The sequence below is a fragment of the Bos indicus x Bos taurus genome, chromosome 1 (genome assembly GCF_003369695.1).
Source record: "Bos indicus x Bos taurus breed Angus x Brahman F1 hybrid chromosome 1, Bos_hybrid_MaternalHap_v2.0, whole genome shotgun sequence".
NCBI lineage: Eukaryota > Metazoa > Chordata > Mammalia > Artiodactyla > Bovidae > Bos > Bos indicus x Bos taurus.
This window is the reverse complement of record NC_040076.1, coordinates 141,831,079-141,974,634: the sequence shown is the minus strand read 5'-3', so window position 1 is coordinate 141,974,634 and position 143,556 is coordinate 141,831,079. Positions and strand designations below refer to the sequence as shown.

General features: G+C 48.5%; 2 protein-coding genes and 1 long non-coding RNA gene across 5 annotated transcripts; 2 read left to right on the top strand and 1 right to left on the bottom strand.

Annotated features, from left to right (window-relative positions):
• The first annotated feature begins 35,806 nt into the window (after window positions 1-35,806).
• Window positions 35,807-39,601, top strand: LOC113895530 (trefoil factor 3). Its single transcript, XM_027546844.1, has 3 exons — window positions 35,807-35,948; window positions 37,613-37,759; window positions 39,053-39,601. Exons 1-3 carry the CDS (start codon window positions 35,822-35,824, stop codon window positions 39,064-39,066), a joined length of 288 nt encoding a protein of 95 aa, XP_027402645.1. The 5' UTR covers window positions 35,807-35,821; the 3' UTR covers window positions 39,067-39,601.
• Window positions 39,602-47,585: 7,984 nt separating this feature from the next.
• On the bottom strand, window positions 47,586-116,503 carry ABCG1 (ATP binding cassette subfamily G member 1). 2 transcript variants are annotated; one of them, XM_027546814.1, is made up of 15 exons: window positions 116,359-116,503; window positions 109,451-109,691; window positions 73,355-73,472; window positions 72,071-72,203; window positions 68,869-68,919; window positions 64,909-65,054; window positions 64,633-64,756; window positions 63,631-63,745; window positions 60,214-60,398; window positions 59,973-60,074; window positions 58,763-58,931; window positions 57,703-57,803; window positions 57,439-57,597; window positions 56,048-56,166; window positions 47,586-54,375 (listed from the first exon to the last, which is right to left on the bottom strand). In XM_027546814.1, exons 1-15 carry the CDS (start codon window positions 116,398-116,400, stop codon window positions 54,147-54,149), a joined length of 2,034 nt encoding a protein of 677 aa, XP_027402615.1. In that variant the 5' UTR covers window positions 116,401-116,503; the 3' UTR covers window positions 47,586-54,146. The 2 variants fall into 2 exon arrangements, with proteins under 2 accessions (XP_027402615.1, XP_027402620.1); XM_027546819.1 differs by having other exon boundaries at window positions 60,250-60,398.
• Window positions 114,484-118,539, top strand: LOC113895525. Of its 2 annotated transcripts, XR_003511862.1 has the most exons (4): window positions 114,484-115,692; window positions 115,950-116,239; window positions 117,223-117,356; window positions 117,771-118,539. It is a non-coding gene; the product is annotated as an uncharacterized LOC113895525 (long non-coding RNA). The 2 variants fall into 2 exon arrangements; XR_003511864.1 differs by lacking the exons at window positions 114,484-115,692; window positions 115,950-116,239 and adding an exon at window positions 116,689-116,901.
• Window positions 118,540-143,556: the final 25,017 nt, after the last annotated feature.

Sequence of the window (143,556 nt, the reverse complement as noted above, 5' to 3'; positions counted from 1 at the left end):
TTTATATTTCCCTGGTAACTAATGATGTCTTTTCAGAGGCTTGTCTTTTTCTTACTTTTTTCTCTGGTAAAGTGTTCACGTCTTTTTTAAAATTAATTTTTATTGGAGAATAATTGATTTATAATGTGTTAGTTTCAGGTGTACAGCAAAGTGAATGAGTTACACGCATACACACATAGCCATTCTTCTTCAGACTCTTTTCCCATATAAGTCATTACGGAGGATTGGCTAGAGCTCCTTGTGCTTTACGTAGGTCCTTATCAGTCACCTATTTTATACATAGAGTCTGTATATGTCAGTCCCATAGTTTTCTTCAGGTGTTCTGTCCTCCATATGTTGAGTTGTAATAGCTCTTTATCTATTCTGCGTACAGGACCTTTACCAAATTTATCTTGTACAGATATTTTCTTGCCATTTCATTTAAGTGTCTTTCAAAGAACAGACGTTTGTAATTTTGAAGATGCCCAGTGTTTTCAACCTTTTTTTTTATTTTAACAATTCACACTTTCTGTGTCCTAAGCTAAAATAATCTTTGCCTAATCCAAGGCCACAAAGATTTTCTAGTATGTTTTCTTCTGGGAGTTTTATAGTCTTAGCTCCTATATTTTGGGTTTCTGACACATTTTGAGTTAATCTTTTCAGTGTGAATTTGGGCATTTTCCTTTTTTTTAAAAAAAAAATTCTCTGAAGCCATTTATGTTGCATTGAGGAGTATTTGGTACTTGCAACTCTATTAGACTTTCTCTGTGAGACCATCCGGGCACGGAGAGTTTTACAAACTTGTTCCTCGGTAGCGCTCTCTAAGTCCTCGTCGTTGTGTGCCTTGTCGCTCAGTCGTGTCTGACTCTTTGCCGCCCCGTGGACTGTAGCCCACCAGGCACCTCTGTCCACGGGGATTCTCCAGGCAGGAATACTGGAGAGGGTTGCCATGACCTCCTCCAGGGGATCGTCCCAACCCAGGGACTGAACCCAGGTCTCCTGCATTGCAGGCAGATCCTTTACTGTCTGAGCCACCAGGGAAGCCCAAGAATACTGGAACAGGTAGCCTATCCCTTCTCCAGAGGATTTTCCCAACCCAGGAATCGAATCTTCAGCATTACAGGCAGATTCTTTACCAGCTGAGCTACCTCTTTGGTGGATTTGCGCTTAATGCCTCTACTGAAGCACTTTGGGTAAATCATGATTTTTCTAGGAACTTGTCTATTTCATCTAGATTTTTCCAAATTAGCTACATAGAGTTATGTAGAGCAACTGCTTATCATTTTTTAAGCTTCTTGTATTTAATCATGTTTCCCAAAGAATTCTTTTGTTGTTGTTGTTTATTTGGGGGTTTTTTCTCCTTTTTTGTTTTTCTATTTTGATTAGGTTAGCTAGTGGTTTGCATACTTTATTTTTTAAAAGAACCAAGATTTCAATGGATTACTTTATTCTTTTTCTCTTAGCTGCCTCATTAATTTCTTCACTTTTGTGCTATTTTACCTCGTGCTCTTATTCTTTTCCTAGTTTTCTGAGTTGGAGATTTAATTCCCTTATTATTGATATGTGTTTAAATCTGTAAATTTTCCTTTGATTACTGTTTCAAATCTTCTTCATAGATTCAGAAATGTGATGTTTCTATTATCATGATTTTTTAAAGAAAGTCTATAATCTCAGTTTGTAGTTAATCTTTTAGCTACAAGTATTTAGTAGAGATGTTTAAATTTCCCTTTGCAAGAACTTCCAGAAGTGTTGTCATTATCTTGTGGCTTTTTTACATTTGATGGTAGAGTAATTGTGATGTTTCTACCCTATGGAATGTAATGCTTTCTTTGTGATTAAATTCTGTGATTATTTCACGTGCACTTAAGAAGTTGTGTTATGGAATCCAGATCTGGCTGCTTGCTGCTCATAAGCCAATAATTAGAGAGGCAAGTGTCCATGGAAAGGAAAAGTGCTTTAATCAGGAAAGCCAGCAATCTGGAGAGAAGGTGACTGATGTCCGGAGACAACTCTGAAGATTCTGCTCAGCCATGACAGTTTTCAAGGAAAAGGGGGAGGATGAGAATCTCAGTGAATTGTTGAGGCAGGAGGCTGGGTTCTGCACCCTTCTCCATGGTGTGCAGAATGGCTGACTCTCTCTTCACATATTATCTTGCCTTCATGATCTAAATCCAGGATTGCTAATGGGGGGCAGCTGGGGGTAGAGAGCTAGTCCTTCATGAACTACTGAGTTCTTCATTCTTACTTCTCATCTAGGAAATGAATCCACAAGTTAGACAAGGCCTGGTGTGAATTCAGGAGAACATACATCAGGAGTTAGTTTCAATTGCTTAGGGATCTCATTCCTATAAGTAGGTTCTTTTTAAGTTTAGAGGAAAGAGAAATGGGGAACAGGAAAGGGTCGAAAAAGCTGCTTTCAATTTCCCACTTGTCAGGACATCACTCCTCTACGGGATCGAGGTGAAGGTCCATCTTCTGTAAGTTCTTCATGCTGACATAGCACATCATATTCTTAAGAGTGGAAGATGTTGACAAGTGTCTATAGCATCTCTTTGCTGACAGTTTTAGTTGCCTGCTTACATATATGGGCAGAACCAACTGCAACTATTTTGATGCCCACAAAGATGCAGATTACTATAAGCAATAGTGTTAGTCCCTTTCTCTTGAGGCCAGTTCTTGGAACTGTGCTGACCATGGACTCAGTGCTGCTCAAGATGGAGCAGCCTATGTCACGGCTGCAGTCTGGGCATCATGCAGTTAGATTTTTCCCTCTGGTGGTAGTTTCAGTGTTTGTAAAATAACTCATAAATGTGCATCAAAAACAGTCTGTGGCTCTACTGTTCTCATTAACTTCTTGGTTTTGTATTCAAGGGTGGGGGAGGTGGGCAGTGCCCTGCAGGATTCTGCTCGGTTCCATCTGTATTATCAGGACTTAAAGTTTGACATACATGTGTCCCTACACCAAGAACATGGCATCTGGTTCCATCACTTCATGGCAAATAAATGGAGAAAAAATGGAAAATAAAAAGTGGCAGATTTTGTTTTCTTGAACTCCAAATTCACTGCTGATGGTGACTCAAGCCATGAAATTAACAGATGCTTGCTCCTTGGAAGAAAAGCTATGATAAACCCAGAGTGTGTATTAACAAGCGCAGACATCATTTTGCAAACAAAAGTCTGTATAGTCAACCTGTGATTTTTCCAGTAGTCATGTATGGATGTGAGAGTTGGGCCATAAAGAAGGCTGAGCACCAAAGAATTGATGCTTTTGAATTGCAGTGCTGGAGAAGACTTTTGAGAGCCTCTTGTACAGCAAGGATATCAAACCAGTCAATCCTAAAGGAAATTAACCCTAAATATTCATTGGAGGGACAGATGTTGAAGCTGAAGCTCCAATACTTTGACCACTTGATGTGAAGAGCCGACTCATCGGAAAAGACCCTGATACTGGGCAAGACTGAGGACAGGATGAGAAAGGGGTGACAGAAAGAGATGGTTGGATGACATCACTGACTCGAGGGACATGAGTTTGAGCAAGCTCCAGGAAATAATGGTCAGGGAAGCTTGGCATGCTACAGTCCATGGGATTGAAAAGAATCAAGACATGACTTAGCAACTGAATGAACAAAAGATTTACCTTATTGATTATATTGTTTGTCTCCATTTTCTTATTTTTTTGCTCACATAACTTACACGCAGAATGGGGTCCTCATCACCCCATGTGTTTCCAACTAAACATCAGCTGTGTTGTTCTCTCTTTCTGCACCATCTATATGTTATATTTAGTAAAGTGTACCTCTGCCTAGCCCAGGTGGCACAAGTGGTAAAGAACCCACCTGCCAGTGCAGGAGACATAAATGATGCCAATTAGATCCCTGGGTTGGGAAGATCCCCTGGAGGAGGGCATGGCACCCACTCCAGTATTCTTGCCTGTAGAATCCCGTGGACAGAGGAGTGTGGCAGGCTACAGTCCATGGGGTCACAAAGAGTCGGACACGACTAAAGCGACTCAGCATGCAGCCCGTTATTGGTACAAAGATATTTATGACTGTTGTTACACCTTCATTGTGCACTGTGGCTTGTAAAGTGTCCCTCTCCATCATGTGTAAGTGGTTTGTCCTGCATCCTGTTTTGTTTGATTTCAAGACACCTCCTTTGCTTAGTGTCCCATCAATTAAATCACTTTTGATCATTAGTGTTTTAAAGTTTATATTTTTAGCAATACATTGACTAATTTTTTTTATCACAATGACTATTGGTTATAAGCTGAAAACAAAGGAATACTGATCAATAAATACAGAAAAGTAATGAGGATAACAATCATAAAAGTAATGGTACTGAAAATTCATCTTCGGATTTTCAATGGAGAAGTTATTTGATGAATCAATGGAAAAATCTTATGCATGTGTGTATGCTGACTTGCTTCAGTCATGTCCGACTTTTTTCAACCCTATGGATTATAGCCCACCAGGCGCCTCTCTCCATGGTATTTCCCAGGCAAGAATACTGGAGTGGGTTGAGATTTCCTTCTCCAGGGGATCTTTCCCACCCTGGGATCGAAACTGTGTCTCATATTTCCTGAACTGGCAGTTAGTTTCCTTACCACTAGCATCATCTGGGAAGCTCCTAAAAAATCTCTCGTTGAAATCACACAAAAAAAGTTGCAATAACTTTGTATGATATAGGATAAACTGCATTGGTATAAAAATATTTTATTTCTGATGCTTCCTTAAAAATGCAATAATTTGTATTATGATCCTATTTATTTCTATAACATTTGTATAGAGAACATCAATGTTTTCCCAGAAAGTAAAAACAAGGTTAAGAAGAAATAAACAGGACCATAATATCAGTTCAGTTCAGTCACTCAGTTGTGTCTGGCCCTTTGCAACCCCATGGACTGCAGCACACCAGGACTCCTTGTCTATCATCAACTCCCAGAGCTTACTCAAACTTATGTCCATTGAGTTGGTGATGCCATCCAACCATCTCAACCTCTGTTGTCCCCTTAGCCTCCCACCTTCAATCTTTCCCAACATCAGGGTCTTTTCAAATGAGTCAGTTCTTCGCATCAGGTGGCCAAAGTAATGGAGTTTCAGCTTCAGCTTCAGTCCTTCCAATGAATATTCAGGACTGATTTCCTTTAGGATGGACTGGTTGGATCTCCTTGCAGTCCAAGGGACTCTCAGGAGTCTTCTCCAACACCACAGTTCAAAAGCATCAGTTCTTCGGCACTCAGCTTTCTTTATGGTCCAACTGTTACATCCATACATAATCACTGGAAAAACCATAGCCTTGACTAGACTTTGTTGGCAAAGTAATGTCTCTGCTTTTTAATATGCTGTCTAGGTTGGTTGTAATTTTCTTCCAAGGAGCAAGCATATTTTAATTTCATGGCTGCAGTCACCATCTGCTGCCAGGGACCAGCCCCAGCTGATCCAGGGTATTCGAAGGAGAGACAGCATCGGCGACCTATTTATTTAAATATTAATCAAAGACATAAAGAGTAATAGAATGAGGATAGCTTAGTGAGGAAATTCAGTGGAGAAAAGAGGCTGAATAATTCAGCCAGAAGGTAAGAGAAAGAACAACATGGGGAGACCAAGTTTCGGTGAACAAGGCCTGCACTTTATTTTTCAAAGTAGTTTTTATACCTTAAGTTATGCATAGAGGATAATGGGGGAAGGGGTAGAGTCATGCAGTAAGCTAGGCTTTCTTACTGCAAACTTAACATATGCAAAAGTTTAGGTGATTTGCATCATCTACTGGCCCGGAGGCCTGTTGACATTTTAAGACCCTTTCTTCAGAAAACTTATTTTTCTCTAAAGGTGATTAGGCAGGCGCCACCCTCCAAAAGCATTAAAGTTGCATTCCTATAGGGCAAAGATGTGGTGGGCTACAACAAAAAAGAATTAACTCAAGGGTCCAAGGTTACAAACATTAAAGCTACTACTTACACCAATTATATTAATCAATACACTGCCAGGGACACAGCAGGTAAGGGATATGGAGACTTAGCAGCAAACATTGGCCCAATAAGTGAAAAACCCTTCACCAATACAATTTCTAATCAATCTTTTAACTGCTCAAAGGACTCTGTATTTAGACAGTTTAGAACATCTCGTGCCTCTCACAGTTGGGAGGCTCTGAGCAATCACATGTGGCCGGAAAAACCTATTCAGGCAAGCTGGAGGACTTCCAAAGGAGTTTGTAGGTTGAAACACTATCACACCCAGGAATTTTATTAACTGGAGCTATAAGTTAACTCTTTTTTCAGAGAGAGGTAGTGGGGGACAGCCCCCCGTAAAGTCAGAGGTGTAAGTGAGAGCACAAAGCAGAAAGTAGGCAGACTCTGGTTTGGGGGTAGATGCTCGAGAATTTCCAGGGGGACTCCTGAGGCTCGATCCTGCCTTTGCGTATGCTGAGCCTCCTTCCTCATGACCTTTGCCATGGGCGGAGTTCCTCACGCTGGCTCCCGGCAGTGATAGACTTCCAGTTGAGCTATTCCAGATCCTGAAAGATGATGCTGTGAAAGTGCTGTACTCAATATGCAATATGCCAGCTCCTGGCAATCTGCAGTGATTTTGGAGCCCAAATATGTTACTGGAGATCAGTGGAGAAATAACTCCAGAAAGAATGAAGAGACAGAGCTAAAGCAAAAACAACACCCAGTTGTGGATGTGACTGGTGATGGAAGTAAAGTCCGATGTTGTACAGGAACCTGGAATGTTAGGTCCATGAATCAAGGCAAATGGGAAGTGGTCAAACAGGAAATGGCAAGAGTGAACATCGACATTTTAGGGATCAGCAAACTAAAATGGACTGGAATGGGTGAATTTAACTCAGATGACCATTATATCAACTACTGTGGGCAAGAATCCCTTAGAAGAAATGGAGTAGCCATCATAGTGAACAAAAGAGTCTGCAATGCAGTACTTGGGTGCAATCTCAAAAATGACAGAATGATCTCTGTTCATTTCCAAGGCAAACCATTCAATATCATGGTAATCTAAGTCTATGCCCCAACCCGTAATGCTGAAGAAGCTGAAGTTGAATGGTTCTATGAAGACCTACAAGACCTTCTAGAACTAATACCCAAAAAAGATGTCTTTTTCATTATAGGGGACTGGAATGCAGAAGTAAGAAGTCAAGAAATACCTGGAGTAACAGGCAAATTTGACCTTGGAGTACAGAATAAAGCAGGGCAAAGGCTGATAGAGTTTTGCCAAGAGAATGTCTGGTCATAGCAAACACCCTCTTCCAACAACACAAGAGAAGACTCTACACATGGACATCACCAGATGGTCAATACCGAAATCAGATTGATTATATTCTTTGCAGCCAAAGATGGAGAAACCCTATACAGTCAGCAAAAACAAGACCGGGAGCTGACTGTGGCTCAGATCATGAACTCCTTATTGCCAAATTCAGACTTAAATTGAAGAAAGTAGGGAAAACCACTAGACCATTCAAGTATGACCTAAATCAAATTCCTTATGATTATACAGTAGAAGTGACAAATAGATTCAAGAGATTTGATCCGATAGAGTGCCTGAAGAACTATGGATGGAGGCTCATGACATTATACAGAAGGCAGGGATCAAGACCATCCCCAAGAAAAAGAAATGCAAAAAGGCCAAATGGTTGTCTGAGGAGGCCTTACAAATAGTTGAGAAAAAAAGAGAAGTGAAAGGCAAGGGAGAAAAGGACCATAATATAAATGATTGCCTTTTTAAGGAAACATTGAAAAGAAAATATTTTTATATCAGTTCACTTTATCCTGCATCATTCAAAGTTATTACAACTTTTAAAATTATTTTTGTAATTTCTAGAAAAAGAGTTTGGAGCTTTTTCCTTTTTGTAGTGAAAAGTGCAGAGTGAAAAGTTGTGGGAAGCCTGGCCCCGTGCCTGCTTCCACAGTCCTTATCACTCTGAACCTCAGAATCACCCCACCAGTTATGTATGGGCTCAAGAATCTCTGAATTTTTCTGCTTTATGGCCACACTGTTCTGCAACATGTATCTGGGCACAATGAGCATATTGAATTAGGGTCCAAATGGTCTTCATTAAGGCAAACAAAACCAGCGCGGAGATCCTGCCTGTCTGCTTTGTTTGCTTTAATAGAGTCTATAAACATGGGATGATAACCAAGGGCCCAGCTGATGGGTCTCCTATCTTTTAACAGCCTTTGGGCGCTGGCTGGAGCCGTGCAGTCTGCTGGATGGCTGACTGCTGGCCTCCGAGTGCAGCCCTGGGTTACAGGGCTCCTCACCCATGTGCTCCAGGCAGGTCTCCTCCTTCCTTCTCCTCCCTTACCAGTCCCTCTTCCATACTCTGTTACTGGGGGTACTTCCCTGCCCTGCAGCTGGGGTGTCAGGGAACTGAGCAGACAGCAGCTTCCAGCTCAGGGTGAAGAGCTGGCAGGACAGGAGGTGCCAAGGACTGGGCAGCTGCTCTGGGCACGAAACCCAGAGTGAGACCCAGCCCAGAAGGCCAAGTCAAGCTGCAGTGAGTCATGATAGATGGATGGGGAGGTTTATAGAGTTCGCACCTCCAGGGCATCACAATGTAATAGGGCGGTCTCTGTGTACAGGTCACCAGTAATGATGTCAGCACCACCCTGCGGCCAGCGCCGGGATGGTGCTTTACCTGTTAGGTGGCCCTGACATCACTGCTCCAGCCTCGCACCCTCCTCGGGAGAGATCACAGTTGCCCATCAGGAAACCATGGCTCAGGAGTCTGAGGACACCCACTGAAGCTTCAGTCAAGTCTTCTGTCTTGAGACCCCACAGGACCATCCTCTCTCAGCCTTCCTGCTTGATAAACATGATATCATGGCGAGTCCAGGTCACCATGCTGTGCTCTTCCCTCGAGCTGCTGCCGCCTGGACCCAAGTGCTGGGATCTTTCTTCCCAGGGCTGTGCAGGGTCTCTCCCACCACAGATGCTCCAGTGTCAGGACCGTCTCATTCTGCCCTGATGCCCTGGAGAGAGGTGTGTTTTAGCTACATCTTCATCTTGCTCTTCCTCACATTTCGGACACCCCTCTGCCTCCTGCCTGGCAGAGCTTGACTCAGGATCTCTTGTATCTTTCGTATTTCCTCTATTCGGTTACATTCAGTCCGTCCGACTCTTTGGGACCCCATGGACTGTGGCACTCCAGGCCTCCCTGTCCTTCACCATCTCCTAGAGTTTGCTCAAACTCATGTCCATCAAGTCAGTGATGCCTTCCAATTATCTCATTCTCTATTGTCCCCTTCTCCTCCTGCCTTCAATTTTTCCCAGCATCAGAGTCTTTTCCAATGAGTCAGTTCCTCTGTTAGGAAGAGTGATGTGTGGACAATAGGGCCTCAACACCCATGCTTTCCCTCCCACATGGCTGCCTTTGTGTTTTGAACTTATTTAATTATGTATATTTATTTTTGGCTGCGCTGGGCCCCTGTTGCTGTGCATGGGCCTGCTCTCTGTGTGGTGCACAGGCTTCTCATTGCAGAGGCTTCTCCTGTTGAGGAGCACAGGCTCAAGGGCCCACAGGCTTCAGTCGTTGTGGCTCAGGGATTCTGAAGCACCGGCTCAATAGTTTCGGTGCTCAGGCTTCGTTGTTCCGCATCGTGCAGGATCTTCCCAGACCAGGGATCAAACCCGATTCCCCTACACTAGCAGGCTGATTCTTATTCCCTGGACCACCAGAGAAGTCCTGAATTTATTTTTGAAATCAGCATATTCACCCACTCAATCCTTCCTAACATAAAGAATATGGAAAAGAATGCATATATATGTATAACCGAATCCCTTTGCTGTACAGTAGAAATTAACACAACCTTGTTGATCAACTAAATACTTCAATAAAATAATTTTTTTAAAAATGAGTTTGGGGATGATAACAGCTTCCACACAGGCAAATCATGTTGGATTAATTTAATTATTCACGAAAGTCTAGGTGTTATTCACCTTTATTCAGATGGAATTAAAAGGAATACATTTAACAGAAAACAAAGCACAAGGCTGACTGCAGATCATCTTCGATTAATTTCAGGAGGAAAAAATTCTAGGGTGAAATGAAACCTCAAGACAGTGTCACAGCGTTTCCACACCCATGACCACGTAAAGAAAGTGAAAGTGTTAGTCACTCAGTCGTGTCTGACTCTTTGCGACCCCATAGACTGTAGCTCCTCTGTCCATGGAATTCTCCAGGCAAGAATACTGGAGTGGGTAGCCATTCCCTTCTCCAGGAGGTCTTCCCTACCCAGGGATTGAAGCCAGGTCTCCTGCATTGCAGGCACGTTTTTTACCATCTGAGCCCTAAGTAAAAGCAAATAAATATGGACTATGGCAAAATAAATAAACTGTTAAATTGTGTGTACTTTTAAAGATATAAGCTACTTGGAGTTCCGTGGAGTTTTTCGTGTCCTGTTAACCATTTACTTAATAGCAGACCCCCACCCCAAATTCTAACGATAAAGTTCCTTCCTAACGCTTGGAGCCACTGGGGGGCGGCAGTACAGCAGAAGGGACGCGGAGTGGATTCCGTAGCGAGGTGTCTGAGGTCACCTTCATGCTCCCTTCATGACCACAGCTTCCTTATTAGCTGAGACCGGATCATCTTCCTCCTTTGGAACCTCCCACAATATATGGGATAAAGGCTGTGCACACAATGGATGTTTAGTAAATATTGACTGATTATTCTTTGTTCAATAACATATCAGTGTGTGGGAGTTGAACAAATATTAACATTTTGGTAAAACTCCTCAAGACAGGCAAACAAAAACTATCATGTGAGTGCTATGGATTATGAGTCATCTATTAATGAACCTTGGTTTTAGCTTCTTTCCATTTAATATGTGAAACAGGTCTATTTTGGGTCTTGAGAACTTGTGAGCTCCTTTATAACTGAGAGCTACATGTAAAGAGGCATTGGCTGTTGAGATCAGCTCTGACCTGTTGACATTGCCATTCTTGATGGCCTCACAGAGCTTTAAATTTCCTTGTGGACTGAATTCTTAATGAGGTGAATATATTAGAGCAGGGGAAAAGCAGTTTTTGAAACTCTGGAATGATGGTGAGTATGGAAGATCAACCTGAGATAAGCTTGCTTCAAACCTGGCAAATGTCCAAATGGCACCTTAGCACAAACCAGTTAGAATCCCTATGAGCAACAACCCTGGAGAGGTACCAACTGTGAGGACTTCTCCCCACAGAGAAAGCTCCTTTCTCCTGTGTAGATAGCTTCAAGAGATCCTTGGGAGTTCCAGTCTGGGTAATTGATATGTTCTGTTTGAAGTTTTGATGGCCCGCTATGGTCTTGCTTTTGGCGACAGGTATCTTACGGGATGGATTTGCTTTCAATGTTTTCTGAATTTCCTAAAAACTATTCTCTACATAGTTGAGCTGACAATTGTTGGGGATGTGGTGGGAAGAACCAGGAGTGAGATGTAGCTGCATTTTTATGAGATGTAAGGTACCTTGGGGTCTCCCTGGTAGCTCAGTTGGTAAAGAACCCACCTCTGATGCAGGAGACACCAGTTTGATTCCTGGTCAGGAAGATCCCCTGCAGAAGGGATAAGCTACCCACTCCAATAGTCTTGGACTTCCTTTGTGGCTCAGCTGGTAAGAAATCCCCCTTCAAAGCGGGAGACCCGGGTTTGATCCCTGGGTTGGGAAGATTCACTTGGAGAAGGGAAAGACTACCCACTCCAATATTCTGGCCTAGAGAATTCCATGGACTGTATAGTCCATTGGATCACAAAGAGTCGGACATGACTGAGCGACTTTCACTTTCACAAGGTACCTTCAATTGGGAGCATTTTTATCCTGCATAGTAGTGAAAAATCTAATCAGACGTTTGTTCACCTCTGCTGGAACCACACGCTCTTTGCACAAATTAGTGGGTCATTGCTATGAAATAGGAAACGTTACCTTTAACTTATTTTCACTGATGTACTTTGAGGTGCAGGATGAGATAGTACATGATGGTGGTGGTGGTGGTGTGTCACACTGAGAGCACTTTTGATCCAAAGGGTCATCATACAAAACATGGTCACTTACTAGTCGCTTCCCCATGGGGATGCCAAGTCACATCCATTCCCACCCAGCGACACAGCCAGGTCTTCATACTTAGTGATTTTGGCAACTCACTAAGAGAAAGTTGGGATTCCACTGCAGAAGCCCAAGGACCTAGGAATTCAAGTAAGTAAACTCGAAGTGACTTGGGACTTTTTTTTACTCTTAAACTGGATGCTGGATGCAATTTCATGGGTCCCCTTCCTCATCCCTGTGCAGATAAACCCCTTTGATCTTGGCTGAGCATATAGAATGAAATGCTTAAATGACTCCACAAGCTAGGTCCCCAGGATTCTGACCTTAAGCCTTGGTGCCAGTTTCTCCCAAGTCTGCTCACTCTTATACCCTCCTCCCCCTGCTTCCTGGACCACTCTATTTATTTGGATATTTTTAATGAAAAAGCTACCATATTTCAAGCCCTTTTGCTTAGATAAACAGTATGTAATGTTATGGTTTTATATATGTGTGTGTGCCACCCAGATTTATCCTCCTTCAACTTTGCTTCTATTTGCCTTGATACCTTCTTTTTATAAAAAGAAATAAAACAATAAAGGCGCCCTCTCTTTCTATCCTTTCCCCTCTCTCCCCGGAGTAGACTGCTGTTCTAAAGTCAGTGTATTCATTGGAAGGGTTGATGCTGAAGCTGAAGCTCCAATATTTTGGTCACCTGATGCGAAGAACCAACTTATTGGGAAAGACCCTGATGCTGGGAAAGACTGAAGGCAGGAGGAGAATAAAGTGGCAGAGGATGAGACGGTTATATAGCATCAGTGACTGAATGGACATGAATTTGAACAAACTCCAGGAGATAGTGAAGGACAGGGAAGCCTGGGATGCTGTAGTCCATAGAGTTGCAGAGTCAGACACAACTTAGTGACTGGACAACAACAGCAGCATTACTCTCACCATGTCCATAAGTAATAAAGAGTGTGTGTTGTTTTCAAAATAATCAGAAATGGGACCACAACAGGCAGGTTTTCATTCTATATTTTACAGCTAACTTATGAAATTTATTTATATTGAAAAATATGTCTGGTTCGTTCAATTTAACACAGACTGCATTCTCCTCCTGATAGGCAGTTAGGTATATTATTCTCAGTTCCTTCCTGTTGAGACAACACGGAATTGCTCAATTTCCTAGGTATTGGCCAAATGCTTGCCAAGCTGAATGTGTCCGCTGTGCCTGCACCAACTTTAAGCAAGAGCTCTTAATTCTCTACACGCTTATCAACATTTGCTGATATGCTATTCTAGTGTTAGTTTATCTTGTGAGTGAGGTGGAGCCTTTTTCCACATCCTTATTGACTACTTAGGTTTCCCTTACTGTAAATTTCCTATGTATGTATTCTAAAAACCATGTTGACTTTTTCGCCGTAGTGCATAGGAGTTCTTTGTGTATCTTTTATAGCAGCCCTTCCTCAATTATGTAGATTCCAAATATCTTCTCTGAGTTAAAGACTTGACTTTTTAATCATCTAATGCATCTTAATAAACATGTAGTCTTGATTTTGAGTCAGATTTATCAACAGTGCCTTCATAATTTGTGCTATTTTAGAAAATCCCGAGAAATCTTGGCAACAACAAAGTTATGAGACAAAGTTGTTTTATATATTAGACACAAGCATTTGGAAATAAAGATCATCATCTGTGAATAAAGACAGCTCTACTTATTCTTTTGCAGTTTCTTTTATTTTTTCCCTTGCCTTGTTACGTTTTCTAGAACCACCATCATAATATTAAATAGAAGTGGAGAGACTGAGAATTCTCTTCTTGGTCCTGATCTTAGGGGGAGAATGTCCAGTATTTCACCATAAGGTACGGTGTTAGTTGTGGGATTTTTTTTTGTAGACACCGTTTATCAGCTTGAGAATGTTCCCTTCTATTCACTCCTAGTTACTGAGAATTTCTATCATGTTCAGGTGTGAATTTTGTTAAAGGCCGTTTATGCATTTACTCAAATGATCGCATGTTTTTATTTTCATTTTTTGATTAATGTGATAAATTATTTGATGCTAAATCTACCATGTTTTCCTTAGATACATCCATCTGCATTCTGATATATTATTGTTTTTGTATCTTGCTGGATTCAGTTTACTAATATTTTGTTAGGCATTTTTGTATCTATGTTCATAATGATTTTTCATAATTCATAATTTGTCAGGTTTGAGTATTAGGCTCATGCTGGCTCCATAAAATGAGTTGAGAAGTGTCTCCTCCTTATCATTTTTTCCCCTAAGTTTGCATAAGATTAGAGTTCTTTCTTTGATAGAATGCAGTAGTGAAACCACTGGAGCCTGAAACTTTCTTTGTATTAATAGGAAGACTTTTGACAGTAATTCAGAAAGTCTAATAGAAACAGGGATATATTGATTTTCTATTTATTCTTGTAAATAGAAGAATTTTGGTAAATTGTGTTTTTCACAGAATTTGTCCATTTCATCTGTGTTATCAAATTTGTTGGTTTTAATATTAATTAATATTATTCTGAACATTACCTAATTTTTTCCTTTTATGTCTATAGGACTATAGTAATAGCTCACTTCTTCTCTTTAATTTTTTTTTCATCAACCTAGTTAGAGGTTTATCTTTTTCTTTATCTTTTCAAAGGTTGTTAATTATTTTATATTGCTATTTTCTCTGTTTCATTTCTGTTAGATATTTTGATACTGCCCCACAGGTACTGAAGGCTTTGGTGTTTTTTAAACTTTCTTTCTTCTCTGTTCTTCAAATAGAATAAGTTACCTTGTTCTATCTTTAAGCTGACTGACTCATTCCTCTGTCATCTTTATTTTGCTCTTAAGATCATCCAGTAAGTTTTGATTGCACATATTGGAGTTTTCAGTTCTAGAATTTTTGTCTATTTTTTTTTTTTGTACTGTATTCTTTCCATCCTTCCTTCCTTTCTTTCTTCTACTGTTTTTCACTTTTCAAACATTCATCAAGCATGATTATGATTGCTGTTTTAAAATCTTTATCTGATTGTTACATCTGGGTCATCCCAATTTGATTGGTTTCTTTTCTTCAGAATGCATGACATATTTCTGTTTCTTTGTCTTTCATTAATTTTGCTGAAGCTCCAATACTTTGCCCACCTGATGCTAAGAACAGACTCATTGGAAAAGACCTTGATGCTGGGAAAGATTGAAGGCAGGAAGAGAAGGGGACGACAGAGGATGACATGGTTGGATGGCATCATTGACTCAATGGACATGAGTTTGAGCAAGTTCCAGGAGTTGGTGATGGGCAGGGAAGCCCGGCGTGCTGCAGTCCATAGGATCGAGAGGAGTTGGATATGACTGAGCAATTGAACTGAACTGAATTTTGGATTATATGCAGAATAATACTATTAAGTTGTGGAGAATCTAGATTCTGTTATATCCCTCTGAAGAGTGTTATATTTGCTTGTTTGTGTGTTTGTTTGTTTCAACCGGCCATCTGCTTGGCTGGAGTCAAACTTCAAACTCTTCCTCTTGGGTGGCACTCACACCTCAGTTCTTTATATCTTTAGCTGGAGTGTGTCCTGTGTACATATGGATCAATGAAAGGGAAAGTGATAGTCGCTCAGTCGTGTCTGACTCTTTGTGATACCATGGACTAGCCCACTAGGCTCCTCTGTCCATGGAATTCTCCAGGCAAGATACTGGAGTGGGTAACTGTTGCCTTCTCCAGAGGATGTTCCCTTCTCCAGGGGATTGTGCCAACCCAGGGATTGAACCTAGATCTCCCACATTGAAGCATATTCTTTACCATCTGAGCCACAGGGAAACCCACATAGTTCAGAGGTTGGATCAAAATTTGAAAAGGGTTTTTAAACATATTGGAGTTTGGGGTTCTCCCTCTGTGATTCTCTTCTTTCCAGGATTTCTCCTTCACGTCCCAGAAGCCAACCTTGTCTTGTTCACTGTATGCTAGTAGTTTAGGCTAGAAAGACTGGAGACGTTCTGTTGGGGTTTTAGCCACCACTAGACAGGAACAAGATATCAAATTGCCAACATCCATTGGATCATCGAAAAAGCACGAGAGTTCCAGAAAAATATCTACTTCTGCTTTACTGACTATGCCAGAGTCTTATGACTGTGTGGATCACAAAAAACGATGGAAAATTCTTAAAGAGATGGGAATACCAGACCACCTGACCTGCCTCCTGAGAAATCTGTATGAAGGTCAAGAAGCAACAGTTAGAACTGGACATGGAACAACAGACTGGTTCCAAATCGGGAAAGGAGTACATAAAGGCTGTTTTTACCTTATATGCAAAGTATATCATGCAAAATGCCAGGCTGGATGAAACACAAGCTGGAATCAAGATTGTCGGGAGAAATATAAATAACCTCATATATGCAGATGACACACTCTTACGGCAGAAAGCGAAGAAGAACTAAAGAGCCTTTGATGAAAGTGAAAGAGGAGAGTGAAAATTTGGTTTAAAACTCAACATTCAGAAAACTAAGATCATGGCATCCAGTCCCATCACTTCATGGCAAACAGATGGAGAAATAATGGAAACAGTGACAGACTTTATTTTTGGGGGCTCCAAAATCACTGCAGATGGTGACTGCAGGCATGAAATTAAAAGACGCTTGCTCCTTGGGAGAAAAGCTATGACCGACCTAGACAGCATATTAAAAAGCAGAGATATTACTTTGCCAGCAAAAGTCTGTCTAGTCAAAGCTTTGGTTTTTCCAGTAGTCATGTATGTATGTGAGAGTTGGACTATAAAGAAAGCTGAGCACTGAAGAATAATAATTAATGCTTTTGAACTGTGGTGTTGGAGAAGACTCTTGAGAGTCTCTTGGACTGCAAGGAGATCCAACCAGTCAATCCTAAAGGAAATCAGCCCTGAATATTCATTGAAAGGACTGATGCGAAACTCCAATACTTTGGCCACCTGATGTGAAAAACTGACTCATTTGAAAAGACCCTGATGCTGGGAAAGATTGAAGGCGGGAGGTGAAGGGGATGACAGACGATGAGATGGTTGGATGGCATCACCGACTCAATGGACATGAGTTTGAGTAAGCTCCAGGAGTTGGTGATGGACAGGGAAGCCTGGCGTGCTGCAGTCCGTGGGGTCACAAAGACTTGGACGTGACTGCACAACTGAACTGAACTAAAGACAATACCAACCATGGCCTACCCTCAGGCAAAAATCCATAAAGAGGGCAAATTCACTTCACTCCCTTGCCTGTCTTCCAGTTGTCGATGCCCCTCTAGGATCTTGCAAAGCGTTTTCGTTTTGTTTTCGCTTTGTTTTGCACTCCCCAACGCCTTCAGATTGTTGCTTTTATTTTCCAGAGTTTTCATTATTATTGCCAGGAGGGTTGGGTCTGGTATGAGGTTGTTGCTTGTCTATATTTTCTTTTTAATACTGTAAGGCTTACTTTCACTTTGGGGCTTTTAATTCATCTGGAAATATGTTAATGGATTGCAAGTTGTAAATGTAAATTTACATTTTTTCTCAAGATGGATAATTAAGAGATGCTTAGTGTTGTGATCAGGCATCTAAATTTATCTTTTTTTTCTAATATGGATAACTGGTTGTCCTGACCAGGTACTCTGTTGTCCTTTCTTTCCCCATCATATAAAGTATCTTTCTGTTATTATCCAAATTTCTTATGTAAGTGGATCTATTTCTGGGCTTTCTGTTCTGCTCCAGCTGTTTATGGTTCCATCACTGTGCCAAAACTTCTTTGCTTTAAACACAATTTATGAATAATCTGATTGGATGGATACTTCTACTCTTTCTCTTCTTTTTACTGCTTGTTTTTTAAGAAGTTTTACTGGGTATTTTTGGCTATTTACCTTTCCATATAAATTCTACGACCAATTTGTGATGTTTCATAAAAATCTCCCTTTGGAATTTTGATTAAAAATACATTAAATCTGTAGTTTAATTTTGAAAAAAAAAATGGCTGTCTTTAAAATCTGGTCTTTTCAACAAGTGGTGTTGGGTAAGCTGGACAGCTACATGTAAACCAATGAACCAGAGGCAAGCCATGGGGTCCAGGGGAACTCTGTGCTTCCCTCTAGGGCTTGTGCAAGAAGTATGAACTCTTGAGGTGTGACAGACACCCTAGAGCAACTCATGACATCACCACATTTCCAGGGGATGAGAAGAGTCCTTGCTGAGCTGGCGGGGACAGCATCTCCAGCATCACAGTGATGGCAATTTAGGAATCCCGAAGAGCCCACAAAGCAGCTCCTGAGAGAGTGAGTTTGTTTTAAACATCTGATGGGTGCAGAAAGAGTGGAGGCACCAGAGAAAACTCAGTTCAGGAAGAACTTGCCTTAATCCACTTTTCCCTGCCCTGCCCTGCCCCACCTAGGTTGCCTACCCTTGTAGGAGCAAGTCAGAAGAGGAGGGATTAACATTTTCATTCCGGCTAACTTCAAACATATGTTAAAGTAGAGCTGATAGTTTGATGAGGCCCCCTGTGCCCATCAGGTAAATTCAACAATGATCAATTTATATCTAATCTTGTTTTATCTTTACCCACCCCATCTATTTCTCCCTCTGGATTATTTTGAAGAAATGTACATACAGATACACACTCATAAATCTATAATACAATTATCATGCTACCATTATTTCCTTTATAGCACTGAATGAAATTGAGTACAGAATTATGATGATTGCATGGAGCCGGAAGCTTCATTTCCTGACAACTACATTTCAGGACTTTAGGGATCATGGGATCACCTGAGTTTTCATCTCAAAAGGAAAAGAAACTGTTCCCACTGAATGCAAGCTGTGAACAAGACACTTAATGTAATCCCATGCGCCCTGTTATTCAGCCCACTGACTACTGAGGAGGACCTGCAATGGTCTGAATGTTTGTGGCCCTCCCAGACTCAAGCATTGGAAACCCAACACTCCAAGTGATGGCTTTTGGGAGGTGATGAGGTCATGTGGGTGGAGCTCCCATGAATGGGGTCAGTGCCTGATAGACAAAACTCCAGAGGGCCCAGTCCCTCCCACCATGTGAAGCACAGATGACTAGGCAAGAATTCTCATCTATGAACCAGGAAGATGGTCCTCCAGAGAAGACCATGCTGGTGCCATGATCCTGGGCTTCCTGAATCCAGTTGTTCAGTCACTAAGTCGTGTCTGATTCTACGACCTCATGGACTGCAGCACACCAGGCCTCCCTGTCCTTCACCATCTCCCAGAGTTCTTCACATCAGATGGCCAAAGTACTGGAGTTTCAGCTTCAGCATCAGTCCTTGCAATGAATATTCAGGGTTGATTTCCTTTAGGATAGACTGGTTGGATCTCCTTGCAATCCAAGGGACCCTCAAGAGTCTTCTCCAACACCACAGTTCAAAAGCATCAATTCTTTGGCACTCAGCTCTTTTTATGGTCCAACTCTCACATTCATACATGACTACTGGAAAAACCATAGCTTTGACTAGACGACTTTTGTTGGCAAAGTAATATCTCTGCTTTTTAATATGCTGTCTAAGTTGATCATGGCTTTTCTTCCCAGGAGGAAGCATCTTTTAATTTCGTGGCTGCAGTCACCACCCAGAGTGATTTTGGATCCCAAGAAAATAAAGTTTGTCACTGTTTCCACTGTTTCCCCACCTATTTGTCGTGAAATGATGGGACTGGATGCCATGATCTTCGTTTGTTGAATGGTGAGTTTTAAGTCAGCTTCTTCACTCTCCTCTTTCACTTTCATTAAAAGGCTCTTTAGTTCCTCTTTGCTTTCTACCATAAGGGTGGTGTCATCTGCATATCTGAGATTATTGATATTTCTCCCGGCAATCTTGATTCCAGCTTGTGCTTCTTCCAGCCCAGCATTTTGCATAATGTGCTCTGCATAGAAGTTGAATAAGCAGGGTGACAATATACAGCTTTGACATACTCCTTTTTCTATTTGGAACCTGTCCGTTACTCCATGTCCAGTTCTAACCGTCGCTTCTTTATCTGCAAACAGGTTTCTCAGGAGGCAGGTAAGGTGCTGAACCATGTTGGACTCATGCTCTGTGAGGAAGATTTAGCTTCGGGACCAGAGACCAGGCTTGATCGCTCGGGGCTCTTGTGTGGCTGAAGTTTTATTACAGTGAAGAGGGAGAGAGAAACTTCTGACACAGACATCAGAAGGGGCCAGAGAGTGCCCCACTCAGCTAGTCTTCAGCAAGGGAATTATATACTTTTTAAGTTAGCTATTACAACAAATCAAAAGAATGTCTCATGGTTGTAAAGGCTTTACCAGACCTACTCCCACAATTTACATTTTAGGATAACAGGATTAGAATTTAACAACAGAAAGATTCACTCCCACAATATACATTTTAAGGTATCAGAATTTGTCAGAAGGTTTTCAGGAAGGAGAAACTGTCCTCAAGCAGGATACATTGTTATTATATAATGCCTAGTACAGAGTTTAAACTGAGTTGTTTGTTGTGTAATTATCAGTTCCAGCCTTAAAGAAAAAAAAACATTTTATGTGACTAAGACTAAGGGAAAAAAAAAGTTTGTCCTTTCCTCCTCCTTCAGAATTCCAGACCCCTATCACCTCCTCAAGAATCCTAGACCCCTCTCTCCTCCTTTGGGACCCTGGACTTCTTATCAACCTGCCTAAGAATTAACTCACTCATTCCCCGCCCACCCCCCAACTTTTCTTTTAGGAGAATTATGTTGCCAAGGGAAAGGGGTGTCGTTTTCATTCCCTAACTACTTCCTGCTATTAAAGGACATCATCTCTAAATTGTTGAGGCAACATATTACCCTAAACCTCATATTGAGGGTCTCTGATCTGGGGCCCCAAATAACAGCTGGAAGAGTCTGTGGCACTCCTAGGAGCCTGGACAACCATTTGTAACTTAAAAGCTTTCAAATGGTTAGAAACAAATCCAGTTACACAGTTACAGGTGTAAGGAGCAAACAGTAAAAAGAAAACAATTAGAATTATTATGATTAAGATAGTTTTCCACCATGGGGAGCTACTTAAGGTTTCCCAAAGTGCGGTGACTGAAGCTTCAGGAGAATCCACAGCCTGAATCATTTTGTTCATGTGTTTAGTAAAGTGAGTGACATTAGTACTCATATCTGGTATACAGGTACAACATTGGGTATGAATAATAGCACAAGCTCCTCCATGTGCGGCTGTTAGAATATCTAAGGCCAGTCTGTTTTGTAAAACCACCTTTCTAATTTGTATTTGTTCAACATTAAGGGCTGAAATAGCTTTTTGAGGATCTTGTAAAGCCTGTTGAGTAAAGTTAGAGCATCAACTCATAGCATAACATCTGTAGTTCCCAGAGAGGGAAGGAATATTGCAGCCAGATAATCATACCAGTGAAATACAGACCTTGCCCAGCAAGTTTTAAGGTGTGGCAGATTAGCAGGCTTCTCTGGAAGCTCTGAAAATGTGAAGCCACGAGTAAAAGGTAAACTAGGGTGCATCTCCCTATCCAGCCAGGGGAAGCCATGCCTACAGGTAAGAGCCATATATCCAGCAGGTCCCGTTTGGAGCAAACCAGCGTGACTGAGGGATCCAGTCCCAGTCAGTGCCCGGCCAGGACCTGAACTGGGATTGGAAACCACAGGAATGGTTACATTGCATATTTCTGAAGGCAAAAATCCCAGTTGTTTCCAATCATTATAATTAAGTTGTCGTCTAACTTCTGGAGATGGCTGTATTTATTGCCAGCATATGGGAGCATTAGATAGTAGGTGTCTCTTTTCAGGAGTTAGCCATATGATCTCATCCCATATTTTATAAACATCAGGTAGGAAACCACCAGATCTAGACTGATTTATCTTCTTACATGCAGCAAAATATTCATTAAAACAAGATAATGTATAATCAAAGTTGAAAGTCCCATTAGGTCCCTAGTTAAGGTACAAAGTGTTACACCAGTCCATTTTAGGATTGCTAGATATCATCAGATTAAGGAGAGGCATCACACGCGATTGTTATTGGTGGAGATAGTCACAGAGTTGAAGAAAGTCTTTTCCTTGAAGTGGAGAAACCCACTATGGGAAGCCTTCAACTGGTGAAGAGGGGAGTGCTCTGCAGACGCAGCAATTAGACCGACCGTGGAATGCAGCGTAAGAATGAGCCCAGGACAGGAAAGTGTTGTCTTGAGGGTCAAAGGGAAGACTCAGGACCTTTGGAGTCAGCAGAAGGAGGCCCGCATAGATCATCAGGCCCATTTGAAATGTAAAAGGGGAAAGCAGAGAGGGTAAAAACATAAAATGACATTGTTTAGTTTTGGTCAGGGTGCCACTTTTTAACTCAAGTGTGGTGCACCCAGGAATCAATTCCTGGCACCTTGACAGATGTGGGAGAAGAAAGAATAACCTGGTAAAGGCCTTCCTAGAGGGGCTCGAGAGATTGGCCTTCAAATACCAAAGTCTTTATCAGGACCTCGTGCTTAGCTCAGTGGCTTGTTTGACTCAGAGGCTGGGTGAGGAGTCACCTCCCCGATTTTCCGTAATAGCTCTTGAAAGACTAAAAGCTGAGTCACATAGTTAGTTAATTCTAAGGCTTTGGGGTCTCTAACAGTGTCTGTGCATAAGGGTCTTCCACAGATACATTCAAAGGGGACAGCCCTTCCTTTTTAAAGGCAGTCTGAGCCCTCATTAAAGCTATGGGTAGAACTTTAAGCCAACTGTCCTGAGTCTCTTGAGTTAATTTACGCAATAATGTCATTAGCCTTTTCTACCTTTCCTGAAGATCGGGGTCTCCAGGAACAGTGTAAGTGATATTCAATTCCTAGAGCTTTTGACACCCCTTGAGATACAGCAGCTTTAAAGGCAGAGCCATTGTCGCTCTGAAGGCTCTGCAGCAGCCCAAACCTGGGAATAATTTTACGGACTAAAATTTTTATAACTTCCTTACCCTGTTCACTATGGCAGGGAAAGGCCTCCATCCATCCAGTTAAAGTGTCTCCCAGACTTGTAAGTAAGAAAATCTGTCTTTGGCATATGAGTAAAATCAATTTCCCAATCCTCTCCGGGATACTTTCCACTTCATTGGAACCCAGTTCTTGCTAACTGTTCAGTCTTTGGGCTATTTTTCTGACAAACCTCACATCTCTTGATAATGTTTTTTGAAGTTTTCATTACATTTTTACCCTCACATAGGTGAGAAGCCATCTGGTAAGTGCTTTCAACACCTAAATGAAAACTCTGGTGTAAACCCTTTGGAATTTTCCATTGAGCATTTTCAGGAATTATGAATCATCCAACTTCAGACTATAACCAACCTATATCAGTAATTTTTGCTCCTCTTTTCTCATGTCTTTCTAATTCTTCTTCAGTAGATTGTAGTTTTTCCTGTTCAGCAGGACCTGTCCAGACTAGGGGTGCTTGTAGGAGAGGGAGTTCCTAAAATGCCACTTTTCTGGCTTGAGAATCACCACCTGATTTTCCTCTACTTTACTCCCATCCCTGCCCTGCCCCTTGCAATGTTTATCAGCTACTTCTTTAGGACAATATACAGCAGTTAAAAGTCTCTCAATCTTTTTGAAATATTTAATAGGTTCTCCTGTTGCAGTTTTAAATTGTCTCTCTTCCATATTGCAGCACAGGCATGTAAAGTCAAAAAAATATACTTAGAATCAGTGTAGATATTTAGATAAGGTCCGTCTAGTCAAGGCTATGGTTTTTCCTGTGGTCATGTATGGATGTGAGAGTTGGACTCTGAAGAAGGCTGAGTACAGAAGAATTGATGCTTTTGAACTGTGGTGTTGGAGAAGACTCTTGAGGGTCCCTTGGACTGCAAGGAGATCCAACCAGTCCATTCTAAAGGAGATCAGCCCTGGGATTTCTTTGGAGGGAATGATGCGAAAGCTGAAACTCCAGTACTTTGGCCACCTCATACGAAGAGTTGACTCATTGGAAAAGACTCTGATGCTGGGAGGGATTGGGGGCAGGAGGAGAAGGGGACGACAGAGGATGAGATGGCTGGATGGCATCACCAACTCGATGGACGTGAGTCTGAGTGAACTCCGGGAGTTGGTGATGGACACGGAGGCCTGGCGTGCTGCGATTCATGGGGTCGCGAAGAGTCGGACATGACTGAGCGACTGAACTGAACTGAACTGCCCTCTGCTTATGGAGAAGGCGATGGCACTCCACGCCAGTACTCTTGCCTGGAAAGTCCCATGGACGGAGGAGCCTGGTAGGCTGCAGTCCATGGGGTCACGAAGAGTCAGACACGACTGAAGGACTTCCCTTTCACTTTTCACTTTCATGCATTAGAGAAGGAAATGGCAACCCACTCCAGTGTTCTTGCCTGGAGAATCCCAGGGACGGGGGAGCCTGGTGGGCTGCCGTCTCTGGGGTCCCACAGAGGCAGACACAACTGAAGGGATTTAGCAGCGGCAGCAGCAGCAGCACTCTGCTTAACTCTAGGACTTGGGTCAAAGCAACAAGCTCTGCCAATTGGGCACTTGTACCAGGGGGAAGAAACTTTGCCTCTAAAATCTGTTCAGAGGTAACCACAGAGTAACCTGCTCTCTGATTCCCATTCCAAACAAAAGGACTGCCATCTGTAAATACATCCATGTCAGAATTGTCTAGTGGGGTATCCATTAGATCTTCCTGAGCTGCATAGTTTAAAGTTAGAAATAGCGAACAATCATGATAAGGTGTTTCATCTTCCTTCTCGGAAAGGAAAGTGGCAGGATTTAAGTTTCCACAAACATTAAGCTTAGTTATTGATCCTTCTAACAACAATGATGATATTTAAGAAGCTGACTGTCTGTCATCCAAGTATTAACCTTAGAGTTTAAGATTCCACTCACATCATGAGAAGTCAGCACAGTAAGATTTCACCCATTAATTATTTTGAGGGCTTTGGGTGTTAATAAAGCCACTGCCACAATTACTCTTAGACAGTGTGGCCACCCACCTGAGATTACATCTAAGTCTCTGCTCAGATAAGCTATAGATTGCTGGTGAGGCCCTCAGGGTTGTGTCAAAACTCTCAAGTTTTCTTTTGCTGCTACTGCTGCTAAGTCGCTTCAGTCGTGTCCGACTCTGTGTGACCCCATAGATGACAGCCCACCAGGTTCCCCCATCCCTGGGATTCTCCAGGCAAGAACACTGGAGTGGGTTGCCATTTCCTTCTCCAATGCATGAAAGTGAAAAGTGAAAGTGAAGTCACTCAGTTATGCCCGACTCTTAGCAACCTCATGGACTGCAGCCTACCAGGCTCCTCTGTCCATGGGATTTTCCAGGCAAGAGCACTGGAGTGGGGTGCCATTGCCTTCTCTGAAGTTTTCTTTTCGTGACAAACAAATTAAATTCTGACAATTCGGGCAAGGTCAAAGCAGGAGCTTGCTGGAGAGTAGGCTGAAGAGCCTTAAAAGCCTTTTGAGTATCTGGAGACCAAACCAGCTTGTCAGTTTGGGCCTGCTGAGTTTCAGTTATAAGTTTATATAAAGGCCAGGCAAGTTCCCCATAACCCGGAATCCAAATGCAGCACTAGCCTGTGCTTCCCCCAAAGCCTCTCAATTGTCTTAAAGTCACAGGTAAGGGATGATTTAGTAGAGGTTTAATTCTCTCCTGGCCTATGGCCCTAGTCCCTTCTGATATGATTAGGCCCAGATATTTAACATATTGTTGCAAAGCTGAGATTTTTTCCTTGATGCCTTATAACTGCAGCCTACCAGAAAGTTTTAAGAAATCTTCTGAGGCTTGTGAGCAAGCTTCCTGTGTCTCAGCACAGAGCAGAATATAATTGACATATTGTAGTACCACTGCCTCGGAGCGATTACAATTTTGTAGATCCCATGACAAACTTAAGCCACTCCAGTGTTCTTGCCTGGAGAATCCCAGGGACGGGGGAGCCTGATGGGCTTCCGTCTATGGGGTCGCACAGAGTCGGACACGACTGAAGCAGCAGCATGACAAACTTTGCCCAAATAGATGGGGGCTGTCAAATCCCTGGGGCAAAACTGTCCAGGTTAACTGAGAAGCTGGCTGAATAGGGTCTTGAAAGGCAAATAGAAATTGACTTTTGTCCATCAACAGTACAGAATAGAAAAGTTTAGTCACTCAGTGGTGTCCAACTCTTTGGGATCGCATGGACTGTAGCCTACCAGGCTCCTCCATCCACGGGATTTTCCAGGCAAGACTACTGGACTGGGTTGCCATTTCCTTCTCCAGAGGATCTTCCCGACGCAGGGATCAAACCCGGGTCTCCCACATTGTAGGCAGACGCTTTACCGTCTGAGCCACCAGGGACGTCAGATCTCCGTAGAGGCAGATGGCAAATGCCTTTGTTGGTTAGTTGTTGGCAATGCTCTTGGTAAGTGCCAATTTGTAGTCGACACATGCAGTTATGAAATGGTCAAAGAGACTAGGAAAAGCTGACCAAGAAAGGAAAGTTCAGCCCACACGCTTTGCCCATTTTGGTTGCTCCCCTTGCAGGGACCTTGGGTGTCTCTTGGCATGGGCAGGTCGGTATAAACCCCCGACAAGGCTCTCCTTTTCGGGGCTGCCTTCAGTCATTACGCGGTACCACAAAACCTCAGAGGAAGGCTCATCAGTTGCTTCACACAGGGCCTGTTATTCATTCACACAAGTACCCCAAAGAGTAAAGTAAAGCAGAAAACGTGTATACTGAGAAAGCACAGAGGCTAGAGCTCTGAGTGTTCTTGCCTTGTCCTGAAGGTTCCAGACGAGCCCCCGAGATGATAGCTTACGGTGAACGAGGTCGGATTCACGATCTCTGAGGAAGATTTAGCTTCAGGACCAGAAACGAGGCTTGACCACTCAGGGCTCTTGTGTGGCCGAAGTTTCATTACAGTGAAAAGGGACAGAGAAACTTCTGGCATAGACATCAGAAGGGGGTGGAGATTGCTCCCCTAGCTAGTCTTTAGCAAGGGAATTATACACTTTTAAAATTAGTTATTACAGTAAATCAAAAGAATGTCTCAAGGTTGTAAAAATTCTACCAGACCCACTCCCACAATTTACACTTTAGGATAACAGGATTAGAACCTAACAGTAGAAAGATCCTACCAGACCCACTCCCACAATATACTTTTTACATATCAGGATTAGTCAGAAGGCTTTCAGGAAGGAGAAACTGTCCTCAGGCAGGATACATTGCTGTTATATAATCCCTAGGACAGAGTTTAAAATGACTTGTTTGTTGTGTTATCATCAGTTCCGGGCTTAAAGAAAAAAACCGTTTTATATGACTAAGACTAAAGAATGCGGAGAGAGGAAAAAAAAAAAAAAAGACATTTTTCCTTTCCTCCTCCTCGAGAATTCCAGACCCCCATCTCCTCCTTGAGAATCCCAGACCCGTCTCTTCTCCTCGGGGACCCCAGACTTATCAACCTGCCTGGGAATTGACTCCCTCAGTATTCCCATCTCTTGAATAATTTTCCACAGTTTGTTGTGATCCACACAGTCAAAAGCTTTAGCGTGGTCAACGAAGCAGATGTTTTTCTGGAATTCTCTTGCTTTTTCTATGATCCAGTGGATGTTGGCAATTTGATCTCTGGTTCCTCTGCCTTTTCGAAATCCAGCTTGAACATCTGAAAGTTCTTGGTTCACGTACTATTGAAGCCTGGCATGGAGAATTTTGAGTATTACTTTGCTAGCATCTGAAATGAGTGCAATTGTGCAGTGGTTTGAACATTTTTTGGCATTGTCCTTCTTTGATATTGGAATGAAAACTGACCTTTTCCAGTCCTGTGGCCACTGCTGAGTTTTCCAAATTTGCTGGCATATTGAGTGCAGCACTTTCACAGCATCATCTTTCAGGATTTGAAATAGCTCAGCTGGAATTCCATCACCTCTATGAGCTTTGTTCATAGTGATGCTTCCTAACACCTGCTTGACTTTGCACTCCAAGATATCTGGCTCTAGGTGAGTTATCATGCCCTCATAGTTTTTTGGGTCATGAAATGGCAACCCACTCCAGTGTTCTTGCCTGGAGAATACCAGGGATGGGGGAGCCTGGTGGGCTGCCATCTATGGTGTTGCACAGAGTCGGACATGACTGAAGTGACTTAGTAGCAGCAGCAGCAAGATCTTTTTAATATAGTTCTTCTGTATATTCTTGTCACCTCTTCTTACTATCTTCTGCTTCTGTTAGATCCATACAATTTCTGTCCTTTATTGTACCCATCTTTGCATGAAATGTTCCCTTGGTGTCTCTGATTTCCTCAAAGAGATCTCTAGTCTTTCCCATTCCATTGTTTTCCTCTATTTCCTTGCACTGATTACTTAAAAAGACTTTCTTATCTCTCCTTGCTATTCTTTGGAACTGCATTCAGATGGGTATATCTTTCCTTTTCTCCTTTACCTTTTGCTTCTCTTCTCTTCTCAGTATTTGTAAGGCCTCCTTGGACAACCATTTTGCCTTTTCGCATTTCTTTTTCTTGGAATGATTTTGATCATCACCTTCTGCACAGTGTTAAGAAACTTCATCCATAGTTCTTCAGGCACTCTGTCCATCAGATCTAATCCTTTGAATCTATTTGTCACTTGCACTGTATAATTGTAAGGGATTTGATTTAGGTCATACCTGAATGGCCTAGTGGTTTTCCCTACTTTCTTCAATTTCAGTCTGAATTTGGCTATAAGGAGTTCATGATCTGAGCCACAGTAAGCTCCTGGTCTTGTTTTTCTGACTGTATATAGCTTTTCCATCTTTGGCTGCAAAAAATATAATCAATCTGATTCTGGTACATCTGGCGATGTCCATGTGTAGAGTCTTCTCTTGTGTTGAAAGAGGGTGTTTACTATGACCAGTGCGTTCTCTTGGCAAAACTCTGTTAGCCTTTGCCCTGCTTCATTTTGTACTCTAAGGCCAAACTTACCTGTTACTCCAGTTATCTCTTAACTTCCTACTTTTTCACTCCAATCCCCTGTGATGAAAAGGATATCCTTTTTTGGTGTTAGTTCTAGAAGGTCTTGTAGGTCCTCATAGAACTGTTCAATTTCATCTTCTTTGGCATTAGTGGTTGGGACAGAGACCTGGATTACTGTTATATTGAATGGTTTGCCTTGGAAACGAATAGAGATGATTCTGTTGTTTTTGAGATTGCATCCAAATATTGCATTTTGGACTCTTTTTGCCAGAGCTCTGAGAACTAACTGTTGTTTCTAAGTCCCCTGGTCTGTGGCGCTGTTGTAGCAGCCTGAACACACTAGGACAGGGCTGGATGTGCATGCCTATACACACACACATTGCCCACCAGTGCACACGTATGTCAGAGCGTGACGGACCATGACACACTCACGCTTGCACTACTTGGCTTGTGTCTGTTTCCAGAGCTTTAGAAAGCACCTTGCCTGTGCTCCATCAAAGTCACACACTGTGCAGTTCCTATCAGAAGTGACTGCCACCAGGTTCAGGGCTGGAGGGATGTCCTCTTGCCAGGTGGCCTGGGACCCCACGCCTGCTGCCCTGGCATAATCGCTAATAGCATCCCATGTGTTCTGAACGTGTCCCCACATGGACGACTCACCACACGGTCACCTCCCTTGGGCCTCCCCTGGCATGGTTGCTCCTGCCCTGGTCCTCCAGGCCCTGATTGGAAGGTGAGAGCCTTGTTCTTCCCCCCTGGCCAGTGTGGTCCAGCCTCCCTAAGCAAGGACGTTTGAATGGAGGGCCCGGTGGGGATTATTTTGGTCTCATGTGGAAGTGTGGAAGGGATTCAGCAGACACGTGGTGATTGGCTGTGGCCCGTGGTTCACTGAGACTACTAATCATTTGAGCACAATGAGGACACAGGTAAGGATGCTGAGAGCGTGGGGTGTCAGTCTGCACAGCAGGAGCACCAGGGTCCTGGGTGAGAGGACATGGGCCCTGGGCAGAGCTTGTCCAGTTGACCAAGGGGCTGGTGGGAGGCAGGGCAGGAGAGGCTTTCTTGGAGACATCTATCCAGATCTTTGACCAAATCCTCCCTCCCCTCAGGAGGAGAAGGGGGCAACAGAGGACGAGATGGTTGGATGGCATCATTGACTCAATGGACATGAATCTGAGCAAACTCCAGGTGTTGGTGAAGGACAGGGAAGCCTGGCGTGCTACAGTCTGTGGGGTCATGAAGAGTCAGACAACACTTAGGGACTGAACAACAACAACAACCCCTCCCCTCCCTGGAGAAAGTATAAATTAAATAGACCCTCAGAGCTGGGTGTCCCCTGGGGCTGCCATAACAGAGCACCACAGACTGAGTGGTTTAAACCCCAGACATCTCTCCTCCGCCAGCCTGGAGGCTGGAAGTCTCTGTGGGCCCGGCTCCCTCTGAGGCTCTAGAGGAGCCGCCTCCCCCATCTCCCAGCTCTTGGGGGCTGCCCGCGGTCCTCAGCTCTGAGAGGCATCTCTGGGTCTTGGTCCCTGTAGTCAAGGACATCTCCATGCCTGTCCATATTCACGTCGTCTCCTCTCTGTGTGTCTAGCGCAGTATTTTCTCCTCTCTTATATGCACACCAGTCAGATTGGACCAGGGACCCACCCTACCCCAGCCCGACCTCACCTTAACTGAAGCACTTACACTCAGACAACCTTGTTCCAAATAAGGCCATGCCCTGGGGTTCCAGGAAGGACACGACTCTGGGAAGGACGTGACTGCACCCAGCATACCTGCAGGTCACTTGGGTGGCTTGATTCACAGGGAAGAAGAGCAAGGTGACTTGACCTGAACTGGCTGAGGATGGAGTTCCCTGGGGGGTCTCCTGCTGCTGCTGGGCCTTTGTCCTGTCCTGCCTGCACTGGGGGCTCCTGGGGACGATCTGTGCCTTCCTGGGCTATCCCCCTAGGATGCAGTGCAGGGCCAGGAGCTGGCACTGGTCAGGCTCAAGTGGAGGGCACACCCAGGTGCCGCTTCAGTGGTTGGCAGGCCTCGGCTTCCTGCTGGAGCCCATCCAGCTGCACAAAAAGGCTTTCTGTGTCCAAAAGTCAGGGCTATCCAGGAGGGGCCTGGTGCCCTGGGCAGGCCTGCTCCAGGCTCTAACTCTGTTTATTTCTGCCTTGATCCTGTGAGCTTCCTGGTCCTTAGCTGACTTGTTCCTGGGAAACTTTCTTTGTTGTAACATTGTAACAGCACCTGCTGCTGACGCAAGAGCTCCAATCCCAGAGGCACCCTGGACATAGAAGTCACTGTGGCCACACCGCCAGAAGTGTACCCTGAGCTGGACATCACTTCCCTGGAACCCCCAGGGGACATCACAAGCCCTGTTGCGATAGGACCGCTGCTGGCCCAGTATTGGGGGCAGGAGACCCAGGGTCCATGGGGGTTGTCCTCAGGCCCATGGCCTCCATCCCGACTCAGGGCCTGCTCTCCTCTCCCCCTCTCCCCACGTTTGGTGGGTGATTCATTTGTACAGCTCCAAGCCCCCCATTTGCCCTCAGTATAAACCAGTCCCCCCTGAATCAGTCCATGCCTGTGTCCCCTGAACATGGACACTCAGTCCTGCTCCTCAGGGAGGGTCTGGCTGCAGAGAACTCAGCACAGAAGGTGGGGCCGCACCCAAGACAGCTGCAGGGCAAAGCGACAGCTGGTCCTCAGGGAGCTTCTTAGAGAAGGGTGTGACCCCAGAGCCACCCAGAGGGTGTCAATTACTGGACTTTGAAACTTCTTTCTCTGTGTGACTCTCTGTGGGCTTGAGTAACCAAGAGGGACAGTATCAGAAAGCTGAGTGGTAAAGTGGAGTATATCACCCTGTGCAGGCCACACTGACTGTATTTTCTATGAGGTGGTGAGCTCACGGTGCCTGCCCAGAATGCCCTTCTGACCATCACCCGTCCGAACTCCTACTCATCCCTCAAGACCCAGTGCGATTTCACCCCCGAGGAGAAGCCTGCTGGGTAGCTAGCACCCTGTCAGGTATCGCACTGCAGTTCGCACTTCAAGGCCAATTCTCTGGGTTCTGAGGGCAGGCTTCTGCCTGGTGTCCTGAGGGCCCAGCATCACAGACCAAGTATCCATCCCATGATCATGCTTAGCCCATGCTTCTTACATACGTGCCAGTGGCCAGGCATCCTGCAGTGGGAGGTTGCAGCACCCAGGGCCAGATGGCCTGCTTCTTGGCCCTAGCTTGCCCTGGGCACCTGCGCACACAGCCCAGGTGGGGTTGCTGGGCAGGCTCCCGGGACAGCCCAACCAGCTGCTCAGACCAGGCTCTAGGCACCAGGCAGCCACCTGTTGGGGCGGGGCCAAGACAGGTGAGCCGGGGGCCTGCCGCTCTGGCACTGGGTTTGCTTCATTCCTGGAACTGAAGTGCCCCATTGGATTGCTGACAGCTACGGCTATGGGCCTGTGTGCTCTGGGAGGCAGGGTGGGCTCCCCGTCCCCATCCTCTGCCCCTGGTGAGAACAGAACAAGGAGAACATGCACCCTGGACTTCTCCCCACAGCCTCAGCTCCTGGGGCTCCAAGGCCAGCCCCGCCCCATTTTCTCCAAGAAGCCTGTGTCCTGCCCGCCCATCCCCAACCCCTTGCACAGCCAAGGCTTCTATGGGACCGGGCTCTGGGGCACTGGACCCTCTGCACCGTAGCTGCTGCCCCATGCCTGGCAGGTGATCAGACTGTGACCCTGGCATCCAGCTCGGGGTCACCAGCTCATGGATGCCTGCGGGCCAGGCTCCACGTGACAGGCGAGGAAGCCGGGGCCCCAGAGATAGGAAGGGACAAGCCCAAGGTTACTCGGCCCCAGACTGGGACCATGTCTCTCGGCTTCATCACTGTAATTACAGCCCTGTCTCCCTGTGGGGGATTTTCCAGGTTGGGGACATGTTCCATGTTATTCCTGCCTCGGCCCCAAGCCCCAGACTCCTGCAGTGGGGCTCAATCTACATTCACTGAGGGATGCCGAGCAAGTTACCAGGCAGCAGCTGGTGCTGGCTGCAGGAGAACTCAGTGGCTTCCCAGTTTCTTGCCTGGGTAGGCGGGCCGGGGGTCCATGCAGGTCCTGCTCTCCAGGCAATTCCAGGGGCAGCCGGGTGATTTCCCTGCCAGGACAGCCTTCAGATAACTGTCACTTCTAAGCCTGTTTCTGGGCATCTGTGACTTCCTGGAACCTGACCCAGTTCCCCTGCCTGGCCTGGCCTGGGGATATTGTGAGGAGTGGGAAGGCAGGGGTCAGGCCAGCAAATGCTGTGAGGAATTTAATATGATGTTTTTGTTAATTACATAAAAATCAAGCCATCTGTTAGCTTGGGTTACTCCCCTCTCTGGGAACAGAGCAAATGCCCTGAAAACAATGCAGAAACTGCTCTGTCTGTAAGCCTTGTGGGGAGGGGCAATTCAGACATGGGTGTCTCTGCACATGGGTTCACCCAGGGCTCCCTGGGTAGCAGAGCAGGGCCTGGGGAGTCATGAGGTGGGACACAGTGCCCGGTTCCAGAGCACACGCAGTCTAGCCCCATCAGTCCCTTGGGGAAGGGCAGTGCTAGAGATGAACCCCTGGGTGGTTTGGGGACCCGTCCTAAAACATACCTCTACCTGGGGGTTAAGTGCAGCCAGCAGGTGTGTCTGCCCTGGGATGGTGGACAACTCCCACCCCACAGTTCCTGGATCAGAGTTCAACAGAGAGAGAAGAATACCCCATTAGGAAGGAAGCCTGGAGAACACACCACAACTAGACCCCACGCTACCCCACTCTCCCCGCCAGTCAGGTGCAGGTGGGGCTGGCGTCCTTGATGGAGGAGGAGACCGCAGGGTCCCACAGAGGCAGGTCACATCACAGCTCTGCCAGGCCTCCTTGGTGACCTTTGGCGGATGTCCAGTAACAGAGACGAGCAAACCCAACTCCATACTGCAGCTGATCCTTCAGCTCTAACCTTCATTCTCTGTGGACAGATGGATGGAGAAATGGATGGATGGACAGATGGATGAATGAATGGCATGCATGCTCAGTCGCGTCTGACTCTTTGCAACCCACTGGACTGTAGCCCTCCAGGTTCCTCTGCCCATGGAATTCTCCAGGCAAGAATACTGGAGTGGGCTGCCATGCCCTCCTCCAGGGGATCTTTCTGACCCAGGGATTGAACCCGCATCTCTTATGTCTCCTGCATCGGCAGGTGGGTTCTTTACTGCTGGTGCCACCTGGGAAGCCCTCTTGTGCTCTGTGGCTGGAACTTAATCATGATGCCCTTTCATCTTGGTACAAGTAGGTCACCTATAGCCTGAAATATACAATAGCCCCTTCTCAAGGCTCTGCCTCCCAGCCTTAACTTTTAAAGGTAAAACACGTTTCATTCACATAGAGATAAAAAGTTGCAGAGCAGAGAATGTTTGTTCTGTTGGAAGTTTACAAGAACATGGTGCCTAGACCTGTGTGGACTGCTGCAAGAACAAAGGTCCGGGGTCTAGCCTGAGAAGTCTAGCCCCAGATCTAGCCCGGGGTCAATTACCAAGAAGTTTGCAGCAACCAGCCACGCCCCTCCCCTTTTAGTGGAAAGAAACCTGAATTCTAATTCAGCTAAGATGGTTCTTTGGGACACGACGAGTCCACCATCTTCCTGGATTCCTGGCTTTCCAAATGAAATCGCTACTGTTGCTCCAACACCCATCTCTCGATTTATCAGCCTGTTGTACCACAGCAGTATGAATTTGATAACATTTTGAGCCTTAGTTTGTTCCTCTGCAAAGTGGGTATAATTATTCCCATTTCATTTAGACATGCTTTTTAATTAATTCATTTTGTTTTTTTGGCTGTGCTGGGTCTTCCTTGATGCACAAGGGCTTTCTCTAGTTGTGGAGGGCAGGGGTTACCGTCTAGCTATGGTGTGTGCACCTCATCGTGGTAGCTTTTCTCGTTGCAGAACGCAAGCTCTCGGCTCAAGGGCTCAGTCGTTGCAGCATACGGGCTCCATAGCTGTGGCTCGAGGATTCTAGAGCGCGGGGGCTTCAGTAGCTATGGCAGATGCCCTTTGTTGCTTCATGTGGGATCTTCCTGAAGCAGGGACTGAACCCGTGTCCCCTCCGTTGGCAGAACAGATTCTTAACCACTGGACCACCAGGGAAGCCCCTAGATGTGTTGTTACAAAATAATTTCCAAGCTTTAGCTTTCGCATTAAAAGAAAATGGAAAGGAAGCTGGGCAAGGTAGAGTGAGTTCCCTTTCGTGTGAACAAATGTGCTTAAGTGCGCAGAGGACATTCTGGGAAAATGCCTAAGAACTGTGAAACGTGGACAGTGGCACTCAGAAGGGGCAGAGTCTTCTGTACTGTCTGACTTTAACAACCAACTGCAGGTATTGTATCCTTATTAAAACATACTCAATACATTTGTTAAAATGTAGTTGATAAAAATAACTTTTTGCTGGAGAAACAGCAAAAAATAAAGAAAAAGCACCTCTACCTTTCAAGAGCTGTGACACAGAAATGAAATCAGCACACCTGTTTTCCCTGACTTGTGGTTGTCGCCTGTCTTTTCAAGTACTCGAGGTTGGCCTGGGATTAAGTGGCCTGGAAACTCATGTCACTGAGCAGGGACCCTCCTGACCTGCTCCTGGGTGGGTTGTTGGGTGGTGCCCAGGCCTGATGGTGCTTCCTTGAGCCTCACACTGAGCCTTTGTTCTTTCTTCCTGGCCAGGCTACAATGGGCATTGACCCTGCTCTGGCTCCCAGGTGTTCTCCCAGATAGAGAGGTGTTCACAGGCAGCTGCAGCTGCCATTGCCCCTCACTTGCTACTGCAAAACAGCGGGGTGGGAAGCACCTCTACTAGCCTTTGGGATGGTCGAGCCTCTGGGGACTTTGAGTGGGCGGGGCTGGAGGGAAGGGCTCCCAAACAAACAGAACCTGGAGTGCCTGTGTAAACACAGGGGTATAAATAAGTCTTCTTGGCCAACTCAACATGTTTTCTGAGCAGTCGGGTCCCCAGAGCCAGCCTGTGACCATGGAGGCCAGAACATTCTGGCTGCTGGTGGTGGTGGTCCTGGCCTTGGGGTCCTCCAGTTCAACCGGGCAGTATGTGGGCCTGTGTGAGTACCGCTCTGACCCCCTCCCACTGGGCGGCAGGGAGGAGGAGGGGCCGAGTGGAGAGTGGGAACACAGGACTAGGGGACAGGACATGGAAGAGCCAGGCTGGGGGCTTTCTGTGGGCTAGAGGAAAGTGGCCAAGCTCCTTAATAATTTAATGATTGCTACTTTAGCCACCTGATGCAATGTACTTTACATTAAGAGCATGAAGGTTAGAGCTGAAGGATCAGCTGCAGTATGGAGTTGGGTTTGCTCGTCTCTGTTACTGATCAACTACTTTAGCCACCTGACTCATTGGAAAAGATCCTGATGCTGGGAATGACTGAAGGCAAAGGAAAGGGGGTGGCAGAGGATGAAATGGTTAGAGAGCATCACCAACTCAATGGACTAGATAACTCAATGGACATGAGTTTGTGCAAACTCCAGGAGATAGTGGAGAGCAGAGGAGCCTGGTGGGCTACAGTCCATGGGGTCACAAAGAGTCAGACACAACTTCGGGACTGAACAACAACAACAAACTTACCAGACACATACATTTTCTCTCAGCAGCCCTACGAACTGGGTCTTGCTGTCCATATTTTGCAGACAAGGAAACTGAGCTTCAGAGAGTTAATAACTGACTCTACTGGTCAGTGTGGAAAGCAGGATGGGAACTCTGGTAGCCACACAAAGCCTACCCTCCCACTGCCTTCCTTGCTGGAGACTTCTGAATCAACAGTATAGGTCTTTCTACATTATTCTGGCACATTTGCAAAACACAAAGAAAAGACAAATGAAAACAGCCGCTTCCAGAACATTTTCAATACCTACAGTTTTCATTTAGCCATTGAATTGTGATTCCAGGTGGGGCATGACTGTTCCATTAACTGGATTTTGCAGAAATTCAAGTGTGGTTTTTATCAGGTTCTGAGTGGTCTCAAACTTGGGAGCCATCAGAATCACCTGGAAGCTTTTAAACCTCAAAGCCCAGTAGGATGTGCCAACTACATCAGAAGGTCTCTGGGTGGGAGCAGGTGTCGCTGGTCCTGACCCCACCATGAGCAATGTTTGGGAACCAGTGGAATAAGGAATTATGAATTGGCAGCCATAGAAGAGGATTCTAGGTTCCCTGTGAATTCTATTTGCCTAAGGAAAAATCCGGTTAAGGAATGAGGCACAGTGGACTTTTGCTGAGCTTCTGACATAAAGACTTATCTGAAAAGTGAATCATAGAGACCCACAGATACACAGGCACGGTGTGTCAAGGGAAGGAGGGAGAGGCAGAAAGGAGCTCACATTGCGGTTTTCTTACTTGAATGCCTATCTTCTATTATCCTATTCATTTTTAAGGGGGAAGTTCTGTTGATTAAACACTGAAGGGGAACTTTGTTTCCGGGTTCAGGGGACCCTGGATTCCTGTGGGTACCTGCCAACTGGCAGGAACCCAGGCTCTACAGGTGCTAGGAGCACCCAAGTGAGAGACCCCGGGCAGCCGGCCAGATCTTTCACAAAACATTTCTCCTTAAATACTTATGGGGAAAGAGGGCCCTGGAGCAGCATGTTGGGGGAGGGGTGGGGTTGTATCCTATGAACTGGGAGCTGCAGGGAGGGTGCGGACTTGTAAATGCGGCCGGTGGACCAACCCCAAGCCAGAGAGGTCTGTCTGACCTGGCTTTGTGTGGACCAGCGGCGAACCAGTGTGCAGTGCCGGCCAAGGACAGGGTGGACTGCGGCTACCCCGAGGTCACCCCCGAGCAGTGCAACAACCGCGGCTGCTGCTTCGACTCCAGCATCCACGGGGTGCCCTGGTGCTTCAAGCCCCTGCAGGAAGCAGGTGAGCCAGATCGAACGCACAAGGTCTTTCAGGCCCCGGGAAGCCACACACACTTGGGCCCTGGGTGGGCCCCCTATGCCACATCTGTCTGCTGGGCAAGGCGGGGCTTCCCAGGTGGCACCAGTGGTAAAGAACCCACCTATTCATGCAAGAGACACAAGAGACGTGGGTTCAGTCCCCGGGTTGGGAAGATCCCCTGGAGGAGGGCAGGGCAACCCACTCCAGTTTGCTCGCCTGGAGAGTCCCATGGACAGAGGAGCCTGGCAGGCTGCAGCCCAGGGGATCACGAGTCGGACACGACTGATCACTCATGCACTTAGTTTTTCATCCTTTGAGAAAGGTGTTCAGAGTCAAGGCCTTATGTAGAGGGAAATAGCTTAAAAGCTACCCTGGAGAAAAGTGGATATTACATGGGTTTGGAAAACCGGGCTGACTTTCAAGGCCATTTTCAGCAAGCACCCCACTCAGAGTCTTGGTCATTTGTGATCTGTGACGTGCTCTCTGTCTGGACGTGGAGTCCTGGCACGTCTCCCCACCCCGCCACCCATCTCCTGCCCGTACCACGAGGGGCTGCCCCCTCCCTCGCTGGGGCAGTGGGGTGCAGGGTGGCCCTGGGGGACCCTGCCCAGGAGCAGACAGCAGCGCACTGGGTGCTGTGCTTTCCTGGCTGTATTCCGCCCCCCTCCCCGCCTGTCCCCCATCTCCACCCCCATGGAGGTTGCCGTGAGCCATCTGGAGCCCAGGTGCCAGCTCACCTTCTAAGAGGCACGTACTACTATGTGAGGCCCTTTCCTGGAATTGGCACAGTGGCGGGGGTGGGGGGTGGGGGGGATAGGGGCACCCTCGCCCTTTGTTCCTGGGGAATGACAAAGGCACCTGCATTCCAGCCAGCCGGTCTGCCTCCCTAATCAGTTACGGGGGTGGGGGGCTACCCATAGCCCAGAGCTCCTCCCCTTCCCGCAAACCCCAGCAGAGGTCCAGATCAGCCTCTGGGCCCAGTGGGGAGTCACCCCTGTGCTGATCAGCCCCGCCTCCACCTGCTCTTCAGCCCAAGAGGATACTTCTTTGAACTCTAGCAGCGGCCCTGTCTGGCCTGGCCCATCTCAGGCTCCATTTGTCCTGACCCCTTGGGTACCCCTGGGATATGTGGCTGTTCTCCCAGGGAGTGGGGACTCGACCCTTCCCCAGGGACTTGGCAGGGAGACAACACACACCACCAACCTGGAGAAGCCAGGCAGCGGTGGCCGGGGACCACACAGCTGAGGGTAACTCTTGTCTGTGCTTCATTTCCAGAATGCACCTTCTGAAGCCACGTGGCCGCCCGACACCCAGGGAGGGGATCTCCGTACTTGGGTACCCTGCCCGCCCACCCAGTGCTCATCCCTCTGCTTCTCTCAAACTGCTCCTGGCCAGGCCTGAACCAAATGCCTGGGGCCTGATGTCTTAAAGAATAAAGCTCCCGTGCTCAGCATGAGGACAGGTCTTCATTCCTAAGACTTGACGCCGCTGTGCTTTATTTCTGCCAAGTCACTCTCTTCCTTCTCAGCCTTCCACCAATGGGGGCAGAGGGCAGTGTCTTAGCATCACCCAGCAGAGGGTCTGCCCTAGGCCTGGGGAGCAGGGAAGGACCCCAAAGTAGCTCCCTAGAGGTGAGGATGCTGCAAACCTGAGACCTAGTGTGGCCAGACAGAGAGTGCCACTTGGACACTTAGAAGGTTTCTCACCTTCTAAGCATCACTTAGAATGGTGTTGAGAAACACCATTTCAAATGTAAGTTCCCCCCAAAAGGTTATTCATGACTTTCATGGTAAAGAGAGAGCCAATAAATCCATTTTACCAATTGGCACTTTTTTGGGTATTTCTTTGCAAGTCAAGTGTAGCATCTGTGACACCTTGGCCTACTTTTGCTATTTTTCCTCTGAAAATGGATGCGGTTTTAATCCATAAACAAAGTGTCACCATGAGAGCTCTTGAAGTCTTAGCCATCCCCAGATGGAGAGTCATCTCCCCCACTCTTGGAGACACTCGGCTCTCCCGGGACACCAGGAACGTGTCCACACCGTCAGACCTAAGCTCCTGCTCTCCAGGCCACATGGCCGACTCCTCTGATGCTACTGAGGGCTGTTTCTGCTGCTCGGAGGCCAGGAAGTAATGCGGCCCCCGAAGGCAGGGCTTCTGGGCCTGAGCCACCCTTCCTGCTGGAAAAGAGACACTGGCTCCTTTTCAAAACAAAAGGCTTCCTTTTTAGCCTTGCACTTGGGGCCAGGTCTGTAGAGTGAGAGCCTGTGTGTGTCCTAGAAGGGAGAGGTTAATACCCTTGTTGTAGGATAAGCAACTCATCCCAAAGCCCTTTGAGGGGGCACCAGCCAGAGCCCACCCAGGAGCGGCCTGCCTGTTACACTGAGATGTGTCAAGTGAGGTCTGGTTGGAGGACCAAGAGCTGCCCTGACGCGGCACGTGATTCCCCACGTGGGAGCCCCCAACCTGGTCTCCAGCCCTCTCACACCCTCCACCCCAAGAAAAGGACTCTGTCCCATCCATCATCCCCGATGGCCCTGAGTCAGCATCTCTTCCTGGCACCAACCACTCCCCCCGCTCAATTTGTCCACAGATTCCCAACAGCATCTCCCCCATAGGTCCCTACTCATCCCCCACCCCCAAGAGGACAGGGCACTCAGCGTACAGCCTTGCAGGGTAAGGAGGGAGACAAGGCTGGGACCACAGGGGACGATTCCCTTCCCCCACCTTGGAGGCAGCCAGGCCCCTGCACGCGCCCTCCTGGATGGAGCCCACTGGAGTCACCGTCTCCCTATGCCACTGCTGCCACTGCCCACCTGGCACTCCTGTGGTCAGCTCAGAGCCACTGCTTCTGTGTCAAGGCCTCCAACACCATCAAGGGGAGGGGTCCTTGCCCCCACACGGCAGCTTCTACTTGCTCACTGGTTGTTCAGGGTCCTTGCCGGGGTCCAGCCCCAGCTGATCCAGGGTATTCGAAGGAGAGACAGCATAGGCGACCTATTTATTTAAATATTCATCAAAGATATAATGAGTAATAGAATGAGGATAGCTCAGTGAGGAAATTCAGTGGAGAAAAGCAGCTGAAATAAGGATAGCTCAGTGAGGAAATTGAGTGGAGAAGAGAGGCTGAAATAAGGATAGCTCAGTAGGAAAATTTAGTGAAGAAAAGAGGCTGAATAAGATTCCAAAGCAGGGAATTTACGTCACCTACGAAGGCCACAGGTGTCCTCCCGTTCTCCCGAAGGAGAGGAGACGCTAAGGCCTCCCTGGTCAGATCTTAGAAGCCCAGGCAAAATTAGTAGGCTTGACGAGCTTCCCCGCCTCAGAGGAAAAATTCAGCCAGAAGGTGAAAGAAAGAACGACATGGGGAGACCAAGTTTCGGTGAACAAGAAAGAGACGTACTTTATTTTCCAAAGTAGTTTTATACCTTAAGTTGTGCATAGAGGATAATGGGGGAGGGGGTGGAGTCATGCAAGGACAGCAGTTCCTGATCCTAATCGAAGCCAGGCCAGGCTTTCAAACTTATCATATGCAAAAGTTTAGGTGATTTACATCATCTTCTGGCCAGGAGGCCTGTTAACATTTTAAGAAACTTATTTTTCTCTAAAGGTGATTATTCCAAAGTCAGGCGCCAGCCTCCAAAAAGCATTGGATAAAGTTGCATTCCTATAGGGCAAAGGTGAGGTGGGCTCAATCAAGAAAAGAATTAACTCAAGGGTCCAAGGTTACAAACATTAAAGCTACTACTTACATTTCTATACACCCATTATATCAATCAATACACTGCCAAGGACACAGTAGGTAAGGGATATGGAGACTTAGCAGCAAACATTGGCCCAATAAGTGAAAAACCCTTCACCAAAACAATTTCTAATCAATCTTTTAACTACTTAAAGGAATCTGTGTTTAGACAGTTTAGAACATCTCCTGCCTCTCACAGTTGGGAGGCTCTGAACAATCACATGTGGCCGGAAAAACCTATTCAGGCAGGCTAGAGGACTTCCAAAGGAGTTTGTAGGTTGAAACACTGTCACACCCAGGAATTATTAACTGGAGCTGTAAGCTAACTCTTTTTTCAGAGAGAGGTAGTGGGGGACAGCCCCCCGTAAAGTCAGAGTTGTAGGTGAAAGCACAGAGCAGAAAGTAGGCAGACTCTGGTTTTGGGGGGTAGATGCTCGAGAATTTCCATGGGGACTCCTGAGGCTCGATCCCGCCTTTGGGTGTGCCAAGCCTCCTTCCTCATGACCTTTGCCACGGGCGGAGCTTGCTTCCAGCAGGTCCTGTCTGGAGAATGTGTTTCCTGGGAAACTTGGGGGAGACCCCAGGCCAGAGTTAGATGCTGGAGCAACCTTCGTCCCTACCAGAAGACCTGGCCACAGGTGGGAGGATGGGGAGATGGAGCCTTAACACATCTCTGTTGTTCCTGCAAAGGTCAGAGGGGTCATCATACAAGCTGGGCATCTGGGGTCCCAGTTGGCGTAAACACTAGCCCCTCCCCAAAGCCAACACTTCTCAAGTGGCTCAAACAACAGGTGTGGATCAGAATCACCCAAGGAGTTTCCAAGAGTCTCAGAGTCTGGTGATGAAATCGGGGTCTCCAGGGCAGCTCACAACCTCAGTGATATCCAGTCAGGCAGAGAGAAGCTGGGCATGTCCTTCTGTGCAGGGTCAACATCTGATAATGGAAGCCACGTGTGTTGTGAGGGTCTGTGACACCAGGAAGGACAAGACCCCCAGAGAGGGGCCTGACCAGGCAGACTCGGATCGTCTTTGAAACTGTAACTCTCCAGTCAAAATGAAATACACAAGCAGAGCCAGTGGCTGACTTGTCCTCCAAGCCAAGATAACCGCAGACTTGTGGGGACCTGGACAGGCCACTTCTTAAATAATTTCATATCATTACTGAGTTAGGGCACACACTTCAATCCCATGCCTCACCCTAGCCACACAGGGCGGGGGCTGTGGCTGTGTAGTCTCATAAGTGTGTTCAAAGACCACCGACATCAGGCCAGACAGCTCTGACCTCGATGGAGCAGGACACAGGGAAGCCCAGTTCCCCGTCCTTCCAATCTGGTCCAAACCACAGTGACTAATGGCCCCCTCTGCTGGCTGACCTGAGTGACTGCAGCTTCCTGCAATCCCAGCTTCAGCCTGTCTCCAAGTCACTCACTTTCTAAATGGGATTTACTAACAGGCCTGGTCACCTGACCACGTCACCTCCAGACAGCATGGGATCTTGAGCAGAGCTGACCCCCAGTTTCCACCAATTAAGCAAAAACTTCATCTTCTCAGGAAACTTGGAATTTTTTTCTCATTCTCCTTTTCCTTGCGGTTAAGTTTAACCCTGGCCGTGGTGCTCCATTTCCCGCTTCCTGAGATGTCCTCTAGTCCCAGGGGGTGGGGGAGCAGAGGAGGTGGGGGTCTCATGAAAGCATCTAGTGCCCCGTCTCCCTGAAAATAAACATTGAAAAGGCGGCTCAGCCTCCTTTAGTGCACACAGCTGCAGTGCTGTGGGGCTTCACACACTTTACTTCATTCAGCCCCCACAGCAGCCTGTGAAGTACAATCGTTATCTCCGTTTTTACAAGTGAACAAGCAGAGGCACAGAGAGATTAGGTCAGGAGCCCAGGGTCACACAGCAGTGGAGGGAGATCTCCAGGGTCTGCAGGCACTTCCCCACCCCAGCAGCTCTGAGCTCTCAGAGTAGAGAAGGCTCCTTCTTAGTTATCAGGCCAGTAGCTGGGTGGGGCAGCTTCTGGGTGGTGGGTAGAAGAGGGGTTTCCCTGTCCAGGTCAGTAAGTAGCAATGGCTGGGTGGCTGCTGCATGTCCTGCCAAAGAGAGCTGGAAGTAGCCCCACTGAACCTGCAGTTTCCAGAAGGATCTTGGAGGGTGTCCCTCTGGGACCCTGCCTCCCTGTGTGCCAGGCCAGGTGAGAGGGGAAGGCTTACAGAAGTCCACATCACCCTGCCCAGTGTGGAAGCCCAGATCCCAGCAAGCCCCAGCTTACTCAGCAGGAACTGGGTGGAATTCACTCCAAAATGCCTGAGGGGGAGCCTTAAGTTCAGCCGTAGAGAAAACTCAAGTCACTGATGTGCAGAGTGCAGATGTGTGCACCACGTTCTGTGTGTCTGCCCGAAGCGTGTGGCTGCCCCTCATTTCATCCTCTGTACAGACACTCAGAGGGTCTGTGTGAAGCCCAGCATCTCACAGTGACGCCTGGGGTGGGAGGAGCTTGGCGGGTCTGGCTCCCAGGCATGCTCTGTGTTGGCGGCAGGGTGGTTCCGCCATTATCCTTCCCCCAGGTGTGGACATCTCACGCTGAGGCCAGCCGGAAGTCGCTGGCTGACGCCCAGACGGATCTGTAAAGATAATCAAAGCTAATAAGATGATCAAGCACTTGGCATGTGGCAGACACCCATCAGGTACTTGAGATTTGCTAAGTCCTTGAAAGCCCATGTGGTGTGGGGGGTGGGTACCGCCATCCTGTTGTTCATTTTTTCTGAAGAGGAAGCTTTCGCAGAGCCCTTAAGTAATTTGATCAGGCATCCACAGCCAGGAGGCAGCCTGTGAGGATGCACTGTGGCGGAATCATAGCACCTCCCATCTAATCCATTTTATAAACAGCAATAGATTTCTGACAGATGGCGCTAGTGGTAAACAACCAGGCTTCTGATGCAGGAGAGGAGAGAGATGTGGGTTCGAACTCTGGGTCAGGAAGATTAAGGTCCCCTGGAGGAGGGCATGGCTACCCCCTCCAATATTCTTGCCTGGAGAATTCTGTGGACAGAGGAGCCTGGCAGTCTAGTCCATAGGGTTGCAAAGAGTCAGACACCACTGAAGCAACTAAGCACAAAGAAATTAAATTGTTAATATGTTTACAAGCTTGTGTAAAGAAAGGTCTATAACAATTGGCTAGGTTTAAAAAGGAAACACTGATGGGGAATTTCCTGGAGGTCCAGTGGTTAGGGCTCAGAGCTTCCACTGCAGGGGGCACAGTGCAGGCAAAAAAAAAGAAAAAGGAAACATTGAAATGCTGAAAAACATGAATAATTATCCTAATTACTGACTTGCCATGACCCAAGAGAACATCCCACTGAGCCCTGCTCAGTCCCTGAGTTCTGTGTGACCCGGTGGGGGGTCTCCCAGGGGTGGGTGGTCTTCCTTGGCTCTGGACCCTAGATGTCAATTAAGTACAGAGAGTGCTAACCAATTTTAAAATTCTGGGAGGAGAGGTACTACAATGTGGACTGGGCACTTTTTTCTTTGATTTATCCTTACTTTACCAGTGAAGAAACAAGAGAGAAATTCGCTTAAGGACACAGCTTTGCTAAGACTCAAACTCAAAGTGTGCTGGCATTTTCCTGGGCTGCGTGCAATTTGATCATCACTGGTGGATTTCACGCCCCCCGGGCACTCGACTGACACTGACTGTCCAGGTTCCAAATGGCCTATACACCACCCATTAAACCTTCCTACCTCCTGGTCAGTGCACATCTAAAATTTGAAGCTACCAGTGGTCACGGTAGGTTCAAAAAATGAATCGGGTCCCATAGGATCCAGGGATCACTCTGATATCAAATACCTTCCTCACTGATTAATGATGCACATTGTGGAACCTTCCAGAAACCATGGGATGAGCGCTTTGGCTTGCCCAGAAGAAGCCAGACCCGCTGCCTTGCTGCTGGTGGAAAGGGAAAACAAACATCAGGCTTACTCCACCCCCAGCATACACAGTGGGCCATTAAACCTGCTTATTATTAACATTACTTGTGACGTTCACAGGCTTTTCTCCTCCTCTTGTGTCAGTGCGGTTGTCTGTGAGAACGTTGCTCTGACATTTCTTATTTGGCAATAACTCCTTCCGTATTGTTCCAAAATATGTCGACTACTCACTGGAATTCATCACTCTGTTCTAAGAATTCTTAAACGCTCAGAGGCATAGAGAGGAAGGGTTTTGCAGGGTCAGGTGATCAATGCATTCACCAGGGAAGCCTGCAGGGAGGCGAGTGGGTGATGCCGGAAGTCCCAGGTCTCACTGTGGGTCTGACACCAACAAGTGGAGCAGGGAAGGAAGGACTTGGGGTAGGGGGCAGAGCCTCGGGCCACGGCTAACTTCAGACAAGGTTTCCAACAGGTGGATCCCTAAACCAAGCTGCCCCTTAGCAGAAAACTGCATGGGGAGGAATGGCCAGGTTGGGAGGGGCCTGGGGGAGGTGTCCTGGTGCCGGTGCCCTGGGGCTAGAGGCAGGGTGTGGGTGCTGGGAGGGGCTGCCTTGGACGCACCATGAGAGTGGGGGTCACGCGTGGGGTCTGCAGCCCCACCTCCAGGGGGACAGCTTCTCTGTGCACCTGTTTCACGTCGCACATTTCCTTCTGCTTGAATTTCCAGAAAAGCTTCTGTGGTTTAGATTGGAGGTTGTAAGGATATAAGTATAAGGTTGTTTTCCTACTTCTCAGATTTATTGAAGCATGGATGCTACGGTAAAAACAACCACAGTGGGGATCAGAAGGGACATGGCTGCGTGGATTCTGGAACATTCCGAGGATGGCATGAATGACGTACCTTCTGGTCCGATTTGGAGTGGGGGGTGGGAAGCTGGTGTGAGGAGGGTCATTCTGAGAGTCATGAGGGGCAGGGTGATCACCAGCCATCTGGTGGGCAGCTCTGGTTTCTTTGAGGGGCTGTGCTTGGGACGGTTTGGGGGTGAGATGACTAACTTTCATCTTATTTGTTTAAAGGCGTGTGTAGAATATTGGTGAATGAGATGTCTAATAAAGATCTTTTTGGAAGGAGTGGACAGTGGCGGGGATGCTGGTGGGGAAGTGCGGGTGGCTTGGAGCAGAGGACGGCGTCTAGAGACAGAGAAACCTGCACAGGGAGAAACTGTGGGGGCACCAAGCCTCAGCGGGGCTTCTCCCTGTGTCCTGTCCCCTCACACACACCTGCAAGGGAAACCTAGTCCTCCTCTCACGGCCTCTGTCAGGTGAGGATCCCAGAGACACCTGGACCCAGGACCAGCCTGAACCCCGGTGCTGAGCCCTGTGGGGCCCTGACAGTGTAAAGACCCACAACACTGACTCCTGGTGATGTTCACCCATCGTCTGGTTGTGGTTGTTTAGTCGCTGTGTCCAGTTCTTTTTGACTCCATGGACTGTAGCCCTTCAGGCTCCTCTGTCCATGGGATTTCCCAGGCAAGAATATTGGAGTGGGTTGCCATTTCCTTCTCTAGGGGATCTTCCCAACCCAGGGTTTGAACCTGCATCTCCTAGCAGAGACTGGGAGAAGTGTGGGTGTGGGGGCAGACTCCTCCAGGCCGCTTCCTGTGACTGGACCGACTCTTTGCCATCAGCCTCCTCAATGCCTTCTTCTGAAGGCGGGAGTGTGATGCAGGGGTCAGGAGTCCTGGTCCCCCGCTAGACTGTCACCGTCTGAATTCCACCTCCACCATTTGTCTTGGGACACTTGTCTCATCTCTCAACCTCAGTTCCCTGGCCTGTGAAACGTGCTGGCCATAGTGTTCTATCCCCAAGGATGCCTGAGAAACGAGATCACACATGAAAGCCACCTGACCCTGCGTTACCACTTTGCCTATCGAGTGGGGCTGGCGTATCTCCTCCCGCACTCTCACTTTCCTTCCCAACTTCATCCATCATAACACCTTCAGAGGAACTGTTTCATTAAGAGAGAGCGCAGTGCAAGGTGGACAAAATTCCCCACAGCCTCCACCAGGCCCCAGGCCCGAGTCTCCCCGCAGGCTGTGAGCTGCTGCTGTCAAAAGGAAAGAGAAGTGAGAAACAGGAAAATCTGAAAATAACGATGATTTATTTTCATTTATGTCACATTTTCATAAATGGCATCTAATTTCAGAAAACAAAACTCAAGTCTGCAAAAAATGCACGTACAAATCATCTAAGGAGATAATTCTACAGAGATATACAAAGTAGGACCAGGGTTTATAAGATTGAGTCAGAAAGCTCACACCCTAGGGTCTGCTCAGGTCCCTGTTCCAACAGAGGGAAACAGCCAAGGAGTCAGGTACCCAAGGGAGCCACTGTCACTTAAAAAAAAAAAAAAAAAAATATATATATATATATATATATATATATGTACGTATGTATAGATGTCATTCTCATCTACAAGAGTGCACACCTCTGCCAGAATTTCCTAAAGCTACGCGGCTATATCAAGGCAAGGTTATCCACACAGCATTATAAAAACCAGAGATTACATAATTACAGGTTAGATATACAGATATATGCACATCTTTACACAATGATTAAAAGTGTTATTTGCATTGACTCTTGCTTTGGAAGGAAGAACAAAGGAAAAAAGGTAAAGTAGCTACTCATCGAGTAAAAGGCAGCAGTTCAGATTCAGCTCTGAGCAGGTATTAAGCCACTCTGTCTGCAAAGAAAATACAAACTTGGGGAGTGGGGTCAGCTACGTGTGCTAATTTTTTAAACATACACATTCTACCAAGAAACCCATCTCTGGTCATCCCCCTCCCCAGGGAGCATTTGATGATAGAAACAGAAAACTTCTAGTGTGGGGAGAGTGGTTCATATTGTTAGCAATTTGGGTGATAGAACCTTTTGCTATCATTTTTCACTGGCCGAGGACTTGGAATGAGGTATTTGTGATGATTCTTGGGCAGCCTGTGTTCCAAAGGTCATAGAAAAGTGTCCTCTAAGGTACACGATGCCAGAATTGTGGGGGAAAAAAGTAGAGATATAAAAACAAAGTATCTACCACAGCCACTGGAATACTCTCGATGAAACCAACCGTGGTGCCTTTCAGACGGGGTTGTGCCTGGGATGTCCAGGAACCCATGAATGTAGGGCTCTCAACCTTGTCCCAGGTGCCCATGACTCTCAGTCTATCTCTTCGAGATCTGACCCATTCCACCCAGCTCGAGAGGGCATGTTCTGGGATCCCCAGGAGGGCAGGTGAGTTTGGTAACTTCTCCCCTTGGAATGAGTGAGCCTGCTGTTTCCTCTGCCCCAGCAAAGACCTGCTTGGAAAATACTGTTTTCTTGAAAGCGCCACAGTGCTGATCCAGGGCTGTGCTGACTGGACCACTGCCTCGTGGCAGGTGAAATGAAAGCAAGGCTTCCTGAACACTCCTTCAAGGAGACGCCCTGGGGGGCTTGAGAAGTTGCCCCCAAGCAGGTCAGGGACTGTCACACCTCACTGCCTGGCCATGCCTCAGCATCTCCACCCCAGCTCACCTTGGCCCTGCTGCAGGTGAGGGATGACCTCCATCCTGCAGAGGTACCAGCAGATGGCTTCCAAGTTCCCCAGGACCAGATGTACTAGCATCAGTGAACATAGGAAGTACCATTTAACTGTACACAAAATCGGGGCCACAGTTAAACGCTTGTGCAGGGTTCTCGCTCATATTTATAGACACCTCAAGCAGAGGGTGCGGGCCATGGAGACAGAACTTCGGCTGACTGTAGCCGTTTTCTGCTTTGCTCTTTTCCACTTTTGTGGCTTGGGCTCGGGCTGTTTCCAACATCTGGTTAAAACCATGAGCCCCAGGGAGAAATTCACACATACTTGTGGCCCTATCCTCGGTTTGGGGGTGTCTCCGTGGGAATGGGGAGCAGACTGGTTGGGTCTGGCCTTCCCACTGTATACTCACAGCCCATTTTCCCTCCCAAAGTGGGGCCCAGACCCAGCTGACAGGCTCTGTCTGGCCTGTGAGCAAATGAGGACACACTTCTGTGCTTCTGTCCTTTCTCTGCAGCTTTACATGGTGGAAAAGCCCTGAGGCTGTGCCCCTCCAATGATGACCACTTGGCTGGCTGGAAGGTGGTAGCCAGTGCACTTTCTCCTCTGATGTTAAAGGTCTATTTTAAGAACAGGGAGGTGTCAGGGGCTCTAAGTCTGGCCTGAATTCACTTGAGTCGTCTGTAGAAACCTGGCTTCCTTGGCTGGCCTCAGGGCCACTGTTATAGGCCACAGTGAATGCCTGTTTGAGGACTGATTCCACGCTGATGCATTCAGAGATAACAAAAATGAAGCTAATGCTAAACCTTCATTTCCTCAAAGATGGGAAGAAGAAGTGGGGGAGGACATGTAACAGCTGTCAGAAAACCTGGGCTGAGCCTCAGAAGGACATGCCTGAATGCTTCAACTGCATGCCGACTTCCTGCCCAGAAAGTGGGATTTTCAGCCCAGGCTGCATGGAGCCTGCAGGTGGGAAAAGTGGACTCCACAGGGAGGGTGTGGGGCTCCCCCATTTCTGGTCCCAGGGGGACCCCCAATAGGGACATCAGAAACACCTGTTTTTGCAGAAGGCGATTGTCTCTGGGGCATTTCCCTGAGGCAGGAGGTCAAGTGCAGGGACCGGAAGGACCAGACCTTAAATGGAAGCTGCAGAGAAGGGTGGGATCCGCAGGGCAGCGGTGGTGCAGAGAGGAAGCAGAGGGAGGCTCTCAAGCCTGCCCCACTCCAGGGAGCTCTTCAGTGTCTGCACACACTCTCCGGGCACTTAGCAGAAACGCAGGGGCCGCCCATCCTGGGACTTGCCTGGCTCCATCCTCTGTGTCCCCAAGGAGAGAGGCAAGCCCATGATGACAACGAGCCCTAAACACACTTCCCTGGAAAGTGTGGCTCTGGGTGTATTTCCTGACCAAAACCAGGGAGCCGAGCAACACCCTACACCAGCTTCCACGGTCCCTGTCCCCTAGGACTATCGCAAGGGAGGCACACATGGTCCCTGTGAATCTGGGCTGTCGGCACTTTCTAAAGCCCTGGCTCACATTAACAAGGGGGCGGGGAAGAGATGGGTGAGGAGGCTGGAACACAGAGGAGAAAAACAGAACTTTAAGACAGTTCAACATGAGACACGAAAGTTACTGAGAGAAAGGAGACTATTTACAATCAGGCGTTAGACGGGGCCACTGAGGAATGAACCAGAACCTCTGCTGGACGTCAGCAAGGATAATTCCAAATACAAACAAAGACCCCTCCCCTTTACTGAGTCAGATCCAAGCCCAGTATTTTGAGTCTGAAGCATTTAACACTGAACACAAGTGAAAAGTTATAAAATATTTTATTAGCGGTCTTATTTCTTCAGAGCCTCTAACTTGATGGCCATACACACTGCACCTCCCTCCGCCCAGCTGGGTCGTTTGGGTTTGCTTTCTGCCACACGCTGATCAAGCCGGCATTTGCTGAAAGACTGAGTTGGTTCTGACTATGCTTCACCATCTGCTCGGCAGGTGTGAAGTCGGGGAATTTTCTCTTTCCTTCTTGGAGTAAAGGACAAGTAAAGATTTACAGACGCCACAGATAATACTGTGAGATACACACCCGGAGCCAGCTGGCGCATGCCCTTGCGCATGTGTGCACACACTCGTAGGCACACACACACTGGACCCTCTCGGACCCCAGCCAGCCCACAGGCAGGCTGCGTTAGGAAGCTACAGCCAGGCACGGGCAGAGGAAGGCACCTCTCCACTGAGACAGGGTGGGTGGGTGGGTGGGGTAGGGGTAAGAAGCTGGGTCCCCAGGCCAGCTCGGGACCCCCTTACAAAAGGCAACTGAGGAAAGACGAGCAGGCTGCCCCCCATCCCCATGGTCTGCACGGTGACAGCAAGTCCAGAACTATCCTCGTTTCGCACTTTACACCTTGAAAAGCACTTTCGAGTCCATTCACACACTGAGAATAGGAGGCAAGAGGGCAGAGCAAAGTAATAGAGCATTTGGGGTCAGACCTGGCTCTCTCCTGGTCCTAGCACCCAGGGCCTCACTGAGCCTCCCCAGCCTCGGTGCTCTGGCTGCACCAAGCATGCGGGGGGCGGGGAGGCGGTGAGGGGGAATCAATACACGTTAGCGAGTGAGGACCCAAGCAGAGGAGCTGGTTAGGCACACAGCCGGGCCGCCCAGTGAGGAATGATGGATGCTAGGCACACGGGGGGATGTTCAGCCGTGAACCCACCGGAGGCCTTTCTACCTCACGCACTGGCCTGCCCCTGACCTTTCTCAGGTGGGAAAATGACCTTTCTGTGGATCTCTAGGATGAGTTTTTACCTAAAAGCTTAAGTCCTGTTTCTTGGTCCAGAAGGGCCCTCTCCCAAGGTGACTTAATCAGATTCCAGCACCTTTGTAAAATGTTTACCTGGTGTCTTTCCTTCCCATGTCACCCATACGAAGCTTTGGAAGCATTTAATTCTCAAGCTGATGTTCAGTAAGAGTAGGTGAAAGGGAGGTCTGAGGTACTGCAGACAGAGGCGAAAGGCTCCCAAGATGGGCTGGTCAGCAAAGCCAGGACCTGACGCTTCTGAGGAGCCACGGGGGTTAGAACACAGTGGAGCTCCTTCCTCTCCTCAACCCCATGGATCAGAGATTCTCTGGACTTACATTCTCACCTATACTGACAACCAGAAAGGCAGCACATCACTCATCCGAAGTTTCCTCCTTCCTTCTAAATGAAGAAATGAAATCACAGATGAAGGAAGATCCAAGTCATTACATTCAGAAATTACTTAAAAGAATTAGACTTGGCAAGTGGCCCTGGTTTAAATTTCAATGTGTGAAAGATGGCACGTCACCCTCCCCCCCCACCTCTTAACTAAGCCCATTTAGGAAAATAAAATCAACAAGTTACTTGGATATTATCTTTTGTTGTTGCTTAGTTGCTCAGTCGTGTTGACTCTTTGTGACCTCATGGACTATATATAGCCTGCCAGGCTCCTATGTCCATGGGATTCTCCAGGTAAGAATACTGGAGTGGGTTGCCGTTTCCTTCTCCAGGGTATCTTCCCGATCCTGGGATCGAACCCACATTTCCTGCTTGGCAGGCGGTTTATTTACTACTGAGCCACTTTGGGAAGCCCGGATATTATCTCAGGCCATTGCAGTAAGGGTTTTTTTTTTTTTAATCAAACTTCCATACAACAAAAAAGCAGATTCACTCGGAGACCCTGATTCCAGGTTACAGCATCCTAGAAGGGGAAAATAGTTCTGTTTCCTTCAGAAACCTTCTTTGGCCTGAACCCCCTTCTACCCTGTGGCCACACTGATTCTGACAAGCACACAGGCTCCTGCCAGGAATTCAAAGGCCATTAACCCTACAGAAGTGCCCATGATTCTTGCCCTAGAGGGATTTTGCTTAGGTGATCGCATCATTGGAAAGAAGTTTCCAATCCGGAAAGACTGAAAAGATGATGGTGCCGCTGAGTTGCCATGGAAACCAGATGTGGGAGACAGCATCTCCCATGGCTCTCAGTACACAGTTTGATGGAGCTCCAGAGTCTTGGCCACACTAAGCTTCTGCCAGTTTTTTACAAAGGCCTTGGATTCTCAGGAAATCTCAGCATCTTCCCTCCTATGCAATTAGTACATCTTTCATGGGCTACACCTGCAGATCCTGCACATTCACATCTGGGTTTCTCTGAGCCCAGGTTCAGTGGAGGTAGTTGATGTGATAAGTGAGGGAAGAGAAAATGTTTGTAAAAAATCAGCAGGATTGAGCTTCTAGAATTTTTAGGCAAAATTAAGGTGTTCAGAAAGTTAGGAGAAAAAAAAACCCCAATATATTTTGCTTAAGTGAAAATAAGAAGCACGGGGGAAATAAAAGATTTTGAAAGAGATAGCCGAATTTGCCTTACAACTTTCTGTACAACTTAAAAAATTCCCGCATGGCTTAGTGCACATGGTTGGTTCCAAGGTTTTCCTCCAACCTGCAACCAGCAGCTGTGTCTTTCCCAGGTTCTGTCTGCAAATGAGACCAGCTCAGCGATCAAGCCAAACCCCTCACATCTCTCCACGAAGTAGGTTTACCCTGAATAATTTTCTTCACCAAGTACTAAAAAGGTATAGCTTCTGGAAATGAATGAAATTGATCGACTTTTGACTTGGAAAACGACTTCTCGTTGGAAAAAGAGACAAACTGTAGAAAGATGCAACTATGAAAATACCAGTCACAGGATGGAGTCCCTCTTGGCTTCGCCTTTCCACCCCTGGACATCTGACTGCCCAGGGGCCCCGGGAAACCACCCACATTCCTCGTGCAGAACCAGAGCTCCCTGGTGAGAAGGAAGAATTCTGCTGAGGAAGCCTCTTGCCACCCACTATGTGGCAGTTTTAAATTCTGCCTCAGGGGTTGTATTTTAAAAATTTCTGCATGTGAAAAAGAAAGACCATTCTACATCTTCTTCCTAGTTATAGCTAGAAAGGGTAATGGAGAGAAGACCCAACTCAGTGGGGCGGCGAAGTCCAGCACAGGTTCGCTGCCTGACAACCCGACGTAGTCCCCAGGGTCCACAGGCGGGTCTGTGTCCTTGAGCCCGCAAGGGTTCTGGAAGTGGCCCATGGCCACGGTGTCCAACGTTCCTCTCTCTGGCTTTGCAGCACTTTACCTCTCGGCCCGGATTTTGTATCTCAGCACGAGGTAGGCGATGAGACGCAGGGAGATAAAGAAAATCCCCAGGACAATGAAGTCCAAGTAGAGCTTGGCGTTCTCCACGTCCAGTTCTCGCAGGATAGCCTCTGACTTCTGGAAATGGCAGGTCTCGTTGGTGTTACAGTGCAGGTCCTCCCGGTCAAGGCCGTAGATGGAGAGGATGACCCCCTCAAACCCATACCTGAGGGGGGGACGCCAGAGTGAGGAGGGCTCAGGACCCCCCCATCCCTACCTCTGCCCATGTCTGTGGAATGTACACTGACCCCCCCACCCCATCCTCAGCCTGGCTCCCTCCCTCCCTGGAGGTCTTTTTTCCTGGAATACTTCTTAACCACTCTGCAGCTTCCTAGCATAAACTCACTCAACAGCTTGACCAAGTGTCTTCCAATTTCCTTGCCTCCAAAGTCTCCACACACACACAAAAAAACAACCCAAATTTAACCAAGAGTGGGTATTGTTCAGAGGTGACACGAATGGAAAAACACATTGATCACTTCTGATATCACACCTTTTTTTTTTTAACAGTTAAATAGAATAAAAGGTCTGAGAGCTTTTCAAGGCCTGCAGAGCATTTGAATAAAACATTTCTGCACCAACTTTCATTCTGTTCCAGCTCTGCATTATCAGAACAAAAATGCTAATTCCGAGAAGAAAGACACGGGTCTCTGATTTCTCGGTCTTGAAAGGTGCACCATTGCTGAAACTCTGCACAAGGGCTTTGTTTCGATTTTGTTCTCGGGAACAATGTACCTGGCTCTGAATTGACATTCTAGAAAACACAAGCTTGTTCACAGCTTGGGACCCTAGGTGTCATGTGGAATGGCTGTGGCTGGGGGCACAAGCTCTAATGACCGGCCCTGCCTGCTGAGGGCCAAGGTGCCAAAGCGCCTGTGAGCCAAGAGCGTGAAATCTGATGCTGAAGCGCTAAGGCACCAGAGCAGTCTTGTTCAAGAATATGAGGACGCTTGAGACATGTCTTGTTTTCCACTGGATTTCTTACTCAGAACCTTGTACTGTGGTGTTGGAGAAGACTCCTGAGAGTCCCTTAGACTTCAGTGAGATCAAACTAGTCAATCCTAAAGGAAATCAGTCCTGAATATTCATTAAGGACTGATGCTAAAGCTGAAGCTCCAATACTTTGGCCACCTGATGTGAAGAGCCAACTCATTGGAAAAGACCCTGATGCTGGGAAAAATTGAAGGCAGGAGGAGAAGGGAGTGGCAGAGGATGAGATGGTTGGATGGCATCACTGACTCAGTGGACATGAATTTGAGCTACCTCTGGGAGATGGTGAAGGACAGGGAAGCCTAGTGTGCTGCAGTTCATGGGGGTGCAAAGAGTCAGACATGACTTAGCGACTGAACAACAATAAGAACCTTGTTATAAGCAGTGTTTATTCCAGAGAAGAATGAAATTCTTCAAGGCAGCTCTCTAAAGCACGTAGGACATGGGGTTGCCATGGCTTGTCCAGGGCACCAGTGAATGCTTACTTGGTCGCCCAGTCATGTCCAACTCTTTGCGATCCCATGGGCCATAATGCACCAGGCTCCTCTGGCCATGGGATTCTCCAGGCAAGAATACTGGGGTGAGTTGCCATTTCCAGGGCACCAGTAGCTAGGGTTTATTTTATCCACGAGTGTGTGTGTGTGTGTGTCTGTGTGTCTGTGTGTGAAGGTGAGGCACACACAACTGGGAAGAAAAAGGCACTGATACTTTCTAGGTTCATGACCTGAGAATCCACCTCGCATCTAGCTGACGGCCAAGGAGGGGCTTTCATGAGCCTCTGCCTGTCCCCAGTTCCCTTCCCTTTGTTGTCCTAAAGGCCCCTAGTTCTAAGGGGCCCCGCAGGCTACCTGACGTAAGAGACATAGGACATCCACTGCAAGTAGGTGGGGATCGTGTCAAAGCTGACGAAGAACCCTGAGAAGAGGAGCACAGGGATGGCCGTGACGGGTCCCACGAAGGTCGCCACCTGGGAGGGGACACAGAAGGACCTTACTCCTACCCACCCCCTCCTCCTAAGGGGGCCCGGAGCCCACAGCCCACGCTTCCAGGAAAGGGCCAGAGCTGTCAGGACAGGTCGTCCAGGTCATCCAGGTCATCCAGGACCAGGATGGCACAGACGCACCCCTTTGGGGAGGAGCAGTCTGGTCTCCTGCACAAGGAGGAGCCAGGTTGGTGCCCAGCAGGACCCAGCAGAACCCAGCAGAGGGGACGGAGGCTGAAAGAGCATGGAGGCCCTGAAAAGCAGGGACAGAGAGATGCTGGTGGGGCCATGAGGGCGCTTGTGGGGTGGGAGGCACACGCCTGAGGAGTTGACATCCTGTGTCCCAGCAAGGAAGGGTCAGGAGTGAGACTCCCTGGGTGCCGAGAGCAGCTGGCATGGGCCCAGCACTTTCTACGGCTGTTGGCTGTGAGATGGACACCACTGCCATTCCCGCCCATGGATGCGGGTGCTGCCCAGAGGCCGTGGACATGGAACACGAGGCCATGCAGCAGGGGAGGGGGCAGCAGAAAGCCGTGGGGTGCTGACTCCCCAGGCTTCTGGCTTTGTTTCCTAAGGCTCAGACTGGCCTGAACACATGAAGCCCTGGAGATGCAAAAACTGTGCACACAGTGGGTTTGGCAGGCTGGGAGTAGGTGGCACCAGACATCCAGAAGGGGCATGTGGAGGGGCTTGGGCAGGTGGGAGTGTGAGCTGTGATGGGGTTGTCTGGGGAACAGCTGTGTGGATCCCACAGAGGCAACAAAACATAGGAATTGAGAGCTTGGCCTGAGAGCTGGCTGCGTGACTGTGACAAAATCACCTTGCCTCTCTGGGCCTCAGTCTCCCCATCTGTGAAATGGGAGGACTGCACCTAACTTGTGGGGGTGCTTAGACTCAATGAGCTCATGTTCAATCACAGGTCCAGCTGGCCGCTGGGCACAAACTCAGCCCGTCCTTGTGCCAGAGACCAGCCGCTCCTCCCCAAACAGGTGCTTGGTGAGAACAGCACTGGTGTGCCCCATGACCCGTAAGGCCACCTGCTGCTGTCAATTTGCCAATCCTGAGCAGCCAGGACACCTTGATCCCTTCCCCAGCGACCGACTGACCGACCTGCTGAAGCCAGGCTGGGAAGTCAGGACAGAATCAGGAGGAGGGGTCTCAGGGGCGGGGTACTGAGCCCACAGGGCCCGCAGCCCCAGCCACATGGGTGGAGGTGGGGAAGCGAGGTCTGCCCCATGGTACATCCTTGGCTGGTACCTGCAGTGATGTGGATGCAGCTCCGATCAGCAGGCCCAGGGACTGCGCCACCAGGGAGGTCATGGTGCCCAGTGCCGCGAACAGGACGAAGCGCACAGCGTCAGACGGCTGCGACGTCATCCAGTACACGATGCTGCAGTAGGCCACGGGGAACATGATCTGGAAACACAGCACCCGTCACCCTCACCTGCAAGCCGCGCCTCCCGCCCCCCAGGGATGCTGGAGACCCCCGCCCTGTCATGCCACGCCAGGGTGCATGCGCACCTGAAAGGGCACGTCCGCCATGGTCTTGGCCAGGTAGTAGGCCTTCAGGCTGTACCAGTAATTCAGGTGTTCTCGGAGAAACACGCTCATCTCCAGAGGAACTAGGGGGCAGGAAAGTGAAAAGGGTCACTCGGACATTACAGCACTCCAAGAACTCAGACAAGGGGTCTCCTGCAAGGCCCTCTGCAGCCCCAACTTGGGCTGCCTTCCTGTGAATCTGAAGTGCTTCAAGTATTAATATCTGGAGTTTGAATGGAAAGGTATGAAATGATTCACCTGCCTGGAGAAACTGCCTAGTACTCTGGCATCACTGTAGTGACTGGTCCAAGTATCTCCTGCTGAACCTGTTTTCACTGAGTAACTGACAATGCAATGCCTTTCCCTGGGCAAGTCCTCAGAAGCTGCCCTTGTAAACTCAGGGCAACTTAAGGAGGAGGAACTGCTGGAAGAGCTGTCTAGGCTGGGAGCCTGGTGAAGCCAGTTTTCCACACTGTCCCCCTGAAGCGGCTGAGGGCAGCCTGCTCTGCAAGCAGCCTAGAATTGCACAGAAATCCACCTAGAACAGCATTGCTGCATGCTAAGTCACTTCAGTCGTGTTCAATTCTTTGCGACCCCATGGACTGTAGCCCGCCCTATTCTTCTGTCCATGGAATTCTCCAGGCAACAATACTGGAGCGGGTTGCCGTGTCCTATTCCAGGGAATCTTTCCAACCCAGAATAGCTTTACCCGCTCACAAATTTGGCTGCACCAGGGCTATCTTAACTGAATGAGGTAATGCTCACACAGTAGCATTTGAGGGGTTCCCAATTAGAAAACCTTTTAAAATCTCTCAGCCTTCCACAAGGCTTACAGATCTTCCATTAGTGATTCACTCCTTTGGCTTAAACATGGTATGCATTTTCTCATCTAACAGAACATACAATCATACCTACATCTGTCAACAAAGAAAATGGTATTTTAAAAAATAAAATAAAACACTCTATGTTTGTGGCCAAGAAAGCCACGACTTAGTGGCAGACAAGGAAGGAGGGGTGGGCGCAGGCTGGACCAGGCACTCACATGTGAGGACGGTGGGCATGAGGGCCGCGAACATGAGGAAGAGCATGGAGAAGAAGAGGAAGCCGGAGTTGCTCAGGACCTTCTTGGCTTCGTTCCCAATCCCCAGGTACAGCAGGCCAATGAGGAGGCCGATGCCGATGTGGGACGTGATCCGCAGGTGCGTGAGGACCTGGGCAGACAAGGTCCACACTCAGGTGTGCAAGCTCGGAGGTGGGCAGTGAGAGGACAAGGAGACCAGGGGCCCCAGAGGGGGCGGTCAAGGCTTCTGCCCCTTCCCTCCAGAAAGGTGGCAGTCAACCCGCTTCTCCTGAGGCCTGTGCATTGCAGACGGATTCTTTACGACTGAGTCACCCAGGAAGCCCATTCATTCACTACTCTTAGTTTAAGCTTCCATTATACCAAGCCCAGGACCCTACACCAGCTCATGTGAGTGTGTGTGTGCATACACGCACACACATACACACACAAACTCACAGGGCAGCATTTCACTGCTGTTCAAGCAGAAGGAACTTCTATCCTGCATTAAATCCCCTTCAACATAGCAAACCAGGACTGTGTCCCTTCGGAGGAGGGGACAAGTGACAAGAACGGTGGTGAAGCGGACAAAGAACGGCCGCAGGACAGACCCACCCTTGCAGAGCAGGGGCTGGATGGCTCCCAGCCCCTCTATCTTTCAAACTGGGTTCCAGAGGCTCCTGGGCACTCAGGGACCCCCTACACAGGCTGTCAGATTGTCCACTCGAAAGGCTGGATCTTGTTCTGATTCCCAATCCTTCACCAACTCCTTCCTCTGCTGGGTGGGGCTTCCCAGAGGGAGGAATCCCCTCCCTGATGCCAGCCTTGGCCAATGGAACGTGAGCACCAGTGGCAGGTTCCGCCACCCCGCCAGGAGCAGGAAGCTATAAGGGCTGCCATTGGGTTTCTCCGACACTTTCGCCTGCCACGTTCTTTTCTAGAACCGGAGCCGGTCCTCCATTCTGGGTCCCCAGACGAGAAGACACATGGGGCAGGACCACAACCGACAGCCGCCCACGGGTTACACGAACCAGACATGACTACTGTCATAACCACTAGCAGCCAGGGAGTGTTTGTTACTGCGGCGTCACAGAAAACTGACTGATGCAGAAAAAGGAAAGCGCAAGCAGATGAACAGACCCAAAGGTGACCCCTCAGCTTCTGTTGCCATGGAGACCACTGCACACCGCCTTACCGAGTCCCTCATGATGCTGAGGAAAGTCCTTTTGAAGAGGATGCAGAACTGGGTGAGGCAGCTGGCAGAGAAGCTGTGACAGCCTTCCATGGAAGTGGAGTCCTGGGGACACACCAAGGGGGAGAGGAGGGGTGAGCCCCCCGGCCCCCGGACGCCCCCTCCTCTGAGCTGAGGAAAGTGCTCGTGCAGCAGGCGTGCAGGGCGGCGTGCAGCGCTCCCGGGGGCTGGGGGTGTGCATTACCTTTCTCCACCCCTTCCATCGTTTTGTCTGCTTTACCTCTTCAGAGGGCCGGTGCCAAATAAAAGGATTCACCTCGGCATCGCCCCCAGGCTCTCTCCTGCAGTCAGAGTCGCACTTGCCCTCCCAGACCGCTCTCACCAGGCGGCCGTTCTGGTCGCCGTACTCCCCGGACGCGACTTCCATGACTGCACAGAGGAGAGAGACAGAGCGTTCAGCCCAGCATTGCTCATGTGGGCCTCTTCCTTTGCAACAAAGTCAGTAATCCGGTGGGAATATCTTTTAACTGATTATATAGATGCCGCGTGAGGATGCTAATGGTGTGATAAAAATCATTTAGCGGCCAATGTTTCCTTTCTCAATGCCCAGCAAGGCCGTTGATCATATCAGGAGGCTGGAAATGCAAATACAGATTGTGATGTTGGACAGCCCGAGAAGTCATGAGCTCATGCATCTATTAACTTACTCATCTGTCTAGTATTTATTGAGTGCTGGTCATGGGCATGCATGCATCAGAGTTGGAGCTGAGAGGAGGGCAGAAGGAAGCAAGATTCCTGTTGGGAAGGCAGTTCCCAGGATGAGGGTGAGCGATGAGCACTGAGGCAGCTCTTTGGGACCAAGAAGAAGTGCTGGGGGTCCTGAGAGGGGTTTGCTGAGGTTTTGGGCTACAAGCTCCACCTCTCAGATCCCTCCACCGACCCTCCTTGACCCTGGTATCATGCCTCCTCTGTACCCCAGACTGTCCAAGGTCCCACCTTGCTCTTTCTCTCTGGGGTCCACCCTCCCCTGGCACCTGCTGCTCCTTCCTCTCCTCCCACCTGTGCTCTCCCTCCACCCTCCCCCATTCCTCCTGGTGTAGGACCTGATCCTTCATCTCAGTAAGATTCTTGCTAACGCAATGCCCCCAGGGACCCTTTCTGGCAAAACCAGCTGTTTCCAGAGCCCAGGCCAGGACAGCTAACTCTCTCTGCATCGGATCACAAACCGGGAGAGCCTGGCCCCACCAGAATGTCACGATCATTGACACCAACCCAGCCAGAACTGCCTGCTCTGCTGGTCATTCACACCCACCACCCTCCAAACAGCCCCTCTCTCCCCACGTCTCTCCCTCTCCTCAGGCATGATATTGAGGAGCCCCTCCCTGGGCTCTCCCCAGTGCCCTGTTCCTTCTCCTCCCATCTGTCCTTCCCTATAGGTCCTCACCTCTCTGCTGGCCGTGGACCTCACCGCCCTTCCCTGTTCAGCAGCACCTGTCCCCCACTGTCCTTGCTCCTGAACGACTATGCAGCCAACCTGACCATCCCCACCATCAAGGATGCTTAAGACTCCTCCTCCTCTCCCTCCGCCCGCATCTCCTTCCCGCTCACCCCACTCTGGCCTGGCTTCGTCAGAGCACCCTTCTTGTAAGAGAGAGGCATTTCCCAGCAATAACATCTCATGGAACACAACTTGGGAGAGGATGTGTAGGAAAGGTGGGGTCTGGGGAACTGGTGGGGCTGGATGCTTGAAAGTAAAACAACTGAGTGAGGAAGGCTGATGACCAGGAGACCAAGAAGGAGGAATGGAATGGGTTGAAGCGTGCCCCCCCAAAAGACTCATGTCCACCTGGAATCTCAGAATGTGGCCTTCTTTGGAAAAGGTTATTTGCAGATGTAATTGGTTTTGGATCTTGAGATGAAATTATCCTGGATTTAGGATGAGCCCTGAATCCAACTGAAGGCAAATGGAGAAGGGGGCTGCAGAGGATGAGATGGTTGGATGGCATCACCAACTCAATAGACATGAATCTGAGCAAACTCCAGGAGATGGTAAAGGACAGGGAAGCCTGGCGGTGCTGCAGTCCATGGGGTCACAGAGAGTCGGACATGACTTAGCGACTGAACAACAACTGAATCAAATGACTGGTGTCCTTATTAGAAGAGGAGGTGACATACAGACACACACAGAGAAACACAGAGAAAAAAGCCATGTTGGGTCACAGGCTAAGGACCATTGGAGCCTCCAGAAGCTGGATGAGGCAGGAAGGACCTTCCCCCAGAGCTTCAGGAGGGAGCCCGGCCCTGCGGACACCTTGACTTCTGGCCTCCAGAGTCTGAAACGTGACTTCCTCTTGTTTCAGACCACCCAGCTTGTGGGGCCCCAGGGAAGCAGGACACGATGGCCAGGATAGGACCCCATGCACCATGGTCGAGGGGGAGAATGGGACGGGATCAGGGTGTACAAGCACTTGGTGGTCTAGTGACTACGAAGCTCAAAAGGAAAAGAAGGCAAGCAAGGGGGGTTGCAAGTTCTTGCACTTGGACAGCAGGGAGCAGAAGTGGTGGATCTGACAGGAGGACAGGGAGATGGTTCCAGAGGCGCTGGACACAAAGGGGCCGCCATCTGCAGACAAACGTGCAGGCTGCACAATGGGCAGATCTGGTGGGGAAGTGACTTGGGACGTTGGTGTCAGTGCCCTGGAGGGTTCCGGCCAAGAGGAAAGGCCAAAGCGGGAGCCCTGGGGGCACTGAGCATGGAGCTCATAAAGCATGAGCTGCAAAGCACAGAAGCTGCAGCCTCTGGATCAGGAGGAGCGACTCCTGTCATTAACCTGGGCTCTAGGCTCCCAGGGTGTTAGTGGCTAAGTCGTGTCTGACTGTGCGACCCCACTGACTATAGCCCGCCAGGCTTCTCTGTCCATGGAATTTTCCAGGTGAGAATACTAGAGTGGGTTGCCATTTCCTTCTGCAGGAGATCTTCCAGACCCAGAGATTGAACCTGGGTCTCCTGCATTTCAGGCAGATGCTTTACTGTCTGAGCTACTAGGAAAGTCCTGGGTTCCCAGTGAAGTGATGTGAAAGTCACTCAGTCATGTCCGACTCTTTGCGACCCCATGGACTATAGAGCCCATGGAATTCTCCAGGCCAGAATACTGGAGTGGGTAGCCTTTCCCTTCTCCAGGGGATCTTCCCAACCTAGGGATCGAACCTAGGTCTTCTGCATTGCAGGCAGATTCTTTACCAGCTGAAGTACAAGGGAAGCCCTGGATCCCAGGGTCTTGTTCAAAACTGCTTTGGTCAAAATTTGTTGTGTTTGGTCAAAATTTAAGCTGAATTTTAACATCTGCATTAATCAATGCAAAGGGGAATTTGTTAAAGGTTATTTCTTTTTAGAAATAACTTCCTTTAGACCGAAAGCATCACACAGTCAAGTATTGGGAAATATTTGGCCTAACAACAGATCCCTTGTTTCTAGTCCCAGGTATTTCATCTGGAGGAAAGAAAACCTCTTTTGACTTGGTCTTGAAAGTTCTGCCTCAGGACGGCACTTGAACTATCTGTGGAATATTAAAGTAATTCTTGATTTGAAGGCTAAAGGTAAGAGTGGAAACCCACCAGGAATAAAAAAGACCCTCTTTTGGCTGGTCAAGGCTCAACTCACCGAAATCGGCCGGGTTGTGGTAGGTTGGGCAATTCAGACCTAAGTCCCTCAAATACGGTACAAGGTTTGAGACTTTCCCTCGGTACACACACTGTCCTTGACTGAGGACATAAAGCTGAAAAAGAGTAAGAAGGAAAACATCAACTCTGCCTTACTCTGTAAAGGGAGAGAAACTCTCAATCCATCCATCCAATGATCCACTCACCCACTCACCCACCCATCCATCCATCTATCCATCCACTTATCCATCCATCCATTCACCTAACCACTCACCCATCCACTCACCCAACCATCCATCCATCTAGTCATCTATCTATCCATCAATCCACCCATTCACCCCATCATCCACTCACCTGTCCATCCATCTATATATCCACTCATCCATCCATCCAGCCATCCATTCACCCCATCCATCTAACCATCCACCCATCTATCTATCCATCCATTCATCCATCAATCCATCAATTCCTCTCTCAGGACAGCTTTATGTTACCTCCCAAGGACTCAAAGTTCAAAGGGAAATCCATGATAAGTCAGGAAAGACAGAAGCTATCATATCACCAGGAATTATTCACTTTGTTGCCTTTCTTCCCCTCATGCTAACCACTTGCTTAGGCCAGATTTTGGAGCTATACACACTGCATTCCTTGGGACATTTTTTTGCTCAGGATGATATAAAAGCATAAGATTTATAAAAGAGATGATACCGTACAAATATCACAACCTGCCATCTAATTCTGTATGGCAAGTGTCCCCCTCCTGTCATCAGGGGGGCCATTAATGAAGCCTCAGTAATGTCAGTGACTCATCCAAGACCCTAGAGAGAGGACACTGGCCAGCTCTTCCTATCCCCTCTGGCCCTGCCACCTGAAGTGCTTATGGCATCAACGTCTTAAGAAACATAACACCTAAGGCCACTCAAAAATGAAGACACCCTCATGAACTAAGCTGCGAGTACCTAGATTTGGTTTCACCCAGGCCAATGACAGTGGGCCAACGTACCTGGTCGAACAGCTCGAAGAGCTTGGCACTGGGTTGGTGGATGGTGCAGATGATGGACCGGCCGCCCTGGGCCAACCCCTTCATCAGGGAGACAACTTGGAAGCAGGAGGCACTGTCCAGGCCACTGCAAGTCAAGGGACACTGTGAGACGTCTGTGAGCCCCAACCAGACCCCTCATTCAGAGCGCCCTGGTTGTGTCTGTGCAGGCTGGCCTGAGCCCCTCGGCGGGCGGAGAGGTGGCCCCTTCTGCTGGCGGGGAGGGCAGGGCCTGATTACCTGGTGGGCTCATCGAAGAACATGACGGGAGGGTTGTTCACCAGTTCCAGCGCGATGGCCAGTCGCTTTCGCTGACCACCCGAGAGGCTGCCGGTCCGCGTGTTGGCACAGGACAGCAGGCCCAGGGCCGTCAGGATCTCCTTGACCTGGGGGACAGCAGAAGCAGAGTGGCATCAGAGATCACAGCCGCTCCTCGCCACCTACAGGGCCCACGTGGAACTCCGATCTCCTTCTCCACCCAACTCCCAGACACACCTGGAGGGACCGCACATCCGGCCCACCCCAGCGTTGCCAGGCCTGATGTCCTGATTAAGGAGGCTGAGACTCAGGAGACTGAGAGGCAGGGCTGGGGCCAGGCCAGCCTGGGCTGGAGTCCTGGTCCTGCCTCTGGCTGGCAACCTAGCAAGTCCGTTCATGTGTGAGCCTCACTCAGGGCCAGGGCCGAGAAGGTGTTGGATAAACACTGCAGAAAGGGTGGATCCATGGACACATAAGTGGACGAGTGACTGGGTTTCTGACCAGCACCAAGGGGAGGGCCACCCTGATAGTTTAATGCTATAACAGATAAAACGCTTGGCACATGGTAAGCATTCACTCGGCAACAGCTGTTAGTCACACTATTGCTAGTGCACATAGCTCCCGTGGACTCAACCACACAGGCCAGGTCTCCCAGAAAGACAGAGCTCCATCCACGCTTGTAAATGGGAAAAGAAGGCCTCTGATTCAGCAGCAAGGCAATGACACTGCTTAAAGCTATCACTGCTTCTCTTAGAGACCCTGCCAACACTGCCCTGGGAGCTGCCTGGGAACCAAGGTATAAACAGCCCACTGTGTGCTCAGCCCTCCCTGGCTGCCCCATCCCTGATCCAGGCTGGACTCAGGAGCAGGAAGGTCAGAAGAGTTCAGTGTAAACCGTTCATCAGTTCATCCACAGCAGTCAGTGTTCGGGTCCATCCTGGTGTCTTCTGGAGGTGGCCACAAGAAGGCAGAGGTCAGGTGCCGCCCTTCTGGCCTCCTTGTCAGGTTCACCTCCCAGTGGGGTGCGAGACAACCTGCCACAGAGGTCCTGCCAGAATTCCCTGGGCCATTGTCCTAGCCCATGGTGGCAGCAGGTGGACCCTAGTCCAGCAACTTCTCTAGGGAGCTGAGGTCATCCTCAAGGAGAAGGAACTCAAGGAGGAAAATTTCCACTCTGGCTCTTGAATCACTTCTGCGCAGTCAGGACACAATGTGGCCTCGGTGATGGGAAGGACCGGGGTGCTACTGCTCCACGCACTGGAAGCAGGCAGGTCAGATAGATCTGCATTTGAATCCTGCTTGGCCTTTCCCCTGCTGAGCCCTAAACCCAGCTCCACCACCTCTTCTAGAACATACAGCCACTGAGGCATGCCATCCCGGAAGCTCGCAGCGAGGTTGCCCAGAAAAGGCCATCTTTCAGGAACGCTTTCCCTCGTGTGGACAGTCCACTGGCCTTCCCAGGATGACATGGCTCCAGCAGTCTCCAGGAATCCAGTCCAAAGGTTCAGGAGGAAGACCACCCACTCCCTTCTTGCCCTTTGCCCCACTGGAAGGATGCTGGAGGCGGACGCCAAGGTCAGCACCTCCTGTTTCCCTTGCGTGCAGGCATCTTGTCTAGGATGCTCTCAGGAGTGACGCCCTGAAGGCTGGTTTTGTTTTAAAGTGAATCAGAAGAACAATGTCCCCTCCTGGGAGACCTCACTCCTGAGGAAGACCCCTCAATGGGGGGTTCTCGAGGCTGGGGCCACTTTTCTGGGAAACGAGGTGGACTGGGCAACATTCCACTACCTGCTGGAACATTCCAGTCTTTTATGTTTCCTCGAGAAGTAAACAACCAGGACCCAGGGACACAACGGGGCTGGAAGGAAATGAGTCAGGGCCTGTCCTCTCCTTGGACAATCATGCAGCCCTGCCGATGGTTCTGAGGCGGGAGAGGGGCTGGACCCTGCTGAGGGCGAGGAGGACCGGTCGACACTTGACAGACAGAGCGGGTGCAGGGCTGAAGGACTGGCTGTGGGTGCTCCTCTGTGGAGTCAGCTGAGAGGCACACACGTGCTTCTCGCCCCCGCCCTTTAGCAAACGCTCCCTCCCGGCTCCCCCTCCCACCTGGAAAGGCTGGTCCCCCGGACCACGCTGCAGGCAAACCATCCCACACCCACTTACTCATGGATTGCATCTGTTCTGGGAGCTCAGACATTAATGAGAGCATTGCACTCAGCTTCCCACCTCCAGGAGGCAGCTACGGACAAAAGTCCCAGGCGCTGGACGGTCTGGCCTCAGGTTGTCCAGTGGTTTCCAGGAGGCCTGGCCTGAAGGGTCCCCTCAATGGGCTTAGTTCTGCTTCACTTCAGGGCAGGTTCACCCTCTGATCCCCCACATCTGCTCACCCATCCTCCCAGGGCGCTGGACTGTGTCTGAGGCTCGCCCTTCAGAACAGAGTGGTGGTGGAAACACCATGCCTCCCATGCTTTTTCCCCACATCTGTGTTTTGGGGTCTGTTCATCCATTTTATTCCTTTCAGCTACAGAACCAGAGTCCACGTGAAGCATCTACAAGGAGGGGTTTTCACTCCTCACAGAAATCGGGCTTCCCTACCCTGGATGTGCCATTTCCTCATCCTCTCAAATTTCCACCTGAATCCTCAGGTTTCTGAAGAGTGAGGTTGGGAGAGGAGGGCACGGGGAGGGACAGGAGGGCCCCTAAAGACACACCATGCTCCAAGGTCATTTGTGCTGTGTGCATGTTCAGTCATTAGTCATGTCCAACTCTGTGACCCCATGGACTGTAGCCCGCCAGGCTCCTCTGTTCATGGGGTTCTCCAGGCAAGAATAGTGGAGAAGGTTGCCATTCCTCCTCCAGGGGATCCTCCCAACCCAGGGATTGAACTGGGTTTCTTATGCTTCCTGCATTGGCAGGCGGGTTCTTTACCACTAGCGCCACCTGGGAAACCCAAGGCAGTTTACATCACATCCTATCGACTGTCATGTTGCTGCTGACACTGTGACTGTTTTCTACGACAGAGGATGAGATGGTTGGATGGCATCACTGACTCGATGGACATGAGTTTGAGCAGGCTCCGGGAGTTGGTCATGGACAGGGAAGCCTGGTGTGCTGCAGTCTAGGGGCCACAAAAACTTGGACATGACTGAGCGACTGAACTGAACTCATTCCATTTTGCATGGTCACATAAAGAGCCGAGTTGCATTGCTGGCACCAACCCCACAGATCTTGCTCTCTCTGCTGCTGGCCTGTGGTCCTACAGGCACAGGAAGACAGGATAATAAAAGTAGAATTTCACCAAATCCCATCTTACACTGGAACTCTACCAGTGCCAGCCATGGGGTGGAGAGGAGGGGAGTTGGGTTTGTCTTAGACAGTGTATAAATATAAACCAGGCCTCCCCACTAAGTGGGGGCTTCTGGTGCTCCCCGCTGGGTCTGTTTACCCAACACCCTTTGGCTCCCTGGGGTTTCAGGGAGGCAAAAAAGCAATGAAAAGGATCACAAGATCTCTGTCATCTCAGAAACTTGCTTGTGTTATTTTTAAAAGGCTGGTTAATAACAGGTAAGAACCAAATTTCTTCTTGCAAGTGTGTAGGAGTGGAGGCTGGTTATTTTTAAGTGGATGACTAACCATCTTCACTGTTAGTGTTTTATCAAAAACAATGGAGTATAAAGTGTATCAGAAACTAAAAGGGGCAGAGGGCTGGGTCTAAGCCTGAGCTTGGTTCCTCAAGCCCGTGTCCTTGCTACATCTGTGAGCTGCATCTGTCTGGTGGCAGCATGGTCATTCAAGGCGTGTGCCAGTCCAAGGGCACACTGCTATGCCACTGACCCCCCAACAAAAACAGCTAGGCGCCAAGCCACAAGCCAAGTCAGTCCCCAGAGGCCCCTCCACATGTGACTGCCAAGTGGATTTCATGTGACCCAAGCATACACTTACCATCTCCCTTCTTCCTTCGTCCTTCTCCTGGAGTTTGAGGTGTGCAGATACCTGTAGGGGACAAGAGCAGCAGTATGGGTCAGAACAGATGGCCAGCAGCAAGACAACCTAACTCAGCGACGGCGGCCCCAGAGCCCCAGGGGCTGAGCTGCTGGATGACAGAGGAAATCCACAGAGGTCCAGGCTCTCCACCTCCCTCAGCTTCACTAAGGAAAGTCCCAGAAAGCAGTGGCCCCAGGGGCTCAGCTGCTGGATGACAGAGGAAATCCACAGAGGTCCGGGCTCTCCACCTCCCTCGGCTTCACTAAGGAAGGTCCTGGAGAGCAGTGAGGTCTGGGATGCTTCCAGTCATTTCCGTGGATTCTCTGCTGGTCCCTGAGGGAAGTTAGATGTGGGTAACTGAGCGACGTGGACTCCCCAGGCTTTGGAGGCTTCAAGATCACTGTCAGGAATTTCACAAAGCCACCTGTGAAACCACTGACAGCTTACCATTCTCCACAGTGGGAGTATTTACACCACAGAAATTGGCAAGTGGTACACAAAAGGAGTTAATTGGGAAAGACCCTGATGCTGGGAAAGACTGAAGACAACAGAAGACGGGGGGGCAGAGGATGAGATGGTTGGACGGAATCACCGACTCAATGGACATGAGTTTGAGCAAACTCCAGGAGATGGTGGAGGACAAGTAAGCCTGGTGTGCTGCAGTCCACGGGGTCGCAAAGAATCGGACACAACTTAGTGACTGAACAACAACAACATACAAAGGGTCTAGTTTTGTTATTTCTGTTGTTTGGTTTGATATCCCGCCTGCTAGCACACATGGGGCCCCTGACCCTGTCTGGCGAAGGCCTGAGTAGCCATCACCATGGCCAGCATTCTGCCGATTCCTGGGACCTCGGGAAGCAAGGGCTTCAGTCTCCTCCTCGGCACAGCACTGAGGTCAGAACTTGCCCACCTGGTGAGCTACTGAGGCTGCCCAGTGGCCCCTCAAGAAACTGTGATGCAGGGGTGAGGGGCTGAGAGGCTGAGCTCCCAGAATCAGGCTGGAGCAGCTGCCAGCCATGTGACTCCGAGTGTCATGTCTCAGGCTGCCTGGGGGCGGAGGGTCAGAAGCAGCGCACGGAAAGGCACCACCAAGGGCTCGTGGCCAACACCATCCCCACGTGTGGGACAGGACCCTGCAGAGTACAAGGGATCCTTTCTCATTGTGTGCCAGCGTGTTAAGTCGCCTCAGCTGTGTCTGACTCTTTGTGACGCTATGGACTGTAGCCCGCCAGGCTCCTCTGTCCATGGGATTCTCCAGGCGAGAATACTGGAGTGGGTTGCCATTTCCTCCTTCAGGGGATCTTCTCGACCCAGGGATCAAACCCAAGTGTCTTATGTCTCCTACATTGGCAGGCAGGTTCTTTGCCACCAGCGCCACCTGGGAAGCCCATCCTTTCTCATTAACTGAGAATAACTCATTTACTCAGTTAATCATTTCTCATTAACTTCACAGTATTTATCAAAGGGATCATGAAGTTCTCAAAATCAAAATGTAATTGACTTCAATTCTGAAAAATAAATGGATTTCCCAGCAGAACCTGGAGACACGTTAGGGGGAAGACAGAAGTGACAACAGGAGTCGAAGATCTCGTTTTCAAAAGAAAGTGGTGACAGAGCTAGAAACCGAAGTGAAGTTTCTCAAACAAGTAACCAGGGAATGAAGCTGTGGTCGCCCCAGATGAAGGTGAAGCGACAATGCGGGAATCCTCAGAATCCACAATGAGGGTAAGTAAAAATCACGTATTTCCCAACCTCACAATCCTATTTGCAAACTCCTCCTGAGCAGCCCATGCCCCCATGAGAACAGCCACTTGGAGGCCTGAGGGGCTACATGGTCAGGCTGCTGGGCACTTAGGGCTGCTGGGGCAGCAGGTTAGAAGGCAGACCACCTACCCAACACCTTCTCTGCTTCTCTCTGCTGAGCTGAGGATCCCTTGGAATTGCCCTTCAGCCAAAATGCTGGGCATCTACCCCTCTGCAACCCCGCAGAGAGGAAGCCTGGCCCCGTGTGTGTCAGGAGTGCAAGACAAGACCTCTCTTGTGGAAATCCATGGTGAATGCTCGTCTACTGCCCAAGCACGAGGTAGACTATCTGGGAAGGTCCCCAATGTGCCAGGAGAGGCCTGGAGACCAGGCACTGCCTTGCACCGCAGATGAGATGGCAGAGAAGCAGGCAGCCCCATGGACCCATGCTCCATCATGGAAAGGGCTGCCCACTGACTTCCTGGCTGGGAGGCTCCCTAGCAGCTTCCACAGCCCACAGCGGGTCAGTGTGGTCCCTGTCCACCTGGCACAGGGCTAGGTCACAGTCTGCCCAAAGAGTACAGACCACGCCAGGCCATCCTAGACCCCGCTGTACAAGATGCCCGGGCTAACCGCTAAACTCTCCAAGGCACCCTTTCTCGTGTGGTTGTGTAGGATTACATGTCTGATGACCTTGCTGGACAACGTGTGTGTGGGCCTGAGACCCAGCAAGTGAGCAGCAAACACGTGTTTTATACCCATCTGGCAGGCAGGTGAGTCAGAGGACAAGACCCTCAGGGCCCTAATCCAGGCACCAGACTGCCTGGAACTTTGGCCAAAGCCATATAACACCAGTGGGAAGAAAAGACCCTTGACCCATGGGCCTGAGACTGAGGTCACCCTGGCAGTGGTCCCCCACATCAGCCAGGTTAATCACCTTCTCAGAAACCTGGCCTCGATTTTGCCATCTGGGGTCTACAGGGCCTTGGGAGGCTGCCTTGGGTGAAGCTTTCCACACAGCACGTGGGGTCAGAACTCTGTGTGAAAGTGGGGTGCCAGTGCCACTCCGCCTCATGTGGAGGGTGGGGGTAGATGCAGGTGAGGGTGGGGTACAGGCGCCGCTCCGCCTCATGTAGGGGGTGGGGGGTAGATGCAGGGGAGGGCAGGGTACAGGCGCCACTCCGCCTCATGTAGGGGATGGGGGTGGATGCAGGTGAGGGCGGGGTACAGGCGCCGCTCCGCCTCATGTAGGGGATGGGGGGTAGATGCAGGTGAGGGCGGGGTACAGGCGCCGCTCCGCCTCATGTAGGGGATGGGGGGTAGATGCAGGTGAGGGCGGGGTACAGGCGCCGCTCCGCCTCATGTAGGGGATGGGGGTGGCCAGGTGTGGGGCTGCGGGCCCCAGGACGCTCACCATCATGGCCTCTTGCACGGTCAGGTGCGGCAGCAGCAGGTCGTCCTGCATGATGTAACAGGACACCTTCCGGAAGCAGCGCAGGTCCCGAGGGAGCCCGTTGATGAGGACCTCACCCTTCATGCCGGTCTCCCTGCAGGGTCAGCGAGAGGACGTGTCAGCCCGGCCCCTCCTGCACCGCCTCCCCCTCCTCCAAGGCTGAGGGAGAGGGGAGACGACAGCCCCTTCCAGCATCATCCAGCTGGACCAGTAGGGACACCAAGCTGGGCATGGCCGGGACACCCAGATCAATGCTCAGAGGAAGGAACCCCAAGAAGAAAAGGCCCAGTGTGAAAAGGGAGGGGAGAACAAGTGTGGGCCTCTCTGGGATCTCACGTTCATTGCAGGTGCCTACGGACCAAACCAATACATGGATGCTCCTACCTGTGGACATGAGGCCCCATGCATGCCCCCGGCTTTGCAGGGTTTATAAGATGAGCATATTAACAATCCTGCATGTAGCCTCGGTTATATCAACTCCCCGAAAGGCCAAGACTCTGCAGCCCAGGGTGGGACCACTAGGTAGGTCAGAACCAGTTTCTGAGGGCAGCATGAATCTGATGCTGACTGGGAAGGACCAGTACAGGCTCCCCGGGCCCAGGTGGCTCAGAAAAGAGGAGGGAGTCTGGGCCCTGGACCCACTAGATTGAGCAGACGGGGAGTTGTTCTCTCAGACCACAGTGGAAGTGCGGCATCCTGGGTATACTGTGGAGACGGAGGGGCATGGCCCCACCAGCCACACTCACTCTCCCACTCAGACGCACTGGGCATCTCTACTGTCCAGTACGGCTCTGGTGCATCATCGCAGCCCAGGGAGGTAGAGGGAGCTGCAGGCATCCTACTAGGATCCACCTTATCCTGTGCTGCCTCGTTGATGCCACGAAGAACAGAAACACAGAGAGTCTATGGAGACCAGTGAGATTATACCTGCTCTCCAACTTCGTCCAGCCCAGTACTACGACCATGGGCCCTGGGGTGGGTCCCTTCTTTCCTCCAAGGAATGGGTTGGATCAACTGGCTTCCCAGGGCACTAGGCTGGGAGACCTGTCTCCAGGTTGCCGCATGTGGCTCCAGGATGGTGCTGGGCAGTCTGGGCAGGAGTGTGGGTGTGGGGTGAGCTGAAAAATGACTGCATTCACCAAACAGAAGCTGCTCCCCTGAGGCTTCCCAGAGCCTTAGAAAGTGATGGGGTGGCCCATCAATGCCGCTGGCCCCTGGCCAACCACTGGCTGAGGGTCTGCTCACCTGTATCCAGCCAGGATGTTCATGAGTGTGGACTTCCCAGCCCCAGAAGGACCCATGATGGCCACCAGCTCTCCACTGTTGAACTTTCCAGAAATGCCCTTCAAAAGGGTCTTGTATCCTGTGAAAAAAGGATCATGTTCATTTCCAGCCATCCCAGGACATAGTGGCTCTGTCCCCAGCACTACAGAGGCAAACACAGAGCATGTAATTGCAGACCCAAGGCCACAGGCCAGGGTTTTCACCCCACAGTATTTATAAAAACGCTGAGTTTTGGGCACGAAAATGGACCTCCTGTCCTTTAGATGCCTCTGCCTACTTTCTCAGTTGCATTTCATGGGTTATATTAGTGATAAGTACCAGTGGGTGTACAATGGCTGTAGCATTTACAAAGCCCTTTCCTGGACATCACCTAGGGCAGCCGTCCCTAACCTTTTTGGAACCAGGGACCAGTTCGGTGGAGGACAATTTTTTCCACGAACCATGGGGTAGGGGGTGGTTTGGGGATGATTCAAGCACATTAATTGTGCACTTTCTTGCTATTGATATTATTATTACATCAGCCCCACCTCAGATCATCAGGCGTTAGATCCCAGAGGCTGGGGACCCCTGATCTCGGGTACGAGGAATCCATATGACTTATCTATTTAAAATCTATATTGGTATAAATTATTTATATAGAATTTATCCACATTTGTAATTAAATGTTTCACATGCTAATAATTCATTACTAATTGAAAGTTTATCATTTTGCAGTTATACCACATTGCTCTGGACTTTCTGCCAAATCTCCATCAAAGAGCCTTGTGAAAGGGCAAAAAAAGAACTACACATGCCAGACAGTCATGTTACTTCTTTTCAAGCAGACGGTTGAAGATCTTAAAAGATCCCACGTGCCGCAGTGGGACCTGACACAGTCAAATAAATAAATTTTGTTTTTTAAAAAGGAATCAAATAGAGGCAACTAGATTCATCTGAAGATTCCTAATTCAGAGACAGTTCTCATTGAAACATTGAGAAACAATGTTTCTCAGAGAAACATTGCCAGGACATGCCCTTAAATGATCAGAATTGGGCAAATTCAGCATTCTGGTTCCCCAGGCAGAGCTGAAAGGGGCCTGATGAGGACAGGGCCTTTTGGGTACCTGACGAGCCCCTAGTGACTCCCCAGGCCCCAAACCCATGTTTACTCAAACCCCAGCCTGGGTCTAGGTCTCGGCATCTTCTCCCAGTGGCCTCTCTTCTTTCACAGATGGGAACCCCAAACCCCCACTTGTCACCAGGTGCCTCCCTGATTTGAATGGGGAGTCAGTCCCTGAGGACTTTTTAATCAGGCCGAGAGAAGCAAAGGGCAGGAAGCTTGCAGCCTTGCGACTTGACTCATTATGGGGAGTGGCGGTCACCAGGGAGGCCTGAGACAGTCATCCTGGGGGGAAGGGACCGAGTGGCAGATGGACAGGTTGAGAGGTATCTGGGAGAGCCGCTTAGGTCCGCAGGCAAGTCAGATTCTTGCCACTGGGATGTCAGTGATGGCAGGTGGACAGACACACAGCAGGGAAGCCAAAGAACACAAGGGTAGGGGTCAGCGACCCTGAAAGGTTACACCTGCCCAGCCGTGGACACAGATGGAAGAGCTGGGGGACAGCAGGGACCCCCCCACGGTGGGTAGAGCCCCAGACTGGGCTCTGTCCACATGGGAGGGAGCTCTGTGGAGGGGGACCCCAGGGGACTGGTGTGACATCACCGAGAGAGCACTAATGCCAGGCATCTGCTCATTACCGGTCTCCTGGGGGGTGCAGGCAGCTTTGGGGTTACTCCAGTGCAAACCTTCCTTCAGCTCTGTGCTTCCCTGAGTTCAGAACTAGCCAACCCCCAGCTGGTCCCCTGAAAACCGGGGCTGCCCGAGGAGGTATGGGGTGGCTAAGTTGACCACCAGCCACTTGGAGGTCATGTACATTCTGGATCATGATGCCTGAGGGCAGTCTTGCCATGGGGGTCTGTGAGGCCCCTTCCCTGGGGCAGGGGACCATGGGAGCTGCTCTCTTTGGGACCCTTGATGATGGGGTCCACACGAGGGCACTGGATAATAGTAACACTTCCAGGGACCTCACACAGGCTGTGATGCCCATGGCCAGGATGCCAGGAACAGACCCGAGTCTGGGACCTGAGGGAAGCATCAGCCTTTCAGGGGAAAAGGCAGACAGACAGGGGTATAGACTGTGGTCTTGTCATTCACAGCCACCAGCTTAGAACTGGGGGTCTGACTGTGGACCCCGGGCTAAACCAACACACCTGGAGCCGAAGGAGTTATCTGCCTCCCAGCCCATTCCTAGGAGGGGGTGTGGGCTCCCAGGGGGACGGGGAGGGACATGACGCAGAGCTGGCTGGCCAAGAAGTGTCCCTGTGTGTGGTTCACCCTCTTGGGCACCGCGTTTATATCAGAAGCCTGCTTTTCTTTTAAAACGACAGACCTGTATTTGGGATTGAAGGTGACACTGGACTCAGAAGTCCAGGAGGCATCCCCCTGCACCCACCCTGGATGGGCCAGGATGGGAGGACAGGGCGTGCTCTGCACTGGCCGAGGGCTGGGGAGCCAACGGGGGGCACTCCTGTTAGAGTCGAGTGTGTGAGCGAGTTGGTGAACACAAATGCATCCCTGTGCTTAGTCACTCAGTTGTGCCTGACTCTTTGCGACTCAATGGACTGTGGCCTGCCAGGCTCCTCTGTCCATGGGATTCTCCAGGCAAGAATACTGGAGTGGGTTGCCATTTCCTTCTCCAGGTGCATCCCGGTATTTATGTAACGAGCTCGTCCTTCACTGCAGAGTCTGGTGTCTGATCCCCATATAGAAACATGAAATTGAGATGCTCTACCCCACCCCACTCCACCCCCCTGCCCTACTTCCCAGAGGAAGCTCTGCTTGGCCCAGCTTTTGGTATAATGGATAAACTGCCTCCTCCGAGTCTAGAGGTCACTTGTCTACACAGGTGCAGATCCTGGGCTGCTCTTTGGATCTGGCCGGTGAGCACTCAGGGGATTGTAAGCACATACACCTCCTGAGAGGAAGAGCCACCCAGTGCCCATCAGCCCCACACAGGGCATGAGTGCTCTGTCCTTAAAAGGTCCAGCCCCGAAGGCAGGTCAAAACCCAGACCCGGGATGACAGGAGGGATGGAGAGACAGAAACAGAAAGACAGACAAGACAGAGAGATGATAGTGCCTTGGGCACCCATCACAGGGAAGGAAACTCTGCTTAGACCCTGGGTTCAGCGGGGCAGCTTTGCTAGCATCCTCTCAGATGGGAAGGACACGGCCTGAAACGAGAAGCTGGGGACCAACAGTGGGAGTGTTGACCTTGACCTCCTTGACCTCCAACTCCAGGAGCGCTGGAGCAGATGTGCTGCTGAGTGGGGGGGGTGACACTGTGGGGCAGCAGATGGAAACCCATAGTTTCCAGCCAGCCTGGGCCAGTCTGTCTCACAGCCCTGGATGCTTTACATCGAGGGGATGTTCAGGGGGTCTTCATGGGGAAAAGGACAAAAGTACAATGTGATGTCTGGTCCTGGCTGAAAGCCTAGTTATGCCCCAGCAGTTAGAGGAAATACTATTGTTGGAAGGGTGGCTAGAGCAGGTGCCCAGGGCACGGGAGGACAGAGCATCTGTGGGAGAAGAGAAGCCCAATACAGAGGAGGAGCAGACCTGATTGAGAATCCCCACAGCCCCCACAGGCCCACAGGCCCAAGGGCACCCAAGGATCATCTTGCCTGGCTTGTCTTGGTGTTCAAGAGCAGTCTGTGAGAAGCAAGATTCATTTTCCAGAGTTTTGCTTTACAAATGCCCTTGCTAAGCATGCTGTGTTTTATAAAGACACACCATAACATTTCCAGCGACCCCGTGGCTCCACTGAACTCAGAATTGGTTGACAGACCCTGTGCCCTGCCCAGCGGGTATTAGGAAGGAAAACCATGAGAGTAAACCCGTAAAGGCTTTCTCCATAAACACCGCTGAGGACGTGAAAATGAAGCCAACTGGAGGTGTCTTTTCCACAATCTAATCCTTTCTCCAAAATCACTATGGATGGTGACTGCAGCCGTGAAACTAAAAGACACTTGCTCCTTGGAAGAAAAGCTATGACACACCTAGACAGCATATTCAAAAGCAGAGCTATCACTTTGCTGACAAAGGTCTGTGTAGACAAAGCTATGGTTTTTCCAGTAGTCCTGTACAGATGTGAAATTTGGATCATAAAGAAGGCTGGACGCTGAAGAATTGATGCTTTCGAATTGTGGTGATGGAGAAGACTCTTGAGAGTCCCTTGGACTGTAAGGAGATCAAACCAGTTAATCCTAAAGGAAATCAACCCTGAATATTCATTGGAAGGACCGATGCTGAAGCTGAAGCTCCAACACTTTGGCCACTTGATGCAAAGAGTCAAGTGGCTGGAAAAGACTCTGATGCCAGGAAAGATTGGAGGCAAAAGGAGAAGGGCACAGCGAATGAGACGGTTGGATAGCATCTCCCACTCAGAGGACATGAATCTGAGCAAACTCCAGGAGGCAGTGAAGGGCCAGGAAGCCTGGCATGCTGCAGTCTATGGAGTCACAAAGAGTAGGAGCAACTGAACCACAAAAACAAATCCTTTCCAAGGGGAACTGAGATATGTTCAGAACATCCACAGTCCATTCAGCACCCGCCTGGTGGGGCTGTATTTATCTATGAAAAGCGGAGATAAAGATGCTTGTTAACAGTTTGCATGAAGTGAAAACTGAAGGCTCTGTTATACCTGCAGTGAGTTACTCTTACAACGTTAGCAGTTCGGAAAGAGCCTGTCCGGACATTCTGCATTTGGGGAATGAAGGACACTCTGAGCAGGCTACTTTTAAAGACAATGCCCATCCACCAAACCGAGTGCCCAAGGGGAGCCTGAAGTCTGATACCTGCCCCCCAATGCACCCCTCCTTCTGCCTCCTGACCCCCTCAGCTCCAGGAAGACATAAGCAGAGCCATCTTCTGAAGCTCCATGTCCTACGTGTGCAGTGGTGCCTGGCGTGTAGTGGTCACTGAGAAAGTGTCTATGACATTAATAATCAGAAGGTGAGCTCTTTGCACAGGTGAGCTCAGAGTGATGGCCAGTATCTCAGGCACAGCCATTTGGATGTCACTTCTTTCCAAGCCACCTCCAACATGACCAGACCCCTCTGGTGAGTGTTGGGCTAGCAGGATATGGCCAGGAGCTTGTGGAGGACCAGCGGCCTGGATGGTCTCCAAGATTAACCCACCGAGCGGGCACTGCCTTAGGGACGGGCCACTGTTGCCCCTCTGTGACACATCCCTCTGTGTTATACACCCAGTCGTCTGTAAACTCTTACGTACTAGCAGTCAAAATGTGCATGTTCTATCACTTCCGAGGAATCCCTTTTGATGCAAATTTTACCGAAATAAAGAAAGTGTGTGTGTGTGTTAGTCACTCAGTCATGTTGGACTCCTTGTGACTCCATGGACTGCAGCCTACTAGGCTCCTCTGTCCATGGAATTCTCCAGGCAGGAATACTAGAACTGGTTGCCATTCCCTTCTCCAGGGGATCTTCCCGACCCAGAGATCAAACTTGGGTTTCCTACATTGAAGGTGGATTCTTTACCATCTGAGCCACCAGGGAAGCCCGACATATAGAATACAGAGAGGAAAGGGAACACATCGGTAGTGTACACATGGTTCCGTATACCTCCCGCAGACGGAACCACCCAAGGAACAAGCCCTGAGATCAAGAAATGGGATCCACAGAGCTTCTGGAGGGTCCTCAGGCCCCCTGTCATCACTTCAGTGTGGGAATTGCTTTTGAATCTTAAGCAGAACCCCTGGGCTGTTGAGTTTTAATCAGGGAAACACCTTTCCCAAATAGAGGGAAAAACCGGTAATTTCCTCCCTTGGAAATGCAGACAGCTCTCCTTTGCTACGGAAAAATTAAGAAACACCCCTTAGACCTTAGACGGGAAATTGCTCCTTTGTCCTCCCCCCTCCCCGCCACCCCACATGGGGAGTGCCTGTTTGAAGGCCTGTGATCCCAGCCTGGTGGTGGGATACCCAACTTCCCCCAACTTGGCCAGACAGCAGCCCCTGGGATGAGCTAACTCTTGTCCAGAATGCACCTCAGGAAGTGAAGTGAAAGTCGCTCAGTTGTTACCAACTCTTTGCGACTCCATGGACTGATGCAGTTCTCCAGGCAAGGATACTGGAGTGGGTAGCCTTTCTCTTCTCCAGGGGATCTCCCCAACCCAGGGATCAAATCCAGGTCTCCCGCATTGCGGGCAGATTCTTTACCAGCTGAGCCACAAAGGAAGCCCCAAGTCAGGATAGCAGGGAGAAACAGCGACTGCCTGCTGTTGCATCCTCTATTTCAGCTAACAGTGCGATAAACAGTGCTTGTCAACACCTCCGAGCTTCTGTAAGGCCGGCTGGGTCCCGGCATGGATTTTTTCACTCTAGAAACCTGCCCCTGAAGGAGGGGTTGGGAGCAGCCCCCCACCCCTTGGGAAGCGTCAGCCCTGGGCACCCTCATCTGGGTCAGTACGGGCCAGCTCTGCAGTGTGTCCATCTTCATGCCCCACAGCAGGCTGAGTCCCGGATGCTCTCCGTATAGCGCACAAGAGGAGAAGCCAGGGCTCAGAGAGGGTTCATGACCTGCCTGAGGCCACACAGTGGCTGAGCAGAGAACCCAACATTCCAACCACTTCTCTGCCCAACCCCAGAGTGGCTAAGAACCTCTGCCAGTGCGGGGAAGTGCAGCTGGGGGGTTCAGGCAGCCAGCTCCCCCCATCCCATTCTCCCTCCACATGCAGGCTTGCTCCCAATGAATCCCAAGCATGTGTGCGCTAAGTCACTTCAGTTGTGTCCTACTCTTTGTGACCCCATGGACTGTAGCCTGTCAGGTTCCCCCGTCCATGGGATTTTCCAGGCTAGAATACTGTAGTGGGTTGCCATTTCCTTCTCTGGGGGATCTTCCCGACCCAGGGATCGAACTCACATTTCTTGTGTCTCCTGCATTAACAGCCGATTTCTTTACCACTAGCACCACCTGGGAAGCCCTAATGAATCCCCAAGGTCAGCTCAATTCGGGAATGCGCGTTCAGTCTGTTGTTGCAAGAAATATTTAACAGAGGATAGGAATAAACATACACCTTCCCGCCTCAAACACAAGATGCCCTTGGTCAGCAAAGGCCACGTGTGCCACCCGGGTACTAGCAGCCTCTCCCAGTGTAGATGTGGGAAGATGCTATGGGAGCCAGGCCCCTAGCCCCTCTGTGGCTCCAAAGAGCTCCCAACTTGTCCAATCACCTCTCATCCTTCAAATTCTTTTTCACTTTGTGAAACATTCTTGAGTTTGTTTTGCTTTGTTTTTTAAATAAAGAAAACCAAAAGGTCTTGCCAGGACATGGGAAGCTTCTTTGGTCTGGGGGGATCTCAAGCCCCGCTTCTGAAAGGACCTCTTGCTGGGAGTGGGGTCTGTCCTCCGACCCAAGTGGATGCTCCCAGCCCCTCCTTGTCATAAAACCCTCTGCTGGGGAAGAGCAACACACAGACCTGTGTAGGGGGTCCGGAGCAGCAGTGTTGCTGACACATTGGGGTCTGCCGCCCCTCAACACCATCAGGCCCCCGACCCTGTTACCTGCAGAAAATGACAAGCAGCTTGTCCTTCATCTCCAGCTCCAGGGGCCTGCTCACTCAAGTTTCATTTAACAAGCTTCGGGCTTTTTAACAAGGGCTGGCTTTTCTAGGGAGATCCCAAGGTCAGTCCGTCTGTTTTCAAGCTCACCACACAGAGGTCAGTGGTGTAGGTGGGCTGGCTGGAAGTCCAAGGCCACAGCAGCAGCTCGGCACTCAGACCCCTCCAGGGGGTAAGTGTGCCGTAAAAATACTGTGCTCAGACCACAGGGACCACAGCTAGCATGAGTCTCGGATCTCCCTGGTGGTCCAGGGCTTGGGAATCTGACTGTCGACGCAGAAGAATGTGGGTTCCATCCCTGGTTCAGGAAGCACCACGTGTCACGGGACAACTAAGCCCGTGTGCCATAATTACTGAAGCCCGCACACCCGAGAGCCCATTCTCCACCACAAGAGAAGCCACCGCAATGAGAAGGTCACGTATCAAACTAGGGAACATCTGCATTCGGCAATGAAGACCCACCACAGCCATAAATAAATAAATATCTTGGGGGGAAAGAAAAAAGGTAAGTCTCATCACAGAGAAGGGTCCTTGATGGACAGAGAGATGCTGCCTGCAGGAGAGAGAGGAATAGAACTGCCCATATTCCCCTCCACACCCCGACCCGGTCCCCTCTCAACAGCCCCCAGGGTCCCCACACCCATCAGCCAGGCTCCAGGACAGAGTCTCAGATCCTGCAGTCCGTATCCTCATTGGGAGACCTCCCCTCACACAGGAACAATAAGACACAGACCCAACCACCCACTCTAACCCCGCTCCCATCTCCACACACCCAAGAGGTCAGTTTTCCAAATAAGAACCCAGAACACTGTCATCACTGACCATATGACCACCAGGGACATCCAAAATCCCTACAGATGCCTCCTCATCCAGTCCACCTGTAGCTACAAAGAGGCCCCTGAGCTAGTGGGGTGGGTAGGGGTGCCTTGCGCCATCTGAACATGGCTGCTGGGGATTCCATGTAGAAAGGGAGGCAGGAGGACACTGGCGACAAGCTGGCAGCTCACATGGAAATGAGGGCCGGGGGACTTTGAGCAAATCCCCGTTTCTGGGCTGTCTTTCTATTTGTTCTTTCTGCTAATGGATATTTTCCTGCCATCAGCTCCTCGGCTCCTTGGCAGAGTGGAGGTGGGGGCACAGGGAGGGTGGGCACAGAAACTGACCACCTGTCCTGCCTCTTGCTGTCACCTCTGACACCCCCAGTAGGCGGGAGGAGATTCAGACCCAGGTCTTTAATCACCGGGACTCCATATGTGCATCTCCACATTCCCCCTGCCCCCCTGCAAACAGCAAGCTCTTGGATATTTCGGGCAGCTCTTTTTAATGCTCACAGCATTAAAGGACCACAGCAAGATCATTCAGAGGGAACACAAGGAAGGGAGAATAGGGACTTGCAGGCACCTCCTGGTTTCAGCACAGTTCATGTGTCACCGAGTGGCAAGACCCTGGCTTGTCAAGTGCTGACAACTAACATCTCAGGCCCTTTGGGAGGAGTCAGGTTCCAGCTCAGCCACCATCGAGCTATGGGACTTGGGCCAGCTCCCAGAAACGCCCACCGCCCAGTCTCTGGTTCCCACCTTGGGGCAGAGGTTAAGTGTCCACTCTAAACATGAGTGGCCAGGTCACCAGCTTTACCCGAGAGGTGACACAGGGTCCTCACCTTCCTCCACGGGCTCATCCAGGAAACCCTGATCCTTTGCCCTTCCTGCCCTGTGAGCCCTGACACGACTGGTGTTAACAGAATAACACACCCAGGATACCATGACCCTCATGTAGTGGGACTGACCACATGGAGGGAAGCACCTCTGGAGGCCATGACTGTGGGCACCAAATGCAGGCACAATTGCCCGATGGGCACAGAGACATGGTTCCAGCAATCTTGCCAGTCCACAAGATGAGTGACAGTTAGGACAGCAAGGGGCTTCCCTAATAGCTCAGTTGGTAAAGAATCTGCCTGCAATGCAGGAGACCCTGGTTTGATTCCTGGGTCGGGAAGATCCACTGGAGAAGGGATAGCCTATCCCATTCAGTATTCTTGGGCTTCCCCTATGGCTCAGCTTGTAAAGAATCTGCCTGTGATGTGGGAGACCTGGGTTCAATCCCTGGGTTGGTTAGATCCACTGGAGAAGGGAAAGGCTACCCATTCTAGTATTCTTGTCTGGAGAATTCCATGGACTGTATAGTCCATGGGGTCGCAAAGAGTTGGACACAACTGAGCGACTTTCACTTTCACTTTAGGAGAGCAAGAGCAAACAATGGCTGACTCCTCAAAAGCCGCACCAGCTTGGGTCACCTCCATTGTTCCCTGGGCCAACATGACGCCCCCACCAGGGAGGGCCCTAGGAAGTGCTCCTTGAATGACTGGTTGGATGGCGGCGATGACAGGGCTCAAACCCTGCAGACTAGGAGCTGGCAACTCATCTCTTTAAGGGCTAGATCATCAATATTTTAGGCTCTGCAGGACACACAGCCTGTCACAACCACTCAGCTCTGTGGTTTTTACCACAAAAGCAGCTAGATGAAACGAACGGATGTGACAGCATCCGGATGAAGCTCTACTTAAAGAACCAGGAGGTGGGGTGAGGGGTCTGGTCCCCAGGGCATTGTTGCCAGCCCTGCCCTAGGACCCTGGAGTACCAGCCATGCTACTTCTGGCCTCATCATCCCTCTGGGAGGTTGGAGGAAGGCCAGGTAAGGAGGGGGCACAGTTCTGGGGGAGATCAGGAGAGCTGGGGTGTGCCTGGGAGGAAGGCATGCACTCTACACCCAGAAGTGAGGAAGAGCACTGCCCCGAACCACAAGTTGCTCTGGAGGGCATGGGTCTCCAGAATTCTAGAATGAACCAGGCTAGCTCAGCCAGCAGAGGGGTGACAGCCTGTGGGTATGCCAGGTGCTAGGAAAGCTTTGGGTTGGCTCTTCTCCCATCCCTCCCAGACTTCCCATCATGCCACCCGTCAGGAGTACCACTGGAGCCATGGCTTTGAGGGCCACCTGCAGGCCCCTCATCAGAAGCCCTGAGGGCAGGCACTAGCAGCTGCCCTAATCCCATGACCCTTCTTTAATAGGACGTCCCAGCCCACGTCTCCAAAGCTTACCAGGAACAGCAATGTCACCCACAAGTTGTCATGTGCCATCTATCTCTACAAGGGTCAAATCAGGAGCTGCTACAGCTGCTGACCTTCAGCAGCCACTAAAGGAGTTCAGGGTGGAGATCAGGAATGCAGCATCAGTGCTCTGGGAAAAACTGGCAGAACAGGTCTTCTCACAGTTAGATATTTTCAGGAGAAGATTTTTTTGAGCCTAATTCTTTTATCTCCTTGTATCTAGAAAAATGTTAAAATCCTTTCTGGTGATGACTGTTCCCCATGATTAGCAGAAACCTTCTGCTAAAAATATGTGGTTAATTGCATGTACTCACCTTTCACCAAAATCACATACATACTGACCTCCTCCCCTGATTCTTTGGAGCAATTTCTCAGAGCTATCTGAGATGCTGCTCCCAGGCTATAGTCCTCATTTTTCCCCAAATAAAACTTAACTCATAATTGTCACATTGTGCTTTTTTTTTTTTTTTTCCAGTTGACAGCAGAACCATGTTTAGAGCAATCCCCAACTGTAAGCCCCAGAGTAGTTTTCATGCCCAGATCTTGGAGACTAGGGGTGAAGAGAACTCTGGAGGGATGGGTGGGTGGGTGGGTGGGTGGAGGGAGGGGTGATGGGATTCAGGCTCTGCCTCATTGTGGAGGTAGAATCATAATCTCCATGGATGTCCACATCCTAGCTCTTGGCATCTGTATGTTGTCTTTGCAGATGGGATTAAATGAAGAATATTTAGATCAAGAGATTATTCAGTATTACCTGGGTGTGGGTGTAGGGGTGGGGGTGGTGCATGATGGTCCAAAATCATCATAAGGGTCTTTATGAGGGAAAGAAGGAGGCAGGAGAGTCAGAGGCAGTGGCAGGAGCTATGAAGATAGACGCATAGAAAAAGAAATTTGAAGATGCTACTCTGTTGACTTTTAAGGTGGAGGAAGAGGCCATGGGACCAGGAACCAAGGTGTCTCCAGAGCAAGAAAAGGAAGGAAAGGATTCTTCCCTGAAGCCTCCAGAAGGAAAAGAAGGAACACAGCCCTGCTAACACTTTAATTTTATATTCTGACCTTTGGAATTTTCAGGTAGCAAATTTGTGAGGTTTTTTTAAAAAAGTTTTAAAAAATGTTTTTGACTGAACTGAGGGGCCTGCAGGATCTTAGTTCCTCAACCAGGAACTGGATCCTTACCCCCTCCAGTGAAGGTGTGGAACCCTAATCTCTGAACCTCCAGGGAAGACCCACAGATGTGTGTGTTTTTAAGCCACCGAGTTTGTAGTAATTTCTATCAGCCACGGGAAATGAACACGCCCACCCTCAGACTGCCCACACCAGCAGCATCCCTGCCAGGCCCAGGGGACCACTTCCCTCTGACAATAACTCCTACATGAGCATCACAGAGAAGCTACACTTCTCAGCCGGCAAGCATTCACAAGAGGCAGTGTCCTGAGAAGGAATGTTCTGGAAGTGATGAGAGCTGCTGTCTTGCAGCTTTCCCAGGGGTCCTTCTCCAGTCCAAGGTCCTTCTCAGACTCTCCTGTGCAGCTCATGTGGGCACGAAGCCTGGTTACATCATCTCCAGTACAGGTTTTTTCATGATAAGTCTAAAGGAGCTGGTTATGTGCCACGCAATTAAATACGGAAAGAAAGATAATCGGCCTTGGAGCTTCCAGTGGAGACCTCTGGAAAGGAGGGAGCACAGTGGTAGGAGGAAGCCTGGGGCTCACGACTGGCTGTGCTCATGGCTAGAGAGTGGCCATGCACAGGCTTCCCACCATCTTGGCCTCAGTTTCCCATGAGGAAAGAAAAACTTAGACTTCTCCAAATGTGAGTCACGTGGGGCTCTCCTGCTGAACCAAATGTCAGCTGAGGTTAAGGGGCGGGCTCCTACCCAAACAACCAAAGGTCCTGACATAAGGGCCGGAGACACGGAATTCCATCTGCAGACACAATGCTCCCAGCAAACACTGATGTTGAGATCACTGACCTGCAGAGCCTGGCCCAGAATCTTGTCTCAATCTGAAGCAGGTGTTTCATTTCAAAGAGATGTTTTTCAGTTGGTTCTGAACACTGACAACTAAAGAGAAACAAGGGAGCCCAAGCAGATTATAAAGGCAATAAACCTAGATCATTATTTTCAAGTGGATGTGTGCCTTCAATTATTTTTTAATGGTAAAATTTTGCACAGCAGACTCACAGAATCGTCAAGTGACACATTTTCTAGGTCTGCCAAACAAAACTTGCCTAACCCCAGGGCATTGCCTCATGCCACACACATCAGTGATCCCCCACTGCCCAGAACTGAGCTCATTGACTGCATATTTTCTCCACTGAGAGGCAGAGACATAGGCAGACATTCCTACTCAATGGATGAAAATTAATGTCAATATCATGGGATGTGAAAATTACAGCCATCAAAGGACTGTCTGACCTGGTGAGCATGGAATCCTTCTGGATCCTTCTCCATGCTTGGGAACCAGGAAGGGGAAATGGGATGAATGATGGGAGAGGGAAGTGGGGTAGGGGGAGACACAGAGAAGGCATGTGTGGGCTAGAGGGGCTGCCTCGGTGGCTCAGGAGAGGACGAGTCATGTTCTGATTGGTCAGTCACCTCTGGAAGAGAGTGTAAAGGTTCCCTGTACTTGCCAGTGTTATCCAGTGTGCCTGACTGCAGGGAGCAATTCAGCCCATAGCACAAGCTCCATCATCTTCGAAATCTCCTTTGCTGGCGTGATGACTTCACTCACTCCTGTCATGCAGGGAGGCACCTGTGGACTGCAGGCATTTCAGTGGCCAGTTCAATCACACCCTTAAGTGTGTGAGATTCCTCTTGACCACAGACTGAAACACATTCCAGTTTCTGGAGTGCTGGATCCAGTGTGGGAGGCAGTGTGCACAGTGGGCAGGCAGCCCAAGTGGGAGGTCTGTCAGAGTCTGGATGTCCCTGCATTGTCTTTCTCAGCGTCACTATCTTGTCCTCACGCTGCCTTGCCACAAGCTTTGGGATGAGGCTGCCTAGAGGAGCAGGATGGATGGAGGGTCCCAGCTCATCCATCCCCAGCACCCAGGAAATACTAGCACATGTCCTGCTAACTCTGCATCTCTCTTCATCAGCCCTGTGTCTCTTTAATGATAACTCCATAAACAACAAGGAATAATTCAGACCAGACGCTGGAAAATACTTCTGCAGAGCCGCCAGCCCCGTGGTCCCCAATATCACTGGCATGTGGGGTCTTCCTGGAGCTTTGAAAGCTATTTTGATGGAGTCGGTCTGGCCCCAGTGGCCCCTCTACCACCCTGGAGCTCAGCCCCTAGTTTGCTGTGTGACCAGGACAAGTTGCTTCAGCTTCCTAGACTCATTTCCTTACCTTGACCTTCAGGGTGTTTGTGAAGACAGAACAAGATCATGTGCTTGAAGGGCATCCAGAGGAGGTAGGTGTGCCCTTCCAGCAGGTAGGGGCTGGAAGAAGCCGTGGAGCTGCAGCTGCAACAGGCACAAAACGCACCCGGTGAACCGCAAGCCACCTGACAGTGACCTTGTCACCTGAAGACGGACAGCTGGGCCACCATCCTCATTCACGTGGACTGAGGACCCTGTGTGCATCCCGGTGCATCTGCAGGGAAGGGACACCCAAAAGAGCATCCACCCCAGGGTTAACATTCTGGACCTGGTTGCTCAAGCCTGTGATCATTTTCAATGAGCCAGAGCCCACTCTTGTTGGAATGTTCCAGAAAGCCTCTAAAGGCTGCTAGGTACAGAGCCCGGTCAGCCCCTGTGAAGAGGAACCTTGACCTCAGCCTCCCTGGGAGCAGGCCTGCCTCTGTTTACACTGTGAGAACTGCTGATTCTCAGTGGGTTAGGGTCCCAGACAACACAGCTGGCACACTGCAGTGACATCATTTCCTGTCGCCAGGCTCTATGGGTCATCAGGAATGACAGCCCCCTGGAGCCAGGACTCCTGGGCTGGGTGCTCAGAGCAGCTGTGATATCAAAAGAACAATGTACTATGCACCTCCAACATGCACACACATATACACCATGCACACACATGCACACACCACGTGCATGCATGTGTACACACACCGTGTGCACACACATACCATGTACACAGGGCAAAGACACCGTGTACACACATATGTACACACACCATGTACACACATGCCATACATGCGTGTGTATACACATCATGTGCATGCACCAGGTAAAACACATATACACACATCCCATGTACAAACACGCACACATCCCACGTATATACATGTGTACACACACGCCATGTACACACACACCATGTATATACACATACCACATGTATATACACTATACCATGTACTATACACTACACCATGGATATATACACACCATATACACACATACCATTCACACACACAGCATGTACACACACCCCATGTACACACAAACCATGTACTCACATACCATGTCCACACCCACCATGTACATGCACACACCATGTGCACACACATACCATGCACACACACACACTATGTACACACTGTGTGCATGCACACTATGTACACACACATACCATACACACACACACCGTGTACACACACTCTCGTGTTCCACAGTTGGTCAGTACAGAAGCTCACTGGCAGAGGAGCCCCTGCCCCAGTGCAGACGATGGCTGTCACACCTGCCTGTCAGGCATGAGGCAGCTCTCCATCACTGCAGTATTTTTATCCTTCTAAAAGCAGAACTGATCTTTTTCACAAGCTTCTAAACCTGCTAGAACATTGAAGAAAAAAATCCTTCTGATGACTTAAATTATGCCAAAAGCACTGATAAGGGTGCCAAATAAGCTCCAAGTATCACATCAACCTCAAACTGAAATCAACACGCAGGACCATTTCTACACCCAAGGTCGTGACTTTCCTCTAGATGCCAATGTTGACAAGAGGAGCCCGGCTACACCCCTCCCCACCTCCCCTCCTCCCCTTTCCTTCCCCATCAGTCTGGTCTTGGGCTTCAAAGGGACTCATGGTGAGAACAGACTGCCTTGCTCTCCAGACCCTCTTCCTCCCTCTTTGAGAGTATGCTCAAGGCAAAAAGTACAAGATCCGTGTTCCCAGACACTGATGACATTTCCTCCTTAACCCTGCCTGCGTCTTACCCTAATGCCCAAGGGCCAGCTCATCAGTGCCTCACTTCTCCTTCAGTTCAGTTCAGTCGCTCAGTCATGTCTGACTCCTTGTGACCCCATGGGCTGCAGCACACCAGGCTTCCCTGCTCATCACCAGCTCCTGGAGCTTGCTCAAACTTATGTCCATTGAGTTGGTGATGCCATCCAACCATCTCATCCTCTGTCACCCCCTTCTCCTCCTGCCTTCAATCTTTCCCAGCATCAGGGTCTTTTCCAATGAGTCAATTCTTCACATCAGGTGGCCAAAGTATTGGAGCTTCAGCTTCAGCATCAGTCCTTCCAATGAATATTCAGGACTGATTTCCTTATTAAGTACTTTTTCTTATTAAGGGGCAAAGCTACACCCACAACTCGGACCTCTTTCTTCTTGTTTTTTGCATCTGAAGTAAAAGGGGACTTTTTTTGCTCACAACAATAACAGGAACCATGCCTGGGAAACTGGACCTAAAAACGTCCAAATGGACCTAACCACATGTGAGAGTTTCTGAGCCTGGGGGAAGGGACTACTTGTAAAATGAGGACATTATCGTTCATTCCCAAACTGTGCAAACAGCATATCTTCATCTGCCACCCCCAGTGGATGTCATGGCAGGAAGTCCACTCTGCCTTCGGAACAGCTGGTTGAATTGTCAGGCTGTGAACACTGACCACTGGGCTTTAAGCAGGTGCTCCACTCTGGAAGTCAACAAGGCAACAGACAAGGTGGAAAGTTTTCTGGACGGTTTCCCCAGGGCATGACTTTAAAAGGCTTAAAATGGTCCCCTGGCCACAGCTCAACAATGCTTTTCATCCTTGTTTCCTCAGAACCTCTCCCTGCATCAGCATCCTAATCTCCCTCCTGCTTTGGGGTCCCTGTCATTCTGCCTGCTCTGACCCCCAGCATCCCAATGCCCTGAACCTCAGCAGAGGCGGCCCCTCACCCTCCTGTCTGCATGGGTTCTGAATTTTGGTGGGCGGTTATCACATGAGTAAATATGCAAAATGCTGTTCTGTGTCCACAAGCATCCCAAAGAGCCGCCCATAGCTTCCTCTCACCCCCGACTCCACAAGGTTGGAAAATCCACCAACTTAAGAGGCACTCCCACAACACAGGGCTGTTTGCCCGTCCTTCAAAGCCCAGCCACTTGGTGGACAGTGACAAGTCAGGGGCCACTTGACAGAGTCACTGAAATGCAGTATCCTGTTCGTGTTCCCCAGAGAAAAGTCACAGCACCAAGGGTGGTGCCCAGCTGCTGCCACGCGGGCTCCTGGCTTGGGGACAGTGGGGTGTTGACTGCACCTGCCCCATGGGTCCCATCAGATGGAAGTCTCTCTTCCTACTGTGGATGGCTGGCGGTCGGGGGGCAGGGGGCTCTGCATTGGGGGCGGGGCCCACTGTAGTGAACTGTGTCCCAGGCCTTGCTGAGCTGAGTCCAGCATGGTTCTGGCTTACTCTCCACCCTCCATGGGGGCTGGGTTGCTCTCCCCACATGGGCACCTGCACATCCCTGCTCTGGTCTTATGACCTGCTCTGAGCACCTGCCCTGGCAGACACTGGGGTCTTGGCTCCTCACCCATGTTCCTGGCTGACAGGCCCTCACCCACCCTTGAATCTCCTGCTGGAGCAGCCCTTGATTCAGGGCAGAGTAGGCGTACTCCCTGGGGACGAGCTGCCCCCAGGCTGGGATCTAGGTTTAGAGGCGTCTTCTGCTGCTTCTCACAGGCCCGGCTACATTGGTCTCCAAAAGCCACTGTCACATGTAGGCAAGTGGGGACTTTGGAAAAGGCAGAGCACACAGGCAGCAGCCCCAGCACAGAAGTCCCTTCCCCTGCCGCCCCCAAACTGTGGCCCCCAAACCTCACTCACTGCCACCACCACCTGGCCTGGGATGACATCAAAAGTTGACCTTCCCTCCAATGACTTCCCAAACCCTGGCCCTGGAGTGAGTTAAAATCCAAGCGTGAGTGTGAGTCGCTCTGTCATGTCCAACTCTTTGTGGCCCCATGGACTGTAGCCCTCCAGGCTCTTCTGTCCATGGGATTCTCCAGGCAAGAATACTGGAGTGGGTTGCCATGCCCTCCTCCAAGGGAGCTTCTCAACTCAGGGATTGAACCCACGTCCCTTGATGTCTCCTGCATCGGCAGGCAAGTTCTTTACCACTAGCGCCACCTGGAAAGCCCCATGAATATGAATTAGTTTGATTCTCACCACAGCCCTGTGTGGTACAAACTTTAAAACTTCCATTTTACAGAAGAGAAAATTGAGGCACAGAGAGCTAAAATAACTTCCCTAAGGCACCATGACTAACAGGTGGGAGGCCAGAATGTAAACCAAGCAGTGGGCTGCTCGCCTAATGCTCTGCTGGAGATGGCAAGTTGGTGAGGTTTCAGAAAGAAAAATAAATGAAGACACACGTCATGCCACTCCTGAGCTCAACCATCTGGAATTGTACTATCCCCTTATTTTTGTCTCTACTGTATGACATTTGTATTTATCCTTAAATAAGTTTGGTAAGTTTTCCACGGTTTTGGAATTTATATAAATGTGTCATAATGTGTGTATTCCAAGAATTGCCCCTTCTCCAGGTCCACTTTTTTTATTATTATTATTTATTTAATTTTGGCTGTGCTGGGTCTTCGTTGCTGCGTGGGCTCTCTTCTCTAGTTTCGGCAAGCAGGGGCTACTCTCTGGTTATGGTGTGCAGGCTTCTCATTGAGGTGACTGCTCTGGCTGTGGAACGCAGGCTCTGGGTGGTCAGGCTGCAGTAATTGCAGCTGCTGGGCCCCAGAGCACAGGCTCAATAGTTGTGGTGGATGGGCTTAGTTGGTCCATCTGATTATCTGATTTTTTAGCACCCCACTCCAGTACTCTTGCCTGGAAAATCCCATGGATGGAGGAGCCTGGTAGGCTGCAGTCCATGGGGTCGCGAATAGTCGGATACAACTGAGCGACTTCACTCTCACTTTTCACTTTCATGCATTGGAGAAGGAAACGGCAACCCACTCCAGTGTTCTTGCCTGGAGAATCCCAGGGACGGGGGCATATGGTGGGCTGCCATCTATGGGGTCGCACAGAATCGGACACAACTGAAGTGACTTAGCAGTAGCAGTAGCAATCTGGTTACATGAGGCTTTAATTTTGACAGCAGAATCATCAGTATCTCAGTCAGAACAAAATGAATACATGCACATAAGATACAAATTTAGATGTGGCAGTAATAGGACTAGATCTCAAAAGCTGGTTTATCTCAAACCAAAGGTCTTTCAACCTGGGCTTTCTCATCTATAAAATGAGAAGATTGGACCATTGTAATCTTTAATAGCTTTTCCTAACTTGGAAAAAATACTCATGTATAAATATGATCACACAAGGATGCATTTGTAAATACACGCACTAATATATGTACCTGCTATTGTATATTGAAATGTCATTTTTTCTCTCTGCAAGGCAAATTGATGAAAAAGAAACTCAAAAGCTCAAGGAATGGCATTCATCCCTTTATGTCAGTGAGGAAAAGCTGTGACTGATGATTCTTCTCATAGCCAAAGCAGCTCTGTTTACTGTCTTGAACTGCACTGAGCTACATCTATGAAAATATTCAGTCGTGGGTAAATCATTAGGACAGCTTTATTGTTTTGCCAATATCTTAGGTGAAAACTGTCTCGATAGCAGTAATTCCTTTCAAAGCTATTTTATGTCCATTGATGACTATTTTCCCTCAAGAAACAGCCCCTGTAAAAGTCCCCACCTTTATTTCTCTGAAGTGCCTGGATGGCAAATTCAGTGCTGCCCCCTTGAAAGTCTGGGAGCTGACAGGAGAGCCCGTGAGGTGCCCAGAGGTGGGTGGGGCAGTGATGTCTGCCTCCTGGCCCTCAGTCCTTGTCCCCACCACCCAGAGCTGCTGCCTCCCCTGGTGACAGGTGTTGGAACGCTCCGGCCCAGGGCCACGTCCTGGATCCTATTCTGGGCCATTCCATGGAGGAGAGACACAGGCAAGGTGTCTCGTCTGTCTGACCAGCACTTTCCCCGCCTTGAGCTCCATCTGCTGGTCGTCAGATCAGGCACTCAGGAACAGGGAAAACGCCAAATTGCCTGGATTCCCCCAGAGGATGTCCAGTGAGCTCAGCACCCAGTTGCCAGGCCTCCTACCCCCTGAGCCGCTCCCGTCCTTGCCTCGACAGGACTCCGCCTGCCTGTCCAGCTCTGCCCTGCCTGCTGGGCCTCTCCATGCCTCCCTCCCATGAGGGCAGGCTTGTCTTTGCTCCTACTTTGCCACCCTCCTGTCCCTTGGCTGGCCATGTCATGTGCAGCAGACTGCAGGATGTGTGGCCCAGCTCACAAACGAGAGGACCCCAGTGTCCATGAGAGCACCCCGTCCAAGCAGTCCTCTCATGAAGCAAATCAGAATAAAGACATCCTACTGCCCTCACCAGCTTTTCCCATTATCTGGCCCAAACACCTAAAGTCAACTGGAGAAGAATGCAATTTCCAGTGGCTTTGTAATTTTTATGACTACAAAACCCCCAAACCAATATCTTCCTTATGAATCAGGCTTCTACACAAGCTAACGGAAGGCGTCAAGCTTTTACATAAATCCTGTTTTCTTTGGTTCTTCCACTGGACTTTTTGATCCTGAAGTTGGCTTTATCCTACACCTTCTGGTACAAAGCACAGGATGTCCGCAATTCAATGGAAGAGGCCCAGAGACAGTCCCAGGGGACACACTCCTGACACTCAGCTCCTGGGATAAGGCTGAACTGCAGGAGGCACCTGGGGTTAGAGCTGGACCAGTGAAGGGGGATTTGGGACCTGCCAGGCATGGGGTCGTCTTCCTCAGGGTTCACCCTCAGCCAGTGAGTCATGAGATAGTGAAGCCCACACTGCTGGCTTCCCCTCCCCCTCCCAGGATGACTTTCTCCAAGTCTCAAGTTCCTCCAATAAGTTGGGGTTTTCTCTGCCTCTGGCCAACCACCAGAAAGTGCTTCTCCAGGGGTAAAGGTCACAGCGCTCAGCAGGTGTTTTCCAAGTTCGTTGCAGAGTCAGTTGTTTTGTGTCAGGGGAATGGGCCTCTGTTCAGCACAGAGGCAAGAAGGCCTCCCACCACTCAGCTCACACTCCAACCACTAGGACACCTGCGTGCTCCAAGCAGAATTTTTAAAATTCGTAAACTATGATCCTTGCAACTCAGAATCTGCCATCTGGGAGACCAGGAAGAGGCTCCAGTTCTTTGCCAAAAAGAGAATGGGGACTGCGAAGTAAGACAGTGCCGCCTATTAGACCGTGGCGACACGGTGCACGAGAGACAATCAGGCCTCTCAGATTCGCTGACTGATGGGCAAATCAGTAACTGCATCGGCCACCCATGTTCCCTGACTGGTCCCTGGAGCTGTTGCAGAGGATGGTGGACATGTTGACCTTATTCTGCAGTGACCGGTATCACTAAGAACAAAATACCCAGAGAAGGGCTCAGGCAGGCCCACGTAGGCACCCACACCAGGAGGGTTTCTTAGAAGCCTATCTGGCTCCTTTGCACTCTCCCCAGCAGGCAAGTCTGTGAATAGATGACTGAAGCACTGTGGGACATCCTCCATAAAATGGAATCTTTTAGCAAACAGTGTAAAATTACCTGGAAAATCCCATGGACGGAGGAGCCTGGTGAGCTGCTGTCTATGGGGTCGCACAGAGTCGGACACAACTGAAGTGACTTAGCAGCAGCAGCAGCAGCAGCAGCAGCAGCAGCATAAAATCACCAAAGCCTATGGATTTTCAAGTTCCACCTACAAACACAGCTCTGATGTGTCCCCCTTTCAGTTCCTGGTGAGCTCACTGATGTTACATACAGCAAGAAGGCCCACTTCGCACAGGGTTTCATGAAGCCGGTGGCCCAGGCCAGTGGTCCAGCTCATATTCCAAGAGGCCAGCACTTCTGAATGTGGGCAGGCCTCTCAGAACAAGTCCTCAAGTGTCAGAGTCACGAAACTCCCGGAGATCCACGTGCTCCTTCCTGGCAGGTCCAGACACCTGGGCCCCCGAGTCCCTCTGGAAAGTCTGCCTATGTGGCCACCCCAATGCTCCCCAGACCCCTGCAATGCTGACAAAGTCCCAGAGCAGCAGATTCATCCTGCATTGCCCTGCCCAAGTGAGTGTGGGGTCCATTTGTCACAACAGTCTGCTGTCCGCAAAGACCTGCAGCAGGTTTAATCTGGGCCAGGCTTGAATCCTACTGCAGGCTCTGCTCCCACAGCCTCCAAGCTCATCGGATTTCTCTCTGATGACACTGGCTCATTCTCTGTGTAAACAATGCTCCAGGGCACAAGCAGGCAGGAAGTAAACAATTTAACCTTTAGAGTGTATAGATAACCAATGGGAACTTGCCATATGATTCAGGGAACTCAAACAGGGGCTCTGTGACAATGTAGAAGGGTGGGATGGGGAGGGATGTGGGAGGGAGGGGACATGGGTGCATCGATAGCTGATTCTTCTTGATGTATGACAGAAAACCACAAAATTCTGTAAAACAATTATTCTTCAATTAAAAAAATAAATAAAGTTGAAAAAAATGCCCCTGGGCCAGGGAGGTCAACGGATCTTTTGACTGGACGCAGAACAAACAGGAGCCTGGGGTCCAGACAGGATCCTCGGGTCCTCCCAGAAACTCTGAACTTGTCACTCATGTTTCTCCAACCAGGATTTCCCTGTTGATGACCTGGAGACCAGGCCTGACAAAGTGACGGGGACTCACTTGGCAAGGCAGGTCACACCACTGCCACCCTCCTCTGGGAGGCTGGTAGTGGGTCCTCACAGCCCAAGACGGGGACACAGGGCTGGACTCGCCCTCTCACTCGAGACTTACAGCCTCGTGACCTCAGGAAGGCCCCATGTGTTTCCCTGTTCCTCCCTCATACCCAAGAAACGTTCAGCTAAGTTGACGTCCACCAACTGTACAGTGTCTTCACTCTTTTTTATTTCTGAAGTCTCAGATTTTACCCCCAACTTACTTTTAGAATGATAACCAAAGGCTCTGATCCATCCTATGACCTCTGGGCTATTATTATTTAATTATATCCCATATAATCCCATTCATAACTACTGTGAAAAAAGTGAAAGTCACTCAGTTGTATCCGACTCCTTGCCACCCCATGGACTGTAGCCTGCCAGGCTCCTCTGTCCATGAATTCTCCAGGCAAGAATCCTGGAGTGGGTTACCATGCCCTCCTCCAGGCATAAGGACATGTAGCATTCACAAGGACTGTAGCTACTGTTTATTAAATACTGCACACTGGGCACAGAGCTTCACCTATATCAAGTTATTTGGTTCAATAACATGGGTATTATTACCAATAATCCCTTTTCACAGGGAGGTTAAGTAACTCACCCAGATGCCCAGCTGGAGTAGGGTAGGTTTTGAACCCAGACTCTGACTCTTGAGGCCACATCCCACCCTCAACCCCTTCTCTGCTGAGCACAAGCTACTAAAAGGCACTAGACTGGGAATCATTTTATTAAAATAAACAAGAGAGAAAGAAGGAAAATTTTAACTAAGCCCAATGGCACCCTACTCCGGTACTCTTGCCTGGAAAATCCATGGACGGAGGAGCCTAGTAGGCTGCAGTCCACGGGATCACTGGGAGTCAGGCACGACTGAGCGACTTCACTTTCACGCATCGGAGAGGGAAATGGCAACCCACTCCAGTGTTCTTGCCTGGAGAATCCCAGGGACGGGGGAGCCTGGTGGGCTGCTGTCTATGGGGTCGCACAGAGTCGGACACGACTGAAGCAACTTAGCAGCAGTAACAGCAGCATGTAACACAGAAAACTAACCAAATTGATCCACGGACCACAACCTTGTCTAACTCAATGAAACTATGAGCCATGCAGTGTAGGGCCGGGGACAATAAAGGACAGAAACAGTATGGACCTAACAGAAACAGAAAATATTAAGAAGAGGTGTAAAGAATACACAGAAGAACTATACAAAAAAGATCTTAATGACCCAGATAACCACGATGGTGTCATTACTCACCTAGAGCCAGACATCCAGGACTGTGAAGTCAACTGAGCCTTAGGAAGCATCACCATGAACAAAGCTAGTGGAGGTGATGGAATTCCAGCTGACCTATTTCAAATCCTAAAAGATGATGCTGTGAAAGTGCTACACTCAATATGCCAGCAAATTTGGAAAACTCAGCAGTGGCCACAGCACTGGAAAAGGTCAGTTTTCATTCCAATCCCAAAGAAAGGCAATGCCAAAGAATGTTCAAACTACCGCACAATTGCACTCATCTCACACAGTAGTAAAGTAATGCTCAAAATTCTCCAAGTGAGACTTCAACAGTACATGAACTGAGAACTTCCAGATGTTCAAACTGGATTTAAAAAAGGCAGAGGAACCAGAGATCAAATTGCCAGCGTCCGTTGGATCACAGAAAAAGCAAGAGAGTTCCAGAAAAACACCCACTTCTGCTTTAATGACTATGCCAAAGCCTTTGACTGTGTGAATCACAACAAACTGTGGAAACTTCTGAAAAAGATGGAAATACCAGACCATCTGACCTGCCTCCTGAGAAATCTTTATGCAGGTCAAGAAGCAACAGTTAGAACCGGACATGGAGCAACTGACTGGTTCCAAATTGGGAAAGGAGTACATCAAGGATGTATATTGTCACCCTGTTTATTTAACTTGTATGCGGAGAATATCATGCAAAATGCCAGGCTGGATTAAGCACAAGCTGGAATCAACACTGCCAGCAGAAACATCAATAACCTCGGTATGCAGATGACAACACCCTTATGGCAGAAAGCGAAAAGGAACTAAACAGCCTCCTGATGAAAGTGAAAGAGTAAAAACAACGGCTTAAAATTCAACATTCAAAAAACTAAAATCACGGCATCTAGTCCCATCACTTCATGGCAAATAGATGGGGAAACAATGGAAATAGTGACAGACTTTATTTTCTTGGGATCCAAAATCACTGCAGATGTTGACTGCAGCCATGAAATTAAAAGACGCTTGCTCCTTGGAAGAAAAGCTATGACCAACCTAGACAGCATATTAAAAAGCAGAGACATTACTTTGCCAACAAAGGTCCATATTGTCAAAGCTATGGTTTTTTCAGTAGTCATGTATGAATGTGAGAATTGGACCATAAAGAAAGCTGAGCGCCAAAGAATTGATGCTTTTCAACTGTGATGTTGGAGAAGACTCTTGGGAGTCCCTTGGACTACAAGGTGATCAGACCAATCAATCCTAAAGGAAATCAGTCCTGAATATTCATTGGAAGGACTGATGCTGAAGTTGAAGCTCCAATACATTGGCCACTTGACTCAAAGAACTGACTCATTGGAAAAGATCCTGATGCTGGGAAAGACTGAAGGCAGGAGGAGAAGGGGACGACAGAAGATGAGATGGTTGGAATGCATCACTAACTTGATGGACATGAGTTTGAGCAAGCTCCAGGAATTGGTGATAGCCTGGCGTGTTTCAGTCCATGGGGTTGCAAAGAGTCAGACATGAATGAACAACTGAACTGAACTAAAGCCCTATGTAATAAATAATAATTCAGTTCACCTTAACTTCCTTATTACACATTAACTCAAAATTACTCTAAAGGAAGGAAAATGCCTTTTCCACAAAACTACAGCCAATGGGATTTCATGTTAAATATCTGCAAACCCAAGAACAGCGTTTATGCGCTGGTCATGCATGGCCACACAGAGACTGGGCTCACCACCAATGCCCCTGTGGCTGCCAGTCAGAGCAGAAGCCCATGACTAGACAGCCTGCCCTCTCATACCATTTAGGACAGAACCATTTTCTGGACAGGCCAATATGCAGGTCTTTAGAAATAGGAAACCCGCAAGCTTCTTTGCAGGTCTTAATGGGGACTCCAGTGAAATGTGAAACTAAATATAAGGGCTTTCCACTTTTCAACCAGCTTTTGGACATAATCTGTTCTTGTGTTGGCAATAAGCTCTATTATTGTTTATAATGAGGGAACAACTCAGCTATCATAAATGTGCACTTCCTTCTTTTCCCAAAGGTTTTCCACACACCTCACCAACAGCACTTAGGAAACCATAAGAGAGAATTTATTGCATAACAACTACCCACCACCATTTATGATTCCTGTATCCCACCTTCAGGTCAGCAAGTCCTGGTGCTTGAGAATTACACTCTCTAGGTAGGTTTACAAAAACGTCAACTCTACGGTCACAAAATCAAACAACCAACCAAGTAAAACCCAAGGCTATGAGAACAGTTATTAACTCCCCATTTCCTTGTGTTTGGTGAAGAACCATACAAATGATGGTGCTGAATGTTTCGTGTGTGTGTGTGTGTGTGCCCAGTCTTTTTGCAGACCCATGGACTACAGCTGCCAGGCTCTTCTGTCCATGGAATTTTCCAGCCAAGAATACTGGAGCAAGTTGCCAAGCCCTTCTCTAGGAGGTCTTCCCAACCTAGGAATCAAACCCATATCTCTTTAGTCTCCTGCATTTGAAGCGGGATTCTTTACCACTATCACCACCCAGGAAGCCCTGAATGTTTCATAACTCACCTAAATTCAGCACAGAGGAACCAAACTGGCCAGGTGTCCAGGGAAGACCCTGGTCCTCAGGGAGGGGCAAAGCATGGCACCTCTGCTTCTACCAAGGCATCTCTGGCCTTCAAGGCTCTGGAATGGAGCCCAACTTGTAGATCATGTTTATATTTATGATCACATGAATGGATTCATACACAATGTACACGTGTATGCTCCAGGAAGCACACATAAAGTTCAGCTGCTGTTTCTCCTCACAAACCCACCCAGGGTGGAAGTGAGTCACCAGGGAGTGGGGAGCAGCAGCCTGGCAGCTGACACTCTGGATTCCAGCCCCCTTACTCGATCTGCCCCTCGGATTCCTAAGCAGAACCCCAGGATTCCAAGAACCACCCTGCTCATTTTAAAATGCTGACTGCTCAGTCTGCCCGGCCCAAAGCAGGAGGCCCTGCTTCTCACTGTCTCACCTACAGGGTGAATCTAAAACAAAGCAAAACAAGAATGATTCACAAGGATTCGGATGTGGGTGTCTCACAGGAACACGCGCACCTGGCCTCATGGCCCTACCTTCCACTTTCAACAGAAGTCCGGAAAACGCATGAAGCTTCCCCATTCTGAGGAAAGCTTCGAGGAGGAAGACACTACACAAGAAAGCCAGCCAGTTTCCCTCAAGATGGTCTTTCTAAATATCTATGTGCTATTTCTATCCCAGTGAAGTCTCCCAATTATGCTTAAATAGACATCAAAGTAATAATCATGGGTAAAAAGGAACCCCATTCATCAGATGCATGTTAGTGACGTCTCCAGGGTAAAATTAGGCTATGGAAAGGTTCTCTCATTTTCTGGGCCCAGGTGTTTGTCGGATTTGGTCTGGAGCCGTGTGGCACTCAGGCTCGGCATCCGATGTGCACAGGGTAGGGTCTGGGGAGGGCGGCCCGGTCCGCTCAGAGAGGCCGCAGCATCCGGACCTAGCAGCTTGGCATCCTCTGTTCGCGCTTAGCAACAGCTACCGCTTAGCTACAGCGCCCGGCGGGCAGCCAAGCACGGCGCCGCCGCCGAGGTTACCCGCGAGCGTTGACCGGTAGTAACCCCTGCGCGGGCGGCGGCGGCGGCAGGTGGCCTTTGCGCATGCGCAGCGGAGCGCCCCTGCCCACCCGCACCTACGCGCGCGTGCGCTTGAGAGGCCGGCCAGTGCCCTTCTCTTCCAACCATTCAGAATATAGGGTTCCCGACGTGCACGAAAACCACCAGGCAGCCTCCGCCGGACCCTCAACCGTATCTACGACTGAAAGCAGGTGTGTCCCCGCCACTTGGCAGGGACAGTGCAAACGTCACCCAGGGCCCCAGGCCTGCAGAGTCAGCATCCGCCCCGGTGGAAAAGACAAGGGTTTTTACTCCATTTTAAAAGCCGGGAAAGAGCCCTGTTGGTGGGCCGGCCAGGGCCTCGCTTTCCCCAGAGCCGCCCTGGGCAGAAGTGTGGAATAGGGAGAAGGGGTTGTGGGGGTTGGGATTGGCCCCAATGAATTTGCTCCTTGGAGACAAGCCAGTCTGGTCACCCTTGGAAGGAAAGTCAAGGTGAAGGACAGGTGGCCCGAGAACCCCATCCTGGAGGGCACAGGATACGGAGTCCTTAGTCAGGGTGGTGAACACAGCCGCCCCCGGCCCAGCCCATGAAGGAACTCTGGGGGTCTCTTCCCCAGGAGGTGGGGAGGCTTTCTGTGGCACCTTTGCTGCCACCGGGTCTGGGGTTGTGTTTGTCATGGGCAAAGAAAGGTGAGAAAAACAGCTCATCTTTGTGGACCTGCAAAATGACAGAGGGAGGAGGGTTCTCAGTGGAGCTCGGAGCTGGTGGTTAGTAAGATTCGAGGTCTACGCCTGAATCTGACATCTGCCTCCTTCTAAGCCTCCTTTCCTCCCCCACCCCCACCCCCACCCTTAGGTCCACACTGACAATGATGCCCTGTGGCTTCCCCGTGAGCACTTAACAGAGACAATATGCTAAAGCAAACAGCATTTGTTTAGAAAAGCATTTGTTTAAAAAATAAACACTTCTCCCCCAAAAGTGGGAGGGAAGAAACAGCAACTGAGAAATCCCATTAAACTCCTGCTAAAAGGTTCGCTTTCAAGATAGGCAGAGGAGATATCAAGGTGAGGGACTTTTTGTCTGAGCACATCAGCTTGTCTAATGACAGTAAAAGAAACAGACAGAATGACTCAGGTTCTCTTTTTCAGTTTATCGCCACCCTTATCAGTTCACCACTGACAGCATTCGGGCAGGGGCTCCTTCTCACTGCCCTGCCCCCAGGAGTGCCACTGTGCTACCTTCTCCCAGAGCAGGGCTCCAGCCTCATTCATCTCCTCTACCAGCCACATGCTTTTCATTCCCTCCTTTCCAGATAGCCCTGGAGCTTAAGGCACCTGATTTGTACATAGGCTTTTTTCCTCCCAGTGTGTGAGCTCATTTCAAGACCAAGATAAATGCACATTTTTTTCAGAGTTTCGAAAAGCAGAACTTGGATCAACAAATGAACATTACTCGAGTTGAGATTTCAGCTCCACAGACGGAATTCTAAGAATGAGAGTTGCGCAAACATGGACCTGGTCAAGCTGGGAAGTGCCAGGCCTTGGTTGCTGTCAGGATGGAGCAAGAAAGATTGCTCCATGGGTGAGAGGTCAGAGGAGGGAGCTCCCAGGCTCCTTTGGGCTCCAAGATTCAGGCTCTAAATATAGGACTCCATTGGACATAATTGCAGTCTTGAGGTCAAGCACAAAGAAGACTAACATCAGACACAGCTGACGAAAAGTAAAACTAAGGGCTGTGGGTCAGGTCAAGTCCCGGCAGGCACACCCGCTTCCATCCTAGACTCTGAAAACTCTTCCTGATGCCTTTTTGCAAATTATGGGCAAAACCACCCAGTATTAGAGATACTTTATTCAAAGGTAAGTTTTCTGTAGAGGTTTTGGAACTCCATCAGCGAAGGTTTTATAGAAGATGTACCTCCATCCTAAAAGCTCCTCGTTTTGTTCAGGTCAGTCTTACCAAATGTTTTTCATCTGACCCACGTGGTTGCCTTTGTTCCTTAAATAAGCAAATCTGTTCGTTCTAGAACTGAACTCAAAACAAGCAGGTGTGTGGTTACTAAACATTTTATTCTCCCAGTTTATACATAAAAGAAATGGTTTCATGTTCAGCAGAATGTCACCTTCGGTTATATCTTGGCCTTGATGGATTCAGTTCTGGTTTATACAAGAAGACGTTAGTTCCAGCATATGAAGTTTTAATGAGCATACTTGGGGGTGTTAAAGGAAGGCAGGAGGGTACCTACCCAGCAGGTGAAGATGAGCGTCACAAGAATGCACTCAAAAAGTGACACAGTGACACCAACCCCCCACTGAGCAGAGCACAGTCCTGCAAGGTGACACTGAAGAGACCAGATGGCTCCAGACCAGGCACACTCTTTAGAAAAATGGCAGTGTGTTAGTGGGTCTTGCCAACTGGAAGGTGACTGGGGTGGCCTGACATGGGCATGAAGGAAAAAAGACCTCAAAGCCAGCGTCAGCAGGGTCACCTGTGCTATGTCTGTGGGGGCTGTTGAGCCTGCCACAGGAATCATGCACCCCTGATTCCAGGTCCCTGTTAGTGATGGTTTGACTTCCATGCAGCATGCCCCAAGAGAGCTACAGAAAGGGTGCCTAGACCCTTTGGATGTTCAAGTTCTGCCTGTAAGCTAGCAAACTCTTACATGGTCACACTACATCCATCTGTCAGGAGAGTTGGCCCATCCTCTATAGTTTTTCAAAGCCTCTTTCAGAGCCTATAAGGCAGAGATTCAGAACTATTCCAGAAGACCTCATCATCAAAAGGGCCTGAGCCAGTGGCCTGACCCAGGGAGCCACAGAGAACCTGGAAACTGGCCCTGGAGGGGGCAGAGGAGTGCTCCAGCTGTCTCCATTCACCAAGGTGACCTGGGGTGATTGGGTTCCCCATGTCAACACCCCAGCATCAAGCAGGGAGCCCTCGTAAGCTAGGTCTAGGTTTGCTAAACTGCACCATAAGACCAGCCACAGCCTCAAAAACAAAGGCAGAGTATCAGAAGCCTTTTCTTTGCTCCCCAAAGAAAGCTTCCCTTCGCATGACAGTTCCATAGAAGATGAAAGTAATTTATGTATGGCCGATTCATTCTTCTATACAGTAGAAACTAATACAGCATAGTAAAGCAACTATATTCCAATAAAAATTAATTTAAAAAAAGTAATTCATTCATGCTAGAGGAGCATAAACTTGCCTTCACACCTGAGGAGCCCACCTCCTAGAGCCCCCTCGCTGCTCTGGGATTTCTACAGTCCTCCTTTCACTGGCCTTCCTCCCCATCCATGTCCCCGCCAGTTGGATCAAATCACCCAGTGCTGGGATGGAATCCAGTCTCCCCCTTAATGGAATTGCTGAAAGGGATTTTAATGGCACCTTCTACTCATTTTAGCCAGCCTGTCATTGCAGGCCTTGTGAAATAGCCGTGGAAATTAAGAGAAAGCAAACCTGAATTTGAGAAGGGCATTCAAATGCATTTTTATGGCTCAGAAGCAAACCAATACAGATAATCTGATGTGGGGCTGCCCAGAATGTTTAACTCTATCCTGACGTTTGGCAAGGATGAGGCTAGAGGGTCTGGTTTCAGAGTAGGAGGTGCTGTCCCATTCCATCAGAGTGTTGGCATGTTGACACCCCAACCGGGCTGAGGAAGAGGAAAGAAGACTCTCTAAAGCCCCAGCTAGGATTACTTTTGTTCTCAACCCACAGGTAATCTGGGGAGGTGTATTTCATTTCTAAGAATCAAGTCACCTGTTTGTGCAAAGCATGTCAGGCACACCAGCCTCACCTCCCTCAGGAGAGGACAGGACAGCCAAGCCTCTCCACGAGATTAAAAAACCTCTTTATGGGTCCCTGTGAAAGGCGGAGGTGACTGACATCCAGGCAGGCCTGTTAAAGGGAAAATAAATCAGAAGTAACAGTCAAGGCAACCCTTAGTGGTTTTGTAAAAAGGGTGAAGCACATTCATGCCATGTGGTCCTGTTGTCAGGTGCCCATGTTGGGGCCAGGGGCTTACTGGGTGTCTCGTCGGGTCCTAGTCTCAAAGCTCCCGTGCTTTTGTGTCCCACCTCCCCTGCTCCTGTGACCTGGGATATGTCTCCGAATCTCCTATACTCAGTGTATTAAAAGGACAGAATTGGCTTCTGAGTCACCTGAACCAAAGTGCTGCTTGAATTTTATAAATGGAAACGGCTTCCTTCTCTCTGGAAGGCAGACGACTCAAGAGTACCCACTACTCCATGTCATGGACAAGCTCTGAAAGCCAGAGAGTGCTGTCTGTGTGTAGAATTGCCTCTGCTCCACCTCAGCCTTTCATGATGTGGATTCTCTTCCTAACAGGGGTGCTGAGCTGCTGTCTAGCACAGGGAGCTCAGCTCAGTGCTCTGGGACAACCTGGAGGGCTGGGATGAGTGGGGGTGGGGAGGAGGTACAAGACGGAGGGGATTATATGTATACATATAGCTGATTCACTTCCTGGTACTGCAGAAAGTAACACAACATTGTAAAGCAATTATACTCCAATTAAAAAATAAAAAAAAAATTATGTATGTATATATATATATATATATATATATGGAGTCCTAAATGTTACCAACAACAATGCAGTGCCTAGCTTCCACAAAGCAAAAGCTACTTTCAAATTTAAGTCACACTGGGGTGAGTGAGGACAATTAAACTAGATGTTCCCTTACTTCCCTCAACACAATAGTTCACGTGACTAGTTAACGTTATGATACCAAAGTCCAAATTGTTCCAAGTCATCTGTCCCATCAACTCCGGCTCCATGAGTGAATTCCTTGAGGTAAAGTCATTACCGTATGAGAAGTCAGTGAGATCCTCCCCAGGGGGGCACTCTTTTCTCCTGGGAATGGTTCCTTTCACAATTATGCTCTCTACTAGGAATCTATTACACGATCCACATTTTCCTCTAAAGACATCATTAATCATATAGTGCAAGTGTAACTACAATTGAAAATACAAGATGTTTTCTTAAAGGCCACAGTCAGTGCGGGGCAACCATCAAGCTCAAGAATTGTAAAGAACCAGTGCTGACATCGCCTTCTTAAACATGGCGTCACTCACATCCTTTCCACTAAGGGTTATGAAGCTTCTTTTTCCCATCTTCTTTAAAATAACTGTGTAGGAGCTTGTGATATTATTCTAACGCCGGTGACCGACTTTGCTACAGCATTTTGTTGAGTTAGTGTATAGCACCATGCTCTGGGATGGGGGTCGGGGGAGGCTTTCCTGGAGTTTACTTGAGTGGACTAGTGTCTGTGTGAGGGGAAGAAGCATGGACAGGAATCCAAGGCCGAGTGGAGGTGCTGGCTCTGACTTTGAGCGATCACCCCAGCCTTCAGGCTCCTGTGTCCATCACTCACTATACAACCAGGCAGTCCTGAAACACGTCACCCTCTCAACCCACCACTCTCATTTTCCTTTCAGAAACGCCTCTCCCCTCCTCGGTGCACTGCGTTCAGCCCCGCTGTGATCCTTATAGTGAGCTTGGCACATAACGTTGAATTTTAAAAAACAAACAATACAGACAGAAAAACAGAACATGGTAAGAGAAGAAAGCACAAAAGCTCCTGCCCCAACAGTCAGTTGCACTCGGCATGATGCCTGGCATCACACATCACACAGAGGTGATGCCAAATATAAAGCTGCCATCAAGAGAAAAGGGAGATACTGGCCAGCTGGATGAGCAGCAGCAGAGAGGGCCTCATGGGCACTAAGCCTGAAGAAGAGCACCGCTGCCCTGTGGCCACAGGGACCCTGGCACTCCGAAGCCCTGCACCAGGCGTGGCCTGGGCACCAAGCTGGGCCACAGAGTCTGAAACCACTGTCCAGCCTCTGGCCATCCCCGAAGCTGAGGCTCAGGGCAAGTCCTGCACATGCTGCTTCCTCTATATTTGGTGAGAAGGTGGACAAGTACCCCCCAGCCTCTGGGCGTGTGGGAGTGATAAACCACCAGGGCAACAAAAACAAAGGAAATGATGGAGTGCAGGGAAGGAGGGCAGGGCTGGGGGAAGTGAACACAGGTGCTTCAGAGGCCAAGGAGGAAGCCAGATGGAGAAGTCAGGCCTCGCTGCTTGAGAAACCAGCAACCCGGACACATCAGCCAGTCTTCCACTCTGGCCCTAACCATCTCTGACTCACAGGCAGGTCCCTGGGGCCCACACCCTACTCCTCCACCCAGGCCCTCATCCTGAGCCTACACAGAGGTTACTTCAGGGCAAGTGTCTACCCGGAAGCCACCTGGACAAGGCTTCCTAGTAGGCCACTGGCCATGGACCTTGGTGGCCTCTCCCTTGCTGATTAAGAGGCCATTTCCGTTGACAATCAGCATGACCAGTTCTCACAAGTAGAGACTATAGTGTGGGCAAGCCACACATCTGGCCAGGAAGTGATATTCTTCACCTGCCAGAGCCCCAAGTGAACACCTGCCAGGTTGGATTTCAAACCAACATTCTGCCTCCGTTTTCAAATGTTGGCATTTCTTCATTGCAAGTTGTCTCCATTTGAAATTTGAAAAATACCCATCTAAGCACTTCTAACATCATGATCACATTTCTAAGGCCACACACAACACGTGGACAGAAATCTGTTCGTGTCTCCCACAGGTTTGCCACCATTTATCTATAGAGACACATCAGGTCAAAACCTCACAATGTCCTCCTAGTCACTTAGTGCATTTTTTCAATAAAATCTTTGTTCAAGTGAAGAAGGAGAAAGCTGGAAATTTATGTTGAAATTTCAAGAGGCTCAAACAAATAGGCTCCTGAGCCTCTCACAGAATTTCTTTGTTAATGAAACAGGCTGGCACACCCTGAAAATATAAGTCTCAGATCACTCAGATACTATCAGCTGTTGATAGTATCTGTTTGGGATCTGTTCCTGGTTGTGGTAGCAGACACACAGTCATCCCACAGTCAAGCTGGCTCCAAAGTCCCAGGGATCTGTCAATCAAGGCTCTAAAACCATGGTTCCAAGGAATTCTGGGGTGCCACACCAACCATCTCAACAGATTCGTGTCAAAGTGGTAGGAAACAAAACGAAGGCAAGAGAGGGCAGAAAGATGAAAAGTTAAAAAAAAAAAAAGTGAGTCTTGGTGGATCTTCTTAAAGGAAGAAGAATAGAGCCTAGATTAAGTTAAAAGGTTTAAACAATATAAACATTTAGAAGGTACCTGAATCACCTTGTTCCAAATTCCTCATGATTTTCCAGTTGTTTTAAATGGTTCATTAGAAACTAAAGACCATCGTTTCTGGGTGACATCTAAGATGTCCTCTCCCAGTCACCTCCCTCCCCTGCCTCCAAAGATGGACGTGGGTTGGGTACACAGAGCTGGGGTGAATGAGGAGTGAATTCCATGGGAAGAAGTCAGTCAGGCTTGAAAAAGAAATACCAACCCAGGGAGGCATCAACTCTACACTCTGAAAATCCAGAGCTAGCAAAGGAGTATCTCCATTGTGAAGAAAACTCAAAATATCATCAGTTGTCGATTCCCAACAACAAGCAAAAGGGCAGTGGCAAACTCCTGTGTGTGCGCGTTTCCCAAGATCTCTGAAGTCTCACCCGCTCCATCAGCTCTTCTGTGTTTATGGCTAGCCCACCAACACCCCCCTGAGTCAGTCCTTTCAAGATCTATAAACATATACAACTGGTTTCCAGAGAGGTTACCCTAGGTCAGTGGTTACTTTTCAACACTTCAAGCATGGGAGGAAACACCTGGTTTCCATTTTTCTCTGAAACTAAAAAAGTCCCATCTAGAAAGACTAACGTTAACAACATCCAATAAAGAGAACCCTCCGTGTTCAGACTGGAAGCCAGCACACAGGAAAGTTGGTCAAACTTTGTGATCATGTCAGAGATTAAGAACTACTGTGTGATTCACAGACACAGAAAGCAATCTTGTGGTTACCAGAGGGAGAAGGGGAGGGATAAATTAGGAGTTTGGGGTTAACAGATAAGACACCACCATGTATGAAATGGATAAACAACAAGGACCTATTGTATAGCATAGAGAATGCTATTCAATATCTTACGATAACCTTTAATGGAGAAGAAGCTATAAAAATATGCATATATATATATATATATATAAAACTGAATCACTTTTCTTTACACCTGAAACCAGCACAACATTGTAAATTAACTACACTTCAATTAAAAAGAGAAAAATAAAAACACTCAAGATGTCTCTTGAGTCATCTAATCTAATCTGTTCATACCATAGATAAGAAAAAAATCAGGCATAAAGCAATCAGACAGATTGGCCACAGCAGAGCCGGAGTGGAAAGAGACAGTCCCCCACCTTCCAGACCCAGATTTTTCCAAACCACCTGATGATTCCTTCAAGGTTCCGCCCACTGCCGAAGGCTCCTCCCACTGCCGAAGGCTCCTCCCACCGCCGAAGGCTCCTCCCACCGCCGAAGGCTCCTCCCACCGCCGAAGGCTCCTCCCACCGCCGAAGGCTCCTCCCACCGCCGAAGGCTCCCAGCAGTTCCGCTCCCTACCTTTCTTCCTCCACCAGGGGCCTTCTGGGACAGAGTAGGAGAGGTCCTTGAACTCAATGTTCACTGCCGCTCTCCGAGGCAGGGAGGAGAGGCGCTGGGCTTCTGTGAGATTGTTGTCCTCCTTCTTCAGATGTCCGTTCAGCAGCTCCTTCTCCACGGTGTCCCTGTCCCTGTTGCTGAAAACTACCTCGTCCACTGAGACGCACACTGACTTGGGCTCTGTCATCCCTGAAGAGCCGTTCTAAAGAGACAGGAAAGAAGCGTCGAGAGCGAGTGTAAGCTACATCACGACAAGGACCACAAAGACAGAACCGTCCATCAGAGTCATCTATCAACACTCCTCACCCTCCACCGCGCCTTCAGCAGCACAGGACGGATGCTCCTCTAGAGGAGTTCCCTCTCTCCAGCCTTCACTTCTTCTACCACTATAAATATGCTAAAGATAAACTATGAAACTGATCTACTGTCTTATTTAGGAATCATAACATCTAATCACAAAACCAAAATAAATACACCACTTGCCTCAAAGAACGAAACATCAGCCACCCTAAAAAATTATCTACTTACAGTCCACTTGTTAAAAAACCCAACAAAAATGCATGAGACTGCTAAGAAATGCACAGATGAAAACACTTTATGATGATCTCCTTCAGTACCTCCCTGGTGTAACCTCATACACATTTTTCAAGAGCAATGGTATCACTTGGACCCCTGGGAGTTGTTCTTTGTGTTTTCCTTATAAATTTTCCAACCACCCTACAACTCTCCTCTCTCACTGTATCTTCATAATAGCTCTGAAGTGTTAGAAAGCTTGATTTTTTTCTCTGTGATACAGACAAGGAAACTGAAGCACAGACTATTTTAAGGAACTCTACGATCAAGTGAGGGGCAGAAGGGATCCCAGAATATGAGTCATCCATAAAAATAGGTGCCTCTTCCACTGCATCACCAGGATACCTAATATGTAGCTCCATTGGCCTTTCAGGCTTCCACTGGGAGTCCACTGAACAGATGACCCAAGAACCAAAAGTATTTATGCAGAGAAAGGAATATCCTTTCTAATGGCTTGGCAATGCTGAGCAAATCAATATGCTTCAGGCACCTCCAAAACACAGAAGAACCCTGGGGTGGACAAATAATGTGCTGTGCTTTTTCTAGCTGTCTCTTGAATCAAGAGAGAACATTCCCCCATGCCAAAAGCGTAGGCCTCCAGTGACACACCTCCATACTGTTGAAGGCAGTCCTCCTGATCTAGTCTGATCTGGATGACCATCTTTGATAATTCAGGCCCTTCTGATGGCTGTACGCCTGGGTAGCCCCTGACATACTGCTGTTTGTTCTAAACAGGAATAATATCACACTGTTATTTTTCCATAGGTTTGTGGGGTATTTCTTTAAAGTTGATGGCTTTTTGATCGTTATTGTTTCTAATAAAAAATCTAAAACAAAACCAGAGGGTGGACCATCAATAAACATTCTTACAAACCCCAGCAACTCTAGTGACCCAAACAAGCCCTCTCCCCATTAGAATGACCTCTTGTGTGTACAGTGACTGCATCCTTAATGAGCTGACATTATTTCCATCATGGGATTTAAGGCCCCCCACAATATCAGAGGATGTGGAGGTTTCAGATCTTTAAAGCAGGAGTAAGGAGATGGGGAGATGTGACCACAGCGGTTTCTGGTTCTTATGATACTTGAAAGTGTTGGTTTGCAGTTTAAGAAAAAGACACATACACACACACACCTCCCAGGCATCTCTCACCTCTGGAAAGCTTAACTGCATCAGAACTTAGTTCATTGACTGTAACATTCTGTGGATAAAAATTAAACTGCAGAGTAAAACTCTTGACAAAATTAATCTTGCTTTGCTGCTGGCACCGAGCACGTGAAGTGCTTCAAACGCAAACATGAGTGGGTTCGTGCATCCCCCACACAGTCGGGTTTGTGTCAGCCTGACAATGGGCCTGCTCAGAGCGTGGGCTGTGGAGGAGCCCCTCCTGCGCCCAGGAGGGCGCTGCAGGGCTTCCGCATCCGCGCTGACCCAGCGCCTTCAGTGATGCGCCCCCTTGAAGGAACAACAGAGACCCTGCCCCAGTTCTGCACGAGCTTGACTTTGACCCACCAGCGCGATGCTTACCTTCAACTCCAGCACACAGAGCAGCCCCAAATGCCATCCCTGTGCCACCTGTCTTGCCCTTCCGGGAACAGGAGCTTCTTTCCCGAGGTTATAACCCAGTTTGACTCCACAGGAGTCCTGGAAGCACCAGTCCTGGCTTTGGCCCGGTGTAGGGTAGTGGAGGAGAAGGAAATGGCAACCCCTTCGGGGCGGGGGTAGGGGGGTGGGGTGGTGGAAGGGCTTGAGGGGAGCGGCGGGGCTCAGCGGTAAAGAATCCTCCTGCAGTGCAGGAGAGGAAGGAAAAGGGGTTCTATCTCTGAGTCAGGCAGATCCCCTGGAGGAGGGCTTCGCAACCCACTCCAGTATTCTTGCCTGGAGAATCCCATGGACAGAGGAGCCTAGCGGGCTACAGTCATTGTCGCAAAAGGTCCCACGCGACTAAGCACGCACGCATGTGGTAGTGGAGAGACCAATGGTCAGGGCAGTTAGCTCCAGGTCTGGTCCCCAAAGTCTGTCCTCACCCCCCACCTTGAAAGGTGAGATGTCTGCATCGCGTCCTGAGGCTCTAAAGTCTGGGTGGCCAATCGCTTTGTGTTCAGTTAGGGACGGGGAGTTTCCAGCAGCCCCTCCCCAGAGCGTGGCCTCCTTCCCCCTCCTGCCAACGTGGACCATCCTGAGGAAGCCCAGGGACACGTCGGGTCTCGCAGTGCTGATGAAGCCCACACGACACGGAGATGAGCAGCCATTACTCCACCCTCCTCCTAACTGGAGCACATGCCAACCTGGAGTATGAGGAGGGTCTGACTTCCCCCTCTACACTTATCTACTCCCTCCCCCTCCCCCCCTCACTCTTAGCCCAGATAAAGCCCTGGGGATCAGCAGCCAGCCAGCCAGACACGCTCAGGGCCAAGACTGGGCCCCAAAGAATTTCAATACGAAGGGGCCAGGACTAGAAGGAAGACGCTACTGGGACCCGCAGGGGTCACCCAGTGCAGCGCGGGCCTGGGGGTGTGGGACACACGGTGCTTCTGAGGAAATTGTGAGCTGGGCTTAGCAAGGGGAGGTGGGGGAGAGGTGCTGCTTCAGGACGGTCCCTGCGAGGGAACAGCAGGTGCGAAGGCTGGGCAGCAGGAGAGGGCGGAGCATCTGGAGACCGGAAATTCAGGGGCTGGAGCGCTGATGTGGGGTGGGGGGAAGCGCTTCTGGAACAAGATGGGACTAGAGAGGCTCACCGGGTCCACACGGTGGAGGGCTTGCCAAGCTTGCTAAGGGATTTGCACTCTATCTGGAAGTCTCTGCGGGGCCGCAGAGGGATGTCAAGGAGGAAGTAGCCAGCAGCCGAGTAGCTCAGCAGGGTGCCGGAGCCCTGGCGGCAGCGAGGTGGTGGGAGTGAGTGACCTCCACTAGCTGGGGACAGTGGGGAGGGAGACAGATGGACGGGCCGGTGGGACAAAGCTGGGTGAGTAAACTGATTTGGAACTGAAAGAGAGAAGCCAGAGGCCCGTACTTTCTATATAAAGTTTTGAATTATTATGCCTCCTGCGTGGTAGGTAAACGATTATGAACAATAGCGACTATTCATTCAGTAATGCACGACAATGTGCCCAATTACACTCCAGGCTGCATAGATTAGTCCCCTTCTGTCTCCATAGCTCGACAGGGGGTATACCCTTTTCCACTCCACTTCACAGAGCCTGAGGCCCCACGGCTAAGGAGAGGCTGAGCTGGGGGCCAGCTCCTGCAAGGTGCTCCCACAAGCAGCATCCCTAACCACGCCGGAATATTGCTTGGCTTTCTATAGGCAAATTGCAGTAGTCCCTAAGCCATCCTAGCCCCTGTCCATCACAGGCAAAGCCACAAGAGACTGGGGAAACTGTACAAGCCCACCTTCCAAAGCAACCAAAGGAATGCATACCATCACCCGTCATCTTTCCAACGGGTGTCCAATTAATAAAATCCTGCAATCCTGTCTGATGGGAGGTAGTGGCTGTCACTCCAAAATAGACCAGCTCTCTTCAAACACATCCTCTGAGGATGTAGGTTACAGTTAGCTTGTCCTTAGCCTTCGGAGCTCATTAAAAATGAAACAAATATATCTTCCCTCCCTATTCGTTCCCTTTCATTGTATGCTTCCCTATCGTACCAAAGCATTGTCTTTGCCCTCTCCCTCCACACAATTTGTGCTGCATAATAAAAGGTAAATAATAGCGAGTACATTCACAGGTGTTGAATGCCAAGGAGACCCATTTGGACTGTTTCTGCTTGCTGTTGGTAAGAATTTTTTCTTGACCGCTGATTTCCTTGCACATCGAGATACCTATTTAGCTGGGGAGGGTCTCTAACAGTCAGCAACCCCCACCCCCACCCCGGACCATAGTGACACTGGTTCACTCCCTTTACTCAAGGAAGCCTAGTTGGAGATAGAAACTTTTCAGCATCTTTTCACAGCATCATGGGAAGGAAAGGAAAGAGGAAGTCACAGGCTCCAGGTACTGGCATGCACTCTCGGCACTTCTCTCCCTGCTGCCAGCTACAGTGTCCACCTAGACGAGTGGACCCTGCATTTGGAGGGCAGACCCCCCCCCCACACACACACACACTGGAACCTTGAGCACACACAAAGAAGGAAAACTAGGTCCAGCACCCTCAAGAGCACTGCCTAAGGGAAAAGAACCCAAGTGTCAAGCCCTTAATTAAGCAAAGGCCAGGTGTCACTGATACGGTCACTCAGAGTGCCAACCTCATCGTCTCCAAAACCTGGCTTCCAACAGCTGCAAATGCCAATCCCATTGGGAGCCCTGCCCACCCCACCCAGCCCAGCTCAGGGACTAGCGAACACGGGTGGGTGATTTTCCCACCTCCAAGGCACCTTCTCTAGACTCACACCTGGCAGTCAGCCCTGGGCTGGACCCTAGAGGAAAGTTTAGGGCCCTGGGAATGTCTCTAGGGTTCTGTTTATGACTTGGGTTGAAATTTTAAATTTAAAAAAGGACAGGGTTTTCAGGGAGAATGATTTTCACATTAAAAAACATTCTCTGAAAAAAGTGAGCTCAGCCTCATGTGAAAGAAACACCTAAGTTCTGGTGCTGCCTCAAACCGTAAGGTAACATTCAGGAAATCTTGACAAAAACATCTCTACCTTAAAACATTCTGATTCACTATTGTCCCACAGGAATAAGCCACTTTTGCAGCTTTGAAAGGGCTTCAGGAGTTAGTTAGCAGGCACCTCCAAGACCTGAAACTTTCTTTACCCACAACTAACAACAATAATCTCCTTCATTTTCCATTCCCAGCATCATTCTGGAATCCCAAAGAAATGAACAAGTGCAAAATGAAAAATAGTCAAGTGTTACCCAAACATTCAACCAGATAAAAGCAAACGTCATGAGGGGGGTGCCTTTTTCATTTGGGCATCCCTCTCATATATAAGAAGCTAGGTCATAAAGGCGGAGTCCTTCCAGAGATGGGACCCGGCTTGTGGATCCCCCTGCCCCTGGCTCTTTCCTGCTCTGCGAACCTCCTCAATGTGTCCGCGGCCTCATTCTCTCGGTTTACACAAAATCATTATATAATGAGCTGGCGAGGGTGGGTATGTTCTACAGTAACCTGTTTGGAATCATAGGATGCAGTTGTCAGAGCAGAGCATGCGCAGAAACCCGGCTACGTTTTTTTTTTTTTTTCTTTCGCTCAACGCAAGAGGTAACTGTCGGTCAAATCCTGCGGAGCCCTGCTGACTTCAAATACAGGATGCTAAAAATGAAATAAAGGCAAAGGGTGGGGAAGAAACCCGTGCGTGCTGTGCACGGTGGGGTTACAGCTCATGGGAAGTGACTAGCAGGATAGTAAACACACAGACAAAGGACAGAAGAGGGATGCATGGGGGGGTTGGTAGGGGGAGGGCGAGATGGCTTGGAATACGGAATACTTTATTCTATCTGTACTTTAGATGACCTGAAATCAGTCCAGAAGTACCTCACTGCACTGCCGGTGTGCTGGGAATAGAAACCAAAGGCCCTGGGATGGGTGAGACAACAGTTAGTTTGTTTTTCTTTTTTCTAGTGTGAGTTTATGTTTTAAAGGAGTAAGAGGAGACTCCTGACCATCTATAGAAACAGCATTTACTGTAAGTGTCTAGCAAAGAATTCGCCTGCACTCGGTGGTCCCTCTACGGAGCTGGCACCCTTGGGAAGAGTGAGATGAGCGCCTTTGTCCCCACCCCAGTCTCTCCCCAGGGTAGAGAAATGTGACCCAGGGTAGCCCCTCACCTGCCTCCCCCTAACTCCGCCCGCCGCCCCATCCGGAGCAGGTCTGGGAGAGGCTGTCCCCGGGGGCGAAGGGGCAGCCCAGGCTCTCGACCATCTCTCTCTTTTGTTCCCCTAGACAGTGCCAGCGCTCCGGAGAGCAGCGCAAGAAGCGCCGGATCCTCAGGCTCCCGCCACGCGCGCGGGCAGACGGATGGGACCCCCTTTCCCTCTGGCCCAGGCTGCCGCCCCGCCCCAGTATACTATGGGTCCCCAGGCCGGACACCCTGAGGCGGACGAGGTCAAGGCCATCTGTCCAGTTATGGGACCTCCTCCTTCCCTTCCTCCATCCCCTGGCCATCCGCCTTCCCCGCGTCCTCGGCTGCAAGCAGCATCCTGAGGCGTCAGGTGGCCAGGGCCCGGGGAGAGGTGAGTCGGGCGTCCCCCCCGGGGCTCACGGGCAGGTGTCAGGGTGCGGGTCTTTGTGCGTTTCTTATTCTCCCGGAGAACAGAACCCAGCCCCGGGGGCAAAGGATGCGCTCACTCACCATGGCGGTGCCGACCGAGAAAGTGGCCATCAGACAGGCCATGCCCCGGGGGCGGCGGCGGCGGCGGCGGCAGGGACAAGGCTGCGGGCGGCGGGGACGGGCGGCGGGCACGAGGCTGCGCTCGCACCGGCTCGGCTGCTACGCGCCGCGCGGGCTCGGGCTCCAGCTCTACAGCTCTGGGGCCCCGGCCCCGCCCACGACTCGCCCACTCCGGCCCCGCCCTCTACCAGCGATTGGCCGGCGCGCGGGGGCGGGGCGGAGCCGACAGGTGCGCGTGCTCTTGTTTTGCTTCTGCGGGGGCGCGGGTGGCCCAGTTCTTCGCGTCTCGGCTCCGCTGGCTGCCTGAGCGGCTGGCCCGGCAGGTGCCGAGGATCCTCCCCGGACCCCGAGTCTTCCAGTTCCAAAACTCGCGGGGGCTGGGCCAGAGACCCTGGGCCCCCAACTGTCAGCGGGGGGTCCCCGTCAGGACTGCCACCTCACAGACTGTAGTGCTGTGCCGGGAGGAAGAGCGGCAGAGTTCGTCTTGGGAGGGAGAGTGGAAGGGTAAAGGAACTTCTCTCTCTCTCTCTTTTTTTTCCCGTTGTTGGGCACCTCTCTGCCAGGTAGGAGCATGAGAACTAAAGAAGAGGAGATGGCCGCTCCAATACCCGCCCCCCGTTACAGCTCTGTATCTGGGGCACCAGCCCCTGCATACTGAGGCAGCACATTCACTCATTCACCCAACATTGCTGGGTGCCAGATGCAGAGTTAAGGCCTGGGTAACAAAAGGGTGCTAGGTGAAGATGCCCAGGCCTCTGTCCTTCCCCAGCGCCCCAACTCCCACCTTAACAAAAAACCAAAAACTTTTTTTTTTTTTAATTTTAGATGTAGTGTTCCCAGTACCTGGCCCACAGCTGTGTTCATGTAAATGCATAAGGAGAGAAACCTCAGACACCCTCTCATGTGGCCCCAGACGGGAGTATCAGATGGCCTGGCTTCTGCTAAGACCCTTATTATATGTAAGTGGAACCATTTCCTGGTAACTATGGTGATAAGACATTTCTTACTCCCAATCTCAGAAGCTAATACTTTTATTCAGTGGTTTGCATGTCGGGACCACAGGTAGGAATGCATCCCTCCTCACCTCCAGCACACCTGGGTCACCCCTCCCCACTTTTCCTTGGGTTGGTGAAGCCCCTGCTTTTCTCATGGGGAGAGGGAGCGTGGCTTTTCACACCAGGCAGGGGGCCTTCACACCTGAGGTCTCATGACCATAGGCAAAATCGCCCCTCGAATCAAAGGATGGAGGGAAAGGCAGTGTAATGTATGAGTTCAAGGGCGAGAGGGCCCTGCTTTTGTCTGCATCGTTCGCTTGAATGGTTCTCGCACCACCTTTATTCTGTTGTTAAGAAATCTGAGTGTTGTATCTCTAGGTGCCACTCGTTCTCTACTTGCCGGGCCCACCAGGCTGTGTGGTGCCTTGAACATGCTGAGCAAGGAGGCCAATGAACTCCCAATGTTCTGGAAAGAGGTTTCAGATTCACAAGCCTGTCTATGAGAACTGAGACCCAAAGGTAGGGATGGAGGTGCCCCATCTCTGAGACCTGGGATTTGTGGGCATCCCTGAAGCCCACCACTTGCCCCAGGGCCAAATGGAACACAAAACAGGGGCGAAAGACACAGCAGAACGCGACCATGGAGGAACTCTCCATGAGAATCCACTGGACCGTGCTGTGCAGCCAGGACAAGTGACAGTGTGGTCCTGCTGCCCTGGCGTGTATTCTCTGCCCGAGACTCACTCTCCTCACTGCTGGATATGTGCTTGGAACATCCTTCTGGAACTGCCCCTGCCCCCAGCTCTACACCTGCTGATTCGGCCAGTGATTGGTCAGGTACTGGAAGTGTAAGGCTCTGCTCGCCGAGCTCCTGGGAATAGCCAGGGGGACATGTGGAGCCTGAGGATGAAGCCAGAGAGGGAAGACAGTGGTAAAGTGGGTCCTTGCTGGCTTTTCCGTTACAGGCCATGGAGAGCTCCACTTACACATCTGTACATGGGGATAACAATCATCTCAGCCACGTGGGAAATAATGTGTGCTCCTCTGCTCATGGACACATAGCCAGCGATTCTAATCCTTACTAATGTTATCCTTCTTGTGCCAAATTTGGGAATAAGCAAATGGTGAATAAAGTCAGTCAGATCTGTGACGTGGCTATTGGGACTTCTTTGGCTGTAAGTGACAGAATGCCCTCTCCAACTGGCTCAGGGTATTTCACTGTCTTAGGTAACAGGAAGACTCAGGGTGCACTGGTTTCAGGCTTCAGCCCTTGATCCCAAGCTCTGTCCATGGCTTTGCTTTCTGTCTGCTGGCTTTCCACTATGGGAGGCTGTCACCACATTGCCCTCCCAGTAACAAGCCTGCATCCCATCACTATGACCAAAACCAAATCAGGTCCACTCTTCCATCATTAAGCATAGCCAAGCTGCTGACACTGGAATGTGAGGCAGGAAAGTGTAGCCTTAAATGCAGGGCACCAAGCCAGGAATGGGGAGACAAGCCTCAGATCCACTTCCACCGGCTCTTTGATTTTGGGATTTTTTAAAGGGAAAGAACAAAGAAGCTTGGGTTAATTATCATCTGTGACAGCTCTGAGTCATGGTATCAGGAGGTAGGAGGTCTCTGGTGGTCCATGGCTCAGGGCGTGGACCTGAGAATATCTTGCCCTGGAGAAGCAACCTGGGTACATATATTAATGATGAATCTATGTGCTGTGCTTAGTCACTCAGTCTTTGCAACCCCATGGACTCTAGCCCATCAGGCTCCTCTGTCCATGTGATTTTCCAGGCAAGAACACTGGAGTGGATTGCCATGCCCTCCTCATAATGGAGTGGGTCTCCGTGCCCTCCTCCAGGGGATCTTCCCAACCCAGGGATCTAAATTTGGTATGTTTTATACTTGCTCTGTGAGATTAACATATTTTGTAAATATTAATTAATAATTCTTTGCCTAAGTTAGAGGAACTCTTATTGTGTAGTTTAAGGGACACCCTGCCAGAAGCACACTGGTGCCACTCAGGCCTCAGGTCTCTCTCCTGGCCCTGGCCTTTCAGAATCAGTCCTGCAGGTGTCCCACCCTGGAGACTATGTATATATCTGCAGTTGCACCCCCTTCCAAACCATCTCATCCCTGATGCTATGCCCCCTTATAATCCGTGCGTCACCTAATTAATTCACTATTGTGTTTCCTGTCTGCCACACTGCTCAAGAATATAAGCCCCATGTGGGCAGGAATATCCACCCACTTATGGATCATCAGCCCCAGGAGCAGTGTCCAAGCTCATGAGCTACTCAGTCAATACCTCCCACCCCCCGTCCCTCTGGATCCTCCACGCTGGTTGTTCCCAGTGTGCATGAAGTGCCCAGAGTGGAAATGTGCATGCCTGTCAGTGTTCCACCAGGGGGGCTTCTCCCCCATTTGGTGCCCACCATTGCCCAGATGGGCTTTCCTGGTGGCTCAGTGGTAATGAATCTGCCTGCAATGCAGGAGATATGGGTTTGATCCCTGGGTCAGGAAGATCTACTGGAGAAGGAAATGACACCCCACTCCAGTATTCTTGCCTGGGAAATCCCATGGACAGTGGAACCTGGAGGGCTACAGTCCATGGGGTTACAAGGTTGAGCATGACTGAGCAACTAAATCACCACCACCACCACTATTGACTGGAGTAAAACAAACAAAAAAACCTATGACAGAAGGCTGACCCCCCACCTCCTTAGTTCCTCTCATCATGTTGACACCTGCTTTGCAGCAATGTGAAAGCTTATGGGATTTCTTTCCCCAAAGCCTCAACCGAGCTTGACTTTGGAGGTGTGGTGTAGGAAAGCATTTGTTTGCTTGCTTACTCTTTACAACCCAAGCTCTGACTCTGAAGGTAAAGTTATCAGACAAATAAAAGCAGAATCTGGTGCCTCAGCAACCACTAGGAAGGGTGGGGCTTGCCCCTTCCTCAGACTGGCGGGGATGGGAGACATAGTGGGGCCTTTGGGAGGCAGGGATGGTCTGGGGAACCCTGCCCTGTAGTACTCCCAGGCCCACAATATAGCAGGTATTGGTCACTGGAGGCGTCCCGAGGGGAGACTTGCCCTTGGCTGGGCTGGAGACCTGCTTTCAGGTCATGGCCCCTGACCTCTTGGCCTCTGTGGTCCTTCCACTCATGTTGGCAGAGTCATCGGACCCCTTCTACTTCTGTTCACACCACCTCCATTGCTTCCACTTTTAAAAAGGAGGAGAAAGAGAGAAAGAGACAGCGAGAAGAGGTGAGAGGGAAGAAGGAAGACAGGAAAGAAGGAAGTGGAAAGGGGAAGAGAGAAAGAGCCTTGAGTGGGAGAATAGGAGTCTTAGCCTTTGATGGAAAGGGTGGACAGGGGAGCAGATGAGCAGACAGACGCACAGACAGAGGCTGCCTGGGAGGATGACAGGCTAAGCCACACACCAAATGGGAACTCTATAATTGGTGTACTTTTAAGAAACATTGTTTTCCTGTCTATGGTTTGTTTGATTCCTATTTTACTAGCCGTCTTGACTCCCTCAGGGTTCCCAGTGGCTCAGTGGTAAAGAATCCACCTGCCAACGCAGGAGATATGGGTTCCATCTCTGGGCCAGGAAGATCCCCTGGAGAAAGAAATGGCAACCCACTCCACTATTCTTGCCTGGAGAATCCCATGGACAGAGGAGCCTTGTGGGCTACAGTTCATGGGGTCACAAAGAGTTGGACGCGACTAAACAGCAACAGCCTAACTTCCCCAGCATCTGTCTCGATCCAGATGCCCCCCCATCACATGTGAGCATCAGCCCAGCTCCAGAGAGGGGCCCTGCCATCCCCCGCCTGCCACAGGTGATAGCAGGGGCGGGGTCACCACTGAGAGTGTGGTGCAGGTGGAGAGAGGGAGAAAAGAGCCCAGATGGTAAGAGGGAAGGTGGAGGTGAGTGAATGAGAGAAGGAACAAGGCAGGTAAGTATTTTATAAGCTAAGTTAGCAAGAGGCAAGGTAACCATTGCAAGCACAATATTTGTTTTCTCTCATTAACATGGAACACAGAGTGGTGGGAAAGATACAGGAGACCAGCTATTTCTACAAATGAAGAAAGAGGAAATAGCATCTGGCAATGAGATGACCTTCACAGCTGAAAATTAGGAGAGAAGTCTCAGAGGCAGACATCAGAAAACTATTGGAGGCCTCCTTCCCCCACAGATATAGAAGCATGTCCCCCCATAAAAGATGCCAGCTGGGGAGTAGATGGAACCCCCCAGGCCACGGGGCACCCACTTTTCTTCTGGAAAACTGCTCTCCCCAACTCCATGTACTCAATCCAAGACAACCTCCACCCAGCGCCATCAGATCATTCCATCTAATGGTTTGAAAAGTACAGTAACATGTGTTACCCTCTGAGATGCTCGGAACAGCCCTGCAGGGTCAGAGTGCAGGTGCCATCACAGGAACATGTGTGCATTTGATTCCCAAGCCCCAGGAGCAGGACAAGTCAGGCCTGCTGGAACACAGAGTAACTTTCCACGGCTCCGAAGACCACAGCTCCAGTCCACTGTGCTCAGCACCCAGGCCACCCAGCAGAAGTCCTCATGCCTCCTGGAGACACCTGAACTCTCCTGGGATCTGCCCACCACTTTTCCTCTCCCCAGGCCTGGGAAATGTTTCCTCCACCTCCTGCCTCTCCCCTCTGGAGACTCAGCTCTATTCCTTCCCCTCTGGGAAGACCTGACTGTCACTTTGCTGAACCCTGGCTTTTGAAAGCAGAAGTCTGGTTAGGGAGATTATCTTGTGTACACTTGGAAACTTTCAGGGCAGAGCCTTGCAACTCAAAAGTCCCTAAGGCAAGAGAGAATCAATCTAAATTTTTTTTTTTTTTTAAATCTTGGCTACTTTTTAAGGGAAAGGAAGCGGGGAAAGCTCCAGCAGGGAAATTAGTGTCAGAGATTATCTCAGCAAGTTATTTCCTGCTGCAGAAAATAAGGGGATGGAGACTGCACGAGGTTTGAAACCTGCCTGAGACCAAGATGCCAAGGCAAGAACCCAGCTCTCCTAACTCCTGATGAGCACCTTTTCCACTTTTTTACAGCTGCTAAGCATTTGATACAAAGAGCCGATTCATTGGAAAAGTCTCCGATGCTGGGAAATATTGAAGGCAAGAGGAGAAGGGGATGGCAGAGGATGAAATGGTTAGATAGCATCACTGACTCAATGGACATGAATTTGAGCAAACTCCAGGAGATAGGGAAGGACAGGGAAGCCTGGCGTGCTGCAGTCTATGGGATCGTGAAGAGTCTGAAACTACTGAGCGACTGAACAACTATAACAACATTTGTTGAGACTACGTCAAACCTATTTCTAAATGGCAGAGAACTAGCTACAAGTCCAAGTGCAGTCTTTTAAAAGTCACAGGCAGACTAGAGGGGAAATGGAATAGACATGCTTTTCTCTATTCCTCGCCCCAGTACAACTAAAAGCTCTGGACATAATACAAAACAGACCTGAGGAGACTGTGGAAGGTGGAGTGGACAAGGCAGGGTGGCCAGGACCTGGGGACCCAAAGCAACACATGGTGCTGAGGTCTCCAGGGTTTCTTTTCACTGCGTGGATCCCAGACGCTCTGCTGAAGAAACCAGCAAACCAGAAGTGGCAATTGGCACAAATGAAAAAGGTCCCACAAAATACTACTCTCTCTAGCCACAGGGATGGAAAGAGAGCTGCCTGGCAGGATGGAAAATCTGTAGACAACTACCGCTCTGTTCCTGCAGAATACCATGCAGTAAACTCCGTACACTACCCACACCAGCAAAGATGAAAGGGGAGCCTAGATTTTCACTCTCCCCAGGCTGTCATGAAGCACCCAAACCTGCCTCATCCCCCATCAAAACTGTATCAGAGAAGGCCAGACAGGGAGTCTGGGACCCTTTCTCTTCCTTCCCTTCCTCGCTGGAGTGGTGGCAGAGGAGACACAGTGGAATGAGCCCTCGCAGCACCAATCAGTGGTAATGAGAACATGATCCAAACCACACGTGGAAAGTGTGTGGGGAGCAGTAATGAAGTTCACCTGTCCCAGCCAGGGAGGTGTGGGTAGTGACCAGTAGAGGGTCAGGATTCCAGTCCTTCCCAGCAGTAACGAGAAATCCCACCCTTGAGTGAGGGATTCTCTGCTCACAAAGAGTGAGCAGAGAACCTAGAATTCTACCCTCACAGGCAGAATGAGGTAGTGCTCCTCTTCCCTTCCCTGCCTAGTGATGTCAAAAGAAGTCAGCTAAAACAGAAGGCTTAAATAATATCTAGCATCTTGTAACATTACACTGAAAATATCTAGGTTTCCATAAAAAAATCATTCATCATCCAAGAATCAAGAGAAGCAAAATTTAAATGGGAAAAAAGGCCAATCAATAGATGCCAAAACCAAGATAAAAAAAAAGTTACAATTACCCAACAAAGATATAAAAGCAGCCATCATAAAAATGCTTTAGTGAGCATTTGGGAACACACGTGAAAGAAATTGAAAAATAGAAACTCTCAACAGAGAAGTAGAAGATGTAAAGAAGAATAAAATGGAAATTGTAAAACAAGAAAAAAATGCAATAACCAAAATGAAATAGTCAGTGGACAGTCTCAACAGCAGAATAAAGGGGAAAAAGAAAGAATTAATGAAATAGAACTATAAAAATCACCCAGTTTGAACAATGCAGACAAAACATGCATGTATGATAAGTTGCTTTAGTCATGTTCGACCCTGTGCAACCCTATGGACTGTAGCCCACCAGGCTCCTCTATCCATGGGATTCTCTAGGCAAGAATTCTGGAATGTGATATCATGCCCTACTCCAGGGAATCTTCCCAACACAGGGATCAAATCTGCATATCCTGCAATGCAGGCAGATTCTTTATTGCTGAGCCACCAGGGAAGCGCAACACAAAGAAAATAAGGTGTACAAAAATTAAGAGCCACTGTGGACTTCACTGCTGGCTCAGATGGTAAAGAATCTGCCTGTAATGCGGGAGACACGAGTTTGATCCCTGGGGCTGGAAGATCCCCTGGTGAAGGGAATGGCTACTCACTCCAGTATTCTTGCCTAGAGAATCCTCTGGACAGAAGTGACTGTTGGGCTACAGTCCACGGGGTCGCAAAGAGTCAGACACAACTGAGCAACTCACACTTTCAGTGGCTAAGAATCCCCTGCGAATGCAGAGGACACTGGTTCCATCCCTGGTCCAGGGAGATTCCATACAATTCACAGAGCAACTAAGAACACACACCACAGCTACTGAAGCCCTCAACCTAGAGCCCACGCTCTGAAACAAGAGAAGCCACTACAGCAAGCAGGAGTAGCCCCAGCTCACCACAACTAGAGAGCGCCCGCCAGCAACAAAGACTGAAAGCAATCAAAAATAAAGAAATTAATTAAATTATTTTAAGAAGGCGAGGGGACACTGTATTGCTATGATGATAAATGGGCCAATCCAGCATGAAAGCATAGCAATTCTAAGTATGTATGAACCAAATAGAAGAGCTATCAAATTTGTAAAGCAAGAACTGATAGAGCTGAAAAGAGAAGAGATAAACCCATTACAGTTGGACACTTCCGCATCTCTCTCTGTCTCTCCTTAATTGCTAGAACAATTAGATAGAAAATCAGCAAGTATATCCATGTTCTCAGCAACACCACTGGCCTATGAAATCCAATCAATATTTATAGAACACCCCACCCGACATCAGGAGACTACACATTCTTTCCAAATGTTCATAGAACATAGATCAAGACAGATTCTATCCTGGGCCATCAGACAAACCTCAACAAATTTAAAAGAATTGAAATTATACAGAGTGTGTTCTCTGACCCAAATGAAACTTTTCAAATCAATAATCTAACCTCCCACCTCAGAAATGTAGAAAAAGAGCTAAATAAGTCAAAAGAAAACAGTAAACGTAAAAGCAGAAATCAATCAAATTAAAAATAGAAGAACATTAAAGAAAATCAATGAAACACAAAGCTGGTTCTTAGAAGTGATCAATGAAATCGACAAAACTCTAGCAAGACTGGTAAAGGGAAAAGAGAGAGAGAGAGAGAACACAGATTACCAATATTAAAGATGGAGCAGGGATACCATTACAGACCCTGCAAACATCCAGAGGACAATAAGGGAACAGTACAAATAACTCTAAACACATAATTTTCACAACTTAGATGAAACAGGCCAATTCCTCAAAAAACTACAATTCACTGAATGTAAAATAGGTTATTTGAGTAGCCCTATAACTATTAAGAGAGCTTCCCTGGAGGCTCAGTGGTAAAGAATCTGCCCACCAATTCAGGAGAGGCGGGTTGGATCCCTGGATCAAGAGGATCCCTTGGAGGAGGAAATGACAATCCACTCTAGTATTCGTACCTGAAAAATCCCATGGATAGGGGAACCTGGTGGGCTATAGTTGACAGGGTGGCAGAGTCAGACACAAACCAAATGACTGAGGACACACAACAACACTGCACCCTGGGGCTGAAAAAGGGTCGGACAAGACTTAGCGACTAACAACAGCTATTAAAGGAATTAGATTCATAATTTTAAAACACCAAGTAAAGAATTCTTTGGGTCCAGATGGTTTATAAAGGAATACTTCCCAATTCATTTAATTTGCTAGTGTTATCCTGGCACCAGATAATGATAGCATGAAAAAAAGGATACTGCAAACCAATATCCCTCATGAATACAGATGCAAAAATCCTTAACAAAATGGTAACAAATAGAATTCAGCAATACATTTTAAACCTTACATACTGTGTTCAAGTGGATGTTATTCTAGGCAGGCCAGGCTGGTTCAATATTTGAAAGTTATTTAATGGAGTGAACCATATTAACAGATTAAAGAAGAAAAATCACACAATCATGCCATTTAATGCAGAGAAAAAAAACTGCTTGGCAAAATTTTACACTGCTTCATGATTAAAAAAAAAAAAAACTTTCAGTAAAATAGGAATAGAGAACAACTTCCTCCACTTGATAAAGCCCATCTGCTAGAAAACTTCAGCTAACAGTGAAAGACTGAATGCTTTCTTTTCTTTTTTTTTTAACTTTACAATATTGTATTGGTTTTGCAATATATCAACATGAATCCATCACAGGTATACATGTGTTCCCCATCCTGAACCCTCCTCCCTCCTCCCTCCCTGTACCATCCCTCTGGGTCATCACAGTGTACCAGCCCCAAGCATCCAGTAGCCAGGACATGGAAGCAACCTAGATGTCCATCAGCAGATGAATGGATAAGAAAGCTGTGGTACATATACACAATGGAGTATTACTCAGCCGTTAAAAAGAATACATTTGAATCAGTTCTAATGAGATGGATGAAACTGGAGCCTATTATACAGAGTGAAGTAAGCCAGAAAGAAAATACCAATACAGTATACTAACACATATATATGGAATTTAGAAAGATGGTAACAATAACCCTGTATACGAGACAGCAAAAGAGACACTGATGTATAGAACAGTCTTTTGCTTTCATTTTAAGATCAAGAATAAAGTAAAGATATTTCCCTTCACCACTCTTATTCAACACAGCGCTGGAAATTCTAGCCACTGTGGTAAAGTAAAAGGAAATGAGGCAAACAGATTGGAAAGGAAGAAATAAAACTGCCCCTTTCACCAAACAACACCAAAGAATCAACAGAAATGCTCCTAGAACATTAAGTGAGATAAGCAAGGTTGAGGAGATAAGATAAACGCACAAAAATAAAATTTATTTCTACATCCTCAGTTCAGTTCAGTTCAGTCACTCAGTCGTGTCTCTTTGCGACCCCATGAATTGCAGCATGCCAGGCCTCCCTGTCCATCACCAACTCCCAGAGTTCACTCAGACTCACGTCCATCAGGTCAGTGATGCCATCTGTCGTCCCCTTCTCCTCCTGCCCCCAATCCCTCCCAGCATCAGAGTCTTTTCCAATGAGTCAACTCTTCGCATGAGGTGGCCAAAGTACTAGAGTTTCAGCTTTAGCATCATTCCTTCCAAAGAAATCCCAGGGCTGATCTCCTTCAGAATGGACTGGTTGGATCTCCTTGCAGTCCAAGGGACTCTCAAGAGTCTTCTCCAACACCACAGTTCAAAAGCATCAATTCTTCGGCGCTCAGCCTTCTTCACAGTCCGACTCTCACATCCATACATGACCACAGGAAAACCATAGCCTTGACTAGACAGGCCTTTGTTGGCAAAGTAATGTCTCTGCTTTTGAATATGCTATCTAGGTTGGTCATAACTTTCCTTCCAAAGAGTAAGCGTCTTTTAATTTCATGGCTGCAGCCACCATCTGCAGTGATTTTGGAGCCCCCAAAAATAAAGTCTGACACTATTTCCACTGTTTCCCCATCTATTTCCCATGAAGTGATGGGACCAGATGCCATCCTAGCAATCAACATATGGACAATGATATTAAAAATAGCAAGTAGTTTACAATTGTTCAAACAAAAGCAAATACTTAGATACAGACCTAACATACACATGTATAGGACTTACTACTAAAAACTACAAAATGATGATGGAAGATAATCAAAGAAAATCCTCTTTTTCTTTCCTTTTCTTTAATTAAAGTTATTTTTAATAGAGGGTAATTGCTTTACAGTACTGTGTTGATTTCTGCCATACATTAGCATGAATCAGTCCTATGTATACATGTCTCGTCCCTCTTGAACCTCCCTCGCACTTCCCACCCCTCACACCCATTTAGGTTGTCACAGAGGGCCGGATTTGAGCTCCCTGCATACAGCAAATTCCCACTGGCTACCTATTTAACACATGGAAATGTATATTTTTCCATGCTACTCTCTCAATTCATCCCACCCTCTCCTTCCTGCCCTGTGTCCACAAGTATGTTCTCTATGTCTGCATCTCCATTGCAACCTGGAGAGACGGCCTATATTCATGGATTGGAAGACTTAGCAAAGTAAAGATGTCAGTTATTCCCAGATCAAATACAGGTTTAATGCAATTCCTATCAAAATCTCAGCAACATTTTTTTATAGATTAAAATAAGTATAGTCTAAATTTTTGGAAAGGCAAAGGGATTAGAATACTTAAACCATTGTTATGAAGGAAGAATAAAGTAGGGGAAATTGTTCTACCTGATTTCAAGACTAATTTTAGCTACAGGAATTAAGACTGTTTCTGGTAAAGGGAGAGACACAAAGATCAATGGAAGCCAAAAGGGAAACCTGGAATTGGATGCACACAACAATGCCCAAGTGATTTTAAGGCAAGTTCAAAGCACTTCACTTCAGGAAAGATCTTTTTCAACAAATGGTGCTGAAGCAATTGGACATCCATAGTCAGAAAGAAAAAGAAACTGGGTCTAAATCTCATGCCTTATGTAAAAATTAACTCAAAATTGTTGTTGTTGTTCAGTGGCTAAGTCATGTTTTCAGTGGGTAAGTTGTTTTTATAGACAATTACAGCCCCATCAGGCAGGTACTGGATGGACTGTGGATTTTCTGAACACGTCTCAGCTGCCCTGTTGTTCAGTCGCTAAGTCATGTTTAACTCTTTGTGACCCCATGGACTGCAGCACATCAGGCTTCCCTGTCCTTCACCAACTCCCGGAGCTTGCGCAAACTCATGTCCATTGAGTTGGTGATGCCATCCAACCATCTCATCCTGTGTTACCCCCTTCTCCCCTACCCTCAATCTTTTCCTGCATCAGGGTCTTTTCCAATGAGTCAGCTCTTCACATCAGATGGCCAGAGTACTGGATCTTCAGCTTCAGCATCAGTCCTTCCAATGAATATTTAGGGTTGATTTCTTTTAGGATTTGATCTCCTTGCAGTCCAAGTGACTCTCAAGAGTCTTCTCCAGCATCACAATTCAAAAGCATCAATTCTTCAGCACTCAGCCTTCTTTATGGTCCAACTCTTACCCTCTTCCAACAATGCAAGAGATGACTCTATGCAAGAACATCACCAAATGATCGATACTGAAATCTGATTGATTACATTCCTTCCAGCCAAAGATGAAGAAGCTCTATACACTCAGCATAAACAAGATCTGGAGCTGACTGTGGCTCAGGTCATTAGCTCCTTAGTGCAAATTCAAAAGGGACCATAGATTTAAATGTAAAACAATAAATCTTTTAGGAAAAAAGTGGGAGAAAATCTTGGATCCAGGGCCAGGCCAGGAGATTTAAAAAACGAAAAGTATAATGCATGAAATGAAATGTGAATGCATTGAACTATTAATACATCAATATGAAAAATCTTGACTCTGACAAAGACCCTGTTAGAAAGATGAAAAAACAAGCTATGGAAGGGAGAAAATAGATGTAAAACTCACGTCCAACAAAGAACTAGTATCTAGAATATATAAAGCACTCTCAAAACTCAGCAGTGAAAAAGCCCAAACAATCCAGCTTAAAATGGGCAAAAGACACAAACAGGCGTTTTACCCCAAGAGAAAGCAAATAAGTGCATGAACAGAAGTTCTGCATCACTAACCATTAAAGAAATGCAAGTTAAAATCACAATTAGATAACACTACAGCTATATAAGAATGGTTAAGTTAAAAATTTGGGACATCACCAGGTTTGAGGGTGCAGATAGACTGAGTCACTAGCACCTTGTTGGTGGGAAGGTAAAAGGCACAGCCACTCTGGAAAGCGGTCTGGTAGTTTCTTCAGAAACTGGACATGCAACTACCCTTCAGCCCAGCCATTGCACTGCTGGAAATTAACCTCAGAGACACAAAAACTCACATTCACACAAAAATCTGCCTACAGAGGTTTACAGCAGCTTTATGTGTGATAGTCAAAACCTCCAGACCACCCAGATGGCTTTCAACAGGTCAACAGTTAAACCAAATGTGGCCCATCCACACTGTGGAACACTACTCAGCCATAAGAAAGAATGAACTACTGATACAGGAAACAACAGAAATGGATCTCCAGAGAATTCTCATGGAAAAGCCAACCGCAAGAGGTTATATATTATGCGATTCCATTGATGCAACATTTCTGAAATGACAAAATTATACAGATGGAGAAGAGCGTTGTGATCGTCAGAGGTTAAGAAGCAGGTGAGGTGGAATGAAAGGGGTTGTGATTATGAAGGGGTCGCTGGAGGCATCCTTGTGCTCATGGAATGTTCTGTCTCTGGGCTGTATCAAGGTCAGCTTTCTGGTTGTGATACTGTGCTACAGTTTTGCAAGTATTGCCACCGGGGCAAGGAGGTAAAGGCGTACATGAGATCTCTCTCTCTGTTCTTTCCTACAACTATAGTCCTTTAAAAATACAAACAGTATTTTTTTAAGTCATAGGACAGTCTTGAGTGAGGTCACTATGGCACTGGGGGCAGTTACATGGAATATGGGGGTTAGGAAGTGGGTAGAGGAGCTCTGGAGATTAACAGTGAGAGGACCTAGAATGACAGGGTGTCAGGTCACCAGAATCAGACAGCTGGGCTGCAGGCCAAGGGACTGTGACCATCCTTTGTCAACCTCAGAAGGTGAGGACAAGGAATGATGCTCTTCTTCCTTACTAGAACTCAGAGAGAGAGAGAGAGAGAGAGAGAGAGAGAGAGAGAGAGAGAGAGTGTCCACGCACGCATGCTCAGGTCCAGGCATCTTCAGGCAGACAGTGGTGGGTGAGATGGCAGCCCCATCGCTGGCCATCACTGGTGCCAAGTTGGTTTCTAACCTCTCAAAGCCTTCATCTTCATCAGTAAAATGGGAATAAAGAGTACCATTGTGATGCTTGAGTAAGATTGGGTAGTTCAGGTGCCTGGGAGCTGAGGGTGTTTCCTATGCATCTAACATTTTTTTCACATCCTGAGACCCTGACCAGCCCATTTCCCTCCTCCATTGTTTTCACTGCTCGTCTTGTCCAGTGAATTTATTCTTCTTTGCCTTCTATGATGAACTGCTGTGTAGGATATTCTATAAAGAAAACGATGTGTGGATAAATGTACAAAGGAACTGTCACCAACCTCACAATGACATATTTTGACATTAAATATTAAAGCATCTATATGGTGGGCAAAGGTAAAAACTTCCAGTTAAAAGATAATTCCTGCAGATGTAATGTACAGGCTTTCCAGGTTACGCAGTGGTAAAGAATCCACCTGTCAATACAGGAGACACGGGTTCAATCCCTGGGCCCGGAAGATCTCCTGGAGGACAAAATGGCAACCCACTCCAGTAATCTTGTGTGGGAAATCCCAGGGACAGAGGAATCTGGCAGGCTACAGTCCATGGGGTTGCAAAGAATTGGACACGACTGAGCGACTGAGCACACAAGCTCATAATGTACTATGGTGAATAGAGTTAATACTATATTGTATATTTTTAAATTGCTAAGAAAATAAATCATAAATGTTCTCATCACAAGAAAAAAATCTGTAACTATAGAAGGTGATTGATGTTAATTAAATTTATTATGGTGATCATTTTGCAATCCATATATCAGACCATTATCTTGTTTACCTTAAACTAATATAATATTGTATAGCAATTATTTCTCAATACAACTGGAGAAAATATTAAGGCATCTTACTTTTTGCTGACACTCAGTTCATCTGAATTTACAGATTTGTTCTGCTTCCCCCACTAGTCTCTGGACCCAGAGGATGGAGACACTGACTGCTTCTCACTGGTCCCCACCATTTAGCAGGTGTCTGCCTGTAAGGAGACTCTTCAGTATCTGTAGGCTGGTTGATTTGTCACAGACACTTTACATCAGAGTTTAAATTACAAATTGTTGTTGGCTGCCTATACTAAGAGACATGACTTGTATTTTCCCTGATACACATCTAGTTACCCTTACTCCTTACATTCATATTAAAAACTTTTTTTTACTAAAATGCATTTTGTCAGTGACTTACCCACAGCTTAGGTATAAACACTTCCCAAGAAACCTTTCTGCTGCAAAACAGATCTCCCTGAGTGAAGTATATTTATTTTGCAATTAATAAAGGGAAGAAGCCCCTGCCTGATGTAGGGCAGGTTTCAGCTGTCACCCCAGCAGACACGTGAAAATCCCCAAACCACAAACTGATTCAGTTTCTGTTTTATGCCACAAGGAGAATTATTTTAAAATAGTCATGATGTAATCATCTGTGTAATAATATTGACCAATGTAATTGTTTCTGTAGAAAACAGGAAGGGAGTGAGGTTACTAACAGTCAGTTTTGCTCATTCCCAGGTCACTGGCATAGAAAAGCATGTCTGTCTGTCCAAGGACTGACCAAGTGTGAGATCTAGGTATTTTCCACAGGTAGTCCGATGATATATTTTGCATTTGTGAACATGGTGAAATTTTTTAATAGCACACACTGAACATGACTACAGCAAAAATTGAAATCATCAAGGTTTACAGGGTAATAGCAAAAGTAAAGGGAGTACTTCTTAGTAGGAGATCTAGAATAACTTGTAAACATCATATCATGATAGCTCTAGCCAAAGATAATTGCTGCAAAGTGGGAAAAAGTGAGCTGGGGAAGCTTCTGCGACTTCAGAGCTTGAAGGAAGCTTAGCCATCATCTGATAACAAGAACTACGCCTTGGAGACTGTACTAGGTGCCCAGCACCTTGAACTTGAGGGCCATTAATTCACTTAATCCTTACCACAGCTCCTTGAGCCAGTGCTGTGTGGTTAGTCTCTCAGTCGTGTCCAACTCTTTGCAACCCCATGGACTGTAGCCCGCCAGGCTCCTCTATATGTGGGATTCTCCAGGCAAGAATACTGGAATGGATTGCCATTCTCCTCCAGGGGATCTTCCCAACCCTGGAATCAAACCCAGGTCCCCCTCACTGCAGGCAGATTTTTTACCAACTGAGCCACCAGGGAAGTCCAAGAATACTGAACTGGGTAGCCGATCCCTTCTCCAGGGGATCCTCCCAACCCAGGAATAGAACCGGGTTCTCCTGCATTGCAGGTGGATTCTTTACCAGCTGAGCTACCAGAGAAGCCCATGAACCAGAGTCTCTAATTATTCTTCACTCTATTATATTTCACAATGAGGAAATAAGGCACAGAAAGGTTATGTAACTTACCTGGGGTCACACAGCAAAAAAGTACCAATCTCAGATCCAAAATGGTCAGGGTTGGCTCCAGAAGTTGCAGATTCTTTTTTTTTTTTTTTTTCGTGTAAGAAGGATATTTTTTTTTAAGTAAAACACAAATATTTTAATGTTAAAACTTGATGGATTTTACATGTTTATTCACTTATTTAGGACTTCCCAGGTGGCTCAGTGCTAAAGAATCTGCTTGCAGTGCAAAAGATGCAGATTTGATCCCTGAGTTGGGAATATCCCTTGGAGGAGTGCATGGCAGCTTACTCCAGTGTTCTGGGAAGTCCCATGGACAGAGGAGCCTGGCGGGCCATAGGCCATAGGGTTGCAAAAAGTTAGATACTTGGAATATGGAATGAAGCAGGGCAAAGACTAATAGAGTTTTGTTTTGCCAAGAGAATGCACTGGTCATAGCAAATACCCTCTTCCAACAACACAAGAGAAGACTCTACACATGGACATCACCAGATGGTCAACACCGAAATCAGATTGATTCTATTCTTTGCAGCCAAAGATGGAGAAGCTCTATACAGTCAACAAAAATAAGACCAGGAGCTTACTGTGGCTCAGATCATGAAATCCTTATTGCCAAATTCAGACTTAAATTGAAGAAAGTAGGGAAAACCACTAGACCATTCAGGTATGACCTAAATCAAATCCCTTATGATTATACAGTGGAAGTGAGAAATAAATTTAAGGGCCTAGATCTGATAGGTAGAGTGCCTGATGAACTATGGAATGAGGTTCGTGACATTGTACAGGAGACAGGGATCAAGACCATCCTCATGGAAAAGAAATGCAAAAAAGCAAAATGGCTGTCTGGGGAGGCCTTACAAATAGCTGTGAAAAGAGAAGTGAAAAGCAAAGGCGAAAAGGAAAGATATAAGCATCTGAATGCAGAGTTCCAAAGAATAGCAAGAAGAGATAAGAAAGCCTTCCTCAGTGATCAATGCAAAAAAATAGAGGAAAGACTAGAGATCTCTTCAAGAAAATTAGAGATACCAAGGGAATATTTTATGCAAAGATGAGCTAGATATAGGACAGAAATTGTATGGACCTAACAGAAGCAGAAGATATTAAGAAGAGGTGGCAAGAATACACAGAAGAACTGTACAAAAAAGATCTTCACGACCCAGATAATCATGATGGTGTGATCACTCACCTAGAGCCAGATATCCTGGAATGTGAAGTCAAGTGGACCTTAGAAAGCATCACTACAAATAAAGCTAGTGGAGGTGATGGAATTCCAGTTGAGCTATTTCAAATCCTAAAAGATGATGCTGTGAAAGTGCTGCACTCAATATGCCAGCAAATCTGGAAAACTCAGCAGTGGCCACAGGACTGGAAAAGGGCAGTTTTCTTTCCAATCCCAAAGAAAGGCAATGCTAAAGAATGCTCAAACTACTGCACAATTGCACTCATCTCACACTCTAGTAAAGTAATGCTCAAAATTCTCCAAGCCAGGCTTCAGCAATACGTGAACCGTGAACTTCCAAATGTTCAAGCTGGTTTTAGAAAAGGCAGAGGAACCAGAGACCAAATTGCCAACATCCGCTGGATCATGGAAAAAGCAAGAGAGTTCCAGAAAAACATCTATTTCTGCTTTATTGACTATGCCAAAGCCTTTGACTGTGTGGATCACAATAAACTGTGGAAAATTCTGAAAGAGATGGGACTACCAGACCACCTGACCTGCCTCTTGAGAAATCTGTATGCAGGTCAGGAAGCAACAGTTAGAACAGGACATGGAACAACAGACTGGTTCCAAATAGGAAAAGGAGTTTGTCAAGGCTGTATATTGTCACCCTCCTTATTTAACTTCTATGCAGAGTACATCATGAGAAATGCTGGGCTGGAAGAAGCACAAGCTGGAATCAAGATTGCCGGGAGAAATATCAATAACCTCAGATACGCAGATGACACCACCCTTATGGCAGAAAATGAAGAGGAACTAAAAAGCCTCTTGATGAAAGTGAAAGAATAGAGTGAAAAAGTTGGCTTAAAGCTCAACATTCATAAAACTAAGATCATGGCATCTGGTCCCATCACTTCATGGGAAATAGATGGGGAAACAGTGGAAACAGTGTCAGACTTTATTTTGGGGGGCTCCAAAATCACTACAGATGGTGACTGCAGCCATGAAATTAAAAGACGCTTATGCCTTGGAAGAAAAGTTATGACCAACCTAGATAGCATATTCAAAAGCAGAGACATTACTTTGCCAACAAAGGTCCATCTAGTCAAGGCTATGGTTTTTCCAGTGGTCAGGTATGGATGTGAGAGTTGGACTGTGAAGAAGGCTGAGCACCGAAGAATTGATGCTTTTGAACTGTGGTGTTGGAGAAGATTCTTGAGCGTCCCTTGGACTGCAAGGAGATTCAACCAGTCCATTCTAAAGGAGATCAGCCCTGGGATTTCTTTGGAAGGAATGATGCTAAAGCTGAAACTCCAGTACTTTGGCCACCTCACGCGAAGAGTTGACTCATTGGAAAAGACCCTGATGCTGGGAGGGATTGGGGGCAGGAGGAGAAGGGGACGACAGAGGATGAGATGGCTGGATGGCATCACTGAGTCGATGGACGTGAGTCTGAGTGAACTCCGGGAGTTGGTGATGGACAGGGAGGTCTGGCGTGCTGCGATTCATGGGGTCACAAAGAGTCAAACACGACTGAGCGACTGAACTGAACTGAACTGAACTGAGTGACTAAACAACAAATACACCCAAATACCAACTACAAAATGGAACATATTCACCTTGTGAAAATGTTTCCTGGGCACTTGCTCAATCAATTCCAGTCTCTAGAAGTAAACACCATAGATTAGTGGTTTATTCTTGATCTCTGTATAATTGGAATACCATATATACTATTTTGTGTATTCCTTCTCTCACTCCACATGATGATTTTGAGATTCACCCTTGTTGTGGTACATACTCATGGTTCATTCCTTTACGCACAGTTTATTTTTCACTCTCTTATTGATGACGCTTGTGTTGTTTCCAGTTTGAGGCTGTTATAAATAAGGATGCTATCAACATTCTTGTAAATGTATCTTGGTGGACATAAATATTCATTTCTCTTGAGAATATATCTAGCAGTGAAATTGATGGGTTATGGGACAAGAATATGGGTAACTTGAGTAGATACTACCAACCAGTTTTCCAAATTTATACCAACCTATTCCCACCAGCCATGTAAGAGTTCCAGCTGGTCCATATCTTTGCCATCACTTTGCATTTCCAATTTTTCTTTTCTTTTCTTTCTTTCTTTTTTTAACGGTAGCTGTTCTCATGTGTGCTTGGCATTTGCAGCACCAAGGTTTTAATTTGCCTTTCTCTACTGAGTAGTGATGTGTCTGTTCAATTTCCCCCCACCACCATTTTAAAATTGGATTGTTAGATTCCAATTAAATAAATTTAAGAAATTTAAAAACTGGATTGTTTTGTTTTTAATGACTTGTAGAATTTGTCTATCTGTTCTGCATATACGTTCCCTGTTGCCCACATATATTGTGAATATGTTCTCCCAGTCTGCAGCTTGCCATTTAGCTTCTTAATTATTTTTTTTTTAATTTTTGATGATTAGAGTTCCTAGTTTTAACAAAATCCAATTTTCCTCTGTGGTTATAGGTTCTTTGTATGTATGTCTTTAAGAAATCTACCACAAGAACCTACCTACCACAAGAATATGAAAATATTTTTAATACTTTCTTCTAAAAGTACCATTGTTTTGGTTTCCACTTCTCAGTTTGTGATCCACCTTGAATTAACTTCTGTGTGTGCCAAAAGGCAGAGGCCAAAGTTTATTTTTCTGTATGTTTAATAGCTCCAAGCATCAGTTTGCTGAAAACACCATCCTTTCTCCCCTGAATTGCACCAGCCCTTTGAATTCATCACACCACCATATCTGAGAGGGAGGCGCATTTCTGGAGTATCCATTCTTCCCAAGGGCTGTCCATAGGTCTTACAACAATATTGCACCATCTTTGTTACATTGTTTAAAAGCAAGTCCTGGAATAGGATAATATCCTGGGTCCTTTGGATTTCCACATAGATTTTAAAATCAGTTTATCAATTGTCATCCCAAAAGGAGGGGGAGAGGAAAAGCAAACCTAGCGGAGTTTTGACTGGGATTGAATTCATCTAAAGATTACTTCTTGTTAAGACCTCATCTTGGTGGTTTAGTCACTAAGTCACGTCTGACTCTTGTAACCCCACAGACTATAGCCTGCCAGGCTCCTCTGTCCATGGGATTCTCTAGGCAAGAATGCTGGGAAGACCACAGGTCCTCCCAAGAGAAGACCACATCTTGAGAGCATTAAATGCCCTGTGGTGTGCTGTGCTTAGTTGCTCAGCGACTATGTTCTATTTCGTAGATTGTATTTAGGTGTATTTGCTATTGTTTAATCACTAAGCTGTGTCCAGCTCTTTGTGACACCATTGACTGTTGCCTGCCAGGCTCCTCTGTCCATGGAGATTCTCCAGGCAAGAATATTGGAGCGGGTTGCTATGCCCTCCTCCAGGGAATCTTCCCAACCCAAGGATCAAACGCAGGTTCCAGGGGATCTTCCCAACCCAGGAATCAAACCAGGGTCTTCTGCGTTGCAGGCAGATTCTTTACCGGCTGAGCTACCAGGGAAGTCCTTTAAAGATCTTAACCCACTGCTGCTGCTGCTGCTGCTAAGTCGCTTTAGTCGTGTCCGACTCTGTGCCACCCCATAGACGGCAGCCCACCAGGCTCCCCGGTCCCTGGGATTCTCCAGGCAAGAACACTGGAGTGGGTTGCCATTTCCTTCTCCAGTGCATGAAAGTGAAAAGTGAAAGTGAAGTCGCTCAGTCATGTCCGACTCTTAGCGACCCCATGGACTGCAGCCTACCAGGCTCCCCGGTCCATGGGATTTTCCAGGCAAGAGTACTGGAGTGGGGTGCCATTGCCTTCTCCACTTAACCCACTAGTATAGAATATCTCACCATGTGTGCATCATCTATAGTGTCTCTCATCAGTATTACTATGTTTTAAGTTCATCTTTAGCTAGATTTATTCTTTTTTATTATTGTAAAGGTTATATTTTAAACTCATTGTCCAATTATTTGCAGTATGTAGAAATAGAATTGACTCTCTAGACTGACTTTGTATCTTATAATCTTCCTAAAATATTATTTAGGAATCTTTTCCTAAATAACTAAGCATTTATTCTTGCTTTAATATTTATTATTTCCTTCCTTCTGCTGGGTTTGGGTTTTGTTTGTGCTTCTTCCAGGTTCTTAAAGTGGAAGTCTTAGGTTCTTAAAGTGGAAGTTTATTGATTTGAGATCCTTTTTTAACTCTTACAGCTGCTGTAAATTTCCCTCTAGGCACTGCTTTCGCTGTATCCTATAAGTTTTGGTATATTGCGCTTTTATTTTCATTCATTGTGAAGTATATTCTAATTTCCCTTGTGGTTACTTCTTTGAGTATCTGATAGCTTAGAATAGTGTTGTTTGATGTGCCCATAGTGAATTTTCTGAAATCATTTATTAATGACAATAATTTACACATTTATAGATTTTATATTTTAGATATATTATATTTATAGTATATAATATATATTATAGGTAGTTGAACAATGATGTTTGTTTTTTTTTCTTAATTATTCATCCTGACTGGAATTAGATTTTTGAATCTGTGGGTTGTTACCTTTCATAAGATTTAGAAAATATTTGGCTATTATTTTTTTAAGTATCATTTTTCCATCTACCCTCCTCCTCTGTTCTCCCCGCTTCTCCCTCTATTTCCCCTGTCTTTCCTTCTCTTTCTTCCCTAGGACTCCAGTTACATCCATGTTGATATTAATCACGCCCTCCCTGCCTGTCTCACACTTTGTTCTATTTTCACAGTTTTTTTCCCTCTCTGTGATTCATTTTGGATATTTTCTCTTAGTCTATCTTTAAACATAATAATCTTGTGTCCTGTTATATCCAGTCTTCTGTCAAAGCCATCTGAAACACCCTCATTTCAGATATTCATTTGCCCTTCCAGAAAGCCCATTTGACAATTTTTGCAGATTCCAATCCTTCGTTGAAATGCTCCCACTTTGCACCCACCTTTGTCTCTCATTTACCCTGTTATAACATATTTGTCGCAGTAATTCTGAAGTCCTTGACTTCTAAGTTTATTCTCTGGGTCATTCTCAGAAGTGTGGCCTCTAAACATACCAGTTGTCTCCACAGACAAGAGATGAACTGTGTCTCCTGACGTCTGTGCTCTGGTTACGGTATTCATTCATCAACTTACCAGTTGGGACGTCTGGGTTGGTTTGCCTTAGAGTCTGTGACCGCACCCCCAGCAACCAGGCCAGGAAGCACACGTTGCAGCAGTAACTCCAGTGCAATAACCCAAACAGTGTTGAGTCACTGGAGATCAGGAGGCACTTGCCCTCAACAGTTTGGGAAGCTGGTTGTCTTGGGCGACACAGGGTCTACAGGTTGAAACCATTTTCACCATTTTCCTTGGATGGGCCGTCGACACTGAGGATTGTCAGTGCACCCATCACAACCCGTAGTTTGAGTAAATTGTTCTTTATTTCTCAAAAAGTCCTAAAATTGATGTTAACGACAATTTAACTGAAGTAGCCTGTGGTGCATGGTACAAACCCTATTCTCTTAAGAACAAAGGTAACTCGTGGTTACCATAACCGGTTCACTGGGGTTTTGTCTGCCTCTGTCAATGGAGGGTTTTGAGGAATTTTGTACAGGTTTGTGATTGGAAACGAGCCCCTATGTGGGCACTGTGATTTGTGTGATAAATGCCTCACGTGGAGGAACTTGAGAGTGCTTTGGTTTTCTTATGTCTCAATTACTACACAGTAGTGTTTGACACAATGCAGATACCTTGTTATTTCAACTGTACCAAGTTTTCAACTCTTAACCATAGGAGAGATCAGAAGCGCTATTTGGGCTGTCAGCTGGCAATGCCTGGCAGGGATTCAGTGGGAAACCACACCAGGCGAGGATGCAGACCTAGAACTGAGGCCACGCATGCTACGCGCAGGGCCCTGTGGACCGGGAAACAGCCTGGAGCCTGCTCCCTGATGTCCAGTGTCCTTGGACCCTTTCTGGCCCCACCTTTCCCAGCCAACCTCATCCCCACCATGCCAGTCTGTCTCCTCCCGGTCAGGCACTGGTGTCCTATCAGCCTCACACTGCCCTTCACGTCTCCAGTCTGGACATCTTGCACCTGTCCATCGCCTGATATGGGCTCTGGATGTGCGTGGGTCCCGAGGCCTCTCACAAGAAGCGGTGCCCACTCTGTGCTCCCTCCCTAGAGGGCCTGAGTCCACAGAGGAGAGCAGGACATGCATCTGAGGCCAATACCGTTCCTGCCACATGACATCAACACAACTTCAGTAGAACCTGGCTTTGCCCAGTCATCCTGGCCAAACTCGTTGTCCAGTGGTTCCTCCCCCACTCCCCTCACCCCTGCATTTCCTACGATCCTGACCCCCTCCCAGCTCATGACCTCTCCCTCCTGAGCAGCTGCAGGGCACTGGTGACTCTATCAGCACCTTAAACAGGCGCGGAACAAGTGTGCCCCTGGGTGGGGGGTGCCTGGTGCTGACAGCCTTGTGAATACATCTGGGACACTTGATTCCCTCCTGAGAGCAGCCGAGAGCCACGGCTCTTAGGGCTCCTCCTGTGGGGTAGCTAAGTGTGGCCACCTGTGAGCCCCAAATCATGGGATCCTGGGGGCTCCACAGGGCTGGGGGCCGGAATCCATTTCACCAGATGTCACCTTCCTTCCCCTTTGCTTCACCATCTCAGGAATCGGAGATGACACAGAAGCGTGTCTCTCCAGCTCCACGTGAGTGATAGCCACTCTTCTCCTGTCCCCACCATGGTGACTGACCCAGGATGGTATCCAGGTCCCCCTTTCCTGATGCACTCACTCCATGCCTGTCCTGTAGCAATGCCTGCAACCTGGAATCCCCCCCAACAGGGAACCGCCGAGACCCTGATGGCAAAGGTCTGGGTGTCCAGAGTCTGAACAGCTTCCAGCTGATGCAAATATGAATTCAAATATTGGAATGAGAGACCTGGCCCTAAAGGTGAATTTGCATGAGAAATTCCTGGGAATTTGCCTTGTTAGACACACCGTGCCACACACAGTCAGTGGGTGAGAACTGGTGCTTTTACCCAGCTCCTCAGAGTGCCTGCAGCACTTCTGTCTCCCTGAATGTGGTGTTGTCCTCATGAAGTCCGCCCTGGAGGTGAGCTTGAGGACTCCTCTCCCTGTTGTGTCATTGATAAGCAGCCCTCCCCTCTGCCCCGGCACTTACACTCCTGTCATCAGTGACCTCACTCAGTCATGTCCAACTCTTTGCAACACCATGGACTGTAGCCCGACAGTCTCCTCTGTCCGTGGGATTCTCCAGGCAAGAATACTGGAGTGGATTGCCGTTTCCTTCTCCAGGGGATCCTCCCCACCCAGGGATCGAACCCACATCTCCTGTGTCTCCTGATTTGCAGGCAGATTCTTTACCCACTGAGCCATCAAGGAAGCTTCACAATACGATGAGTCCTGCCATAACCAGGCTGCCCAGTAGAATCTCCTGGGGGAGGGGCTGTCATGCCTCCAGATTACCGCAGACTCATGAATCGGGACCTCTGGGTGGGATTCAGGAAAGAGAACCCTGATAGCCACACCTCAGAACCCACCCTGAGTGACAGGAAGGCCCAGGTGAACAGAGGGCTAGATGCCCCAATACCCCATCCCTCTCACAGCCCTTCACAATTCCCCCCCACCCCTGGCAGCTTTATCCCCATGCTGGAGGTGGCCCTCCTTCCCCCACCCAGCCTGTTGCACTGAGTCTGTCCGGCTGCCTGTCCCATGTGGCCGTGTGTCTGAGGTCACTCATTCCAGGGCAGGACTGTGGTGCATGGGTGCAGCCCCATGAGGGCATGAGGATGGGGGGTGGTTTTCTCCTGATGGACCACAGGACAAGAAATGGAAAGTGAAGCATGAGCCCCAGTCAACTGCCTCCTTTGAGGTCCCAGAAAAGATTGAGCCTGTTCTCCAGATGCCAAAGGTGAAACAGCTTAAGAACACCTGGCAGCAGAGCAAGATGACATAGGAAGGCAAGGGCAGAGACTTTTGCCCCTCAGCACAGGAAAAGGGGTCCTAGGACATCCCCAGGCATCAGCTGCAGGTTCTTATAGCCGCCTCTACCCACGGAATCATTTCAGAATGTGGAAACTGGAAAACCACGTAAGAATATCTCAGACAGTTGAGATTGAAAAATAGATAGATTGAGCTGTGAGTTGATAGAAATCACAAGTATGTTGGCCAAATCTCAAATCTCATCAGGACAGCGTGAGACAAAAGCAAAGCTAGCAAGTACCTCTCTCAGGGCCAGGGGACCTTGAAGGCAGGAATGTCAGGTAGCTGGGGGTCTGCACGGGTTGTTGTTGTTCAGTCACTAAGTCACATCCCACTGTCTGTGACCCCATGGACTGCAGCGTGCCAGGCTTCCCTGTCCTTCACTATTTCCTGCAGTTTGCTCAAACTCATGCCTATTGAGTCAGTGATGCCAATTAACTGTCTCATTCTCCGTCATGCCCTTCTCCTCCTGCCTTCAATCTTTCCCAACATCAGGGTCTTTTCCAATGCGTTAGTTCTTTGCATCAGGTGGCCAAAGTATTGGAGCTTCAGCATCAGTCCTTCCAATGAATATCCAGGGTCAACTTCCTTTAGGACTGACTGGTTTGATCTCCTTGTTCAAAAGCATCAACCCTTCAGTGCTCAGCCTTCTTTATGGTCCAACTCTCACATCCATACATGACTACTGGCAAAACCATACCTTTGATTAGACAGACCTTTGCTGGCAAAGTGGTGTCTCTGCTTTTTAATATGCTCTCTAGGTTTGCCATAGCTTTTCTTCCAAGGAGCAGGTGTCTTTTAATTTCTTGGCTGCAGTCACCACCTGCAGTGATTTTGGAGCCCAAGAAAATAAAGTCTCTCATTGCTTTCAACGTGCTGCAAATTCCCCACAAGGTCACCATCAAACATGGATGGGTCAAAAACATGTCACAGTCAGGTCTCTGGGATGACACTGGGGTCCGGGCATGGAAAGCTGGCCAGGAG

Excerpts from the sequence above, each read along its gene's own strand:
- LOC113895530 (XM_027546844.1), top strand. The coding sequence starts at position 35,822 with ATGTTTTCTGAGCAGTCGGGTCCCCAGAGCCAGCCTGTGACCATGGAG. Across the intron at positions 35,949-37,612 it reads CGGGCAGTATGTGGGCCTGT|CGGCGAACCAGTGTGCAGTG; the intron begins GTGAGTACCGCT and ends TGTGTGGACCAG.
- ABCG1 (XM_027546814.1), bottom strand. The coding sequence starts at position 116,400 with ATGGCCTGTCTGATGGCCACTTTCTCGGTCGGCACCGCCATG. Across the intron at positions 65,055-68,868 it reads ACGAAGGAAGAAGGGAGATG|GTCAAGGAGATCCTGACGGC; the intron begins GTAAGTGTATGC and ends GCTGTCCCCCAG. Across the intron at positions 54,376-56,047 it reads TCCTATGTCTCTTACGTCAG|GTATGGGTTTGAGGGGGTCA; the intron begins GTAGCCTGCGGG and ends TCCCCCCCTCAG.